Below are 144,179 nucleotides of genomic sequence, written 5' to 3'. Positions count from 1 at the left end.
CCACCGAAACTGCACGTACAATGAGGATTTCCACCTGCATTCAGAGAAATTAATATCTATGCTTTGCGATAGAGGCTACCCCAAGAAGCTAGTAAAAAACTGTAAGAAGCGAGCCCAGTGGACTCCACGTGAAACCCTTCTGGAACGGAAAGAAAAACCCGATGTGAAACGACAGGTTTGTGTGACAACTTTATGCCCTAACGCTAACCAGCTCAAAAAAATTATAAAACAAAATTGGCATCTAGTGAACAACTTGGATGAAAATCTACAAGAGTTGCCCCTGTTCGCATTCAAGAAGGAAAACAACATTGCCAATCACATCGTCCGTGTGGCCTTGCCAACACCTAAGCCGCCCACATTGCGACAAAGATGGGAATGCCGCCAGTGACGGGACACCACAAATGTGGTAGTTGTCTGTGTTGTGAGTCCACAGTCGAAGGTTCCCTTTTCCAACATAATGGAATATCGTGGAAACACAATTCATTCAGCAATTGTAAAAGCAAGTTTGTCGTATACGGCATAATATGTCCCTGTCTACTTTTGTATATAGGAAAAACCAGCCAAGAAGTGCGGCAACGCATTTCTCAACATAAATCAAGACTGAGACATAAAGTTGAGAACGCACCATTGGTGCAACACTGGACACAAATGCAGCATAAGATCAGTGACCTCAAATGGACGGTGATATCACGTATTGAAAAAGATCCCCGTGGGGGGGATATAAACTTACAATTGTCCAAAAGGGAGGCATACCTTATTGTTAAATTCGACACGACCACGTCTGGTCTGAATGAACTGAGCGAAATTTTCAAACTGTGAGAATTTTCTTGCAACTGTGGATATTTTTCCTGTTGAGTCTGTATCCCATAAATTAGGAGCACTGAGGTTCTTTCCACCATCTGTGATACGCACGGATGCAGTAACCTCTAGATTACTCCACCAGGTTGGTGATAAAGCTAAGGAGCTAAGATCGTCATCCCCGAGGTCGGCTCTGTATTGAACGCGCTTGTTGCGAGTCATTCTTAGAGTCTAGTCTAGGCTTTCCAAGTGCATCGGTTGCGTTGTGGACATCGACAACGGGTTCCGTAAAATGGTTTGCCAAACATTTACATCTTTTCACCCGCTTTCAGTCTCCCCTTTTGAAACGCTCTGGATTCCAGCCCGGGCTTTTGCATTCGCCGCTAAAGCGCGCCTTCTCTACCCTATATAGGTCAGAAAGCAGCAACTTCGGGTCTGCTACACGCATGCGTTAGAGATTAGTACCTACCACAACGCCAGTCGACCGGCGGCTGCCGGCAGGCGATACAAGTAAGTTTAAACTCCTTTCTTTCTTCATCTCTTGTCGTCCGTATTTTAAATATCCCTAAAGTCTCGCTTGCTTCTTTGCAGCTTGAACTTAAAACAAGTTCTTTTCAGCGTGTTGACTCATTTTTGTCAAAGCGTTTGTACACAAACCAGGCGGTAAGCACTTTTGCTTATACTACCCTTCAGACTACGGTTAACCTATGTGCCCGGACTTATATCACCTTTCATTTATTTTTCTAGGCACCGGCAAACTAAATTTCGGATTATTGACCGTACCACATGTTGGTTACATATAGCGGTAAGCAGAATGATTTGGTGGTCACTTTTTAGAATGACTTAGTCGTTAGACTCTTAACCAATCGACTTCGTTATTGCCTTTTTCCTTTAGATTGCTAACTTCCTGCATCTTTAAGGAACTTAGAAACTGCTCAACAGTTCACTTTTAGACTGGCTTAGGTAATATTGATTTAACAGCTGTCCAATATTAAATACGGCATACGATGTGCTCCATTAATCGCCGTTTTTCTACTTTGTAGAACTACAACACAAACTACCGTACACCGGTTTGACGCCTGGAACCACGGCTACCTTGTGCCACTGGTAAGCTTGACTCTAAACGCTGACCCTTCACCAGATAAAAAATAGGAGTCGAATCTAAAAGGCCTCATTCTCCCTACAGGAAAAAATCCCGAGTTTTTGCTCCGATTTTATCCTGTGTTTCCACCGACTTCAGTTCTCGTGACGAAGGCCTACATAGCATGGACAACAGGCAAGTAGGTTCTTAGGTTGTGCTCATACCTTCCCTTTTTCTATACTTCAGGAGGTTAATTCCAACATATGCCTTTGCATTTATAGATAAAAAGACTACTGAATTGTGCCCCACCCTCTCCTTCTCTGAGTTGGATTCCCTTCCACCGGTAAGACACCAGAGATATGGAACTTCACTCTGTCAAGTTTGCTGATGTGTGGTCTTATGACTTTATAAACACTTCTCTCTGTAATTTTCGTCTTTTTGTCTCATTCTTTTTTTGCTATTCAGATACTACATAAGGCCCTGAAGAGAATCCCAGGAAAGCCAGCGGGATTCGAAACGCGTAGGCCCTTGCCACATGGTGTCTGCGAGAGCGACAAGAGTTTACAGTAGTTCTATCTTAGTCGCTAGTACAATACCGAGTTCTACCAGTAGTAAAAGTTTTGTTTGTAGACCGAATTAGGATTGTACAGTAAAACTAATTGTTTTTTCATTTTCTGTAACTTGTGTCCGCAGACTGTGGCCTGTTGCTTAGTTTTTCTTGTAGTTTACCCCAGTGTACATATTTTAGATTGTAATCTGTGACTCACACAATCCCCGTCCCCGAGTGGTATGAATGCGTTTTGAATGTTTGTGATATGCCTGGAATATTGTATGATTGATGAACTCCAAACACCCCTCTAAGTTTCATGTGTCCTTTTGTAAATATGTTCTTTTGTAAATGAAAAAATAGAGAATTTTTCTTTTTTCTAAATACTGCTAAAATAAAAAACTATTAAATAGTTACTCCCGTTCTTGATCTTTTCAAGTTCTGCTTTGGTCATTAGTTGTACGAATACCATTCATATCAGCACTGGCACCTTCTTTTGTTCATTGATACTTTGGCTCAGCCTTGCTGATTAGAGCCACCCCGTAGTTGTTTTTCACACCCGTTACCAATCTGACGCTGCTATCAGCTCTGTTTTGTGCCCGGCACAGGCGACTGCAGTGACAGCAGGCACATCGATGTGCGCTGCTCACACTGCTCACTTCTCACTAGTGGAGAAGTTAGGGCATGACGTCTTGCCAGATGAGCCTTTGAAATCCTTTAAATAATAATTTTCTCTCTGTATGTCCCTTCTCTTTTTTAAACTCAGGAGCAGCAACATTGTTGTGATGTCACCAGGACTTTAAGTGGAAGCTTTTTCAATATTATATACAAGCCATAGTTGCTGCTTATTTATCTTATGCAACTAACAACCATTGACAACGCCAATATTCCTGACTTGTTGAAGGTATGCTGTTACTTGTATCATATACCTGGATGCAATGACAGAAACAGCCAAATACAAGTCGGGAGGTACACTATGCTAAGGACAGATTTTTAGCTTACGGGTTTTTAAGCCACACCCTTAATTACATTGGCCACGCCCCTTTGAAAGCCCCCCCAGTTTTTCATCCCACTGGAAGCCCTGCTTATAGATGAATAATTGTGCTCATGTAAAAAAAATCCAGTGCTGTTATGTAGGATGATGCAGATAAAGACGATGAAGAAGAGCAGCAACGCATTCTAGTCTAATTCTCTTCCCAGTTCCCCTCCTTACCGACTATCAGGTGAGGGCGCACCTCCTGAGACAGACACACAGACACCTATTTGCCAAACAGTACTGGCAGAGCTTCAAATAGGTCTGAAATCTCAGTTGGGTAATGCACCCACTGCAGGGATCTATGATTGACCCCATGGTCACAGGTTCAATTTCTGTTGTGCCAACTCAGCTTTTCAACTCCCAAGCCCACAGGTGAACATATGGTTTGCAACTCTTATATTAATTACAATCCCCCAACGCCCACCCCAGGAGGTGGGTCCTGTAACTCACCTTCCCCCACCATGCTTCTTGTGAATGAGTCCATGCAACATGTGCAGGTTTCCTCTCTGGCTGGGCCAAGGGCTCCTATTGCCCTCAGCTATTGAAATCAGAGCATGACATTTAGGCTGTTGATAGGATGAACAGAATTTTCCCAACACTCCAAAATTCCTGGCTCTCACAGGAGGCTATAAGTGACCTTGTGCTGAGTAGCTTGGAACTCCGGCAATGAGTTTATGTGTTACCATGAGAATTCCTCGATGCAGCCCTTCATCTTTCACCTCTGGGGAGGGTGTGGAGGGAAGAGGAGTGAGATAGACAAGCATGCTCTTCTATTTCACTGGTGTTACCTCATGTTTAAATTCCCTCATTTTGGCTCAGATCAGGTGGTGGTGGTGCTGATGCTGCTGCTAGTCCCTGGTGAAGGTTAATGTCTTTGTTTTTGATCCTGCGACAATCACAACCCTTCTGTGATACTTCTTCCTCCTGATGGCAGAGTCTGTTCTTCCTTCATTCAGACAATTCTAGGAAAAATCCTGCTTCTGTTTAAGCAGAGTCCTGCTCTCTGGAAAAGTCTGCACTATAGATATTGCTCTTAGTGGCATATCAACAAGCTTGTAAAGAATATTGTCTGGCCATGAGTGTGTGAACCTCGCTATTTCCAGTCTCAGTTTGTAAACTCAGATCTCAATGTACCTGCTTAATCCTTGTGATTGGCTGATCCTTTCTAGGTGAGTTCGATGCAGGTTCACCAAGGGCATGGTTGTGTCTTAGCCAGAGGCACAGAGTGTCTCCCTTTTAGATATATATGAAGGGAGCTACCAGGACCATCTTGTATTTTTCTCTACCATTACAACAATAACAGTCCAGCCCAAACTGCCAGACCAGGTCCTCCCTGAACTGGAACACAAGCAACCGAGGACCATTTTTGCCCTAGTGAGGGCTCATTAGCCATCTATAGCTTGGTTTCAGTGATACAGTGTGCACAGGACCCACGTTTGGGCATACTCGTCCCACATAGGGCGACACACTAAAGTATACAAAAATGTACTGGGTGGAATGCTTGAATTAATCTCAGTCACTGGCAATTACTCTGGGGCGCATCCTAATCCATCGTTATTTTCCAGACCTCAGTTTGGACCAAGCCATGTGCAAATCAGTGTTGACCCTGCTCCAGTGGCCCACAGTCAAAGAGTAACACAGTGAAAACACACCACCACAAAAGATCCCCCAACAGAGTTAGACAAATAGAGTAATTTCTAATAAAGAAAACAAGCCCAAAACAACAATAATACAATTAGTATAACCTGCGATATTACATTTGAAAGATTTCAGTAACAATAGCACTTAAGGGAGTAAAGTGGCACCTATGGATATCTGGTCATGCTGGAAAAAGTCCCAAGTTCTGGCCGACCACAAGGGAGCATGGGCTGGCTTTATGGACCCAGTTAGGCCTGCCGAACAGAGTACCTTACATACTGGTTAAGGGAGCCTGTCGAGCATCAGCGTCGAAGATGCATCTCGCAGCCGAAGCGATGCTTCAATCTTCAGATGCAGCGAGGCTGCTATTCGCGGTTCTGATTAATCACCATAGAAGATCCCTCCAACAAGAACTTGTGATGCAAAGTCTAGAGGCAAAGGTGCGCTGAGCTGCGAGGCTGTGATCGGGAGTCCGGCGTCACCAAAGCTGCAGTCAATGAAGGATGCAAGGCCCTGCACTGACGATCCGATGCATCAACAGGTTGAGATGCGATGCAGGTCAGGTGATGGATTAAATCCAGATCTGTTGACTGGGTGTGAGTGTATGATTGGTTCAGATGCTCCTTCCATCACCACCCCCTTTTGTACCGCTTTGTTCGCCATAAGTTGGCAGGGTATGCTCAGACGTGAGTCCCTTGCTCACTTTGCCACTGGATTCAAGCAAGCCTGGCTGAAGACGGATGAAATGCCAGAAACCGGTCCTAGGAAGCTTGTTTCCGGTCCAGGGAAGGCATGGCTTGGCAGTTCGGGCTGGACTGTTCCCATGAGGCACAGGGTCAGACTGATTTGCATATGGCCATGTCTGTACTGGGGTGGCAGAGAGGGCTAAAGAACGGTGATGGATTAAACCCAGATCTGTTGACTGGGTGTGAGTGTTTGATTGGTTCAGATGCTCCGTCCATCACCACCCCCTTTTGTTCCGCTTTGTTCGCCATAAATTGGCAGGTTATGCTCAGACGTGAGTCCCTTGCTCACTTTGCCACTGGATTGAAGCAAGTCTGGCTGAAGACGGCTGAAATGCTAGAAACCGGTTCTAGGAAGCTTGTTTCCGGTCCAGGGAAGGCATGGCTTGGCAGTTCAGGCTGGACTGTTCCATGAGGCAAAGGGTCAGACTGATTTGCATATGGCCATGTCTGAACTGGAGTGGCAGAGTGGACTAAAGAACGGTTAGGGATTAAACCCAGATCTGTTGACTGGGTGTAAGTGTTTGATTGGTTCAGATGCTCCGTCCATTACCACCCCCTTTTTTACCCCTTAGAAAACACATCCCAGCAGTCCTACTGGCACTCGATGCCGAAAAAGCTTTTGACCGGATGGACTGGCCCTTCTAGTTCCATACTCTTAGACGTTTCGGCTTTGGGGACAAATTGATAGACATGATCCAACCAAACTATACTCATCCACAATCCCGGGTAATGGTAAATGGGGCTGTCTCAGAACTCTTTGACTTGGAGCACAGCACGTGGCAGGGGTGTCCTTTATCCCCTCTGCTATTTGCGTTAAGTGTTGAGTTCCTGGCAGCTATGGTGGGGGTGACAAACTCCATCCAGGGCCTTTCATTTTGTTCAGTGGAACATAAAATAGCAATGTTTGCAGATGATGGCCTGCTTTCCCTTACTACACCCCAGACATCCTTGATGGCTCAGCAAGCTGAACTGCTGGAATACAAGGAAGTGGCTGGTTTTTGCATTAATCACCACACATCCTTCCTTTTAAACCAGACTCTCACTACCACTGACATGGAGGCGCTGGTGAGTTCCACCCCTTTTCATTGGGCCAAAAACAGAATTTACATACCTCGCGATCAAGGTCACACCTAAAGTGGGCAATCTTTACCGGGTGAATTACCCTCCACTTCTTCAACAGCGTCAAGCATTGGGAACCCTTATATTTAATGCGATTAAGATGACAGTCTTGCAAAGGTTAATATACCTTTCAAGGACTTCCCATTCCACTTGACGAGACTTTTTCTCAACACTCTGGACCTTGGTCACGCGATTCATCTGGCAGGATTGCAGGGTCCGCCTCCCTTATAAAATATTGATCCTACCCAGAAACGCTGGTGGCCTGGTGCCACCAGACAACATTATACTACAAAGAGGCACAACTGCAGGTGATATCAGAGTGGTCATTAAGGGAGTCAGATAAGCACTAGCTGCATATGGACAGAACTGTGATTGGTGAATCCTTCTGGGATGTCCTATGGAAACCAAAACCAGGCAGACCACTTAATGCCTATCTGAGAACACCGGCCAACACCAGCCTTACAGTGGGGGATGAAGTGGATCACTCTTCGGGATAGGCGACATTTCCTTTGCATTACACCCGTATCCATGTTAACTCAGCCTTTACTCATGAGCTTAATCCTGAGACTTTTCATTACCAGATACTGAGATATATTGCTATACCCAATTAAAACATTGGGTACTCCAGCCTGAAATGCACCTGGTAGCCACTAGAGACTTCTCTCCCAAAAGAAAGTTTGTTTGAGGGGCCGGTAGACAGAAGGGTTGCATCTCCTTTTTGTACTCGCTACGGTTTACCACTATCCGCATGAATAAACTCCTGTCAAATACGTTTTTGGGAGGGGACTCTTGGAGAGAAGTTCACAGAGGTACAGTGGCAAAAGACAAAACCTTTTGTAATGGATTTTAGTTGTAACCTCAGGTGGCCATGTCATCTGCTAGTTCCATTATATTTGGGGTATATTGGCTGGTACAAAACGCAGGAAAGGATATGATTTCCTTACTGTTGGTTTGCAGCAACTAAAGAGATTGCTCATAATTTTGTGGCTGTATGCTGTTACTAAAATGTGGATATTCCTTTAAGTGCCTCTAAAAAAAGCTGAATTTTCCCTTGGTACTGTGAAATAGCCCAGGCCAATATTACTGTGGGTTGCCATCAACATCTTCTCAGGCTGTAACCATATATGTCCCTGGTGTGACTGGACATTGTTCTGTGATGTCACCTTGTCAGGGAGCAGTCCAGTGATGGGATGTCAGCAGGGTTCTCAGCTTGTCAGTTTGGTTCTGGCATGCAGGGGAGCTCTGCTTAATAATGTGCTTGTTTGATCTCTGGCATAAACTACATAAATCACATAAATTTGGCGAGAAGTGCCTGCCAGCAGCTGCACAAAGACACGGCATTACATGAACCTGCTTAATGTCTTGATGGTCACATGGTCTGAACCTGAGACTTGGCTCACTATGTTTCTTCAAAGGTGAAATGTGTGGATACGTTTTATGTCACTCAATAGTTCTTGGAAACTGGATGGGTCCTGGTCACTTTCTGTCCTATTGAAAGGACCATCTAGAAGTGGTAACAATGCAGATTGCCCCATGTGCGCCACCCTTACCTGCAACCTTTGGATCAACAGTGGGACTGTCTTACACAGATTCCACAAGCTCCTCCAGAAGGCAACTGTTTATACCTAGAGTCAGTGCAACATTAGGATTAATAGGAGGTCTGCCTCATTCAAAGCCCACAACCCCTCCATGCTGTGTCTGGTCATTTTGAGCTGTAAACAGAAGACGGGTGCCTAATTCACTCAGTGGACACTATTGTTGCTATTGACATTGATATGTGTGCTTGTTCATGATGTGTTGTTGTCACAAGGGTTCGGATTAACACCATCTAGTGGAATAGCGTGGAACTGCTCGCCTTAGTTCATCGTGAATGAATTCTGAAACTGATACTTGATAAAACTCAGTCTCATTCTTTCTACTTTTTCGTCACTGATTTGCACAACTTTCATGGAGTTTTGCATTCTGTGCAAAGATCCCAGGGTCTGAGCTGTAACAGATTAGCAGAGTGTATATTGTTTGGTGGATTTAGTAACAAGAATCATGATCATTTCAGACACATATGAACATTATTGGCACCACAAAGTCTACTCCCACCACAGCGAAGGGAGTAGGAAAGATCTTTTGGGGCTTTTCTGTACTACTTTCAAAAGACAGTGTTTATGTGGCTAAACAACGCAGTAATGTTTTATGATGGTGGCACCAAGCTGAGATTATGATGATGACCAGAATTAGGGAGATGGTGCAGTGTCTTTGGTTGAAGAAGGCATGGATGAAGTGCAGTCAAATAAATGCAAAGAAGTTATCAGTACATACTGAGGGATTATAAAAGTATCAACCACAAAGTAATGGCATAGTGGAAAGAATTAATAGAGTGCTGGTAATGTATGTGTTTAAAGTGTCCACAGGTGTAGAAAGGGGGAGAGATGTAGGCATACAGAACAACTCCACATGCAGCTACTGGAAAAAACTGTTTGAATTAACAATAAGAGGAAGGGTGTGTTCTGAATTCTGAGTTGTGTCCTCTGTGGATGTTATCTATGCTCAAAGTATAACTCAGCAGGTAGGGTATGGAGTGAGGCTAAAATGAAAGCTAATCACAAATGTGAGACGAGAAAGGAGGTTGTCAAGAGCTCTGGAAAGAACAAAGATTGCAGTTTTGGGGAGTGGGTTACAGTAATGGAGCCTCTGTTAGTTACAATTGTTAATCTAAGTTATATTACCTAATATATATATATATACAGGAAGTGCTGTGAGACATAAAGGTGAACAGTTGTGGCATTGTGGGAGAATGGCAAACGTTGATCCACTCAATTAAAAAGAACAATTGAAGTCTCACAGTGTAGAGACACCTTAAGTTCTTCATGGCAACAGAATGTACAAATGTCCTAACAGGCTGAGAGACTAACTGTTGTGGGTTGTGAAGTTGAAAGACGCACATGAAACTGGATTAGTTGTAGTCTGTAAATTTAATCCAAGAGAAACGAGCCACCGCACCATACACTGGCACAGGGAACCACCAACTGACAATAAATAGAACTAGAACATTTACAGAGGCACCATGACAACTTGGTAAGTTCCAAGAAGAGAGCATAAAAGCACAGGCAAATACAACATTATCTTTTTTTTCCCAAAGAAAAGTAAGAAAGCACAAAGCAAAAGAGAGAGAAGAAAAGAAAAGAAAGGAAACTCCAAGATTAGAAGAAGAGAAGATTTACAAAGAGAACAACTAACGCAAATGAGCTACAACAAGCTAACGAAGTTTCCAAGGGAGACGGGTAACACGTGTGGACTTCCGAACAGAACCATCTCCCAAATGTGACACACCAGCATTATGGTACAAAGAGGGTGGAACAGGTCTCATCACAGAAGCATCAGGTTGAGACGCTTGAACTGGTCTCATCTCAGAACGAGAAACATCAGGTTGAGACACTTGTACACCATCACACTCATTCAGCCTGATAACTTTACACAAATTCTACCAATGACCTCCCTCCACCATGACACCATTTCCACAAACCTTTTCAACACGAACAGGTTCACCAAACGAGTCCGAACCTTTCTTGACAGACCTATAATTTTTAACACGCACAAGATCTCCAGGGGAAATGTTGATACTCTTAGCAGATTTTTTGACATTGAACCTAGAGGCCATTTTGTCTTGAGCATTTCTAACACGTAACTGCAACTCATCATCACCAGACAGATGAGTAGAAACTTTACGGGCAACCGTTCTCAGAAGCCAGGCAGGATAAAGAGTTGACGTAGGCAATCTCCCTCTGAGAGAAACGAAAGGAGCAATCTTAGTTACGGAGTGTGGAGTAGTACGGTAAAACCAAATCATGGACCTCACTGAACTCTCCACATCAAAATTGTTACCCTTGGCCCATTTGATACACTCCACAAGCACACGATTCATTCTCTCAACTTGACCGTTAGTTTGTGGATGTCCAACAGAACTCCTCAGATGCTTAACACCAGACTCGGACAGAAAAACACGCATTTCAGCATTAGCAAATTGAACACCATTGTCTGAGACCAGAGACTCAGGGAAACCTTCTCTCATAAAAATTTCTCTAAGAAAGAGAATAGCAGAGCTGGCAGAAGGATTAGAACAGAACTTAACCTCAGGCCATTTACTGTGAAAGTCCATAAGTACAAAGGCAAACCTTAAATGGGAAGGAAGAAAGTTGAAGGGACCAACTAAATCAATGCCAATTTTTAACCAAGGTTTGGAAGGAAAAGGTATTGGTTGCAAAGGTGGAACAGTAACCTTCAAACCTTTCTCAGCAGTAACACACACACTACAACGCTTGACTCTTTCATCAACATCACCATCCATAGATGACCACCAATAGTGCAACCTCAAACGTCTCTTAGTCATAGTGAGCCCAAGAGGTCCCTCATGAGCTCTGTCAATCAGCTTGACATGAAGATTGAGAGGAGGTATACATCTGTCGTCTCTCATGACGACGCCATCTTATATAGAAAGCTCTTCAGAAACCTTCCAAAAGGGTTGAATGTGAAGGGGAAGACTTCTTTCTCTAGGCCATCCCGAAATAATGTAATCCTTGACACACGACAAAGTTGCATCAGAGGACGTGGCATCCACCCATTCCCTTTCAGAACAACCAACACAATCAACAGCATCCAAAGTGGCAATAAATAGAATTAGAACATTTACAGAGGCACCATGACAACTTGGTAAGTTCCAAGAAGAGAGCATAAAAGCACAGGCAAATACAACACTAACCTTGTGCTGTTTCCAGTAATTTGACAGTATTCCTTTTATATTTGTCATTTATAATTCACTTATCATTTATGAGTGTGGTAAAAACAGTTATATTTATTGTTTTTTGTTATATAATCTTCCCATTGGTTTGCATGTCTATTTTTAATTGCCATTTTTTTGTTTATGGGAAGATGTCTTGTGATTGGAGAGAGTTCTGTGATGTCTCCCTGTCGTGGAGCACTGTGGTGAATGAAAGTCAGCAGAGTTTATGGCTTGTTGGTTTGGTCTTGACAAGCTTGGGAGCTTGATGTTCCCATAAATATTGTTGTTTTATCACTGGTGTACTCCATGCAAGTTATCTAATCAGTTCATCCTGTCATTGCCAGCTTTTACACATATTTGCAACCTTTCAGCTTTTAGAAGGCATGAAGAAAGAGGGAAGAAATTGGCAGAGAAACCGACTTTCCATCCAGCGCTTGAAATGGAACTATAGAAGTGCATGTACTCAATTACCAAGTGTGCCTGTTTGCTACTGAGAAGTGCTGGTACTCGCCCATTAAAAGTATTACACAGGAGACCAGAAGTGCTGGTACTCATCTTTTCAAATTAAAGTAGTGCTGGTAATGAAAACATTAGAGTACCATCCATTCAAAGCACTGATTCCATCTTATTATTACCTGCAGAATATTGTGCTACACAAATATTGTGAACAAAATATCGAGACATTTTAAGTATATATTGGTAACTAACTGTTTGCTTTACTTCCCTCCACATACATGTACCTTGCCACATGCATGCACCTTGCCACATACATGCACCTTGACTACTCTTCGTCCTCACTTTTTTTGTCACGATGTTTTACTTGCATGATGTTTCTGTTGTCGACATTCTGGCATACAACCCAATTAAAGTTGCTGCTTCTGGATTTGCGCTGATGGCAAATAATCAAATTGCGTCATCTGTCTTTAAAGAAAAACATACCGTGTTTAAATTAAAACGAGCCACTAGGGGCTCACAACGTAAATCGCTTTCTATGAATATGAGTCACTATTCACTCGTTACCTCAAGAGACCCCGAATGAAATGTGATGCCTGTGAGCCTTTCCATAATTACCGTCGAAGGTTTACGTGCAACTTTAGTTAACTTTTCTGTCTGTTTTAGGTTTTCAGTCTGACTCGTTTGTCACAAAAAGTTGACACGCATTTGTACAGATGCCATTTCCCTCCTTTTTTTAATGAAACCGAGGCAACTAACATGATTTATTTATGTTTTAATTAAAATTTGTGAAGAGACCCATGGTTTTTAGCAGTACTTCTTTTTCTAATTTGTGGCCACCGAGAAAAAAATCAATAATCCTACTGCATTTGAAAATTAATGGTTACCTCAGGCATTTACAATGCAGGCTTGCCAGTCATCTGCATTCTCACTCGGGAGAGAGAAGTGAAGCCCTCCACATAAATCTTTTAAAAAAGCCTCAGTGGTTCCAAATGTTCGTCTGTAGCTGCGAGAGTGCGGGGTAACACCATGAAAATGCGCGTGAAGGCGCATGTACAGAATACACAGCGAAAGAGCATGGATGTCCTGCAACCACTGCTGAGAATTGTAATTTTAGCACGTTGAGCATGACAGAACGTGCAAAGGTCCGTATGATGTTAATAACGTGGTTTTTGAAAGAAAAGTCGCCATCTCGGAAGTGTTGTGTTAAAGATGACAGCAGCACGTTTTTTAAACAGTAGGTTCAGGAGTGTGTACAAAGTGATGGCCTTTTATTGGCGAAACCTCAGGCAGTGAGCTCGGAAGTGCAATGGAAAAGCATCTTACAAATAAGTTGCTTTTCTTGGCTCTCTTTCTCTTTAACCCGCATTATGTTTACAGTTTGTTTGCCTTTTTATGTGTGTTGGCTTCCAGTTCTAGAATAAGTTTACATTACCTCCTCGTCCGTCTTCCTCGCCACAGTATTAACCAGTGAGCCTCTGGCTCCCACAGAAACTCCAAGCAACTTTTAGCTCTCTAGTCTCCCTCTCCCTCCCTCTAAGATGCCCCCCAGTGGCTACAGCCAATCCCATAAAGGGATCCAGAAAACAGCCAAACGACCTGTGTTTTAGTTTCTGCACTACTCCGAGTGCTGTGTGCCTGCGTCGCTGGAAGAACCCAGAGAGTCCGCCTCCCCCTGTTCAGATCCGAGGCCACCGAAGTCATTTGCGGCGTACCGCAAGGATCATCACTCAGCCCAACCCTCTTCAACGTCTACATGAGCCCCCTCGCAGCCATCGCACGACAACACAACCTCAACATCATCTCCTATGCCGACGACACCCAGCTGATCCTCTCCCTCACCAACGACCCCGCCACCGCCAGAACCAGCCTACACAAAGGGATGAAAGACGTCGCCGAATGGATGAAGAACAGCCGCCTGAAACTGAACTCAGACAAGACGGAAATCCTCATCCTGGGATCATCTCCCTCCGCCTGGGATGATTCCTGGTGGCCCCCTGCCCTGGGCTCCACTCCCAAGCCAACGGACCACGCACGCAACCTGGGCTTCATCCTGGACTCCTCCCTCTGGATGACCAGACAAGTCAACGCTGTCTCCTCGTCGTGCTTCAGCACCCTGCTCATACTCCGTAAGATCTTCCGCTGGATCCCCACCGAGACCAGGAAGACGGTCACCCAGGCACTCGTTACCAGCCGGCTGGACTACGGGAACACCCTTTACCACAGCCAAACTGCAGAAAAAACTCCAACGCATCCAGAACGCCTCCGCACGACTTGTCCTGGACATCCCCCGACACAGCCACATCTCCGGCCACCTGAGAGACCTGCACTGGCTTCCCGTCAGCAAGAGGATCACGTTCAGGCTCCTCACCCACGCACACAAGGCTCTCCACGACCTGGGCCCCAAGTACCTCAACGACCACCCGACCTTCTATACGCCCACCCGCCAGCTACGATCGACCAGCCTCGCCCTCGCCGCCGTACCAGGCATCCGCAGAGCCACCGCCAGAGGAAGTTTCTTCTCCTTCCTAGCAGCCAAGACTTGGAACTCCCTCCCCATCCACCTTCGGATGACCATATCTCCTTCAGGAAGCAACTCAAGACCTGGCTGTTCATGCAGTAACGTATCCCCCCCCCCACTCAGTGACTTGAGATCCTTCCGGGTGAATAGCGCGCTATACAAATGTCATGATTGATTGATTGATTGCGTTGCAGGTGAGTGTGGCTGGGTCCGGCGTTGGCTGGTCTCTGGTGACTGTGGGGTTTGATGTTGGGGTAATGTTGGATTATGTGTCCTATTGTGGTTTTTTTTTCTGTTCCCCTCACCTGCCTGTTGTACCCGGTCCCGCTCTAGCGGACTCTGGGTTTCGTGGGGGTTGGTTCGTTTGGGAGCCGAGCCTCTTGTTTTCATGTTTTTCTGTGTTTGTGCTGGGATGCGAGCATCTTTGACCTGCATTAGCTGTCTTTTTTATTCAAGATGCTTTTCTGTTTGCAAATGCGCGTCCTGCTCAGCGGACATTGCGCAATGTTTTCCCCCGTTGGCAAGCGGTGCTGTTGTGCTTCTTTGCTGTGCCTTACCTGTTTTCTCACTGCTAGTTCTGACGGGAGAGGGTCTGGTGGCTTCGTTAGGGAGGAGCGCCGGTCTTCCTCCGTTTTTATGCTTTTCTGGGGGCGTGCAGTGGGAGGGTTTATTGGTTGCCATGACGCCTTGGTGCCTTTTTTTACCCGGTGTTGTTTGTAGATGGCTGCCTGTACGTTTCAGTTGCATTTGCTGGTCATGGAGAGTGGTTCTTCGACCTGGGCTGCTCCTGGCTCATTAGATATGGCTTCTGGTTCTGGCGGACAATACATTCTTTGGATATGTTGCAGAAAATGATTGATTCTGCGGTGGCTGCTGCTTTGTAGGACAAGGTGGCTGTTCCTCCTGCTAAGAAGGTGAAGGCTGATGATGCTCCTGCTCTTGACTCTGAGACGGAGGAGGATGTTGACGTCAAGGGACGTTTTGTGCAGGGTGCCGACCTTAAGAAGGTGCTTGGTCACATTCGCAAGAATTTGGTTTTTCCTGATTCTGTGGTGCCTTTGGAAGATGGTTTGTTTGCGCAATATCAGCGTCCTGAACCTGAATCTTTGCCCCTTCATTCTTCTGATTTGTAGGTTTTGGAGAGGGAATGGAAGGATGTGGACAAGGGCTCTTTTCTATGTTTCGTGAATAAACGTTATCCTTTGCAGGACTTTTCCGTGAAGTTTCCTTCCTCCATTAAGGTTGACTCCTTGATGGCTAGTATGTCCTCCCAAGGAACTGTTGTTTCTGAGGATTCCTCTCCTGCTGACCCAGTGGATCGTAAGGTGGATGGTGCGGTTAAGCGCACTTTTGCGGCTGCTAATTTTTCCATCCGGGCGGCGGCTTATTCTCCTTATGCCATCCAATCTTTACTTAAAGACTTTCAGTCGTTGGCGGAAATATCAGACCAAGGGGAGGATGTGTCTTCTACGCTGGCGATGATGGAACAGAAAGTTTGTCTGCTTTCTGATGTTTCTTTTGATTCATTGGGGGCGGCTGCTTCTGTGCGGTGTCTTCCATCGCTGCGAGAAGGCAGTTGTGGCTCCGCTCCTGGAAGGCTGATGCTACGCAGAAGGGTTTGCTGGTGAAGATCCCTTTTTCTGGTGTTAAGCTATTTGGTTCCCCATTGGAGGATATGGTTAAGAATATGGCGGAGGACCATAAGCTGCTTGCTCCTGACCGTGCTAGTCGCTTCCTTGCTTTTGATTCTCAGAGGGCTTTTGGTCCTTCTCGGAGGGGCCGTGCTGGTCAGCCTTTTCGTGGGAGGGGGTGTGGCCGGGGTGCTCCTTCCTTTGACAAATCCTGGTTCTCCGGTGCTTCTGCATCCCCCTCTCTGGCTTCAAAATCATGACTGGATTGCTCCTGGAGTAGGTTCGGTTGGGGGTCGCCTCAGTTTCTTCCGGGACTCTTGGCGCAAGACTGGGTCGGATCAGTGGGTCCTTCAGGTGATTTCCGAGGGTTTTCGTCTTGGGTTTACCCAGACTCCCCCAGACTGTTTCAGATCCACTCCTTGTCCCAGAGACGCTCTGAAGAAGGTGGCGCTGTTGGAAGGACACTACTCCCTTATTCTGAAAAAGGCGGTGATTCCCATGCCCGGAGATCAGTTGGGGTTGGGTGTTTATTCCATTCTGTTCCTAGTGCCCAAACGCACAGGGGATCTCAGACCTGTGATGAATTTGAAGTGGGTGAATACTTTCGTTCCTCATCAGAAGTTCAAAATGGTTTCTCTCCAGGTGATCCTTCCTCTTGTGTCTCAAGGGGATTTTCTGGCCTCGATAGGCCTGAGGGATGCTTATCTACATGTGCCTGTATACCCCGACTCTCAGAAGTTTCTGCGGTTCTGCATCCTGGGTCGACACTATCAGTTCCAGGTTTTGCCTTTTGGGCTCTGCTCTTCGCCCAGGGTTTTTACTAAGGTTCTGACACCCCTTATTTGCCATTTACATGGGGAGGACATTAGTGTTTTTCCTTATCTGGACGATATTTTGATTTCTGCTTCTTCTCTTTCTAAGGCGGAGTGGCATGTCCGTAGAGTGTGCCATGTCCTGGAGCATCATGGATTCCTGGTGATTTTTCCGAAGTCCTCCCTGGTTCCTTCACAGCAATTGACTTACATTGGGGCTATTTTCAAGACTCAGTTGGGGATGGTGTTCTTGCTCCCTGCTTGGATTCCGTCCCGGATGTCTGCTGTTCATTCCCTGTTGTTGGGACCTTCTCATCCTGTGAGCCTATGGTTGAGAGTGCAGGGTCTGATGTCTGCATCTTTGTTGACGGTACTGTGGGCTCGACTTCACATGTATCCAGTGGTGTCCCACATTTTGTTGCATTGGGACCCCTGTACCCTGGATATGGATGTTTTGGTCCCTGTGTCCTCAGAGGTTCGGGTGGTCCTGGGTTGGTGGTTGGACGAGGTTCATCTTTCTCAGGGTCGCCCATTTCTGGTTCTTCCGTCTCGGACTCTCACTACAGATGCCAGCCTGCTGGGCTGGGGTGCTACTCTGGGAATTCGACGACGCAAGGGGTTTGGTCTCGATCTGTGATGTCCTGTTCTTCCAACTACAAGGAACTGAAGGCGGTTCTGTTGGGTCTGTTGGCCTTCTCGGATCTTCTTCAGGGTCATCATGTGCAGGTCCGGATGGACAATCAAGTGGTGATGTCTTATGTCAACCATCAGGGGGGTTTCAGGGTTCTTTCCCTCAGTTGCCTCAGTCGTCGGATTTGTTCTTGGGCGGAGTTGCACCTGGCGTCCCTGTCTGCGATTTACCTGCCTGGTCGGGAGAACACTGTGGCGGACTGTCTGAGCCATGTGTTTCCATCCATGGGGTCTTTGTCCCTGAGGCACTTGATGTTCGGGAGGTTGAGGCGGATGTTTGGGTCTCCGATTGTAGACCTCTTTGCTTCCAATCCAATGCCAACGTCCGCTGCTTTTGCACAATTATGCCTTGCCGGGATGCTTGGAGAGTGGATGCTCTTTCGTTCCTTTGGCCGAGGGGCCTCTTGTATGCCTTTCCCCCTGTTCTCCTGATTCCAGCTGTCTTGCAGAAAATCAAGAGGGAGGGGTCATTTGTCCTTCTGATTGTTCCGGGGAAATCGTCGTCGCCCTTGGTATCCCCTGTTGTTGGAATTGGCTGTGACACCGGGGTGGGCCTTGCCATTCGTGCCTTTCCCTCTGTTGGGCCCTCTACTTCCTCTGCCAGTGTTCCGGTCCCTGGGTCTGCGGGCCTGGCTCTTGAGAGGGATTCGCTGATCCGTGGTGGTTGTTCGTTGGCTGTTGCTGGTGTTATTCAGCAGTCCCGAAGGCCTTCTATACTGAAATCCTATGCTAAGCATTGGGATAACTTTGCTTCTTGGATTTCTTCTTAGCGAATTGTCTGTGGCTTCTTTGGACCCGGCTCGCATTCTTGATTTTCCTGATGAGGGTTTTGAGTTGGGTTTGGCCATTTCTATTCTTCGTGCTCAGTGGGCCGCCATTCGGGCGTTTCATGTCCTTCCTTTGGTTTCGGTGACTCCTTTGGTGGCGCGGCTTTTAAAGTCTCTGTCTTTCCAGCGGCCCGACCTATCTAGTGTCCTCCTCGAGACCTTCCTTTGGTCTTACGTTCGTTGCAATCTGCTCCATTTGAGCCTTTGGAGACGGTTGACTTAAAGTTTTTGACGCTTAAGGTCATCTTTCTTGTGGCTATTGCTTATACCAGGCGTATTGGGAGTTGGGAACTTTCCTGCAGTCTGCTCCGTGTTTGGTTGTTTTGTCGGATCGTGTGGTCTTGCGCCCTCATCCTACGTTTGTGCCGAAGGTTGATTCCTTCTTTCATCGGTCTGCTGAGGTGGTCCTTCCTGTTCTGTGCCCTGATCCTTCCTCGACTGAGGAGTGTCTTTTGCATCTGTTGGATATTCGACGTGCCTTGTTGGTATATTTGTCCCGCACGTCTTCCTTCTGTAAGATGGACAATTTATTTGTCAATTTTGGTTTGTGGAAAAACAAGCAAAACGTCCCTAGACGTTGGGGGTATACCCTAAGGCGTAAGATGACCCAGCCAAGGGGACTTGGGGGATATCTACGATTTCAGAGACAAAATTATATTTCTTAAGTCAACATACAGTAACTCAATAGAGGCCAACAGTCAGTGTAGGAACCCTGTGTACAATTCACAACATTAGTTAAAAAACTATAATCTTCACCAGTGTTAAAAATCAACAGTTTATTATTAAAAAAAATACAATCTTACAATCCATTAAGAACATTTTTTACAATCAGATACACATTTTAAAAAACCAAAAGTCGACGCGGCGTTTCGGTGTCTTGTATCGATGGTAACACCTTCTTCAGGACGGTTTTTTTTTAAAAAAAATCTCTAAAAAAGTAAAATTACAGAAACATAGTCAACAGAGGCCTATTATACACTGACGTTAGCTAAACTCTAGATGTCACATTTAAAAAAAACCTTGCACATTCAATTAGACATTAGTGATCTCTACATTCAGAGTTGTATGCAGAAAAAGACAATTTTTTTTATACATTTCTCACAATTATGAATTCTAGTCTAGATATCGACATTCCTCGGGTCTTTTCTACTTAGAACCTCGATAAACATTTGTCACAGATATTAACATTTATCCTAAATTCACAGAGATGTTACTTAATCTGGGTTGTTTCTACACAAGGCACAATGTTTTCTTGGATTGCAGATAACATTTGCCAAAACAGGATTACCTATAAGGTCCCCTAAAATCTCATTGTTATGCATTATATTCACTGTCCAAGTAAGCTGGTCATTTTTTACACACTGAATTTATCAACCTACCTCAAATATTTTGAGGGATTCGGGGCATATGGGATATCTTGAGGATGCAGTTTTTTTCAATCATTAATCTGCCTCTCATAGACTTTTCTTCATTGGATGGAATTTGGCAATACTTATTCCACCTGGGGGGTAAGTTTCATAGTTCAGGTTATACCCAATTAGTACTATACTTACTATGCTTATTACTGAGCGACATATACAGAGGTTCATTACCTGGATATTAAAATTCATATATGTGGTCAGTGCTGTATCAGGGGTGACCACCGTATGTCTTTTCAACTTTACAACATGTTTCTGCAAATGGACAAAAATACATTGTTTTTTTGTTAAATCGAATGTTAAAACAAAGAAGCTTGAGTCTTTTAATTAAAGGACAAAGAATTATTTTCTTCTTGTTATACCTTTTCAGTATAGTGTGGATTGATTTCCAGCTTGTCTTTTGTAGATAGAGGCTTTCATATATATTTCATTCCATTCTACCGGCTCGCGTCCTATTCCTCCATTATTTTAGAAATAACGCTGTTTTATCATCAAAACAAAAAATAAAGAGCGTATAAGAAATGATTTAATAATTTCCCCTTCTATTTATAGACATTATCCAACCATTATCTATGTCTTCAAATTTTAAATACGAAATTATTTTAGGGGTAGAGCTAGTTCCCTAACGCCGAGGCTGTGGGGGCCTTTGCCCTAAGAGCAGAAGCCCTCAAAGGGCAGTCTAAAAGGAGTTGAATTCTATAGTTTTTAAGCGCATTTGTTCATAAAAACACGAACCCGTGCTCAAGGTTATGGAAAGTGTTTTCGTTCAAATAGGGCTGTTACGAATTTGCCTATGCGCCCCTATTTATCAACGTTGTTTACTGAAACGGTATCTAAAACAGTTTATTCAAGCAAAGCACAATATCCGGAGGAGCTTGACATGGGGCAAGAATACTCGGGCTCGAGATAGTTGCCTCCGCTATATGCATTAGTATTAGAAACAATTATGCAAGGTCGCGCTATGATGTTACTGGATTTCATATGTGCCACTGCTTATGAAGGTAAATTATTAAAAAAAAACTAGATTACACCCTGTTACAGCACATAACGGTGCTCTGTTCGTGGGCTCTCTATCTTTCCTCTAGATAAACCGACCGCTAAGTAGTTCTTACGTTCCGTGTGAATAGCGGCCTCCCTGTCACCTGGTCCTGATACAGCTTCCTCATGGAATGTTTTGTGTTACCGGGTGTCCCCTTTTATTAAGCGTTTACGCGCGGTGTTTTGTGTGGGTGATCACGTGCAGTTAGTCATGTGAGCCCAGCTCGGGGGAAAGGGCGTCGGCCATGTTTAAGTGTGTTTATTACAAATCTAAAATATACATCAAATTATATGATGCATATTGCTCGGTAGCCTATATTAGTCAGTTCCTAATCTGATATCTTGTTGCTTCGTAAAGGATATAGAAAAACATCCATTTATCCCCTTCATGTATTCGTTTGGCTATACGCATATAGTTAATACCACAGGCATTTACGCGCTGTGTTTTGTGTGGGTGATCACGTGTAGTTGGTCATGTAAGCCTGGCTCGGGAGAAATAGCGTCGGCCATGTTTAAGTGTGTTTATTACAATTCTAAAATATACATCAAATTAGATGATGCATATTGCTCGGTAGCCTATATTAGTCAATCCCTAATCTGATATCCTGTTACTTCGTAAAGGGTATAAAAAAACACCCATTTATCCCCTTAATGTGTTCGTTTGGTTATCCGTATATAGTCAATACCACAGCGTGATTGAGCTTATTAGCTCGGTCCGCCATTTTGTAATGGTTAATTTTACCTCAGATAACTGGTGTACCGATTAAAACACCACAAACGAATAATAAAAAAACCAGGAATGGTCTATTAAAACATGATTAGCCCTTATATAATCTCATGGAGATGCCATTCATGCAAGATGCCTTTAATTAAAAGACTCAAGCTTCTTTGTTTTAACATTCGATTTAACAAAAAAACAATGTATTTTTGTCCATTTGCAGAAACATGTTGTAAAGTTGAAAAGACATACGGTGGTCACCCCTGATACAGCACTGACCACATATATGAATTTTAATATCCAGGTAATGAACCTCTGTATATGTCGCTCAGTAATAAGCATAGTAAGTATAGTACTAATTGGGTATAACCTGAACTATGAAACTTACCCCCCAGGTGGAATAAGTATTGCCAAATTCCATCCAATGAAGAAAAGTCTATGAGAGGCAGATTAATGATTGAAAAAAACTGCATCCTCAAGATATCCCATATGCCCCGAATCCCTCAAAATATTTGAGGTAGGTTGATAAATTCAGTGTGTAAAAAATGACCAGCTTACTTAGACAGTGAATATAATGCATAACAATGAGATTTTAGGGGACCTTATAGGTAATCCTGTTTTGGCAAATGTTATCTGCAATCCAAGAAAACATTGTGTCTTGTGTAGAAACAACCCAGATTAAGTAACATCGCTGTGAATTTAGGATAAATGTTAATATCTGTGACAAATATTTATCGAGGTTCTAAGTAGAAAAGACCTGAGGAATGTCGATATCTAGACTAGAATTCATAATTGTGAGAAATGTGTAAAAAAAATTTGTCTTTTTCTGCATACAACTCTGAATGTAGAGATCACTAATGTCTAATTGAATGTGCAAGGTTTTTTGAAATGTGACATCTAGAGTTTAGCTAACGTCAGTGTACAATAGGCCTCTGTTGACTATGTTTCTGTAATTTTACTTTTTTAGAGATTTTTTTTTTAAAAAACCCGTCCTGAAGAAGGTATTACCATCGATACAAGACACCGAAACGCTGCGTCGACTTTTGGTTTTTTAAAATGTGTATCTGATTGTAAAAAAATTTCTTAATGGATTGTAAGATTGTATTTTTTTAATAATAAACTGTTGATTTTTAACACTGGTGAAGATTATAGTTTTTTAACTAATGTTGTGAATTGTACACAGGGTTCCTACACTGACTGTTGGCCTCTATTGAGTTACTGTATGTTGACTTAAGAAATATAATTTTGTCTCTGAAATCGTAGATATCCCCCAAGTCCCCTTGGCTGGGTCATCTTACGCCTTAGGGTATACCCCCAACGTCTAGGGACGTTTTGCTTGTTTTTCCATACTTGTTAACCCGGTCCCTTACTGGTTCTTAGGGTACCTCCCTCCTTGTGTTGTGAGCAATTTTGGTTTGTCCCGTCAGAGCTTGAAACCTTCCCCTTCCACGGTCAGTCGTTGGATTAAGGAGACTATTTTGTTGGCATATGGTTCTGTTTCCGGGGTTCCTTCTCTTCCTATTCAGGCCGTTCCACCAGGTCTGTGGCTGTCTCTTGGGCGGCGTTTACAGGGGTCTCCTTAAAGGATGTTTGCCGAGCTGCCACTTGGTCGTCCCCTCATACCGTCATGTCCCATTACTGCCTTCAGGTTGGGGGTGGGAGCTCTGTTTCCTTTGCCTCTTCTGTGCTGACTGCTGGTGTTCCTTGAGGGGATTTCTTTTGTTTATCTGCCTCTTGTTAATAAACTTATTTTTTACCTGCCTTCGTGATGTGGGCTGTTTTTTCTTGCATGAAGCTGATATGCTTTGGTATCGGCTCACTGGTTAATACTGTGGCGAGGAAGACGGAAGAGGAGGTAATGCCCCGGTTACTTACTGGTAATCTTCATTACTCCGAGTCCTTGTCTTCCTCGCCACAGTATAGTTTCCCTTCCCTCCCGGCCCTATTGGTGGCTTCATGTCTGCGGCTCAGGTTCATTTATAAATTTGAGGGTTCACTCTGACCAGGATTGAGATTATTCCTTGTAGTGGGCAGTCTTCCACTCCAAGTAATAGTCTAATTTTTTTCACTATTCTTTTAAGAAAAAATTGCAAGGTTTCCCAGTAGTGTTGTCTAACAGCACAGTAATTACAGATGTGACTAGCTGCCATGCTTTAAAAACCACAAACCATATAATTCTTGATTTATTTTACATTTAAATGGCACTGGCTAAATAATTGTTTGAAAATACGTACAATGTTAAAAATATTAATAAACACTTAAAGGTTTAGGCGGAAGTTTTCAAAATCATAAATGCAAGGGAATGGTGATAGAAAAAAATACCTGTTTCCAAAACTGTTACTGGAATGAGTTGCTTCCAGTTTTCTTCAGAACACACAGACCCTTTGTAGCAGCCTCAGTCATACAATTGACAACTCCACTGTAGACGCTAAAATGATATTCCGTGAGGGCATCCTCACACAAGAAAAGGCAACAAGAGAATCACTGCTCAGACCTACATGATCTGTTATTATTCATCACCCCCTACCCTCAGAGCATATCTACAGTGTACTGCCATTCGCAGGCTCCAAGAGAATGCTCACTAATGATGAGCAATGTTGGGAAATCATGCATTTCTCAACTTTTCATACATTTGTTTTTTAACTCACAGAGCAAATGGTGGACTGCTGCTTATTGATAATATTCCTCGGTTCCCTGATCTAAATCCTTGCTCTCTGCCCTATTGTCTGCACCTTCAACGTGCATGGAACATCCTGTTCCCTTCTGGGTCCACCCCCAGAATCATAATCTTTTAAGAAAACTGCTGGGCTCCTACTTTCCCACTGGCCCAACCAATTCACACCTTTCCTTGCCTCCCTTCCTGACACCTCATTTCTGAGTGAGGCAATAGGGTTGCAGCTTTGCAGTACAAACCCCAATTGCATTATGTCTTGTTCTTAGAACATACTGCAAAAGAAAATTATCACTGCTGCTGGCATGTGAACTTTGGCTCAATAAAGATGGGTTAATTCAGAAAATATATTTCATATTCAGGCAAAGTCCCCAAATGCACCTGACTTGACCGGCAAAGTAAAGACTTCACCCGGCCATATTGACTACGATATGCTACTTTCCTAATGCAGTGATATTTTTCATTGTGGGAACCCAAAACTACTATGATTGTCTTAATTTATTTCATGTTGTTTTCCAGGTCTTCCTAATTTATCTCCTGCTTTCTAAGTGGCGTGAGGCTCATATATCTTCTTTTTTTTATACTGATCTTTGTAGTAGACCAGGGTCCTTCAATGTCAGTCCTGTAGGCCAGGAGCTATGCCAGATTTTTAAGATAACTGCATTTATCTAAATGGGGATATGCTGAACATCTGGCATGGATCCGGCCCTCTAAGACCGACTTTGGAGAATCCTGTTCTAGATCAAAAAACGCAATACAAACCACAATTAACAGTTGAGCACTGTAAGTGTTAATTTAACTCACAGTCTCTGCCACAGTTTTAATATTGGAGTCTGAAATAGTTGAAGAGCTGGAGCAGTACTATCTTATCACAGTAGCCCATGATTAATGGTTTCTTGTCAGGGGAACTTGAAAGGCATGTGCTGCTTTTAGATGGAAATGTACCAGCTTTTGTTGACACATTTGAAGTAAATAAAAACTAGCACAAAACAAAGTAGCATACGTGAAGAATCAAATACTACAATTAAAAAAGAAAAAAAGGACAACATTTAAAAAACTGTCAGAACAGATAGCAACACAACAACCACAGTACAACACAATATCACATCTCAATGATGCAGCATAAAAACATAACACCACAAACAATAATAAAACACACCACCACCACACCAAAATGCCACATAACAAATATGCACAAACATTCTTACCAAATATTACCATCTCCAGGAACCGGCTTTCATGATAGTGTGTTAAAAGGTGAATACACCAAGCCCTGAAAACTATATGAAATAGCACCTCTCAATATATTTGTGGTCTGGCCCAAAATGTTCTTTCTCTCTGAACCATCTTTTCTTTTGCTATCTATGCTCTGTGCAGAAAGCAGCACATAAAGAAAGAGGAAAAAGGAAAAAAGTAGGAGAAATAGAGATATTTCCCCTCGTTATGCCTCCTCTGGGAAAGTGTAAGATTTTGGCGCATACCCATGTTTACAAGTTCTTGTAAATCAGGGGATTCGTCAAAATCCAAGTGAGTTGCATGGGAACAGCCATGCAATACCCATGGAACGCTGTAGTTCAGTAGTTTGAGGGTCTGAGGTTCGGTGATTCCGAACCCGTTCAATAAAGGTCGTCGGAAATAGACGATTTTGGTGTTAGCGGACCGCAAATCACGAGTGCGGTGTGTACTAGTGTTTTCGCATTAATCGATCAATGAGAACACTACGTATTCAGGGATTTCGTTTGAACCCTCGGGTTCCATTTTGAGAACGGCAGCCATTTTGTATGGTTGCCCTCACATAGGTCCTTGGGACACGTACACCTTAGCTGACTTCTGAATGACCTGGCCGAACTGACTCCCTTGCCCGAGGCTGACCTCGCTGAGCCAGTTCCTTGTTGAGCAGCTGGTCAGATAAAGATCAAAGAGCAGGACATTGCTGAATTTACAGTACACTGCACCCACCCTTCTATCTTGCTTCCAATCTGTTTCTGCTCCTTCCTTTGCGACATATTCACTGAATTGGGTTAAGGTTTTATGATGGGTTTGTCCGACCTGATCGAACAGGAAAGTTGGAATTTGCTTGGTCATTTCTGGTGGGCTGGACAACGGAAAATGGGATTGTCGTCATGCGCTACTTTTGAAATGTCACATTGTCATTGGCCAGTTTGTGTGTAACCCATGCTACTTTGGAATGTGATTTTTGGCATAAAAGACCATGCTCCGCTCATTGAAATTGTGCAGTCTCTGTGTTGTGCTTCGTAGATCTCTGTTCCTGGTTGCAGCCAATAAACTTTGGTCTTTGACGTCACCGAGAAGTGTCACGTGTCTCTGTTTGCCGAGGCAGGGGAATCTGAAGACTTTGAGCGTTTTCCCTGGTGCTGCTGGGTTCTAAAACCCGGTTCTTCAGTTGGCACCCAGCGTGGGGCGACTTCAGCGGTACCGGTCCAAGCCCGAAGATCGTGGAGAGCTTCGTGTGGAAATTCTGGAGGAAGGCCTGCCACTTCATCGACCCCTGTATGTCGTCGTGGTCCGAAAGTCTTTGCTGCGAGGTTCCCCACCTTCCGATGGCTACGAAGGACTGCTGCCCTGACTGTCGCCCTGTCTAGGAGCCATAGGCGATTTATAGAGCGAGACGATAGACGGTTCTTCTGGTGACGCCATCGACATTTCAGTTAAGTATGAGTGGAGCATCTCCCAGTCCTTAGTTTGTTTTGTATCCCTTCGAGGATCGCTTTGATTTGGTACCTGCAGGCCCCAAAGCCAAGGGACTCGTGTATTCGCGAGGCTATCGTTTTGAGATTTCCCTTGACGTTTGAAGCTAGACTAGTGAGCGAAGATGCCTGGTTTTAGTAGATTTGGAAGATATTTGGTTGTGGTTGTTCTAAGGATACCTGGTTGGAGGATTCGTGTCCGGTTCCTCCTATTGGAACCCCGACCTATGAGCTTTATGTGAAGCATGGTGTGGGCCCTATTGGTTATAATGATATCTGGGTAAAATATACGATGAAAGACGGTGTCCTACAGTGGCCCCGTTATGGTAGCTTTGAAACGGAGATGTTAGACAATCTCAAAGTTAAATTGTTTAAAAAGAAAGCCCGGCCGGCAATGTTTGACTCTTTTCGCATATGGCGCAAAGAAGCCAAACAGAAAGACATTAAATTAGCGAAGAAGAATAAACGAGAACGAGGTTTGTCAATGGTACAAGTTGCTATAGCGTATAGGGATAATGAGGAAGAGCAAGAGAGCGAACAGATGCTTAGGGTTAGGAAGTTAGCGGTAGATAAGTGCTACCCAGTGTTGCCGTCCAAAGAGCAGGAAGAGAAGAAAGATCTTGTGAAAGATCCTTTGATGTCGCATCTATTGAGTTCGCCACCCCCTTATGCACAGAATGCTACGGTACCACCGCCACCAGTTGTAGTTGCGCAACTCCCGATTGCTTTCCCACCTGCGATTCCTCCACAGCCAGCTCCTCTTCCGTTGGCTACTATTCCTTTAGCGCAGCCTCCTCAGGGTCTGCTGATTTTGACTCCCCCTTCGTCTGCTACTTCTACACCTATCTATAATACTCCTTCTGTTCCGACTTTGGATTCTTCTACTATTGTTCCGTCTTCTCTTATTCTGACACCTTCTCCTTCTACTAGACAGAGAATGACTGCTGCAGTTTCTAGTTTATTTTCTCCTTTGTTGGGACCATTGGGTATGTCTCCTGTTGTTGAGCGTAGACAGTCACGTAGTCAGTTGCCTGATGCTAATGAACATAAGGTTCTGGATGACATGGCGCGTAAATGGGTTATGTACGTTACACAGTATGACCTTGAGGGTGTTATGGATGTTTTCCTTCTATGGGAAGCACCAAAGCAACGGTACATCTTTGAGATGATGTGTGTGTTCCTCCATGAACAATGGGTTGACGAAGTAGGTAAAGCTCCTTCTGAGTTGTACCGAATACGTTCCGAATTTGCGAAAGGGACCGTTGTGGGTCCTCATGATGTTGAGAAAGCACTTGCGACTTTATTGTCCTTTCATAGTGACACTCCTTCTGAATGACTGTTTGAGCCTGATTCGTCAGTTAGGAGAGCAGCGCGTCAATATCCGATGCGCGAGGTTCCTCCAGCTTGGAGACCTGCTGATCCAAATGCTGCTCCACCTGTTGTTTCACACTTTCAGAATGTTTGGGTGCATGTTCCTTGGAAGCGTGCTGAAGTCTTAGCCCTTAAGCAGACTTTGCCTGATCCGCGCAAAAATCCGGCGGGATATTATAAAGAGCTCACTCAGACTGTGGGTTCGTGTATTATGAATTTGGCGGATATAGATATGTTGTTTGGGAATGTTGTTCCACAGCCTATTTGAGGTAAGATTCGTCACACAGATCATGCACAGGAATTGGGCGATACATGGAATAATCTTAGTGCTGCGAATGATAGACAAGTAGGAGGTGCTAAGCCTGAAGATTTGATTACTGACCTTCCTGGTAGGATTATTAATTATATGAAGACTTTGATGCCTGAAGTGCGTGTTAATTGGGACAAGTTGTCTGCGTGCAAGCAGAAGAGATGAAACGGTGTCTGACTTTTTCACGCGGTTTGAAGAGACCTTTGTAGACCATAGTGGTCAGGACATGGCTACTGAGGGTGACCAGAGATTGTTTGTTGACAAATTCGTACATAATTTACTTCCCGAATTATGCAGTAATTGAAATATTCTTAGAGTGCTTGGGCTGTTTCCACGTCAGCGCAGATTTTAGCTACAGCCCAGTACTATGAAAATAGGCACAAAGATGAGGTGGAGAAAGCGGATAAGAAGACTAAGGAATTGAAGACTAAAGTTCTTCTACAACAAGCTTATCCACCCCGTATTAATAATCAACGCGATTATCAGCAGAATCAGCAATATTCGAGAAGCTCGCAAAGGAACGAGTCTTCTCAACAACTTTTTCTGTATGGGCCTAATCAGTGGGCGTATTGCAAAGAAGAGGGCCATTTCAAGAATAGTTGTCCGGTCTTGTTACAGCGCACAAATGGTGCTTCTGGTGTAAGAGGACGAGGTGCTCAACAATCGCCTAGAGGTAGAGGTCGTGGACAAAATGGTCGTTCTTTGTCTCCACAGAATTCTATGAATAGTTTTGATCAGCAACAGGGTGAGTCTGGTAGGACAGCTCAGCACTATACGGACGATTACTACGTCGAAGGTGAGGATGTGGATGGTAATGGTTGCTAGGACAGCCACAGACAAAGAGAGGGAGTTGTTTTAGTTCCTGTAGATCAGAGTGGGCCCTATGTTGAAGTGATTGCATCAGGTGTGTCAGAGCCTTTTCTGCTGGATACTGGTGCTGCGAAGAGTTCTATCATGCACTCTAAACTCCCTGGTGCACCTTTGTCTGTCTTTGAGAATGTTTCTGTAGGTTTTTCTGGTGCCCCGGTTACGAATCCGATTTCTACTCCGTTGCCCCTTTCTGTTGGACCTCGTAGATTTGAAGCACCCCTCATTTTGACTACAGGTTGTGGTGAGAACTTGTTGAAAAGATTGTATGCGACGTTGTATTTTTCTTCGTCAGGAGTACATCTCACGTTGGGTGAGAGAGTGATCTCTCTGATGTATATATCTAAAGATGGACTTCCACCTGAATTATCTTCTTTACTCGATTCATTGTGGGCTACTGGTCCGAATGATGTAGGCCTCTTGGAGATTCCACCATATGTTTCAACACTGAAGGCGAATGCTAAGTTACCGCGCATTCCACAGTACCGTATCTCGAGTGATGGTGAGCGAGCACTTTTGGCGATCATTTACGATCTGATTGAAAAGGGTGTGATTGAGGAAACGAGAAGTAATGTGTGCAATAGTCCGGTTTTGCCTGTTCTAAAGAGGACTGATTCTTCACAGCCTCCTGTATATAGGTTTGTGATCGATCTTCGTGAGGTAAACAAGATTGTTGTACTGCAATTTCCTGTTGTACCTGATATCACCACTTTATTGACTTTGATCCCGGCTACAGCCACATGATTTTCGGTGATTGACTTGAAGAATGCTTTCTTCAGCATCCCGATTGCCGTGGAGAGTAGAGATATCTTTGGATTCTCTTTAGGTTTCCTCTTTAAGCTCGCTCCTCAAGGCTATTGCGAGAGTCCATCGATCTATAGCAAGCTTTGAAAACGCAGTTGAAGAGCTGGAGCAGTACTATCTTATCACAGTAGCCCATGATTAATGGTTTCTTGTCAGGGGAACTTGAAAGGCATGTGCTGCTTTTAGATGGAAATGCACCAGCTTTTGTTGACACATTTGAAATAAATAAAAACTAGCACAAAACAAAGTAGCATACGTGAAGAATCAAATAATACAAATAAAAAAGAAAAAAAGGATAACATTTAAAAAACTGTCAGAACAGATAGCAACACAACAACCACAGTACAACACAATATCACATCTCAATGATGCAGCATAAAAACATAACACCACAAACAATAATAAAACACACCACCACCACACCAAAATGTCACATAACAAATATGCACAAACATTCTTACCAAATATTACCATCTCCAGGAACCGGCTTTCATGAAAGTGTGTTAAAAGGTGAATACACCAAGCCCTGCCAACTATATGAAATAGCACCTCTCAATATATTTGTGGTCTGGCCCAAAATGTTCTTTCTCTCTGAACCATCTTTTCTTTTGCTATCTATGCTCTGTGCAGAAAGCAGCACATAAAGAAAGAGGAAAAAGGAAAAAAGTAGGAGAAATAGAGATATTTCCCCTCGTTATGCCTCCTCTGGGAATGTGTAAGATTTTGGCGCATACCCATGTTTACAAGTTCTTGTAAATCAGGGGATTCATTAAAATCCATGTGTGTTGCACAGGAACAGCCATGCAATACCCATGGAACGCTGTAGTTCCGTAGTTTGAGGGTCTGAGGTTCGGTGGTTCCGAACCCGTTCAATAAAGGTCGTCTGAAATAGACAATTTTGGTGTTAGCGGACCGCAAATCACGAGTGCGGTGTGTACGAGTGTTTTCGCATTAATCGATCAATGAGAACACTACGTATTCAGGGATTTCGTTTGAACCCTTGGGTTCCAGTTTGTGAACGGCAGCCATTTTGTATGGTTGCCCTCACATAGGCCGATGACTGCGGCCGAGCGAGTCCTTGGGACACGTACACCTTAGCTGACTTCTGAATGACCTGGCCGAACTGACTCCCTTGCCCGAGGCTGAACTCGCTGAGCCAGTTCCTTGTTAAGCAGCTGGTCAGATAAAGATCAAAAAGCAGGACATTGCCGAATTTACAGTACACTGCACCCACCCTTCTATTTTGCTTCCAATCTGTTTCTGCTCCTTCCTTTACGACATATTCACTGATTTGGGTTAAATTCTTATGATGGGTTTGTCCGGCCTGATCGAACAGGAAAGTTGGAATTTGCTTGGTCATTTCTGGTGGGCTGGACAACGGAAAATGGGATTGTCGTCATGCGGTACTTTTGAAATGTCACATTGTGTGTAACCGATGCTACTTTGGAATGTGATTTTTGGTATAAAAGACCATGCTCCGCTCATTGAAATTGTGCAGTCTCTAGCGTACCACCCGTGTTGTGCTTCGTAGATCTCTGTTCCTGGTTGCAGACAATAAACTTTGGTCTTTGACGTCACCGAGAAGTGTCCCGTGTCTCTGTTTGCCGAGGCAGGGGAATCCGAAGACTTCGAGCATTTTCCCTGGTGCTGCTGGGTTCTAAAACCCGGTTCTTCAACGCCTTCCCAGGGCAAAGTATTGCAACGCGACGATTTGTTCTGCGTTGTGTTACTCCAGATTTTTGGAGCAACTATTTGCGTGGCTTAAAAAATCTGACTTAAGGTTTGTGTCGCTCTTGCACTACATTGCATGGTGCCAGAGCAATGTAAACCGGGTCATGAATAGGCCCCTTGGTGCCTATTTGAAGTGAACAGAGCTATCTTTAGGAAGACCTGGACATACATCCACCAAAGGAGAAACTGATCTCATGTAGTATGGGAACTTTAATTGGAATTGTCAATTATCAGGATCAATTTTTACTCATTGTTTCGTTTCCACCCACCGTGTATATTTCTAGCATTTATGCCTTACAAAGCCTCTAAACTGTAGAGTTGCCATTTTTGTTAACACCTTATATATAAAATGTGACAATGTGCTTCTTAACAATTCTCTGAAAGATGATCATGGCACATCAGTAAGTTTAACATGCATTATCAAATCCAATAGGTCTGGCTTAGGTCAGGTTATGCACTTTATTGTAAATGCCACCTGTTGTTTGAATACACAAACACACATACAGGCACACCTGCTGTAAAAACACATATCTGGACACATGCAGTCAGGTGGATGTTAGTTTAGTGACTTGATAGATTGATGGCTGTGTGGTTGTATACAATAATTAATGGTGTGTGATGGCTGTTGGGGCATAACATTGTGAGTGGGTAGATGGATGGCTGTGGTTGCATAGCTGGATTCATGCATTTGTGGGTGGATGGACAAATTCTAGGGTAGGGGAAGAGGGATATGTGCTTGGATGAATGTGCATGATGGATGAATGAAGATGGATGAATGAATGCAAAGATGTTGGAGGATGTGTACAGAGGGTTGGATGAGTGTGAGTATAAGTGTGGGTAGATGCAAGGTTGCAAGTGGATAGAAAGGAGCACAGATGTAGGTAGAAAGATGCTTGGGCAGAATATGTATGTTATTTAGGATTCCAATAATCTACTTGTGGACAATTTTCATTTTCTGAATATGAATTCTGAATTCTGAATCACTATGCAACTGAGGTCATAAAAAAGTAAGGCTAACATTTGACTCCTTAAGGTGTTCCTGAGCAGCAACACACCCAGACTTATTGCCCATGAACTGCCTGTTCAAAATGTCAGCCATGCCCTCTGTACTTGTGCCACCCCCACCATTGCAGAGATTGTAGTGACGTATTAAGATGCTATAGAGATTACACAGTGAGCTAACAAAACTCCCCGTAATAGTTTACAGTAGATAATCATCATGGATTTATTTTATTAGACAACTAGAGTATTTCATTACAAAAATAAAATGCATCCACTGATAGCCTTCTTGATCAAACGGGCCAATTGCCTACATAAGGTTGTGCCTTTCATCACCCTAAACATAGTCCTTAGATTTAGCAAATTTGGCCCAGTGCCCCCAACAGAAGGTGTGTCAGAAAACAAAGGTGGAAGAACACTGAGAACAAACAGAGATGGAACGTGCACTGAAAATCCAAACAAACAACCATAGATTCTAGACATGACAAGAAACTGCCCTTGTTTAGGACAGTCTTCAACCAAGAAGGATTACCAAACACACAGGGCACAATGAACAAACATAGCACAAACAAACAGGCCCAACCCCTCAGGGCCTGCAATTCTAGTACTCCACATCTTCAAAAGTGATCATCACTCACAAACTGATGCCACACCATGTAGTCAAACACTCAGCACTGATTCACAAACAAACTATACACAAGAGAAAATGTAGGGTAGGGCCTGGGAATTTACAACAATAGATTTTGATGCGTTGCAGAGTTCCACAATTGCTGATCACCCAGTTAACTCATAGATATTTAGCACCTTCTGCAAGCAGATAGACCTTCAGTGTAGTACACAACAGCAACAGGTCACAGGCGGTTATCCCTCCCCTCAATTGACTTCCTTTGTCCTCATTTTGTTGAACCCTACTCCCACTGTTCCAATTTGTGACATAACACATATAGACCATATGCGCTACACATATCACATGGCCATATCTAGCTACTATTGTTAATAATGTGACCCTCTCATATAGGCTCCTTTCACATGTATGCCACACTACACGCACACTGGTACCATTGCACCAATATCAGAAAGTCTCGAATGTGATTTGTTGTGTATGCTGTCACTAACAAATGTTGTTGTTCAATATGAAATGCCAATAAAAAAGATTCAAACAAAAATAGATTTTGATGTGTACTGCTTGAGATTTTTCAGTTCTTAAAGTTGGAAGTACATAACAAATCTTTAAAGTTAATTATTGGGAGAGTATGGGATCATTTTCGATATAAGGACTGCAAAGAAAGCCTAAATAGGATAAAAGCTCACTCTTCCTTAGAATATATATTGGCCCAATTCACAAAACATATCTTAGAAATCTGGAGCTCTAGAAATGATAGATTTCTGATTTTTATGTGCTTCACAAAACTCTCCACTTCGGTTCTTCTTAAGAACATCATAGTTAATTCTCTGAAAAAAGAACCCAAACAACCAAGGACCTAGTTCCCCTGTTGTTACACATATGACTAAGACTTTTTTCACCTTTGAACAAAAATAAAATGATAAAACAGGTCTTCACTGGTTGAAAATTAACCAACCTTCTCAGAACAGCATTCTTGAGCAAACATGAGGATTAAGCAGGTAGTGTAGCAACATCGTGCACTAGATTAAAAGGATCTGCTTTCGCACACGGAGATGAGAAGACAATGGATACGCTCACAGTGTAGAGGAGCAGACTTTTCACCCACAAAACTGCATAATGACATCACCAGATCTTTTATCTGCTAAAAAGAGCAATCTATGCATATGCATGGGCACACCGACGACTCAACTTGTGCCTTTCTTTTCTGAGACCATGGCTGCAGCCCCAAATAAACCATAACTTGGAATGTTGAAGCATCCTGTATGATAGATTGAGGTGTCTATGGATCTGCATGTGTGGATGTCCTTATGAATGACTGTTATGCTGACCCGTAATGTATGTTTTTTGCAGGCACAGATGATTTTGTCTCCCAAGGGACTAGTGAGTAACAATAGATTGGAAATGTGTGATTGAGTTACTACATAGAATGTCAAAATCTTGGTCGGAAATGAGTAGAGATTTCAGGTTGTTGAGGCTGATCGGGATTATAGTTGCTTGCGCATTGTCCAATGCTTGGAATTGAAACCATGTAAGTCTGAGTGCATTTGATACAGATTGGGTTATTTGTGTTCGTACATTTAGAGTGAGTCTTCGGGCGGGAAGAGTTATAGATGGTAGGAAAAAGGAAGTCAGCTGAATGTAGGTTTATTGGTCAGTTTATATGGAGAGTTGAACCGAGGTAAGGTAGCTTGAGTGTTTGGTGGTTTATAAGGAAATTCCAAAAACGGAATTACTCATATTACCAGGCTTAAACATTGTAGTATCTATGAGATGAAAAGTAAGTAGGTTGCGCAGAGGAGGGGTGGATTTGTCACTTTTATGGTGAGGTGAGAAGTGCAGGGGCAGGGGAGAACAGAAAGTAGGAGTACAGCTGATGGTAGGAGAGTTGGGGTAAAAGTAGGAATAGTAGCAGAGTAAATAAGCCAAAACCAGTAAATAGATAAGGGGATGTGGAATAGAAGGTGAGTGCAGCAGAGTGTAAGCAAGAAAGAGCAGCAGTATATGGAATCAGAGAAGCAAGAGATGGGATAAGTAGGAATAGGAGAGAGGAGGAGCAATAATAAAAGTCAGAGTAACTATATATGAGTAAGTAGGAGTAAGAGGGGAGTATGATCATGAATACAGCTAATAACAGTGAACGGGTTTGGAATGGTCATAGAAGCAGTGGTCTGAGCTGGAAAAACTAACAGATCATAGAAGGCTAAGTCACTCATTTATCTTAGAGTACTGGTGCCTTGTTCTACACCTCCAGATGACAGAGAAGTTAAGTATCAACATTTCTTGATGCTGGGAAATCTAGTTCTGATTTCTCACACAGATCAAGTGCAGCCCACTCCCTATTGAACAGCAGCTTCTCCCATACAGGATGGGTCCCTTCTTCAGCCTTTTATGTCTCTGAGGCAGACAACAGGAGGTCAATCAACTGACTCTTGGAGAGCCTTCCTAGTCTCTGGGTGCAGCTGTAGAGCAGGACTCTTCTTCCTTCAGGCGTTCCTTACAGGTCCAGGGATGTTCTTAGGACTTGGTGGTAAGCCAGTGATCCGAGATTTCCCTAGGTTCATCCAAGCAGAATTCTCACTAGGTCACAACCCTCTTTTTCACCACTTATTGTTTCACTTGACTATAACTCTTCCCCCAGGGCTCTACCCAATACAGCAAAATTCATTCTCCCCATTCAAGAGCTTAGAGTCGCCTCCCAGATCCAGCCTATGAAAATGAGGACGCGCTTCTTCTGGCTGTGGGCACAGACACATTTTTGTAAGACCACTGTGGATAAAAGACTTCTGTCCCCTTGGCTCCATAGGTTATGCTAATATGAAAAGGACATCTTAGGCTCTGGTCCATTGTAATACTATGAGTTTATGTCCACTGCAAAATGGCTCATCCTAACCATGTAGCGCTGTTTTTCTCCCACAACAATCTTTCTCTCTTCAGACTTTCAAGGTATTGTTTTTCCGACAGCACAATACTTCACATTGGAATGTTTTTTTTTTAACTGGACAAAATAAAAGCAAACAGAACTGGGGCCGTATTATGGTAAAAGCGCATTTTCACTGTTTGTACTGGGCGCACCTTTAAAAAGGTGCGCCGGGCGCAAACAGTGAAAATGCACCCTATTACCATGAATGTGCTTCCCCCAGGTCAGCCACAAACATGTGCTGCCCTGGGGGCAGCACTTTTGGAGAGGATGTCTGGAGGGTCCATGGCACCCCCTTTCATCCCTCCATTGGGCTGCACACTCACAATGCGGCAACTTTTAGATGGCGCACTGTGAGTGCGCCTCCTGTGAGATTCTTTGCCTCCTCGCCCACATCTGCAATAGGGTGCGGGCGCCCAGGCAAAGCGGTTCCCTCATTTGCATGCAGATAGCGCTGGCGCTTTATGTGGCCAGCACTTTTGGTTTTACAGAAGGGGGCGCACAAGCATCTGGGCCCCTTCTGTAATACGAAGTGCCCTGGGGCATTTTATGTAATACAGACCTGGTGTAACTTTTCTTGGCATTTAGGCAGGGGCGTAACACAGGCCCCCGCAGCCCCCGCGGTGACGGGGGGGCCCAAAGCTCCTCTACATACCGTGCAGGGAGGCCCTCTCACTTTTCGTTATGCCACTGCATTCAGGCAGATTAACGTGTGATTTTTAAAAGTATTTTTGTTCCACTACTGGTATCAAAACCTTTCTTTTACCACTGGCCTGGATGTTTGATAAACTAGTACAACATACTTTCAATCAAATTTTCATCATTTTAAAATTGATATAAGACTCTTTACAATTAGGCTCTCATGAGGGGAAATGCAATGTCACCTATTCAGTGGCAAACAGCTTTTGATTTTCACCTTCTTTTTAATACTTTGCAAGTCCCATTTTGTTCCAAGGGACGTACCTGGCGCACTTAAAGGTGACAGAGCTAATGCATAAAAGTAGGTTTTGTTTTACATGGCAGGGCATGTTTTTGTGGTGAGGACACCATGGTGGCCTTGGAGCCATACATGTTAAGTTGTGTACATAGGAGGAATATTAATAAACACTAAAGTCCTTTTGTGACATTTAACTCTCACACCACTTGTGCTTTTCCTATGTCAACTTACCAGTGCCTTAATTGAAAGTTAAGTAAGCCAAATAAGTGTAACCAACTTTACCTTATATTTACAGGGGAAAAGGCCCACAAAATGCAGAACTGGAAGATAGTGTCACAGTTCCAAGTGTCCTAATTCCATAAAAAAAAAAACAAAGAAACAGCACAAAAAGTCTGTGAATGTCTTACAGAGATGCTCTGTCTCACAACCCTTTATCCAAAATGTAGGAAAATATTTCCCAAATATTATCAAGACTATATTATGGTAACAATATTTAACAACCTGGCATTTTGAAAAACAGTATAACTGCAAAGTGCAGTTGCTAGTCACTATGAGTTCATAGTTCAGTGGTCCTAAATAAGCAGCACTCTCTACCTGTAGGAAGAGAGACATAAATGTTAATTCTTTATATAGTGTACAATGTATACTATAGCTTTAGTGCCAACTTGGATCGGAAAATCAAGGCTTGTTAGCCAAGGGCTTTATTTGCTAATGGATGCCTAATGAATGTCGCTAACTTTGTGGCTGCGAGAAAGTAATATAGTATTACAGACAGGTAACAGTGAATTATGATGATGATTTTCATCAAGGATTTTTGAGTGACATCAAGTAAACAAAGAGAGAGAAGCTCGAGTTGACTCTGAAGTCACTCAAAGCCCCGCGGGGAAAAGCATCCCCATAATTCACTTTTTACCCGTCTATAACTTTATGTAATGTATGGCCCTCAAAACCAACTGCCTTGGTTTTCAACTGCTAGGTTAGAGCAGAGGACGGATGGAAGTCATAAATAATGTGACCTTTTCACCATGTCCCAAATGTAAAAAAAAAAAAAGAAATATCTATCTCCTGCACTCACACTTACAACTCTCTGTGACTTCGCTCCCTTTTACTACAGCCGATGTCCTCCCTGCCTTCCAGTGCTGCTCTGACTAGCTCTGTTAGAGCACAGCTAGAGTGGCCTGGAATTCCTTTATGATGTAGCAATAGTGGGTGAGAGCTCCTTTTAACAACTGTTGCTACGTCATAGGAGTGAGGTACTGGGTTTGAATTTAGTTATTCATCCTAGTGACTCTCTACCAGAGCCATACATCACAATCCCTTTTTTCTGTCCTTCATTCTGGGCATGGAACAGTCTTACATCACTGCTAGCGGGTTGGGTGATTGCTCATGTGAGATATGCATCATTTTTATAAGTTTTACTTTCTCCTACCTTTGGGTCAGCCATCTTAGGTGAGACCTTTTGCTCCACCTGTGGGTGTTGCAGTCTTTCAATGTGTGGTGCATTTGATGCCTCTTTAGAGGTATTAACTGCTTGCAGCATACTGATTTGATGCTTCAGGTTCTATGTCTGTCTGTTGAAACCTGGCTATTCTGAACATGACTTCCATTCCCTCTTTGGGCAGCAACTTTTCTGGAGTGATAGTTTGGTCTAACATACCTTTTTTTATCACTGTTTGCTCCACCTGTGGGTGTTGCAGTCCTTCAATGTGTGGTGCATTTGTTGCCTATTTAGAGGTATCAACTGCATGCAACACACTGATTTGATGCTTCAGGTTCTATGTCTGTCTGTTGAGACCTGAGTATTCTGAACATTACTTCCATTCCCTCTTTGGGTAGCAACTTTTCTGGGGTAATAGTTTGGTCTAACATACCTTTTTAGGTCTAGCTAGAGTCAGCGCATGCGCTGAAATTGCGAGACATTTAGTAGGTGGTTGAAAACTGCTACCCAGGCCGGCCACCAGCTTGCTATTACACGACTTGCGTTTAAAACATTTTTTTATTTCATTTCCCGGCCGCGTGGCGTTACTTTACAGTTCACAGCCGCGCGGCCATTAACTCCGTTCTCTAGTTGGATCAGGGTATATAACCATGCCCGGAGCTCTTAGCCAGGTTCTGCCTCCTACCGTCTTCCCCGTCGCTCTCTAAACCCATGATTTCTCTGTATTTCCAGGCGCTTGCTTTCCCTTCCTTCTCTGATGTTGCAATCTTAGTTACACAAAAGTGTGTCACTGAGGTCTACTGCCATCTTATGAGCTGTGGTAGTTTATGTCAGATACCGAGTGTCCCAATCTATAGTACAGCAATGACTAGCCACCCTCCCCTCACCTGTGCTGCCAGGAATTAAATCCCTACATCACCGGTTTGGAGAGCTGCCAGCCCCCTTATAGTACGGGAAAATACTGAGCTATCTACTTTCTTCTCTAGTACTGTTAGGCATCGAGTCCACTTTTCTCTAATTTCATTTCGTTTTTTGTATGCAGTGATTAAAAGTGTAAAAGAAACTATGCAGTGTGTCAAACATAAAAATCACAGTTTCCCTTAAAACATTTTTTTATGTGTAACTTATCTGTAAAATGGTTCAGTAAACGTCTGTTATAAAAACTACGTCTGCTCCCTACTGACAACAACGACCACTTTTCATTACATCTTCCGTAAGGCGCTAATATTCTCTTTACAGTGCTGGAGCCATGTCATATGATAGTTTTGTAAGCCTCTTTATATACTTAAGAAGCCAGCAACGCTGCTGGAAAGTGGCTTCTAAGCATTTTGACTGATGTAGAATAAACAAAATTTACTTGGTGAGAAGGATGGAAATGGGGGTGGGCCGACGAGTATGTTGAGCTATCCACTTGCTAAAAAATCATTGGGATAAGCCAATTTCTCTATTTCTTTTTTAGCAGACAAAAACATTTAACGTATCTCACCACGAAACATGTGGAAGGAATTATAAGGGCTGTTTGGCTGAAATGGGGCAACCTTGAACCTTAAATGTTTCTGTTGGTACTAGAGAGGCGCATGCTTTGAATTTCACACTAGGAACGACAGCAATGAAAGTTATGCAAATTGCACTTCATTTTTCCTGGAGGTGATCATTACAAAAAACGGAGGGCTGGGTGGGTATTTAGCCTCATGATCAGTCACACAGTAGACCTCTCAGGAGAGGCCAATGATCGAATGGGTATTTCCACTTTACTCTTTTTCTCCATCCCAGATTGCAGAGGAGATACATCTATTACCGACTTGCTTCTCCCCAGTACTGGATGTTTATCCATGCATCGGCCTGTCCCATTACTTATGTCTGCCCCATCGTATATATGTGTCTGCGCCTGCTGCTGTGTACATGGGTGATTTAGAGACATTTCTACTGGTCTGAATTCATGAGGGCTTACATTTATGAATGTGTGCTCTTTTATCCTGTGTCCAATGGTGGCTTTGTATGTTGGTCTATGTTCATGTATGTTGTTGGTCTGTGTACGCACAGTACACTAGCCAAAGCTTTTGACTTTGCCAATGTTTATTCATGGACGGGAGGCCAGACTGCTCCACTCCCAGTCGGTTGGGCCTGTTGTAATTTGGCTACCACTCCTAATGGGAGGTCGGTGTGCTGGAGGAGGGGACAATCAGTACATTACCATAATGACAAGTGCACATGGGGCCAAGGATGTACTGGCGGCCGTTGTGATCTGTGTCATGGCAGAAGGGGAGGTGATGGCTCTCTGCAATGACTGACATGTGTTCATTCCGACTGCACGAGCGGCCTTGCATTTCCTGTTCATGTTTCAAGTCTTCCTGCTCAGTACCTGGACAGCTCACCCCACTCCAGCCCCAAGGCCAGTGTGAATTCGCTTCAATTCGGTTTCGTAACACCAGGTTTGCTGCTCCTCTTTCTTCCATGAGTGGCTTCTGTGGCCTTTGTACAGACTGAACTCTGACCATCTTGCCGACCTGCAGCGGGTTGGGAGGAAGGGAGCTCCATCGTCGAATGCAAGTGTATGTAGCTCCTAGTGGTATCCTTTAGAGGTGTCTAAGCAACTCCCACATCATAAAATGACGGGCAGAGGTTTGCAACATCTTCGTGAGGGAGTGGGTTGATTGAGTTTGCAAGGAGCCGGGTTATGACTGAAAATACTCGAAAGGGCTTCACCACCCATAGACTACAGCAATCCTACTTATAAGGTCCCAAAAGCGAGACCTATTGGCTATGCCAATGCTTGTTATCACTGCTGGCAGGTTCAACTTGTTCAACTGTTCGCATTCATTATTCTTATTACTTTTTATAAATCCTTCCATTGGGTAGGTCATTTTGCTTGATCTGTGGCCGATGCAGCCCTTCCATGCATTTGGGGCCTATTTAGAGTTATCCACTACATGGATGCCCAGTGGGCATGCCAGCATTACTCCACAGCTGCACCAAAGGCAAGCCCATCTGTGACTGCCTGTGTGCAAATGCCACTTGCCTTCAACTATTGTGAATGAATTCTAAGAAACCTCTAGCCTTTCAATCCTACTTTCTCACAGTTTCTACAGCTAGTAAGCAAACAAACCTGATCATTTGCTGATTCTCATGGATTATTAGCCATCGTTTTACCTTACAATGACCTAACAGAAACTGCGCTGAAGAACGACAAATTGTATTGCAATATTCAATTTTTTAAGGTATGTTCATTTTGGCCTTGTCATTTTCGAATGCCAACCTTTGCATTGTCAGGCCTATGCTATGGAACGTTAGATCAGCTACCAAGCATTACCATCAAATAGCCTACTTTAGGGAAACTTGCAACTTGAGCTTTGCTGCCTCTCTGACGCCTGTCTACATGATTGCTAAGTCACAGCTAGATGAACTAGATGAAAAGTTTGGAAGTAGATGAACTTCTACCTCCTAAACTTTCCATTATTAAGCTCAATTGGCTGAATAAAGTTAATGGGGGTGAAGCAATTTTACATAAAAACTAAATTGTTGTTTAAAAGAAGTCCCTCGCTAATTCCTTTCCTGATGAGTCCTTCACATGTGAATGTTCAGTTGGATAAAGGATAATAATAATTACGCACTTATATAGCGCACAACGACCCGGAGGCATCTCGGCGCTTGTGCGAATACCGCCGAGGAACCCTTCCTGGCCTTTCCCTGTGACGAGCCCACTCCAGGGCACCCCCAAGGTGAAGTCAGGCATCCTCAGCGTTGTTGGGGCCTTTGTAGAGATTAACAGCCTGATTCATCATAGGGAGGTTTTGCGAGTCTGAAATAGCGAATCATAAGGAATCGCTATTCCAGACTCGCAAAACGGGATTCATGTAAGAATAGCAAAATATTTTGCGATTCCTACTGATTCCTTATTTGCTTTAAGCAAATTGCTAATCGCAAATAAGGAATAACTCCCCATTCATTCCTATGGGCACAAAAGGCCCATAGGAATGAATGGGGAGTATCCCTTATTTGCGATTAGAAATTAGCTAATCGCAAATAAGATAGCGATTTAAAGGGTGCCAGGGGTGTCCAGAGGACACCCTGTAGCACCCCTTAAATGCTAATTTAAACAGGTGTTGCGCACACACATGTCCAAAGGACATGTGTGTGCGCAACATGTCCTTTGGACATGTGCAACATGCAACTCAGAAAAATGCAACATGCAACTCAGAAAAATGCTTTTAATTTTCTGAGTTTTCGCTATTTACCACGAGGTTTGACCTCGCGGTAAATAGCGGACCGAAATTGCGAATTCGCAAATTTTAAATGGATGATGAATTGCATTTAACCCCTTCCACACTCATGACGAGCTGGGCTCGTCATGGTGTAGCCTCCTCAAACACTGATGACGAGCCCAGCTCGTCATGAACAATGGGAAATTCAATAATCCAGCACAGCAGCAAAATATCGCTAGCAGCGATGGTGTTAAGGAATCTCAAGTAGAGATTCCTTAAATGTAATTCATCGCAAAATAGCGAAATCGCTATTACCGATTTTTGCATTTGGGATGATGAATCCCAAATGCAAAAATAGCGCTCGCAAAGAGCCAGATTCTCAGAATCTGGCCCTTTGCGAGCCGATTTCGGCTTGATGAATCAGGCTGTAAGCAAGCTATTTCCCAGAGGTGCAGAGTGAGGCTCATGATCAGAATAGGCACCGAGGGGAGAATTATCAGGTCCGAGGAAATTGAGCCCGAGACCCGCCGAGGTGGGAATTGAACACTGATCCCGGCCAGACTACGGCATCAGGGTCTGCCGCTCTAACCATTGAGCCACACTTTTCTACAAGAAGTTGTTTGAACCTCTGTGAATTAATTACTGATCTCTAACCCCAAACTACTGCAGAACTTTCTGCAGCTATAATCAATGAGATAGGCAGTTTTGTTCTTATCAACAAGCACACCATTGTACTGGGTGATTTGAACTATAGCCCGGGGATATTTATTCCCACTTTAGTAAACAGACAGCCTGCACATTGCTGTGCCATCTCCTTGAAGCTTGTTGGGACATAAAAGTCCCTTGCTTGAGGATGAACCTATACCCCTGCCCCAAATGCCCCATCTGCAACGATTTTTGGATCCCTGGTGCTGATTTTTGTTATCATGGACGAACATGGATCATGCTTGTAGGCCATGACATGGGCCTATAAGCATGTGTTTGCATTCTGTGATTGCTGTCTTTTTTGACTGAGGAGCTCCAGACCTCCAAACGCACATGCCAGAAACTGGAGAAGAAATGGCTCCACGAACGCACACTGGGCATCCACGCAGCCCACAAGGACGCCATCCGCAGACATCACCACCTCATAAGAAAAGCCAAGAGGTCCTCCTTCAAAGCCCGCCAGGACAACAACGCACGCGACAGCAAAGAGCTCTTCAACATAGTGAATGAACTCTCCAACCCCAGCGCCAACACCAACGACATCACGCCCTCACAAGATCTGTGCAACTCACTGGCCACCTTTTTGCACCGCAAGATAGCCGAAATCCATGACAGCTCAACACCGCGACCACCCCGACAATGCCAGAGTCCCTCAAACACCACCAGCACCAACCACCTGACCTTCTGGTCCAACGTCAACGATGACGAGACGCGCAAGGCCATGAACTCCATCCACTCAGGATCACCATTGGACCCCTGCCCACACCACATATTCAACAAAGCGGACGCAACCATCGCACCCCAACTTCGGAAGGTCATCAACATCTCCTTAGAAACAGTGACATTCCCGGAAAGCTGGAAGCACGCTGAAATCAACGCCTTTCTCAAGAAACCCAAGGTGGACCCCAAGGCCCTCAAGAACTTCCAGCCCATCTCCATGCTCCCCTTCCTGGCGAAGGTCATCGAGAAAATCGCCAACATGCAACTGACCCACCATCTCGAGGACAACAACATCCTAGACCCGTCCCAGTCTGGATTCAGACGAAACCACAGCATCGAGACAGCCCTCATCGCCGCCACGGACGACATCAGGCGCCAACTTGACAACAGTGAGACATCAGCCCTCATCCTCTTGGACCTGTCAGCCGCCTTCGACACGGTCTGCCACCACACACTAAAGACACGCCTCCAAGAAGCCGGAATCCGAGAAAAGGCCTTGGACTGGACCACGTCATTCCTCTCCTGCAGAACCCAGAGAGTCCGCCTCCCACCCTTCCAATCTGAAGCCACCGACATCATTTGAGGCATACCCCAGCCCGACCCTGTTCAACATCGTCATGGCCCCCCTCGCATAAGTGGCCCGCCAGCACAACATCAACGTAATCTCCTGCGCCAACTACACCCAGCACATCCTCTCCCTCACCAAGGACCCACACACTGCCAAAACCAACCTCCATGAGGGAGTGAAGGCCGTCGCCCAGTGGATGAGGAGCAGCCGTCTGAAACTGAATTTGGACAAGACAGAGGTCCTCATCCTCTGCCCCACCCCCTCTGCCTGGAACGACTCCTGGTGGCCGACCACACTGGGAACAGCACCGATACCCACGGACCACGCACGCAACCTAGAGGTCATCCTCGACTCCTCCCTCTCCATGTCGAAGCAGGTCAACACCATCTCCTCCGCCTGCTACAACACCCTCCGCATGCTCCGCAGGATCTCGCCCGACGAAAACAAGAACAGTGACCCAAGCCCTCGTCAGCAGCAGACTGGACAACGGCAACGCACTCTACGCAGGAATCCCTGCCAAACACATATGACGACTACAATGCATCCAAAACGCCTCCACCCGACTGATCCACAAAATCCCTCGTTGCAGCCACATCAACCCCCACCCGAGACACCTGCCTGGCTCCCCGTCAACAAGAGGATCACCTTCAAGCTCCTCACCCACGCACACAAAGCAATCCATAACACCGGACCAGCCTACCTGAACAACGGATTCAGCTTCTACACCCCAACCCGCCATTTCCACTCCGCCAGCCTCGCCCTCGCAACCATCCCCCGCATCCAACAAACAACCTCCGGCGGCAGATCCTTCTCCTTCCTCGCCGCCAAGACCTGGAACACCCTCCCTACCCACCTGCGACAGACCCAAGACCTGCTCACCTTCAGAAGACTCCTCAAGACCTGGCTCATCGAGCAGTAGCAGCACCCCCTCCCCTCGGCGCTTTGAGACCCTCACGGGTATGTAGTGCGCTCTACAAGTGACTGATTGATTGATTGATTGACCAGGAGGGCACTCAAAGTGCTACCCTCATAGTGGTGAAAAGCTACTGCTTTTCCCAGGAGTTAAGGAGAATAGGTGCACCGGTAGCAGTGATGCAGTGCAACCGTACTTACAACATTTTACTTTAAATTTTCTCCTTACTTAATCTACACTTATATTACTTCTTTAACTGTATTGGGCCTTTCAAGTTTAGACAATCAATTCAATTTCACTCAACACAGAGGCAATTATCCTTCTATAAATATTTTTCCACTGATAAGAGGAGTGGAAATTAGGCTGATTAAACTCACTGTTAGATGTCCACTAAGGGCCAATAATTTCAGCCACCTCACAGGTTAGACATCAAATTTAGATACACTACTCGCGAGACCATACAGTAAATATAAAGAATAGCAAATGGTAGTCCCAACCGCCTAATGAGGTTAAGAGGTGTAAGGATTATACAAACCAATAACTCTGCAGTCGCTACACAAAATAAAGTCAGGGCTGGCTGATTCTTTCTACAATACATTTAAACCATTAATCATAAACAAAGAACAAATGAACAAGACTCAATGATAGGCTCAGAAATCTTTTGAATACATTGATTATTGTATTAGAGATGCAAAATTCATCATAATCAGCATTTGTTTAAGAAGCTCAGTTAGAAATATTAGAGCCTTATTAACAGTTCCAAGCATTTAAGCTGGCATCCAAATCAACAATACCCACAGAATTACAGAGTCCAACCGCCAAATAATCTGAAGGATAGTTTGTAGATGAACAGCTCAATTTCTAAGGGAATGAAAAGAATTCAATTAGAGTCCATAAAGGGCAAGTCCATTAGCATAATCAAAATGAGATACAAGAAAGGTCCAGCAAAGAGGCTCAGTCCGAATGCCACCAACTGTAGCATAGACCAGGTAGTCCAAAGTCAGTAAAAAATCAAAAATAGAATAGCATCCAAGCCCGCAATGCAATGTAGTGCTCTTCAGAAGGCATCTCAAAGAGTGTGAGGTTGCATACACATGTCTAGCCTGTCTGCTCTGTCTGTGTGAATGCGTGTGTGTTGTCTGCTCTGCCTCTTCTTTGAGGTTTCTTCTTTTATGAGTTCTTTGATACAATTCTAGTGGCGTAGCATCAAAGTACCATCAAAAGCCCATCAAATGGCTATGGTCACATCATGTAACCTTAAAACTTCTAACTAGTTTCCCATGCTTGTCATGAGAAACAAAACTTTGCGAGTCCACACAATCCTAACATTGCTAAAATGAAATACAAGTTGCAGTTTATGGTCATAGATAACAATTCTATTCCCACAGGAATATTTCTCTGTGAAAATTTGAAAAAAATATGAAATATGCCAACGGACAGAAGAGTACAGAACAAACAATTTACATTACTCTTTGCAACAAACAATCCATTGGATATGGGGAAAGGGCAATACCAGAGAAAAAGGCATCTCGAAATGAAGGCATTTAAGTTAGCATTACACAGTTAAATGAAATATGCTTTTGACTGCACCTTAATTATAATGAATTTACATAAATTCACATAGAAGTCTATACATTTCACAAAGTGTTATTATATGGAAATGACTAATGTTAGGAATATCCGACTACCACAAATTTTTGGAATATTCATATAAATGCACGTTTTTCAAAAACATAATTCTAATATCGTTTAAAGGTATTCATAATCTATAATATCTCTAATATCATTCTGTAAATCTCACACTTATACTTCATTGTTTACACACTTTTTCACTGAGCTTTCTAACTGGTGCATATTATCAATACACACCAAAAAAACTAGGCCACTTCATTTTAACATAAACTCCATTAATAATCATGAGTACCATTAGTGCAACTTTGTTTTATATGTAATTATATTACTCTATGTATAGTTTTCTCATCTCACATTTTAAAGCACACTTTTATGGTGCTTCTACTATACTTGTTTCTGTCTCTTGAATCACTGTATATATTTTGTGTGGAATGTATAATTTCAACTTCCATGTTCTCTATTTATAAATGTGTTGTGTATTATGATTTTCAAATTCTCACTGGATCAACAGCATATCATGTACTGATCAGTAGAAGCGAACAGGCGTTTTTACCTGTGTCATTGCAGTGAGGCCTACATGTGAAGTTCTGCTACTCTGTACTTAACTCGCCCTTGGCCTACATCAAGGTAGTATTTCACGCCGTGCAGCATGTGTGTGTTGTATGCATGTGCTGGATGTATGTGTGCCTGTGAATGGCACAAAACATAGATGTCTCTGGGAGACCCAAGGAGACACAGGGCTGACTGGAGGAGCTGGGGGAGGCACAGGAATTCCCCAAGACAGACTTGTGGATTGTTACATTTCTGTGAGCTGGGTGGTGAGGTTCCGTGACGATTTGAACCCGTGTTTTCAACATTGTCGTAAATACATAATTTTGGTATCAGTGAACCGCAAATGATCCATTTAGCATATCCTGGTGTTTTCGCTATGCTACGAGCAAGAGCACTCCTGTTATGAACACATTTCTGATCTACCCATGGCATCCATCTTAGATCACGGAAGCCATTTTGTGTTTCTTGCCCTCACGTAGACAATGGACACGCAGTGACCCCTTTCACTTAAGGACACGTAAGCTTTAGCCGGAGATTCACCTTGCTAGTGACACGTGCACCTTAGAACAGAACACGCCATGGCTGCATGACTCGACAGAAGCTGCCTCCTCTGCCCTAGGCCAGTCCTGCTATACTGGTTCTCGTGTTCGTTGGCCTGATCATGATTAGGCGGCCGAAGCTGGTAGCCTTGCCCATTTACGACCCACAAACATCTCTTATCCTGCCTTTCTATCTTCTGCACCTGGCTCTACTCCTTTCCTTCTGGGCCTTTATTAGGGGGAGGTAATGAAATTTACGATGAGGCGGTCCGGGTCTTGAATGAAAAGCTGACATGGGATTATGATGGAACAGTGGGAACCCCTCGTTCGTAATGTTTTGACATCAGATATTGTTGACGATTCCTGTGCAAACGCCAAATATTTATTGTTTAGGACACAGTTTGGGAATGTACTAACATGTAAAGAATTTGCCTCAAGCCCAATTTTTAGTATATAAGGAGCAACCCTCTTTGTACAAATCGAACAGGCTCCTAGATTCTGCCCGTGTGTAGTTTCTGTGACTTCTGTGTCCCTGCAGTAATAAACCTTTGGTCTTTGACGCCACCATCGAGAAGCCCGTGTTTCTGTTTATTTGTGCACCGAGACAGGTAGAACTCCGGGGTCTTCGGGTGTTATCCCTGACACCTCTGGACGGAACCAAAAAGTCCAGAACTCCAATTGGCGCCCAACGTGGGGCAACGTCATTCGGTACCGGTCCAAAATCCTGAAGAGTTCGAGAAGCTTCGTGTGAAGATTCCTGAGGGAGGCGCCCCACTTCATCGATCCCGGCATATCGCAAAAGTGGCCCGACGTTCTCTTCCACGAGGGTTCCCGTTCAGGACGGCTGCAGTGGTCCGTTGCCTTGACCGTCGCCCTGTCTTGGACCCGAGGTGCAGTCCTTAGTACGGTGAGACGTGACGGGTTTCTCCTTGGTGTCGTCTTCAGTGCCTCAGTTAAGTATTAAGTGGTTGCTAGTTGGTTACTTCGTAAGGGTTGTACCTGTTTGGATAAAATCCTTTTAGTTCTTGGTTTGGTTTGGTTTCGTAAGATTATCACTGGTTGTACTAGTTACGATAATCATTTGGTTCAGTTTGGGTATCGATACATTTGTTCGCTTTGGTAGGCCTAAATTCTTGGTTTGAGTGCGCACCTTTGTTCGTGTTTTTGTTCGTTCTGTGTTCCGGGTTATAAAATGGTAAGTCGGAAAAATTGTATGTTGTCATGTTTTGGTTGCAACAGTGATTCCCGGTTGGAAGACTCATGTCTGGTTCCTCCGATCAGAACTCCTCTTTATGATCTGTATTGTAAGTTTGGAGTGGGTTCTATATCTTATAATGAGGAATGGGTCCGATATACAGAGAAGGACGGTGTCCTTAGTTGGCCACTGCATGGTAGTTTTGAACCCCAAGTTATTGATAATTTAGAAACGAAATTGTTCAAGAAGAAAGCCCGGCCGGCAATGTTTGATTCTCTTCGTTATTGGCGAAAAGAATCTAAACAGAGAGAAATTAAAAAGTTGAAGAAAGAACAGAAAGAGCAAGAGTTGACTTTAGAGCAGTCTGCCAAGCAGCTGCAAGTCAACGAATCTGAGAAAGCGATGGAGGTGGCCAATAGAGAGCGTAATTTAGCGATAGACAAGTGCTATCCTGCCTTGCCATCGAGTACAGCTAAGATAGTAGAGGACCCCGAAAATGATCCTCTGTTGTCTTACTTGTTACGGTCACCCCCACCGTATGCACAAGGTGCTACAGTTCCACCTTTACCGGTTGCTGGACAGCCTGGTATTCCTGTTCCTGCTCCCCAGAATCAAGCTCCTGTACCTCCTGTGGTCAATGTTAATGTTCCTTCGGCACCCCCTCTTCCAGGGTTGCCGGCTTCTTTGCCTATACCTGTATCACTTACACCTGCTGTTCCACAAGCTACTTTGCCTGATACTCCTACTGTTTCTGTTTTATCTATTCCCACTGCTACTGTGTTTTCTGCTTCTGCTAGTATTATGACTCCACTTTCTGTTCGTCGGAGAATCACTGATTCTGTCTCGAATATTCTATCTCCCTTCTATAAAACTTTGATTAAGACTCCTACTTCTGACTCTGTGCAGAGACGTAGTCAGCTTCCCAGTACTGAAGAACGGGGAATATTAGATTCCACAGCTCTTAGGAGATATAGTACTAGAGATGTATTAGATACGTTCATGCAATGGAAGGAACCGACACAAAGATATGTGTTCGACGAAATGTGCTCCCTTCTACGTGAGGAATTAGAAGAAGATGACTCTGAATCAAATTTAGAAGAATTAATTAGTGTTCAGAAAGAGTTTGCTGCTGGTACGATAGTTGGTCAGGATATAAAAGAAGCGATGGAACTAATTTTAAGTTATAGGAATGATCCATCCCTTCGTTCACCGAGGGAGCTAGAGAAACATAGTACGAAACAGAATCGCCAATATCCAATGAAGGAGGTTCCTCCAATTTGGCGCGAAACTGTGCAAGCAGATGCGGTTAATGGTATTGCAGCCGCTCCGGCGCAGTTCCAGAGAGTGTGGATACACATTCCGTGGAAACGAGCTGAAGTATTAGCAGTGAAGCAGGCCTTGCCAGATCCGCGTAAAAATCCAGCCGGATATTATAAGGAGTTAGCGCAGACAGTTGAGGCTTGTGTGATGAATCTAGCGGACATTGACATGTTATTTGGGAATGTAGTTCCGCAGCCAATTTGGGCTAAAATTCGTAAAGAGAATCATCCAGTTGCTCTAGGTGGTGATTGGGCAGCTATAATTGCGGCAGATGGTCAGCAAACAGGTGGTTCCAAACCCGAACCTCTAATTGCTAATTTGCCCGGTAGAATAATTGACTTAATGAAGACTCTGATGCCAGCACTGCGCGTTAACTGCGACAAGTTGTCCGCATGCAGGCAAAAGAAAGACGAAAGTGTCTCCGACTTTTTCACAAGGTTCGAAGAGACTTTCGTAGATCACAGTGGTCAGGATATGAGCACAGAAGGAGGACAGAGACTATTCGTTGATAAATTTGTACACAATTTGTTGCCAGAACTTAGTAATAAATTGAAAGATTCCGAAAGTGCGTGGGCTGTCTCTACGACTGCGCAAATTCTTGCGACTGCGCAGTACTATGAAAATAGGGATAAAGAGGAGAAGGAAAAGTCAGAGAAGAAGACGAAAGATTTAAAAACTAAAGTTCTTTTACAGCAAGCATATCCGCCTCGCACAAATCAGACTAATACACAGCAAGGGTCATATCAAAGGACAGATTATGGTTCTCAGAGACCGCAATACCAATGGAATCAATGTGCATATTGTAAGAAAGAAGGTCATTACAAAAATGAGTGTCCTGTCTTAGCGCAGAATAACGCTGCAGCAGCTCAGAGAGGTCGTGGTGGTTTTGTGCAAAATTCTAGGGGTGGAGGACGAGGTGCTATGCCTCCACAGACGAATGATCGCCCTTCTAATCATTTTGATCAGCGAAATGGACAGTCTGCTCAACAAAATAGATCTCAGCAGTATCACGTTGAAGACTATTGTGAAAATGATGAGGGATTTCAGCAAACGGAATACTAGGACAGCCAAAGACAAAGAGAGGGAGTAGTATCAGTTCCAGTAGATCAGAGTGGGCCTTATGTCGCAGTAGCAACATCAGGTGTAGTCGAACCGTTTCTGTTGGATACTGGTGCAGCAAAAAGTTCTATCATACATGAGAAACTCCCTGGCGCACCTTTGTCTGGCTTAACAAATGTTTCTGTAGGTTTTTCAGGCGCCCCTGTTTACAACCCCGTATCTGGTCCTTTGTCTATTTCTGTTGGACCCCGTCATTTGAAAGCACCTTTGATTTTGACGACGGGTTGTAATGAAAATCTGCTTGGTTTAGACTTGTTAAAACGACTATATGCGACATTGTACTGTTCTCCGGAAGGAGTACAGCTTACGTTGGGTAAAAGAATCACCTCTCCAATGTACTTGTCGATGGATGCGCTCCCACCAGAGCTGCGTTCTCTCCCTGATACTCTTTGGGCGACTGGTCCTAACGATGTAGGTCTTTTAGAAATTCCACCATATGTAGTTACTTTGAAAGCGAATGTCAAATTTCCACGAATCCCACAATACAAAATCTCTAGTGAAGGTGAACGTGCACTTTTATTGATTGTACAAGATTTGATTAAGAAAGGCGTGGTTGAAGAAACCAGAGGAAATGTCTGTAACAGCCCTGTATTGCCAATTCTGAAACGTACTGATCCTTCAAAGCCTCCAGTATATAGGTTTGTAATAGATCTTAGGGAGGTTAACAAGATTGTGATTCCACAGTTTTCTGTGGTTCCAGACATCACTGCATTGTTAACGTTGATTCCTGCAACAGCCACATGGTTTTCAGTTATCGACTTGAAGAATGCCTTTTTCAGCATTCCGATAGCCGAGGAAAGCAGAGATATTTTCGGCTTCACTTTAGGAGGTTGAAGCTTCAGGTTTAAACGTGCTCCACAAGGATATTGTGAAAGTCCGTCCATTTACAGTCAGGCATTAAAAAGTCAGTTAGATTCCTTTGTACTTCCTCCTGGTTCTGCTTTAGTGCAGTATGTAGATGATCTTTTAGTGGCTGCCGATGACAAGGAAACTTGCAAAGCAGCTACGATTTCGTTATTGCATCATTTGTCTAATTTGAATCACAAGGTGTCACCTTCGAAAATGCAATACTGTTGCCAAGAAGTGACCTACCTAGGTCATCTCTTGTCAAAGGAGGGAAGGAAGTTGACCCCAGAGAGAATAAAAGCAATTACGCAGATGAATGTTCCCCGCACACAGAGAGAAGTACGTGCCTTTTTAGGTATTACCTCATACTGTAGGCAGTGGATCCCAAATTTTTCTCTTTTAGCAAAACCATTGGTAGCTTTGACTGGGAAAAATGTTCCGAGTCCGGTGCCATGGTCTGCTGAATGTCAGGAGAGTTTTTCTGAGTTACCAAATGCACTATGTTCAGCTCCTGTATTGGGTACACCCGATTACAGTAAACCATTCACGCTCTATGTTCACGAGAGAGAAGGTTGCGCATTGAGTGTTCTGACACAGAGATTTGGTGATAAACAACGCCCTTGTGCGTATTTTTCATCAACATTAGATCCGGTAGCTAGAGCGTTGCCTAGTTGTTTGAGAGCTACAGCGGCAGCTGCGGCTTCCATTCGGCAATCTGCTGGTTTGGTGATGAACAACATGCTAGTGGTCATGGTTCCTCATGCTGTGGACACACTCATGAACCGAACCAAGACGCAACACCTTACCAGTGCTAGATTATCTGGCTACGAGCTGACACTGCTAGCGAGTCATATACAGATCAAAAGATGCAATGTATTGAATCCAGCAACATTGTTGCCGACTAATCAGGAGTCGAGTGATTCTGAACCTCATGATTGTTGTTTCAGAACCGAGGAAGAGACAAAAGGATGAATTAATTTAAAAGACACTCCGTTGTCAGATCCAGATGGCACGTTGCATGTTGATGGGTCTTGCTTTAAATTGGAGAATGGTGATGTGACTGCTGCCTATGCAGTAACGACTTTGAGTACAATTGTGGAGACTGCAAGAGTGAGTCAGAATTCTGCCCAAGCTGCGGAATTAATTGCGCTAACGAGAGCGTGTGTTTTAGCCAAGGGAAAGAGAGTGAATGTGTTCACAGATAGTCAGTATGCGTTCGGCGTGGCCCATAGTTTTGGCCGTTTGTGGAAAGAAAGAGGTTTCATTACGTCCCATGGGACTAAGATTCAACATGGTCAGCTAGTTAACGACTTGTTGGAATCTCTAACCTTGCCGACTGAAGTTGCGATTGTGAAATGCAGCGCTCAAAAAGCAATCACGGATGATGTTGGTCGTGGGAATTCTTTTGCTGATGAGACCGCTAAACAGACAGCTAGAAATATGATGAGTAGAATGTATGTTGCTACATCTGCAAGATGGATTTCTGAGTCTGGAATGTGTGAGGACACAGTGGAAAGCGTGAAAGAAATTCAGAAGGAGGCGACTGAGGAGATAAAGCTTACATGGAAAGAGAGTACGGGTAAATTGGACTCGAGTGGGTGTTGAATTGATTTGTCGGAACAACAGCGTTGGATGTTGCCTGATGCGTATGTGCTTGCAGTAGTAACGATGGCACATGGAGCAGCGCATATTAGTTCTAAAAGGATTTGTAAGATGTTGGCTCCAGTCTGGAAGAATGATGGAATTAGTAAGTGTGCAGAGAGAGTGGTGAAAAATTGCATGGTATGCCTGATGCATAATCCTGGCAAGGGAATCCCCACACCCGCTGGTCACTTCGCTCCTCCTTCTTGCCCCTTTGAAGTGATCCAGTTAGACTTCATTCACATGGATCGTTGCAACAATCTAAAATACGTCCTAGTGGTAGTTTGTGCTTTCTCCAGATGGATCGAAGCATATCCACTGAAGGACAATACTGCCTTGTCAACTGCCAAAATTCTCCTCAAGGAATACTTCCCTAGGTATGGTATGCCACGGATTGTATGGTCAGATAACGGAAGTGAGTTCGTAGGGAAAGTTATGCAGAGTGTGTGTGCCGGTCTAGGGATCAAACAGAAGTTCCACAGTGCGAACCATCCCCAGTCTGCTGGTTTAGTTGAGGGTTACAATGGCACCCTCAAACTAAAACTTGCTAAAATACAGGCATCCACGGGTTTGCCTTGGCCAGATGCACTGCCTTTGGCTCTGTTATCCACAAGAGCGACTGTACATTCTCGAGTAGGACTTAGTCCTTATGAGATTGTATTCGGTCGTCCTGCCAATGTTTGGGGGGTGCCTAGGCCAAAAGAATTTAGACAGCTGGAATATCCAATGTTGATTGATTACCTTTTCGACTTGACTGCTAAATTGAGTCTTATTCACCAACAGGTTTTCGATGCATTGCCAAAGCCACCGGAGAGTCCAGGTCATCAGCTGAAACCTGGGGATCAAGTCGTCATCAAAAATTTTGCGAGGACGAAAAATCTTCAACCCAGATTCGTCGGCCCCTACCAAGTACTGCTAGCAACGAGAACTGCTATTCGTGTGGCCGGACGGAAGAATTGGATACATACGACACACGTCAAACGTGTGCCCCTGCCACTTCCTTACGATAACTGGGTGAAGAAGGGAATTGGTGCCTCTGAGACAGAACAAATACCCAAGTTTCTTCCTTTCAGCGATGCAGAACTAATCACTGATACATCGAACTCTGGCTCTCCTCCTGAAACTGCTCTTTTAAACTCTGAACATTTGCCATCTGCAACAAAAGAACATTTGCCAACTGCGAACCTGAACATTGCAACGTCTGCTGAAAATACACTGTTTCCAGATCAAACAGCTCCTGCAAAACTGAGATACAATTTACGATCTCGCAATATGGACAAATAAAGCAGGAAACTGCCTATTTTTTTACATTTTGAATTTGAATACCATACATTGCCTCCAGCCAGGAAGTTTGCTATTGTTTTGTTGTTTTAAAATTGCCTTGCCGTCTGGGTAGCCGTAGGGTCGTGGCTGTGTGCCTAGTTGAATCTGCGGGGGTCAGACACAAGGTCGATCTTTCTGTTGGTTCTGGGAACTCCCAGGGCTAATAGAGGCATTTTCATCTACGTACACATCATCAGTGGTCGCGAGCGGATTGTAGAAGATGGAGCTTCCTGAGCTGCAACGAGAAAATGTAATTTATGTTCGCAGAAACAGACTGTACAGAATTCTTCACAGCAAATGCTTTCTAATGCAATGTGCAGTTACGTTTTTAATTGTTTTGATAACGTTGGTGGGTGGAATCGTCTTTGGTGTGCATTTGATTTTTATGCCGGTAACTACAGTACCTCCCCTTGATCCTGCTACTTCTACTGTTTCTTCTATGCATTCTTTTCACTCGTTTCCTGAACACGAACAAGCTCGACGCTCAGAATTCATTAACAACACATTTGTACAGCTCTTGCACCAACACCAACTGGTAGTTAACACTACAGACTGCTGGGTGTGTGGCTTGATACCCCACACTATGGATAAAGGCATTCCCTATCTAGTCTTGCCTTTTAGCTACAATGGATCATTTCAGGCCTTTCAGACCATTTTTGCCTATGCCCTTGAGACCTATCCTCCGTGTCCACCACGTTCCACTAAATACAACTCTGCCAACAAAGCTTTAGTCCAGGGAATTATTGACATGATTAAGGATGTCAATAATACTCCATCTTACCCTAGAGATGAATTACGGGTATATTTGAGTTGGAATTCTACAGAGTATCGCCTTAGTTTGGGAGAAAGCAAGCGTAAAAGCTCCACTCCAGTCTGGGTCGTGCCTCACCGAGGTCAGGTCTGTTTGCAAGGAAATGGGAGAAATACGAGAGCTCAGCTAGGGAGGAGTGAGTGCGTTGAGACTTACGTGTTTCCGTCTAACTCTTCCCCTGCCTTCCTGACTGCTAGGGGTACCTACTTCATCTGTCAAGACAGAGCATATACATGGCTGCCTGCTGACTTTTCAGGTTCATGTTATATTGCTCGACTGTTACCTCCAACGTACACTGCTTCCTCAGACTATCACAAGACCAGAGTAGCAAGAGGTGTTTTCAGCAAGGAAGATACCGCTGGTCAGGAAACTGGAGACTTCTTCAAAGGTTTCCTTCCGTTCTGGGGGCCTATGGCCAATAGTAGAAATATACATCAGCTAACACGGGTAGTTGAATCTACTATTTCCGAAACTGCTGGTGCCCTTAGCAACTTAACAGCTGAGCTTCAGGCGGATCGACTCATGACGTTGCAGAACCGTATGGTTCTAGACGTGATACTTGCAGATCGAGGTGGGGTATGCAGAATGATCCAATCGAGCTGCTGTGTTTTTATTCCCAATAACGCTCCAACTGTCTATGAGGCGATCTCTAAGCTACACAAGATTTCCGACTCTATACACGTAGACAAGGGAAACTGGTCCTTCATGGAGTGGTTTTGGACTCTGATATCAGCGTGGGGATGGAAGGTTCTGATGGTCATTGGTGTCATCTTAGTATTTCTATTCTCATGCTGCCTGATTATCCAGTGTGGTCCCGCTTTGTGTAGTCTCTGTGCTGCAACATGTTTCAGAAAACCACCTGCGTTTGGAGAAAAGGCGCGAGAAAGAATGATGATGCAGCAACATGTTACTGACCTGATGAGCATAGAGATAGACTCGGACATAGAGTAATTGCCTACGTTAGGGCAAAAGGAGGGTCTGAGGTTCCGTGACGATTTGAACCTGTGTTTTCAACATTGTCGTAAATACATAATTTTGGTATCAGTGAACCGCAAATGATCCATTTAGCATATCCTGGTGTTTTCGCTATGCTACGAGCAAGAGCACTCCTGTTATGAACACATTTCTGATCTACCCATGGCATCCATCTTAGATCACGGAAGCCATTTTGTGTTTCTTGCCCTCACGTAGACAATGGACACGCAGTGACCCCTTTCACTTAAGGACACGTAAGCTTTAGCCGGAGATTCACCTTGCTAGTGACACGTGCACCTTAGAACAGAACACGCCATGGCTGCATGACTCGACAGAAGCTGCCTCCTCTGCCCGAGGCCAGTCCTGCTATACTGGTTCTCGTGTTCGTTGGCCTGATCATGATTAGGCGGCCGAAGCTGGTAGCCTTGCCCATTTACGACCCACAAACATCTCTTATCCTGCCTTTCTATCTTCTGCACCTGGCTCTACTCCTTTCCTTCTGGGCCTTTATTAGGGGGAGGTAACGAAATTTACGATGAGGCGGTCCGGGTCTTGAATGAAAAGCTGACATGGGATTATGATGGAACAGTGGGAACCCCTCGTTCGTAATGTTTTGACATCAGATATTGTTGACGATTCCTGTGCAAACGCCAAATATTTATTGTTTAGGACACAAGGGTTTGGGAATGTACTAACATGTAAAGAATTTGCCTCAAGCCCAATTTTTAGTACATAAGGAGCAACCCTCTTTGTACAAATCGAACAGGCTCCTAGATTCTGCCCGTGTGTAGTTTCTGTGACTTCTGTGTCCCTGCAGTAATAAACCTTTGGTCTTTGACGCCACCATCGAGAAGCCCGTGTTTCTGTTTATTTGTGCACCGAGACAGGTAGAACTCCGGGGTCTTCGGGTGTTATCCCTGACACCTCTGGACGGAACCAAAAAGTCCAGAACTCCAGTGGGACTTGAGGAAGAAGAGCCAGGATCTTAAGTACACTTCAAATGATGCTCTTTGATTCAGGGAGAGGTCACTTGAAAGGGGGTTAAGCACATCTCAGGAAGGAGATGGGACTGATAAGAGAATCATAAAGAGTAGGTCCGGAGCCTTGGGGTAACCTTATGATACAAATATCACAGTTGCTGTCATCTAGGTGAGAACGTTTAGCCACTTCCGTGGCTTGTTTTTTGGGGCTATCAGATTTGGAGTTGCTCCTGCTGTGACAGACTGCTTTTTGGAGAAAGGTAAGGGCAAGGGAGTGGGCACTTCAAAAGGAAGTAAACCCCAAACACAACCATAAAAGACTCAGACCCTAAATCACATTTGGTGCCTGGAAATGAACTATAAAAAGGGGAGCTTGAGGCCCTCCAAAATTGAAAACTCAAGCAGCCAGGTGGGCTGTGTGAGGAGGAGAATCTCTGCAAGAAGTGTGCAGAGGAAAGTCGGCAACCCAGTATGCCTGGTGGTGTTGACATGAATATTAATACTGTGTCAATTGGGCCATCGCTCATGTACGGAGTATGTTTGGTGACCCTGTATTCCTGGTGGGGCCATCGTAAAGGACCAGGACTGTCACCTTGTTCAAGTAGTCGCCAGATGAAGCACGACGGATGCCCAGTCACTGCCCCTGCAGAGTGTAGTGTTGGTGCTCATGCACTGGAGCCATCTTTTAATGTTCTATGCAATGCTCGAGTTCATGCGCTACGTGACTGTGGGTTGGTAGGTTCTAGAGCGTGGGACTTGGTGTGTGGAGAAACTGTTGCTGGCGGCTTTGCCCGCATACCTCTGCTGTGTAGGGGTTTAAGATGGAATAAAGGAGTTCACTTATGTCTTCCATCTGATGTTTAATTGGAACTCAACACAGAGCCACAAGTGCTACTTACTAACAACAGTCGCTGGTGCTCCCCATGGAGACTCTGGTCATGCAATCTATGCAGGAGTGGGTACGACTGATGGCAGGACCGGAAGGCCCCGGCTGGAACGATTGATGCTTAAACCCCGTGAATCCACGCACATTGGATGAAGATCAAGAAGATTAAATATTTCATCATCCAGTTTGAACAGACTAATGACAGCAATCAAATAAAAGAGGAACATTTACTTTTGATACAAGTATGATTCTGAAAACGTCTGAAAAAAGGTATTGTTTAAGCCACCTGTACCATCTACTTTCCCCTGCATGTTCGGAAACTTCAGCAGGATACCTGTGTATCTAGGGGTTGAGACTTGAGGCCGTGTGACCGAGTCCTCCCCCAATTTTCAATTTAAAAAGTACTGTGGCATGAAATAGTAACAGTATTGGCCTTTTACCGTCTTTGGAGGCGTCTGGGGTGTCCGGTGACAGTTGTTGTAATGGACATCTGCCGCATTTAATGAGCGGCGGTGGTATTCCATTCTCCTGCATCCTTGGTTACTTTGTTGTTTGCCTGACGTCAGACGGTCTTCAATTCCGATGTTTCATTGACGTCTGACATGACATGCCAGGTCACGCAACGGTCACGTTACGAGCGGCCATTTTGGATCAACCTCCTTGGTAAATTTCTAAATCACATTGCTGATTTGCATTCTTTCACCGGCAGAATCGGAGCAGTGCTTGCGTGTTTAATTAAACACATTCCTGGAATATTCTTGTGACTTCCGATTGTGTTCTCCCTCACCAACTACTGTGACACACATACGTGTGTCATTTCGAATACTGTTTGTCAACTACTGTAACACACACACTGGGTCTCATCCAGCACAGACTTTCACCACTGTGACACGCACACTAGTATTGTGTGTCATCCAAGGTACTGTTTATCTGCCTATTATAGTTATACCGTTTTTTTTTGTGTATTTCTATATACATGGCAATGGCAACTATGAACTTTCCTGCTCCACAACAGTTCATGGTGAAGGAATGTGAGGTTTCAAGCCAGAGATGGGAGGAATGGAGGGATTACCTCATCAATTACCTTGACACATTCGAGAGCGAAGAATTACCTCCTGAAAAGAAAAAAGAAATATTGCTACATTGTTTAGGTCCTGGGGGTTTGAGAGTGTATAACAGAATTCAAAAGAAAACTGAAGGTGATAGTAACGTGTTGTCCCAAGCCACTTCGGATCTTAATGCATATTTTGCACCTACTGTTTGTAAGGCTGTGCATAGGTTTAATTTTTACCACCGCAAACAAGAAACAATTGAGACGTTGGAAGATGATATTGCTTCTCTCAGAAAGTTAGCTTTGTCATGCAAGTTCGGTGTCATTGAAGAAGAATTAATTCGCAACCAACTAGTCATGCATTGTAACAACCAGAATTTGCAAGACAAACTGTGGATTAATGGTGACGCAAAATTACGTGAAATTTCTGCAATCATTAGCAAGGCACAATTAACCTCTCGGTATGCAAAAACAGCCATTGCTAAAGCTAAGTTCGATAGTAATGATGACACAACTGAAATTGTCAGGAGTACTAGCCATACTAGTTTGGAAAAATGAAAAAGAAAAATGATTTTCAACCACCAAAAGAAAAATCTAAAAACAGAGAACGCACAGAAAAATTGTCTGTCATCAAAGGTATATGTTACCGTTGCGGTAGCACGTCTCATCTTGCCAATGACAAAAGATGTCCTGCTTTAGGGCAAAGATGTGCTTATTGTCAGATGTCTGGGCATTTTGCACGAGCTTGACGCAAATCCAAGTCTGTAAAGTGTGTAGTGGATGAATAAGAGCACGATGTTGAGAGTGCGAATTCGGATCATGATGTAAACAAAGTGTGTTGTATTAATGACAGTGATTGTAAGAGGAAAAAATCTATTTGCTAAATAAAAGCGGGAGGTGTACTAGTAATCTTAATGGCAGACAGGTTCTTCCTACAAAATTATAAATAGAATCAAGTGGAAAGAGTTATTTTGTAAGGAAATTGGTAACCACCTTAAAAGCCCTGACATATGTCCGGTGAGCTATACAGGTGAACCAATTGACCTTCTCGGTTTTCGTAAACTTACCTTTGAATTTAAAGGGAGATTGGCTGTCTGCAAATTATATGTATCCATAGTTGGACCCTGTGTTTTGGGTTGGTGGGATCAAGGTGAACTTGGTACATGTCGTGATCCCAATTGCCAAGATCCTGTGTTAAGTATCGATCCTCTACAATAACACTAATGTGAAGATTTGACTAGTAGATTTCAGAAAGTTTTCTCAGGGGATATCGGTGAACTCAAAGGTTTATCCCACAAAATTGTGCTCAAAGACTGAGCAAAGTCAAGCATCCAATAGGTTTAGGAACATTCCCTTGGGTGTCAAAGATGAAGTGGTGGGAGAAATAAAAAAATAGTGGATAAAAACATTATTGAAAGTATAGAATCATCTGATAGGGTTGCTCCCCTTGTCGTCGCACGTAAGCCCAACGGCAAAATCCGTTTATGTGTGGATTTGAGAGAACTAAACAAAAATATCTTCATTGATGTGTTTCCTCTTCCCAAGATACCTGAATTACTATCAGCGACTAAAAATATTGTATGGTTCTCAACTATAGACTTAACATCTGCATATCACCAAGTTCCCTTAGATGAAGACAGCAGACATCTTACAGCTTTTGTCACTCCGATTGGTATCTTCCAATTTAAACATGCTCCTTTCAGACTGCCATCAGATGCTGCTATGTTCCAAAGCATTATGTACCATTTGTTCAAAGATATGAAAAACGTACTGTTTTTTCAAGTTGATAATCTCATCACGGGGAAGGATTTAGAGGAACATAACATGATCTTAACCAAAGTCTTATCAATTCTGGAGTCGAAAGGGTTAACAGCTGAAAAATCCAAATGTAAAATTGCCACGAAGAGTGTAACATACCTTGGCCACAAAATTAGTGCTTTTGGCATCCGACCTAAATCAGTGCTTATTAATGCTATCAAAAAAGCTCTCCCTCCCCAAAATAAGGAGGAAGTCCGGTCCTTCCTCGATATGGCTGAATTTTGTTCAAAATTCGTGCATAATTCTGCTGACAAAATGTATTGCATTAGACAATTGTTGAAGAAGGGTTTTATCTTTTGTTGGTGGGATGAATGTCAAAAATGTATGGATGGCATAAAGAAAGATATTTGCTCTGCTCTGGCACTGCAAGGTTTTGATCCCAAATTTAAAACTTATATCACTACAAATGCCAATGGGAGAGGCCTGGGAGCAGTACTATCCCAGTTGCAAAGTGATGGCTCTGAATGTGTTGTTGCACTTGCGTCAAGGGCCCTTTCCCCGACGGAAGAAAAGTATTCTGTAATAGAGAGATAAGCTCTTGGGTGTTTATGGGGACTTAAACATTTCAGGCAATTCATTTTGGGTACTTTTGTCACTTTACGAACAGATCACAAACCCCTTACTTAAGTTCTTACATCACAGGGTCTTAACAATGTTTCCCCGAGAATTTCTTGTTTTTCCGCACAACTTTTGGATTTTGTTTATGATGTTGTTTACGCGCCTGACATTCGTAATAGAATTGCAGACTTTTTGAGTAGATCTCCCTTACCCGTTGGTAAAAATACTGGTGATGATTGGGACCAGTGGTTTGTTGCAAGTGTGTTTTAACAATGAATTAGCGAGTATATCTCACGATGATTGGGTAAGCAATATATCTTGAGATGAAGAACTTCATGAAGTTTGCAAATTTGTCCTCAAAGGCTGGCCCGACAAATATTCCTTACTTAAAACTGTCTTCCCATTTTGGGAAATTAGAAACAAATTGACCTTTGAAAATGACTTATTGCTTGGGGGTGGTAAGCTTGTCCCACCTAAGGTTTTTCGTGTTAAAATTATCAACTTATGTCACGAAGGTCATTTAGGAATCATCAAAACCAAATGCAGAACTAAGCAGTCGTATTGGTGGCCTGGTGTCGACAGGGACATTGAAAGGATTGTCCGAGATGGTTTTGAGTGTACTAATTCAGATAAAAGTTTAACCACATTCAAAACAAATTTACATCCTATTGTTCCAGATATGCCTTGGGAAAGAATTGGTGTTGACATTTCTGGTCTGGTAAAAACCACAGATCGTTCACAGAAATACATTTTTGTGGTAATTGCCCATTTTTCTAAGTGGATTGGGGAGGAAGCTGATACTGACAACCTGTTACAGTTCTTGGTGATATGTTTGCTAGAGAGGGTTTACCTAAGGATTTAATCTCTGATAATGGTGGGTAATTTATTGGTGAGAGTTTCAAGAACTTCATAAAAGAGACTGGAGTTTTACATAGGACCACATCTAACTATCACCCAGAAGGGAATGGAAGCGTTGAGCGCTTTAACAGAGTTATAAAAGGCATTATTGAACTTTCTAATAGCAATTTAAAAGATTGGGAGGTTGAGGTGAGAAAAATGGTTGGCGCCTACAGGGTTACCAAATGTCAATCTACAGGTCACTCACCATTTGAACTGATGAGATGACGTTCTACCCGCACCAAAGACAACACGGGTTGGCTAGGCTGCACCAAAATTGTTCCTTGTTCTTTTGAAAGTGTCAAGCATTCTCTGCAGACCAACCAGGGTCATTTGGCTGAGAAAGACATGGATGTTAGTAAAAGGAAGAAAGACAGTTTGCAAGTGGGAGACGTTGTGAAGGTTAAGAAAGGGAGAATTGTACGCAAAGGTGAGAGCTCATTTTCAGCCCCCCTCAAAGTTGTTAAAATGTTATGTAATTCCACACTTTTGAGTGATGATAAAGTCTGGAACGCCAACAGGATAGCTTTATATAAAGGACGGATGGAAGTAGAGCACACTAATGTTAAAATATATTCAAGTATGATTGGAATGATGAAAATAATGACACTGCTCTTACTGGGTATCCCACCCACATTGAACCTGTGGTGAATAATGATGGTGAAAAATGTTTAGAACTCACCACTACTAGCGCACAAGTTATTAGTGCGTCTGAGGATGTAGTGGTGATTCCTCGCTCCAGACGTATATGATCCAAGCCCAAGCAATTGGAGGACTATGTTACACATATCAAGTGTTAACTGAAATGTATTACTTTTGTTCTTATTTTTTATGTTTTGTTTGTGTAAGGGGGTGGGTAGTGTTGGTGCTCATGCATTGTAGCCATCTTGTAGTGTTCTATGGAAGGCTAGAGTGCATGCACTACGTGACTGTGGGTTGGGAGGTTCTAGAGCATGGGACTTGGTTTGTGGAGAAACTGTTGCTGGTGGCTTTGCCTGCATACCTCTGCTCTAGGGGTTTAAGATGGAATAAAGGAGTTCACTTATATCTTCCGTCTGGTGTTTAATTGGAACTCAACACAGAGCGGCAAGTGCTACTTACTAACAACAGCCGCTGGTGTTCCCCATGGAGACTCTGGTCATGCAATCTGTGCAGGAGTGGGTACGACTGATGGCAGGACCGGAAAGCCCCGTCTGGAACATATTCTGCTACATAGCGCTTCGGGCACTGTAACACTTTTGGCTTTTATCAGAATCAGAGTGGGACTCCTGAGACTAGGACTACTAGTGGGCCCTAACCTGAATGTCACCTATAGTGAATGGGGAATAACTACTACCTCTAGTGAGAGGGAAGTGAGACTCAGGGACCTGCCTATTGAGAACTAGAGTCATGACTCAAGGGGCTGCATGTATTATTTGTGTAGGCTGCAGTTGACTTTGTGTTTGTATTTAAATACACTTTTTTTCATACAAAAAGCATTTGAATAGACAATCATTTATTGCTAATTTGGAATGTATTTTGAGTTGTGAGCCTGTGCTCACCCCCTTATCTACCTGCTCCAGACTGCTCGACGTACGCTACCACTGAGAGTCAAATGCTGAAGGGGTATGTAGCCCATTTGCTCAGGACTCATATTAGGTCGGGCCAGGACATCGGTAGTAAAAAGCCTCAATCCCCACAGTTCAAACCAGTAGCTCCTGCTTAGCCCACGGCCCTCTGAAAGGGGTTCCGCAATGCTGTTACTTCTTCAGAACTCCTCCAGTGTGACTTCAGCTCCCTATTCGGTTAGCCTGGTGTTGGACCTAGCCCTTTCTGGAGGGTCACCCTCAACCCTTTTGCCTTCCTCCTCTTATTGCTGAATTTGTTTTTGTTAGCTTTACTGATCTGGGAACTTTGCCACTGCTAACAAGTGCTAAAGTGCATGTGCTCGCTACTTAAAACATGTTAATGTTGGCTAGTCTACGATTGACATATTTAATACTTATAAGTCTCTAGTAAGGTGCACCATTTGTGCCCAGGGCTTGTACATTAGACGCTAATAGTAGGCCTGCAGCACTGATTGTGCCACCCACGTCAGTAGACATTTAAACATGTCCCAGGCCTGTCATTGTAGAGCCAGTGTGTGCAGTTTTAAACTGCCATGTCAACCTGGTAAATTAACCCTCTTGCCAGGCCAAAACCTTTCGTTTTTAATACAGATAAGTCACCCCTAAGGTAGGCCCTAGGCAGCTCCAAGGTCAGGGTGCAGAGTATTTAAAAAGTTGGACATGTGCTTTTAAGTTTTATATGTCCAAGAAGTGAAAAACTCTTAAATTATTTTTCATTACTGCAAGGCCTATCTCTCCTACAGGTTAACATTGGGATTACCTTATTACATTTCATAAATGTAATTTCAAATTGGGAAAAGACAGATATTTTGAGTTTGGTGCCTCTGGATTCACAATTTAAAATCGCACTTATAGTAAAGTCAGATTTTAAGTTGTAAGTCTAAAAATGGCACTTTTAGAAAGTTGGCATTTTTTTATTTTAACCATTCTGTACCTTTTCCTGTCTCTGAATACATGTCTAGTGTGGTTGACAGCTGGGCTTGTGCATTCCCTATAGACACCCACACACACAGTGGGACTTAAGTGTGCCTAATGGGCCATTCCCATCCTGATGGGCCATCACCAGGCTGATAGACCATCCTGGGCAGGATGGGAGGGAGAAGCTGATCCTTTTACATTAAGAGGGATGAACCTGTTCCCACGCAAAGAGCTGAATACCCCCCTGTAGTGAGTCTGGAGCCAGTACACGAGGGGCAGGGACCTTGGGCACTTCAAAGGCCTATCTTTGTGAGGTAATATGAATTTTATGGTCAATTGTGTCCCCTATCGTAGACCCCACCGGCTCCATGTACATGCTTTAAGTACATGTATGTTCCCTCCTCTTCCAGCTATGAAGACGCAAATACATTTGCGTCCAACGTTAACATGTCCTCTTTCAGATCCACCATGAATGGGTCAGATATTTCGTTCCTAAGTGTACCTTGCCAACGTCTTTATATGGTGCACTTTCATGATTTCTAGCTCTGGCAAGTTAGGCCCTGATTTCTGCCATCGAGCCTCTTTCTGCCTTCTGTCTCTGAAAGCCGAAGCCTGCTGCTTCCTGACCCTTGACTTACTCCCTGCGCGGCGAGCTGTGCCAGGCTCGGCCAGCCTTGCCTGCCAAAGACTGTATTCAACCTTCAAGTTATCTGCTCCGCTCCTCGAAAATACATTCCTGTCTAGTAGTTTACGAAAACATCCTTCCCAGCTGCAGAGCAAAGGGCCCGGCCTCACTGTCTCCATGCAAGTAATTCATAGCTTTCGTTACCATGGTAGGCCCATGGCCCCTCACATCTCATGTAGACACGTAGTCGCATATGCACGCACTAGCAGTCAGTATAGAATAGCCTCTGCCCGAGAAACCTTTCCCTCCAGATAATACAGTTCCTCAAACACCAGATACTAGATATGATTTGGGATTAGGTTGTCCTGACACCCCAGACTTCTGTCTCCTCATGTAGGGCTAAATGTCAAGTCCCCTTCACCTTCCAGTTCCACGTCAATCACACGTCATGCTGCTGTGCGCGCATCTCTGCCACATATTTTCTGCTGACACTGCAGGATTCACTTATGGATCCACCCACTTGTAACACGCCTTCATACACGCCTTCATGCACGCCTTCTGTTACGTACATATGTTATTATCTCGTTTCTCTCAGCTGTTACGCCTCCTGCATATGTTTTAATGTAATGCATTGACTATATATATGATAACCTGTCAATAAAGTATTGTCTATCCCTTCCTGAACCTTCGTGGTGATGGAACATGATTGCCTGGTTTAAACCAATTCCTTTTTAAGGAATAAAACCCCTTTTAAAACCTCAAATACCACGGATTCTGACTCTTATTTTTGACTGAGTTATTCTTATTATATTTTACCGCATAAATTCCGCATAGGTAATTTAAATTTACCACATAATTGGTGCCCGAACAGGGACCCCTCCCCCACCCCACGCGCCGGAGGTGCGTTGCAGGCCCGGTGCCCTGCCACAGCCGGACGGACAACTACGCGTACCCGCAGGATTTCCTGTATCTCCCTCAGGCCAACGGAGGTGACTGAGGCTGCGATCGACACCCAGACGAGGCGGTGAGGAGTGCGGAGGATCCCGACCAGAGCCTAGCTGAGAGAACAAAGTCTGAGGTATTCAGAGGCCCACCAGGTTCCGAAGATCCGAAGTACCTACGTCACGAGTCCAGTCCAGTCGAGTCGAGTCGAGTCGAGTCCAGTTCAGTGTCGAGTTTCCGAGGCCTTCTGTTCCGTGCTTCCCGGTGAGTACCGTTGCTGGGGACGCATCTAGACGAGCGCATTAATTTGTGCCGGTCAAGACGGGTTTGGGTACACAGACCCGGTCTGCACTGTTTTAGCGGTGTATCTGTACTGTTTAGCAGTATATCCGGTCTGCACTGTTTTAGCGGTGTATCTGTACTGTTTAGCAGTATATCGAGTATGAAGGTAGTTAGTTTTATTCTAATTATTATTGTTCGTTCTTAAATGTTTTAAATGTGTTTTTATGTTGTGGTATGAATGATTGTTCGATCTGCATTATCGTGGTTATTGTATTAACTGTGTTCAAATCCAAGTAAGTATCGAGTAGTAAGGTTCAAAATGCCGTTATTCTCTAAACTAAGACAGATAAAAACCAGAAAAGGGGTACTAGAGGAGGCTGTTCCCATTCCACCTAGGGACACTCCAGGGTACTTTATGTACCATAAGCATGGCCTAGATGCTGTATTATTTCTCGATTTGTGGGTGGACTACACCAAAGATCTAGCAGAGAATCAGAGATGGCCCGCTGCTGGGACATGGGATGCCGATTGCATCATGAGAGTAGAAGAAGCATTATGGAAAAAGAAAGCCAGACAGTCACAGAAAGATGCCATTGAATTATGGCGTAAAGAATCGCATAGACGTACAGAAAAAGCACTCAGAAAAGAAGAGAAAAGTAGGGAGGAGTCAGAAAAAGCCCGAGAAAACGTATTAGTTGAGGAAGGTATCCGAGTAAAAACAGAACAAGTAGACAGACAACGAAACACCCTTATGAATGGTATGTATCCTCTCCTGGCCGAGGGTTTACCTAAGGCCACCCCGGAAGTACCAAAAGATCTGCCACCTCCATTGCTTCCGACCAAATTGCACCACAAGACCGCAAAGGACATTTTCCTTTCTTCCTATTTAGACGATGTAGCCCCCGAATATGTTAATGCTCCACCTCCGCACACACCACCTGCTGATGGCACTCCACCCCGAGGTAATCCACCGCCACCTCTGCAACAACATACTCCTCCTCCCGTTCCAACCCTTCCGCCTGTTCCTCCACTCCTTCCTGCACCTATTCTCCCTACTCTACACCCAACAAATCCTTTTGGACCTGGCACCTCAGGAGGTGCAACAGGTTTTCAAACCCCACCACCAACACATCGATTGACTTATAGGGATTTAGCATACCAACGTACACCCCAATCAGCGAATTACGACGTACTTAATGAGCCTCTTACAGACTGTAGATATGATCCAGTACCCGGTAAAGACGACCGAATGATGTTATCATCAGTACGTCTACGACGAGTTGCGAACTATTTATTGATACTACCAAGAATGACTGATCATCTAGACAAAATATATCACTTCATCCAAACAGGTGAAGGTCCCGAAAGCATTGGCGAGGCCATGGCATACCAGAAAGTTGACACGCAAAAACTATTGTTACGTTTCTTTATAAACTGCTTGATAAGAAACAGAGATAGGCCTGGTGCAGACCAGGAAGAAATGAAAGCACTTAACAAATGGGGTCAGAATATAGCCGACGGAAAACATGATAAACAGAATAGTATAGAAAATATGTACCGAAGGATCCGAAAGGTAGTAGAAGAGATACATGAAAGAGAACAGCCTGAAAGAGAAAGAGATGCAGATAAGTCTGAATTCTCAGAGGAGGAGGAACAACAAGAAACGACAACAGGACAAATACAATTACCCGCTAGAGACATGATAGCCTATGTAGGTAAGGGAAGGCCCTTTAATAATTCAATGCGTCCGGTACGTCCAGAAAGTAAGAGACTTTTTCAAGCTGCCATGTCAAACCCGAAGACGCCTGAACACTTATTTCAGGCTACCGATAAAATACTTCAAGAACGAATGGGGTACCATGTACTCAATTCTATGGATGGACAAGAATTAGCCAGGTCAGCAATACAATGGGCTGACAGTCCTGATAAATATAATGATGACACATTAGCACAAACCTTTTTAAATCTTTCTCCAGATGAACAGAAATTAGCCGGAATATACATGATTCAGCATCTCCTTATATTGTATAAAAACCAACATTCTGATCCAGGTCCCCTACCTGATATATTGATAGAATTACTCATGAATAGATGGAGAGGCCTAGGTACCGACTTAATCAAAATAATTCTAGAACATCGGCACAGATATAGTGCCTTCCTGTGTTCGGAGTTTCATCCAGCTCCACCCATAGACAGAAAAATGTATTACATAGACAGACAGAATCCCTTGCGAGAAGTACATCCAGTCAAGAATGATGATAATACTTTTAGACGCGTGTTTGTGTACACGCCCATAACAAAGATGGAGCTATTAGAAATGAAGAAATTAGTGCCCTGCCACGACAAGGATCCAGCAGGTTTTCACCGTGAAATAAAAGACATGTTACTCATGGGTGATTACACCTATCCCGACATCATGAAAATATTAAAAGTATTATTGCCTGCCGGTATTTACGAGAAACTCAAGGAAAAAGAATGGGAGGTGGGGGAAGCAAAGATTGATTGGGCTGCATTAGAGGATGAAGAAAATACTAGAACCCCAGGCCTAGGGCTCGGGGACAAAACTAAAGCATTACCAGGATTGTTAGTACAAGTATTGCCACGTCTGTTAGCAACGAAAAAGGAAGACTGGGATGCAATCTCAGCCTGCAAACAGAAACACGATGAAGACACTAGTGATTTTTATTCCCGTTTTGAGAAATGTTTTGTTATTAATAGTGGCTTGAAACCAAGTAGCGAGTCATATCCACATCTTTTTGTATCTAAACTAGTCGAGAATTCCCTACCCCAAGTTAAGAATCGTGTTCTGAAAGTCGAGAGCACATGGCAAGCTAATACGCCTTCACAAATGTTACAAATGTTACAGTACCACCAGAACAGAATTAGAGAGGAACAAGAACACGAACAAAGACGTATGAAAGACACGAAAATGAAAATGTTAGTTGCTCAGTCAGTTCCAGCTGACGGTCAGAAAAAGGGTCAGACACAGTCACATAATTCAACAGCTCCTGTTAAAGGGATATGCAACTATTGTAAACAGCCAGGTCATTATATAAACGATTGCGCAGTTTTGAAACACAATATCTCTACAGGGAAAACTAAAGAGAGACCGCGTCCCCCTAGACAGGACCAGGTCCAACAACAAGTACCACAGAATATCCAGCCTATGCAAGCATCTCAACAGACACAACAGACCGTAGCGGTTCCACAGCCACAACCTATTGCCGCAACACAAAACACGACACAGCAGATGTACCAGTATGCACAAAATGACTATCCCGATTATCAGCGATACACATGAAACAGCCTAGAGAGGGAAGTTGGCTTGCCTCTTATTGAGGTTCCTGTAGATCAAGAAGGTCCTTATGTACATAGTCAAGTATTAGGGAAAGACAGAAAGTTTTTAATTGATACAGGGGCAAGCAGGACAACTATCAGTCACGATGAGGTTCCAGGGGCACCCCTCTCAGGCTCACAGAATGTTTCCCTTGGATTTTCAGGAAAGCCTATTATTAATGAAGTATCGCAACCACTTCCCCTTGCAGTTGGTCCATTGACACGTACTACAGATTTATTGCTAACGAAATCATGTCCAGAAAACTTGTTAGGTATAAAGACATTGAAAGCTCTAGGAGCTGTTATCTGTTGTTCTCCGGAAGGAGTAAGACTGTTTCTCCGTGACTTTAAAGGTCACTATGTGTTGAGAGATATTGATCCCAGACTACAGAATGTTCCTGCACACTTATGGGCACAAGGCCCTACTGATGTAGGTTGTATGCACATTACCCCGTATCGAGTCACACTCAGACCAGGAGTAGTTTTGCCACGAATTCGACAATACAAGTTACCTCCAGATGCTGTAGCGGCTTTACTGAAAATCATTGACGAGCTCATTGCACAAGGAGTGGTTGTAGAAACCGACTCCAATGTATGTAACTCCCCCATTATTCCAATTCTTAAACGTATTGATCCAAATGCACCTCCTGTTTATCGATTAGTTATCGATTTGCACGAATTAAATAAATGCATTGTACCACAATACCCCGTGGTCCCAGATATCTTGTCTTTGTTGACTGCCATTGATTCTGAAGCAACGTTCTTTACTGTAATTGACCTGAAGAACGCCTTCTTTAGTGTCCCAATTGACCCAGAAAGCCAATACCTTTTCGGATTCTGTTTAAATGGACCAAGCTTCAAATTTGCACGCGCTCCTCAAGGATTCACGAAAAGCCCCAGCATCTATAGCCAAGCACTGAAGAGACAACTTGACAGTATTCACATGCCTGATAACACTGCCCTGCTTCAGTATGTCGATGATCTGCTGATCACCGCCCGGAGCGAACCTGAATGTGAACTTGCATCACTGACGGTTTTGCATTTCCTGGCTGACAAGGGACACAAGGTATCTCCTTCGAAGCTGCAATTCTGTGTTCAGCAAGTTGTTTACCTAGGCCACTTGCTGTCCAAAGGGGGGAGACAGCTCACACCTGACCGCATTCAGTTAATTGTAAACATGTCACCACCGAAAACACAAAAGGAGGTACGGGCCTTCATAGGCCTCACTTCTTACTGCAGACAATGGATTCCCCAGTACGCATTTGTAGCAAAGCCACTCATACAGTTGACAACCCAAGAGGCAGCGTCTTCGACTGCCCTTCCTTGGACTCAGGAACATACACAAGCTTTTGACGACTTACAGGAAGCCTTATGTCAAGCACCAGTTTTAACGACACCATGTTACAGCAAGCCTTTTACACTTTTTGTCACAGAACGCGAAGGTACTGCATTGTCAGTGCTGACGCAAGAACAAGCAGGATCACACAAACCGTGTGCTTACTTTTCTAGCACATTAGACCCAGTAGCCCAGGCTTTGCCTGCGTGCTTAAAATCAGTTGCAGCAACAGCTCTAGCAATTAGACAGAGTGATTCCATAGTGTTAGGACATCAGTTGACAGTACAAGTTCCACACTCCGTGGAAGTTCTTTTAAACAGAACACAGACCCAGCACTTGACAATAGCACGACTGACAGGTTATGAATTGACATTGTTTCAGCCACACATAGAAATCAGACGTTGTAACACATTAAACCCTGCTACACTTTTGCCATTAAATGGGACAGATCCATTGGCACATGATTGTATCGAAGTCATTACTATTACGACAAAACCCAGACAAGACTTGACAGACACTCCATTACCAGATCCAGACGTGACACTTTACGTGGATGGTTCATGCATGAGAACAAGTACAGGAGAATTAGTGGCCACTTATGCAGTCACGACAGAAACTGAAGTCATAGAAACGAGTTGTATTGATACCCTGTCAGCTCAAGCAGCAGAGTCATCGCTCTGACTCAAGCCTGTATTCAAGCCAAGAACAAGAGAGTTAACATATACACAGATTCACGTTATGCATTCGGAGTCGTACACGACTTCGGTGTCCTGTGGCGAGAGAGAGGTTATCTGACTTCTCATGGGGCCAAGATTCAGCACGGTCCCCTTATTCAAACTCTGTTAGATGCAATACATCTGCCTACAGCAATATCCATCATGAAGTGTAAGGCACATACAAAAGTCACTGATACCATTTCCCAGGGTAACGACCTGGCGGACCGAACAGCCAAGCATACAGTTCAGACTCACGCAACTGACTTGACAAAGACAATAGTCCAGACACCGACACATTGCATGACAGTTAGGGATCCCACCCTAGATGTAATTGACATACAGACACATGCTACACCAGATGAAATCAAGAAATGGATTGAACTAGGAGGGACCCAGACAGATCAAGGATGGATGACGAAGGGAAAATCTACATGGTTTCTCCCTGACTCTATGGTCCAAATAATCATTAATACAGTACATAGTCCTGCACATCTAGGAGAAAAAGCCATGTTAGACAGTATTCAAAACATCTGGTTCAATAAACATTTACGAGCAGCAGCCAAACAGAAAGTGCGTACTTGCATGATCTGTTGTCAGTTCAACCCAGGTAAAAGCATTCCCGTAGAGCAAGGTGGATTTCATCCTCCCGATCACCCTTTTGAAGTCCTCCAGATGGATTATATTCAGATAGAACGTTGTCGAGGATTCAAATATGTCCTCGTAGTTGTATGTGCACTCTCCCGTTGGACAGAAGCATATCCGGTCCCAGATTACACTGCTCCGACCACTGCCAAACAGTTGGTTCGTGAATTCTTCCCCAGATATGGTTTGCCCCGCGTTGTATACTCCGATAACGGTCAGCCATTCTCGTCCGAGTTAATGAAGCAAGTATCTCTCCTGCTCGGCTACCAATGGAAGTTCCATTGCGTCCGACATCCCGAGGCAGCAGGCCTCGTAGAACGCCATAATCAGACTCTGAAAATACGCCTTGCCAAGATCTGTAGAGAGAAAGGAGTCGACTGGATAGTAGCTTTACCAGTTGCACTCTTTTATATAAGGATGGTCGCACATTCCAGAACAGGGCTATCTCCGTATGAGGTGGTCTTTGGTAGGCCACCGAATATGTGGGGGACGCCTTTGCCTAGAAAAATCACTGATGTTGACTGTATTATGCTGACCGATTACCTTGCCTCCTTGATGTCTGCACTACAATCTTGTCGTTCACAGGTAGCTGCAGCCTTTCCCGACAACACCGAGGTGAAGCCCCATGAAGTGGTTCCTGGGGATTATGTATTCGTAAGGAACTTCGACCGAAGAAATCCGCTAGAGCCCCGTTGGCAGACGCCGAAATTGGTTCTTCTGACCACAAGGACAGCAGTGAAAGTCGAGGGCCGCAAGGGCTGGCTTCACTCAAGTCATATAAAAAAATTTCATGGACTGCTTCCAGATCTGAACTCTCAGCCGCCCGGCCCTCCTCCACAGACTGACTCAAAACTCCCCCTGGTCGAGAACACTTCTTCCCAGAATTATAGACTGAAATTGAGGTCTAGCAAGTCAGACAGTTTAATTGTTTAAATCCTCCCCTAGGTGAATCGGTTGAACGAGTTTTCTGACATGTATCCCCTAGACCCCAACAGAGAGAGAGATAGACAGAAACAGCTCAGGAAACGTGAATATTGTAAATCTCTTCGCAGCCACTGCATTGTGACACTATTGGTTATGTTTTTTTCTAAGTCTTCTGATTATTGCTGCGAGTATATTGTTACATATCTATTACCCTATTTTCAAGCGTGCACATTCTCCCTTCAATGTCACTGCCGAGCATTCTTTCAGTGAACTACCCCCGCATGAATTGTCTTACCGACTTGCGCTGCGCAACAACACATTCATTAGTATGTTACATCATTCCCATCAGACCAGCAATGCTACCAATTGTTGGATATGTGGCCGACTCCCTCCCTATCAGAAATACAAGGGAGTTCTGCCCCTCTTCCCGTACCCGTTTACACACAATGGTTCCTGTGGGGCATGGTTTAGTTTAATAAACTCTCTAGATTCCGATTCCGTAGTTTACCAGGGCAACTGGGTATGGGGAAATCTGAACACAGTTCTGCATAAAGTATGTTTTCCTGACAAGGAGGGTCTACCAAAAAGAACAGGAACTGATCTAGAAAATGAAGTATATGGTTTAGGTAATTTTACGCTTAACCTCATGATTCTGAATGTTGAATCCGAATCCGAACCAGTCTTGCCTGCTATGTCCGTACTACCAGTCAAAGGTGAATTATGTGTCAGAAAGAATTGTTCAGTACACCTGGGTCATAGTAAATGTACTACTGTAATCGAATTCAGTGATAAGGGCAAGTCTGCGTTTAAAGCTTCACGTCATTCCTACTTCGTTTGTGGTCATACCGCATATATACGCTTACCTCTAGATTGGGATGGCACCTGTTACATTGCATTCCTTCTGCCACCTGTTTTCCTAGCCCCTCCTGATTATCATAGGAACACCCATCTAGTACATAATAGACCCCAGAGAGATCTCCCGATTGTCGACTATACTGAAACGGCATGGGAACAATATACAGACTTCAATAAAGGTTTTTTCCCCTACTTAGGTGCTGTCTTTAACAGTAAACTGATACGAAAATTAACCAGAACCCTCGAAGCAGTAGTGAATGAAACTACCTCCGCTCTAGGTAACTTAACAGAGGAGCAGTCTGCTATGCGGATTGTTGTTCTTCAAAATCGTCTCGTCCTTGACGTCATCCTGGCCGATAGGGGCGGAGCCTGTAAGGTCATCGGGTCGAGCTGCTGTGTTTTCATTCCAGAAAACGCGCCATCAGTATATAAAGCCATCACTCGTCTTCACAAGATTGCACGTTTGATACACCAGAATCCAGGCACCTGGACTTGGTCCGGTTGGTTCTGGACCACGTTGTCAGCCTGGGGATGGAAAATCCTATCATTCCTAGGTATTGGCCTTCTCATAGTATTCAGTTGCTGCCTATGTCTGCAATGTGGGCCAGCGATTTGCGGCTTGTGCGCCACATCATGTATTCCTCATTCAAGTCCTCATTCAAAACGCCATAAGAAGAAAGAAGAGCAAATTATGTTACATGAACAGATTGATAGATTAATGAGGATTGATATATCATGAAGGGTCCGTAGGGGACAAGGAGGGAATGAGGTAATATGAATTTTATGGTCAATTGTGTCCCCTATCGTAGACCCCACCGGCTCCATGTACATGCTTTAAGTACATGTATGTTCCCTCCTCTTCCAGCTATGAAGACGCAAATACATTTGCGTCCAACGTTAACATGTCCTCTTTCAGATCCACCATGAATGGGTCAGATATTCCGTTCCTAAGTGTACCTTGCCAACGTCTTTATATGGTGCACTTTCATGATTTCTAGCTCTGGCAAGTTAGGCCCTGATTTCTGCCATCGAGCCTCTTTCTGCCTTCTGTCTCTGAAAGCCGCAGCCTGCTGCTTCCTGACCCTTGACTTACTCCCTGCGCGGCGAGCTGTGCCAGGCTCGGCCAGCCTTGCCTGCCAAAGACTGTATTCAACCTTCAAGTTATCTGCTCCGCTCCTCGAAAATACATTCCTGTCTAGTAGTTTACGAAAACATCCTTCCCAGCTGCAGAGCACAGGGCCCGGCCTCACTGTCTCCATGCAAGTAATTCATAGCTTCCGTTACCATGGTAGGCCCATGGCCCCTCACATCTCATGTAGACACGCAATCGCATATGCACGCACTAGCAGTCAGTATAGAATAGCCTCTGCCCGAGAAACCTTTCCCTCCAGATAATACAGTTCCTCAAACACCAGATACTAGATATGATTTGGGATTAGGTTGTCCTGACACCCCAGACTTCTGTCTCCTCATGTAGGGCTAAATGTCAAGTCCCCTTCACCCTCCAGTTCCACGTCAATCACACGTCATGCTGCTGTGCGCGCATCTCTGCCACATATTTTCTGCTGACACTGCAGGATTCACTTATGGATCCACCCACTTGTAATACGTTTCATGTGACGTTGTCTAGCACACGCCTTCATACACGCCTTCATGCACGCCTTCTGTTACGTACATATGTTATTATCTCGTTTCTCTCAGCTGTTACGCCTCCTGCATATGTTTTAATGCAATGCATTGACTATATATATGATAACCTGTCAATAAAGTATTGTCTATCCCTTCCTGAACCTTCGTGGTGATGGAACATGATTGCCTGGTTTAAGATCTGGGCACAGCTCAGAATTGGTGAACAACCTTTTCAACGCAACTTTTACAACGCACTACCATTACAACAAAACTTTTACAATGCAAGTGTATTTACAACGCATGTTTTTACAACGCATAACAGTACATCGCAGATGCTATTACAATGCATGCCATTACAATGTAAGTATAGGTAAGTTTATCTTTTTTTAAAACATTTATTTAATTTAAAACAAATTAAATGTATTTAATTAATTTAATAAATATTAAAAATACATTAAATAAATTAGGGTTTAGGGATAGTTATGGGTTTTGGGGTATAGGGGTATTTTTAGGGTTCAGGGCTAGGTATGGGTTTTGGGGTATAAGGGTATTTTTAGGGTTCAGGGCTAGGTTTGGGTTATGGGGTACAGGGGTATTTTTAGGGTTCAGGGCTAGGTTGGGTTATGGGGTACAGGGCTATTTTTAGGGTTCAGGGATAGGTTTGGGTTATGGGGTACAGGGGTATTTTTAGGGTTCGGGGCTAGGTTTGGGTTATGGGGTACAGGGGTATTTTTAGGGTTCAGGGCTAGGTTTGGGTTATGGGGTACAGGGGTATTTTTAGGGTTCAGGGCTAGGTTTGGGTTATGGGGTGCAGGGGTATTTTTAGGGTTCAGGGCTAGGTTTGGGTTATGGGGTGCAGGGGTATTTTTAGGGTTCAGGGCTAGGTTTGGGTTATGGAGTACAGAGGTATTTTTAGGGTTCAGGGCTAGGTTTGGTTTATTGGGTACAGGGGTATTTTTAGGGTTCAGGGCTAGGTTTGGGTTTTGGGGTATAGGGGTATTTTTAGGATTCAGGGCTAGGTTTGGGTTATGGGGTACAGGGGTATTTTTAGGGTTCAGGGCTAGGTTTGGGTTATGGGGTACAGGGGTATTTTTAATATATATATACATACAAATTCTTTAAAAAAATTATTTAATAAATAAAATTATTTAAATATTTATTAATTACATTTTTTAAAAATATTATATACTTACGTTGTAATGGCATGCGTTCTAATAGCATCTGCTATGTAATGTCATGCGTTGTAAAGGCATTCGTTGTAAAGGATCCTGCGTTGTAAACATTGCGTTGTAATGGTATGCGTTGTTAAAGTATGCGTTGTAACGTCATACATCCCTCAGAATTTACAGGTTACACCTTTTCTTGATCACCTAAGCATTAGTCACGGCCGTCATGAGTCCTCGTGTGTGGTGGGGCGCGGGGTGGCCCGGGTCGCGTGGAGAGTGGGGTGGAGGGGTCACACAGGGAGGAGGTTAACTTATTTTAAAACAAAATATATATAATTAAACTTACCTTTCCATCGCCTGGGTCCAGGGTCCTGCGTCTTCTCTGCTCTCCAAGAACAGGAAGCAGAAGAAGGCAGCCAATCAATCAATCATTTGTTAAGCACACTACATACCAGCGAGGGTCTCAAGGCACTGGGGGGGGGGGGCGGTGGGGGCCGCTACTGATCAAAAAACCAGGTCTTTAGTTTCCTCCTGAAGGTCAGCAGGTCTTGGGTCTGCCGTAGGCTCAGTGGGAGGGTGTTCCATGTCTTGGCGGCGAGGTGGGAGAAGGATCTCCCGCTGGTGGTTGTTCTTTGGATGCTCGGGACGGTGGCGAGTGAGAGGTCGGCGGAGCATAGCTGGCGGTTGGGGGTGTAGAAGGAGAGCCGTCTGTTGAGGTAGGCTGGGCCGGTCTTGTGGAGTGTTTTGTGTGCATGGATGAGGAGCTTGAAGGATATCCTCTTGTTGACAGGGGACCAGTGTAGGTGTCTCAGATGAGGGGTGATGTGGCCGTGTCGTGGTACATCGAGGATCAATCGTGCTGAGGCGTTTTGGATGTGTTGTAGTCGATTGATGAGCTAGGTCGGGGCTCCCGCGTAGAGGGCGTTTCCGTAGTCGAGTCTGCTGCTGACGAGGGCCTGGGTGACTGTCTTTCTTGTATCTGTTGGGACCCATCTGTAGATCTTGCGGAGCATGCGGTGGGTGTTGAAGCAGGAGGAGGAGACGGCGTTGACTTGCTTGGTCATTGAGAGCATTGAGTCTTGGATGATTTCCAAGTTGCGTGCATGGTCGGTGGTGGTCGGGGCTGCCCCCAATGCCGTTGGCCACCAGGAGTCATCCCAGGCTGACGGGTTGGAGCCGAGGATGAGGACCTCCGTCTTGTCCGAGTTCAGCTTCAGACGGCTGATCTTCATCCAGTCGGCAACGGCCTTCATTCCTTCATGGAGGCTGGCTTCGGCGGTGATGGGGTCCTTGGTGAGGGAGAGGATCAGTTGAGTGTCGTCGGCGTAGGAGATTATGTTGAGGTCGTGCTGTCAGGCGACGTGTGCGAGCGGGCCATGTAAATGTTGAGCATTGTTGAGCTGAGGGAGGATCCTTGAGGTACGCCGCAGATGATCTGGGAGGCTTCGGAATGGAACGTTGGGAGGCGGACGCTCTAGGTTATGTCGGAGAGGAAGGAGGTGGCCCATTCCAGAGCCTTGTCTCAGATCCCTGCGGCATAGAGGTGTACGCGTAGTGTGCGGTAGCAGACGGTGTTGAAGGCGGCGGAGAGGACTAGGAGGATGAGTGCTGCAGTCTCCCCGTTGTCTAGCAGGGTCCTGATGTCGTCAGTGGCGGCGATGAGGCCAGTCTCGGTGCTGTGGTTGCTGCAGAACCCTGACTGGGAAGAGTCCAGGATTCTGTTCTCTTCGAGGTATCGTGTTAGCTGTCCGATTTTCTCGATGACCTTGGCTGGGAAGGGGAGCAGAGAGATGGGTCAAAAGTTATTGAGGTCTCTTGGATCTGCCTTGGGTTTTTTGAGTAGGGCGTTGATCTTGGCGTGTTTCCAGCTCTCTGGGAAGGTCACGGTCTCAAGGGAGAGATTGATGACGTTGCGTAGGTGGGGTGCGATGGAGCTACTTGCTTTGTTGAAGACGTGGTGCGGGAATGGGTCTGACGGTGAGCCGGAGTGGATTGTGCTCATGGTCTTGATGGTGTCATCAACGCTCATGCTGGTCCAGGCTAGCAAGGGGATGTGGTCGATGGTGTGCGGTGGGTCTGTTGTGTTGCTGTCTGTTGGGGCTGACTGGGTGTTGAAGCTGTCATGGATGTCTGCTATCTTGCGCTGGAAGTAGGTGGCGAGGGAGTCGCACAGGGCTTACAACGGCGGGATGTCATTGGTGTTGGAGCTGAGGTTGGAGAGTTCCTTCACGATGTTGAAGAGTTCCTTGTTGTTGTGTGAGTTGTTGTCGAGCCGGTCTTTTAAGGAGGTCTTCTTGGTAGCCCTGATGAGGTGGTTGCGGACAGCGTCCTTGTGTGCTGCGTGGCTGTCCGGAGTTTGTTCACTGTGCCATTCCTTCTCTAGTTTCCGGCAGGCTTGCTTAGAATCTAGGAGTTCTGGGGGGGAAACAGCTGGCCCTCTTGCTGGTGTCTCTGTGGGGGGGTTTCTTCAGCAGGGCAAGGGTGTTGGCGCAGTCCTCGATCCAGCGTCTGAGGTTGTGGTCAGCGACGTCGGTGTTGGAGGGTTCGGTGGGTGGACTGAGAGCAAGGTTTGCATGTAGTTGGTCTTTGGTGATTTTGCTCCAGCAGCGGCTGGGGATCTGTTGGGTGCGGTGGTGTGTGGTGGGTTTCTGGAAGGTGAAGTGGATGCAGCGGTGGTCGGTCCAGAGGAGTTCGGTGGTGTGGCTGGCGGAGACGTGCGGGCTTGAGGAGAAGACAGGGTTGAGCGTGTGGCCGGCGGAGTGTGTGGGCGTTGTGACGAGTTGTCTCAGTCCGAGGTTGGCGAGGTTATCGATCACGGTTGTGGAGTTGTTGTCGTTGTTGTTCTCAAGGTGAAAGTTGAGGTCTCCGAGTAGGATGTAGTCGGTGGAGGTCAGGGCATGCGTGATGATGAAGTCGGCGATGGAGTCGCTGAACTGGGGTCGGTAGACGAGGGTGTCTCTAAGGGTGGAGTTGGGGTCTGTGTGGATCTGGAAATGCATGTGTTCGGCGGTGCTGAGCACGTCGTCGGTGCTAGTCGAGACCCTGATGCTGTTCTTGTGGATGATGGTGAGCGATTCCTCCTCCGACTCCATTGGTGCGGTCTCTGCGAGTGATCTTGTAGCCGTCTGGGATGGCTATGGCAATGTCGGGTGCGGAGGAGTTGTTCAACTAGGTCTCTGTCAGGAAGGCAACGTCTGGGGAGGTTGTGTTGAGCAGGTCCCAGAGCTCGACGGCATGTTTGCTTGCGGAGCGGGTGTCCAGTAGTATGCATCAGAGGTGGTTGAGGTCTTTCTTGGCGGGTGGTTTGTCGGCTCTGTGGCTGGTGTAGCTGCAGTTCCAGCAGGTGAAGGGACCGTTTGTGTGTTTCGGGGCGGCCTTGAAGCAGTTGTGGGCCCGTCTCGGGTTGAGAGGGTGCAGTGTTCTTGGCGTCCTAGTGGTGGTTCTGGCGCTGGGCACGTTCCAGGCGCGGGCGGACACAGACAGGCTTGTCGCGCGCCAGCGGTACGACTGCCAGCGGCTGGCATGTGCGGGGAGGTGGGAGTGAGGAGCAGCTAGGAGGAAGGAGGCGGGGGAAGCAATTGGGAAGTCAGGGGGGGCGGAGCTGCAGGGTACGCAGTCGCGGGGGTGGTGAGGGGCAACAAAGGAAACAGAAGGCTAAATAGCACAACAATTAAGGGGGAAATGAGTGGCACAGAGGGCAGAAAGGTCACAAAAAGGGCAAAAAGGTCACAAGAATACAGGGGGAAATGAGTGGCACAGGAGGCAGAAAGGTCACAGAAAGGGTAAAAAGATCACAGAAAACGGGGGGAAACGAGTGGCACAGAGGGCAAAAGGTCACAAGAAAGGGCAGAAATGTCACAAAAAAACGGGGGGAAACGAGTGGCACAGAAGGCAGAAAGGTCACAGAAATGTAGGGGCACCTAAGCAACAGAAGGCAAAAACGGGCAGAGAGACATGGGGCCGAGAGGGGAGCAGATTTGAAACTGGCCAGAGAGACACAGAGCAGCGAGGGAGAGAACGGGCAAAGGCAGTGCTGTGCGGAGGGGGAGCGACCTACCTGGAAGGGTCAAGGGTCACTCTCCTCACCGCGCAGTGCCCGGCCTATATGGGGAGGTGGGAGGGAGGAGCAGCTGGGAGGCGGGAGGTGGGGGCAGCAAATGGGCAGTCAGGGTGGTGGGGACACAGCGGCGAGGGGCGACGAAAAAAAAAGTCAAAAAGGCACAACAATTGATGGCACAGAGGCAGAAAGGTCCCAGGAAAGGGCAGATAAGGTCACAAAATATGTGGAGAAATGAGTGGCACAGATGCAGAAAGGGCAGAAAAGGTCACAAAAAACGGTGGGGAACGAGTGGCACAGAGGTAGAAAGGTCCCAAGAAAGGGCAGAAAAGGTCACAAAAAAGGGGGGGAAACGAGTGGCACAGATGCACAAAGGTCACAAGAAAGAGCAGAAGATGTCACAAAAATTGGGGGAAACGAGTGGCACAGAGGCAGAAAAGTCCCAAGAAAGGGCAGAAAAAGTCACAAAAACGGGGGGAAACGAGTGGCACAGAGGGTGCAAAGGTCACAAGAAAGGGCAGAAAAAGGTAAAAAAAAACTGGGGGAAACGAGTGGCACAGAGGGCACAAAGGTCACAAGAAAGGGCAGAAAAGATCACAAAAAAGGGGGGGAAACGAGTGGCACAGAGGGCACAAAGGTCACAAGAAAGGGCAGAAAAAGGTCACAAAAAAACGGGGGGAAACGAGTGGCACAGAAGGCAGAAAGTGCACAGAAATGCAGGGGCAGCTAGGCAGCAGAAGGTAAAAATGGGCAGGAGTTATGGGGGCCGTGAGGGGAGCAGAAGGAAAAAACGGGCAGAGAGACACGGGGGCAGCGAGGGGAGCAGAAGGGAAACCGGTCAGAGAGACACGGGGCAGTGAGGGGAGAACGGGCACAGGTGGTGCTGTGCAGAGGGGGAGCGACCTACCTGGAAGGGTCAAGGGTCGCTCTCCTCACCGCGCAGCGGCAGGCCTGTATGGGGAGGTGGGAGGGAGGAGCAGCTGGGAGGCGGGAGGTGGGGGCAGCGAATAGGCAGTCAGGGGGGCAGGGATGCAGCGGTGAGGGGCGACGAAGAAAATGGAAGGCAAAAGGGCACAACAATTGTGGGGGAAATGAGTGGCACAGAGGCAGAAAGGTCCCAGGAAGGGGCAGATAAGATCACAAAATATGTGTGGAAATGAGTGGCACAGAGTCAGAAAAGTCCCAAGAAAGGGCAGAAAAGGTCACAAAAAATGGGGGGAAACGAGTGGCACAGATGCACAAAGGTCACAAGAAAGAGCAGAAGAGGTCACAAATAACGGGAGGAAACAAGTGGCACAGATGCACAAAGGTCACAAGAAAGGGCAGAAAAAGTCACAAAAAACGGGGGGAAGCGAGTGGCACAGAGGCAGAAAGGTCCCAAGAAAGGGCAGAAAAGGTCACAAAAATGGGGGAAACGAGTGGCACAGAGGGCACAAAAGTCACAAGAAAGGGCAGAAAAGGACACAAAAAACAAGGGAGAAAAGAGTGGCACAGAGGGCACAAAGATCACAAGAAAAGGCAAAAAACGGGGGGAAACAAGTGGCACAGAGGCAGAAAGGTCCCAAGAAAGGGCAGAAAAGGTCACAAAAACGGGGGAAACGAGTGGCACAGAGGCACAAAGGTCACAAGAAAGGACAGAAATGTCACAAAAAACGGGGGGCACAGAAGGCAGAAAGGTCACAGAAATGCAGGCGCAGCTAGGCAACAGAAGGCAAAAACGGGCAGGGAGTTACGGGGTCAGCTAGGGGAGCAGAAGGAAAAACCGGGCAGAGAGACACGGGGGCAGCGAGGGGAGCAGAAAGGAAACCGGGCAGAGAGACATGGGGCAGTGAGGGAGAGAATGGGCACAGGCGGTGCAGTGCGGAGGTGGAGCGACCTACCTGGAAGGGTCAAGCTAATCACAATGCCGCCCAAGTAGCACTGCGATTGGTCGGGAGGCAGACCAGCCAGGGGCTAATGGGGAGGCCATTTTCTCCATGTAGGCTGCATGAAGCCTTCATGGAGAAAAGACAGAATGCGCATGACTGGTTTGGGTGGCCCGAAGGGTCAGACCAAACAGTCTTTGAACACTCAGGAGTGGGAAGGCTCACCACTCCTCCCCTCCCCTGCTCTCAGAACAGCCCCGCCCAACTGCCCACCCACGACCAAACATAAAATGGTAATAACGGAAAGTTATTACCATTTTATGTTTCTGCTTCTCACCTTGCGAGAAGCAGAGGGGTGATGCTCCTCCGCCCTAGTGGAGGAGCCACCTCTGCTACACATTCAACAACATTGACCATCAATTGCTTCTCATCACAATGAAAGATATTAGTCTTGGTATTCTGATTCTCAAATAGCTGAATTCCTTCCTTACTGGTCATCCTTGGCCTATTCTCCTCTTGCCTTTCAAATCGCCAGCCAAATTAAATAAATACATTAATTGTGGTGTACCCCATCGATCCATGCTCTCTCCTCTTTTATTTAACATGTATATCCTTCTTCTGGCCTGCTCTCTCCACTCCATGGGAGTTTCATTTTGAAAGGAAGCTCAGGACACCGAGATAAGAGCATGCATTTATTCATTTGTCAACTACAACACTCCAGCACCAACTGCCACAGAGAACCGAATTCATGTAGCATCCTACAAAGGACCCCAGAATATACAAACCCCACTATTCTAAGCATCAGCCCAGCTCACAATCCAATACACACCCTTACATCACAAAAATGAAAAACAACATAATGAGAACAGTATAAGTTCATAACTAAAAAGGAATATGGAAATAATACCCAAAAATATGAACATCAGGTAATATGTCTATACATCCTAAAAGTTCACCGGACTTGATCTTACGCTGCATCTGACCCTCTTTTTATAACACTGTTCGTCATTCTGACTATTGAGTTGCACACCCATTCTGCTCCATACATATGTGGATTTGGATTCTGACCCAACTGAGACAAGGCACTTATTCCACGTTTCATGATTATCTAAAACAACCATTTGATCTTTCCATTCTTTCACATGCATAGGTGCAGAAAAATGGGATATACCCTTCACCCAGTCCCCGACCTGGATTGCCAAAGTTCTTTGTTGATCATTCACAGTAATGTAATGCAATGTAAAGGTATATTTATATAGTGTGGCTATCACTCAGAGAGCACCTTGGTGCTGTGACGGAAAACAAATGATTGAACCCAAAGCTGGTTTACTGCTAACGGTATACAATAGAAGATCCAATCAGAGTTTTGCAGGGGGGGGGGGGTCACCAAAAATCCAAGTTTTAAGTGCCTTCCTGATAGGGACTCGGATGTAATCTGGCGAAGTTGTGGCAGAAGTTTATTCCATGCCTTTGATCCTATGACTGTAAGTGATTTTCCTCCCTTCGACACCAATCTGAAGGCTGGATTCTTCAACAGATTGGCATTTGATGATCTTAAACTTCGGGAGGGAACATAGTGCTTAAAACCAGTTCGAAGATATTGGGGGCCTGAGCAGGGGAAAGCCCTAAAAGTGATGATAAGGACCTTAAACAGTACTATATTTCTTCTGCACAGCGGTCCTTCTATCCAGCTCCCCTGCCATGTTTGCAGTAACAATAGTTTCCTTGTCATTCACTCTGTTTGATGGATGCTGCAATCCTACCTCTCCATAATGTAAAGGGAGATATATCCGTAATGTGTGAGGTGTTGTTCTCACTGCCAATAACGTTATCAATCACATCCCTCCAATCTAATACATTATTATGTGCTAGCTGTAACTGATTCTTGATGACAAGGTTCACTCTCTCGACCAAACTGTTACTGCTGAGATGGTATAACAAAGTTAGAATGTACTTAATGCCTGATTTTTCCAGAATACTCCTCATTTCACTGGATACTAGCTGAGTACCATTATCAGTAACTAACTCCTCAGGAAATCCCTCTCTTATGAATACTTCCCTGAGGAACCTGATGACAGCATCAGAATTTATATTGTCCCAAAAATTTAATTTAGGTCACTTAGTCATGTAGTCTTCCAAGACCAATGCATACTTGGGTGTGCTGCCACTAACTCCAAAAGGTCCAGACACATCAAATTCCAATTTACACCATGGTGTATTTTTAACTGTGACGGGTGTGATAGGAGACAAACATGTCACCTGTGATTTATCACTAAGGATACACATGCAACATACCTGGACATCTGTTGACTATGTCACTTAAGCTCCTCTCGGTGTACTGAAAGCAAAAACAATGGTTTCCTCACGCCCATCATTTCTTTTCTGCATGGAAACTGCACTGAGTCCAGCATCCCTCGCATTAGTGCAGATAATACAAAAGTCATTAATGTCAAAAGGTTCAAGGGATTGAGCCTGCACAATCTCACTTTTGATCAACACTTCACATTCTTAATCCCACACATACCTCACATTAGTTTTTTAGGAGTTTGCATAAAAATGCTGTTTTGTTGGAGATGTTGCTAACAAATTTAGTATAGTGTTGTTTTTTTACAGTGCCACAAAGCCTTGGTGTATGTGCACTTACAAGTAGACATAACATAGGATAGCATGACATAACATAACATTAGCCTAACCGGAAATGTTTAACTCTTTAAATTTTAACTCTTTGAGAAAAGGATAGGGGCATGTTGTTATCATCAATGCGGCAATGTATTTTATAGTATGCAGACAACTGCAGACTAACTTGAACTGGGGTAGCAAAGTGAGCTAAAGAACGATGATGGATTCAACCCAGATCTGTGACTGGGGGTGAGTGTCTGAATAGTTCCAGCTCTCCGTCCAATTATCTCCTTGTGTTTGCTTTGTTCGCCCTAAGTTGGCAGGGTATGCCCAGACTTTGGTACCTTGTTCACTTTACCACTAAATTCAATCTAGCCTGGCTGATGAGGGGTGTTACATCAAAACCAGCCCCAGGATACTTATTTCCAGTCCAGGGAAGACTTGGCTTGGCAGTTATGGTTGGACAGATCCCATGATGCACAGGGTAAAAGACTGCTTTGCATATGGCTGGGTCTGAACTGAACTAAAGAACGATGATGGATTCAACACAGATTTGTGACTGGCGGTGAGTTTCAGCGCTCCGTCCATCATCTCCTTGTGTTTGACAAGAACAAATCAGGTTCATATAATATCGAATTGAACAAAAAGGTGTATATAGTAGTTAACATTCAGAATTTTAAAGTACTAAGGTGTTTCTTTAGAGTTTGGCTGACAGGGTACTTTGTCTGTAACCTGGAGCAGTATGCCATCCACCAAACTGACAGTCAGGCTGCTCTATTTCGAGTAGGGGGGGGGGGGTTGGTATGATTCTGCTGGCAAAGACCTTAGACTGATGGTCTGATGGGGTTCGGTTGTCAGTATAAGTACAGACAATTCGTCCTATTTAGAGTGGATGATACGACATATTTATTTTCCAGTTGTGGAAAGACAGGAAAGTTTGTTGGACTGGAACAGAAAAATATCAAATGACCCCCACCCCATGGGAGAAACCTGCCAGGGTGACAGAGCCATTAGTTTTTTTGTTGTACAAAAAGAAGCTCCAACTTTGGGAGTTCAATTTTGTAAAATCAAAAAGGTTTATTTAATGATCACATGAAACATGGCTGCCGTTAAGCAATCATAGAATCCATTCAGCTGAGTCTCAGTGGAGGCAGCTCTTCTTCAGGCATATAGACCTCCTTCAAGGAGAAGATCTGGTAGAATTCTGCCAAGTCTGTCTAGGAAATTCCCTCCACCCTCCCCCTTCTCCTGGTGGACGGCAGGCTGTCTGTCAAACTCAAAATGAGGCAATTCTTTAAAAGGGAAGAGGCAAAATGTTCTTTGTAGATATAACTATGTTGTCTAACAACCAAAAGCAGTTTAATGTATGACCAATCCGTCATCAGATACGCTATAACATGGGACAGATGGTAGACCTGGATCTCTTTAAATTTAATAGCAGAATTTGGAGTAGGTAAATTGTAAAGTCTATGATAAGGCCTGATCCCCAAATTATAGCTAGGCGCTTTTTAAAACATCAATGTATGAACTTGAGAACACACTGCATGGACGTCTTTTAGAGGACGTCATTTAGGGGTCGCCAGGGGTTGCAGCTGCGTCACCTGGATTGCCCCTTGATATCCCTGGCACTCCCTTTGCAACCCCTGGTCTCAGAGGTGGAAACATCAGTGCCAAGAACACAGGGCCGGCTCTACATTCCTTATTCTCTGCCATTTTGTTCATTATAATAATAGCGATTATACTGTATTATTCACTATTAGTGTAATAAAAAATGGAGCATGCTTGGCTAGAATGGGACCTTTGGTGGAAGCTGTGGTGTGTAAAAAAGTAAAAATGGTTTTAAAGTAAGTTGTGTTTGTGCATGCAGATGAGAGTGTGTTTATGTGAGAGACAGCGTGTGCATGTGAGAGCATGTGTCTATGCGTGTGCATATGAGTGTGGGGACTGAAAGTGAGAGAGAGTCTGTGACAGGTAGTGAGTCAGATATGTGAGATTGAGGCCCAAATGTACTGTTCTTTGACGCCACGCAATGCTGCACCAAAGTTGCTGTGCTGCCTTGCGCCAAAGGGAGAAAGAAAAAAATGCACCACTTTATTTATTAGGATGTTGCTCATTTCTTCTCTTCCTGGGGGCTTGTGGACTTTTGGCAGCCACACAACAACGCACACACCCTTGAGCCATAGTGCAAGGGTGTGTGCATTTTCTGAAGCATAGTTTGGTATTGGAAGGGGTCTTTTGCAGTAGAAAAGCTATGCTTTAAGGTTTTTCTCACTTTGTATGTGTGCTGTACAATGCAGAACGCATGCAAAGCTGGAAAAATGAAAACATATCTCCTAGTTATGCTGGCCTTGAGGCATTCACCCATGGAACTCCCCCTTGATGCAAAATAACGAAGGGAGGTGCTTAGTGCAATTACGTGTTACTTTGGGAAACTATTCAATGAAAGTTACACCTGTGCCTGAGTGTCAGTAAGTATGAGTGAGATGAAGAGCGAATGGAAGTGAGTGAGTGAGTGAGTGAGAAGGAATAAGAATGAGTGTAAACCAGTGTAAGAGAGTGTGAGTGTGATGCTAGGGTCATACGACAGGCCTTCCCAGATAAAATCAGGGTCAAGGGTCATATGATGTCACGTCCTGTGATGTCATTAAGGTCGAAGGGTATGTGATGTCTCTTCCACTACGGCTGCCATTTTGATGAATTGACCGTCTTGACACTCTGGTGATATCTGTGCATGTTAGTGCATTAAGTGTGTAGACGGGCGTACAAGTTATAATTGGAAGATCTTAGTTTTTTTCGGTTTCTGCATATAATGTAACAGATGTTGTGTTCTTTTTTTACAGCTAAATTCTGATTGATCGCTGTGAATAACTTCGCTGGTATAAAGTGCTGGTCTGTCTGTCTCTACTCTGCAAACGTGTCACTGTTTAAATTTCTGATTTGCTACGAGCTTCTCCCCTGGGGGTATGTTTTTCAAGCTCAGAAAAAGCAGAGATTAATGTACATCTGTTGAAATCTGTTGATGTGCTGATGCACAATTACAGGCTTAAGAGAGCTGATGCAAAATTGCAGGCTTGAGAGCGTGATTTTTTGTCTGGTAGTCATATTTTTCTGCCTTCCTTCTCGTCTTGCAAATTCATTCCAGAACTGGATATCCATGCACCATGGCGCACTAAATCTCGAAGTACCAGAAGCACCCAACAGTGGAAACCAATAGTAAATCCATACAACAATTTTACTCTGGTAACTGATGCTCACGAATTGCCAGTTCATCACTATTAGAGCGCAAGAATGGATTTTTGACGGATACCCTTACTATTTTATTGTCATAAATTGTAAAAATTGATACTTGTATAGCGCACTACTCACCCGCAAGGGTCTCAAGGCGCTTGTACGAATACCGCTGTGGAACCCATCCTGGCTTTCCCTGTGAGGCGTTTTTTTTGGAAGTAGCAAGGACCCCCTGAACCACTCATAGGTTGATTCCTAGGACAGGGAAAATTTCAGCAATGTATAAACACTCCTAGGCAATCTCTAGTTTATAAAGGTGTATAAACAACTGTACTATAGGTCAGACAACATTAATATATATTATCTAAAGCAGATATCACTAATGAAAAAAGAGAAAAATAGAAAATCAGAATAGATTATTTTATTTATATAAAAAAATTAATTAAAAAATCAATCCTCACTACAGGATTAGGGACAAAACATACATTTTACTGGATATATAAATCACACAAAGACATTGTAATAATAAACAGTATAATACTGAAAGACATAATATCAAATTGTGGCAGAAAAAATATTCTTTAAAGAATATTTTTTCTGCCACAATTTGATATTATGTCTTTCAGTATTATACTGTTTATTATTACAATGTCTTTGTGTGATTTATATATCCAGTAAAATGTATGTTTTGTCCCTAATCCTGTAGTGAGGATTTTTTAATTAATTTTTTTATATAAATAAAATAATCTATTCTGATTTCCTTTTTTCATTAGTGATATCTGCTTTAGATAATATATATTAATGTTGTCTGACCTATAGTGCAGATGTTTCCCTGTGAGGCGTCCACTCCTGGGCACCCCCAAGGTGGAGGCCAGGCATCCTTAGCGTTGTGGGGCCGTTGTGGAGATTAAGCAAGCTATTGCCCAGAGTTGCAGAGTGGGACTCCATGATTGGAATAGGCACTTAGGCGAGAATTATCAGGTCCGTGGAATTTTTGAGCCCAAAACCCGCCGAGGCGGGGAATTGAACCCTGGTCCCAGTCTAGACCTCACTATTGTTTCCTTTTTTCACCTAGAAATTAGAAAGCCAATATCGTTTTTTGATTCATTATGCACAATTTGCACACAAGTATTTGAAATTTCTGGGGGTATGTTTCTTTGAACACACAATGAATGTGCAACTCTAGCACACCACTACTTCTCTGACTTTACACTCTGATTATTGCTCAGATGAGGCTAAATTATTAAGATTATTTTTCTGATTATCTGCTGATTTTGGGGGCAATTGCACCATCTAAATCTTAGAAACCTGGGCTATACAAAGGTAGTTCCATTAGCCATGGAAAGCAACACTGAGGGGGAGATTACGATGTTGCCCGGAAAGACTCCTGGCTGCATCTCGGTTTAATTTCCGACTGCCCCATTACAATGATGGCAGTCAGAAATAGCCCGTCGGCCAGTCGGAGGCCGGCACGTAATCCCAAAGGGAGGCCTTTCCACCCTTGGGATTACAATACTCAATCTACGGCAGGCTTTCCATGTCGGGCTTTCTGACATGGAAAGCCTATCGGGGCAGGGCCGGCGCTAGGCATGGGCAGCGTGGGCAGCTGCCCAGGGCCTCGCACCAGCATGGGGCCACGCACTGGTGATGTGTCCTGTCGGTTCCTTGGCAATCCAATTCAAAGAAAGGTTTCACCTTTCTTTGAAATGGAGGGGCCCCCCTCCCTTGGCCTCTCAGGGATGGTATCTGGATACATAAGGGAGGGAGACACGCCCTTCAATTGAAAGGAAACCCATTCACAGACACTGTGGGAGGCCCATTGTCCATCATTTTGGCACCCTCATAGTTTTAACTTTTAGCCCACAAGCAATTCTCACACCTAGCGGACTGAAGGTGTGAGAAATGCTTGTGGGCTCAAAGTTAAAACTGTGGGGGGCGACACAATGCTGGACAATAGGCCTCCCACAGTGTCTGTGAATGGTCTCCCTGCAAGGGGCCACTTATCTACATTAGAGGGGCCTCGCACATTCCCTTTTAGCCCAGGGCCTCGCAAATCCTAGGACCGGCCCTGTGTCGGAGAGCGAGTATGGGGGCCCCTATCAGGGCACCCTTGCCTCTGCGGACTCCGGTTGGGGTTTTTAACACACTGTCATCCCCGCAATCAGTCTATGCAGTGCCGCTGGTACATCACTTTTTCTCATATAAAAATATGACTTGCGGGCAGTGCAAGGGGCTTGTAAATAAGCCCCTGAGTGTATCGGTTAGGGGTGCAGTGGGGACAGTGTGGAGGGATAGTCATGCACAGGTGATCTTAACAGTGGTGTAGCTTCGGGGAGGGGTGTTTGTGGTGTTACGCCCCCACCCCCTAATAAATGATTTCTTTAATAAATAGTTGTGTATAGTGGCATTCAGTTGTGTATAGTGAGGTGTCTGTCAGTGTTCACCTGGGATTTTTAAATATAAACACAGACAAAAGTACACACACTCTTTCTCTAGTCTCTGTTTTAAAGATGTTAAAACATGTTGGCTATTTTATCAAAAGAATGATTCTTAAGTACCCCTAACTATTGCCACTCCTCTCCTCTTCACTGCTCCTTGAGCCCCCTCATACTGTACTTCTCATATAATTTATTCTAACATAATATGCCAGCGTTATTGTTGTAAAATTCGAAGCTCAAACCCTCCCAAAATTACTGGCCAAGCTACGCCCCAGGATCTAGAATCTAAAACGGATAGACTTCTTTACAGAGCAGGGCAAGACTGGCCATAGGGGGCACCAGGCGTTTCCCCGATTGGCCGGTTTTGGACCCCTGGGGGGCCATTTTTATAACCGGGGGCCGGTTTTGCAGCATAGATGCAATATCAGCCCCCTGCAACAAAAACAGCTGCAGTGTTTTTTCACGCACATACCACCCCCTTAAACTCCCCCTCCCCTGCGGATGGCCCAACTCAATTGCGAGGGCCGGTTTGCATTTGCAGTCCAGAGAGAAGATGTTTTCAATCTTACCTGATGGAGCAGGTTATTACCAGCGAGAGGAAGAGCAAGGACTTGGAGTGCTTGCTGTATTCACCATGACGGTAATTTTCCCTGTTTCTATTATTCGCAGTGTTCCAAGAACAAGCCTTGTTAGGAAAAGGATGCCAATTTTCTGCACATGTTTAGATTTTATTGCCACAAACATGCTATCCTGTAAGCTGTTTGACGGTTTTATTTTACCAGTTCTGAGTATTGTTGTATGTCGCCTTCCTGTGGCGCATTCTTCATTTAACCATGATAAATGAGTGTAATTAGTTAGCATTCAAGTTTTATTGCACCAGAATGTGTCACTCAGACCATCCCTCACTACCGTACTCTGTGCTTTGACATTAGGCCATGTATTTAGCATCTCATCTGAAATTGAGTTTTAATACTTATTAGAACATTGGAATGTGGAGCACTTTATTGCAGACAAGGAAGTACTCCCTGCCTCTACGGGCCGGTAAAGGTCTGCAAACAACATTCCAATGTTGTTTAAACAAAGGCCTCTCGGAGCCCGAGGGTATTTCAACCCCCTCGGGTTCCGAAAGGCCTTTGTTTAATTTCTTAGAACATTCTGCCCTTGAGTGGCAGAATGTTCTTATGGCCTTATGGCCCTTTGTAGCTGAGCTATACCGGCTATTAAAGTCCCGCTCCCTTATTAAAGGCCCTTGCCTTTGGCTCTGGCCTTTAACGATGGAGCGGGCCTTTAATTGCCGGTATAGCCCGCAATGGCGGGCTATAAGGCTATAATATTTACCAGTTTGTTTTATACTCTGCAGGCATATTGGAGTCACTGTATTTATCGAGCATAACCTAAATCGAAGTGCTGTTCTCTACTTCTTGGTGAATGACAAGGACCCCATAGATGTCTTCAAACTGGGGGTGTGCATAGTGGGGCCTGGATTGATCTCAAGTGGGTAGGGGTGGGAGGGCCATGCATTGTGTGCCAGGCACTGGCTAGTGCTGAACAGTTCTGTGTTTTAGTGGAAAAAATACAAGAGAACCACTTTGTAATAAGCCATCTGTTGCATATTTTGTATGTTCTGGCTGGCAGTAGTTCTCAAAGGGAGAGTTGGTGGGGTCCAAATAAGCCTCAAAGGCCCTCCACCAGTTCTGATAAAGGTTGAAGCTGATTATAATGCTGTACTTTAGGGAGACCTGGCTGCCTGTAGCATGTTGGCAATCATGTATTTGATTGCATTTTCAAGAGGTATAACTGGACATAAATTGTTAAACATAGTTAGGGCTGACAGTTTTATAGAATAATTTTGAAAAAATATGTTTGTCATTCTGGGGACCCAATTAAACATTATTACCCGAGGTGGGGGCAAATTAAATTATTTGAAGGCCACTGCCATAAATGTACTACTGAGGTGGTTTGTGGCTAACCTATTGGGCCCGCCTTCCTATTCGCAAGAAGATTGTAGGTATCCTACTGTAATCATGGTACATTTGTGTAAATGCAACTCTGACTCACAAACTCTTCCCTTTGTATCATGTTAACGAACAGCTACAAGTGGCCTGCAAAAAGACTAGTGCACACCTACAAGTCTTACAGATAACACCGACATTCTTCCCACATAAACTATTCTAAAAAAACACTAAATAAATCATGCATAACAAACAGAGGAGCTACTTCCTCAACCAACACAAAAGTGATTTGGGAAATGTAAGGAGTAGGAAAGTGATATACAAATGCCAGCACTATAGTTCATCATGAATATTCTAGATGTATTACACTTTTGATGGTACTTGTGCCAGGGGCATACCCTTCCCCTATGTGGGAAGGGTATGCCCAGACGTGGGTCCCTAGCTCACTAAGCCACTGGAGTCAAGCTATCCTGTCTGAAGACGGCGGAAAGCCAGAAACCGGTCCTAGGATGCTTGATTCCGGTCCAGGAAAGACATGGCTTGGCAGTTCGGGCTGGACTGTTCCCATGAGGCACAGGGTCAAGACTGATTTGCATATGGCCATGTCTGAACTGGGGTGGCTTGGTGAGCAAAATAACGATGGATTAAACCCAGATCTGTGACTGGGGGTGAATGTTTTGCCATTGTGCAACATTCCGTCCATCATCTTGAGTGTTTTTCTGTTCACCCTATGGGGGAAGGGTATGCCCAGACGTGGGTCCCGTGCTCACTAAGCCACTGGAGTCAAGCTATCCTGTCTGAAGACGGCGGATAGCCAGAAACCGGTCCTAGGATGCTTGATTCCGGTCCAGGAAAGACATGGCTTGGCAGTTCGGGCTGGACTGTTGCCATGAGGCACAGAGTCAAGACTGATTTGCATATGGCCATGTCTGAACTGGGGTGGCTTGGTGAGCAAAATAACGATGGATTAAACCCAGATCTGTGACTGGGGGTGAACGTTTTGCCATTGTGCAACATTCCGTCCATCATCTTGAGTGTTTTGCTGTTCAACCTGTGCATTAAAGGCCAGATGTACATAGCACTGGTCAAAATAAATACTGGTGCGACCAGTATTTTCGTGATCAGTGTGGTAATTTGGGAACCGACCTATGCACTAATAGGTCTGTTCGCAAATTGCCAATTCCTAGTGAGTTGCAATTTGACCTACCTCATGAATATTAATAAGCTAGGCCGCAAATTCCAACCCACTACGAATCACAGCAGTCACAGAGATGGTGAGCAGACCACCATGACCACCATGTCTGAGACAGTTTTTAAAGAAAGCTATTTTTTTTGTTTAAATGCAAGCCATTTTCCTCAATAGAAAACAAGATATGTTAAAAAAAAAAATAGAAAAGTGTAAGTTTCATTTTTTAAGTTTAGGCAGTGGTCCTATAGGCCACTGCCTACTCTTAAAACATGTTTTTTACAATCCCATTTGCGAATGGTTTACCACCACCTCCTTCGAGGAGGTGGCAAAAGATACATTTTTGCGACCAGAATTTGGACGGAAAACATTAATACATAACAATGCAAATCAGTATTTGGAAGGGATGCCCTAAACACACCCATTTCAATCACACATTTGGACCTTGTTCACAAACTCAAATTGTGATTTGGTAACATTTGACTAAATTGCAATATGTGGTTTGCACAAACAGAAAAGCCTTTTTGTGGCCGCAAACGACCCGATTTTCCAAATTGGAACTTTTACGACCCCAAAAAAGCTCTGCACATGGCCCTAAGTGTGTACACTTGTGCATGAATTACCATTGGAAGATCTCTATTTTTCCGAAAGTGACCATTCTGCATATCATGCAATGCAACAGGTGTTGTGTTTTTACAGCTACAAATTCGGATTGATTGCTGCGAATAACTTAGCTGGTCTAAAGTGCTGGTCTGTCTGCCTCTACTCTGCAAACGTGTCGCTGTTTAAATTTCCGATTTGCTACAAGCTTCACTCCTGCGGGCATGTTTTTCAAGCGCAGAAAAAAATGCAGAGATTAATGTACATCTGTTGAAATCTGTTGGTGTGCTGATGCAAAATGACAGGCTTAATTTAGGATTTTTAGACAGGGTGGAGATGGTGCTTCTTTCCTTATTCTTTTTTTATGGGACAGACAGGGGAAAATTGGCTCCTTGGCAAATTGCCACACCGTGAAAATACCTGCTGGCATGATTATTATGCAAGATGTTTGTGCTCGAGTAAAACGCAAAGATGTATTGTTGCGGTGTACTTATATACTATTGCAGTGAATATATTGTATATGATGCCCCAGAGGGATGGGGACTGAGGGGTTAATCAAATGAAAAGTTATATAATGATATACTAATTATATTCTGGCAACCCTGAAGGGGCATCTCACAAAAAGGCGCATAGAGGGAAAAAAAGAACCATAACGCCCCCCACTCATAAATTTAAAAAACAAAGACCTGGTTACATACAATCACATATACATCGAATTTTCAAATGAGCATCACACCTGTTCTTCCACGGTGAAACAAGGCTGACTACCTAGTCATACCCGCCCATATATGTTCTTAGATTTATAAACCACCCAAAACAAGGCGGGAGCCCACCATTCTATAGTCACTAAGAAAGACTGACGAAGTTTAAAAAAGTGTGAGGTGGGTCAGAAAGTGCCTCACGTAAGCAACACCCATGGAGCTACTGGTAGGTACTCACCAGTTAGCTCACTCTGCCATATTGGGACTTTCCTGACAGAAAAGAACGTGACTTAACTCCTAATTATGTGTAAAGTGAAAGAAAACAGTGTAACAATTAAAGGGATAGCTATCTAACATCTAATAGCCCTATACTGCAGGATTTTAAATATACTCTCCTCAGGTTAAAATTAGTTACGGACACCTGCCACACATATCTTTAATTTTTGATAGTGTCCACACTCAGTTAAAACAGTATTGGCATGTTTAGACCAATTTAACCTGAACGGCCAACATGGTTCATTGTCGATAATTTTGTGGCAAATAAATCAGAACACAGGGACTCAACTCCACTTCAAGAGTGCATCGGATCAGGCAGTAGCCAGGGGGACTCTTACCAGCAAGCCACAGGAAGTAGTCACAGAGGGTCACAGACCCCACACAGCAAAAACGCACATGGCCAGGCCGGGCGCACGCATTTGTTTAATTGCAGAACTGGTCTAAACGTGTCATTATTGTTTTAACTGAGTGTGGACACTATCAAGGATTAAAGATATGTTATAACAGGTAGAAGCCATTATTTATTTAGGTGGGCCGACGAGATGATTTTGTTTTAATTTTCCCAGTCTCTAAACTGGTGAATGATTGCTTTGTTACTTATTACCTATTTTTATTTTTATTTTTATTACCTATTTTATTCACCCATACATGTCGCTACATGCTGTGTCTACCTATTTCCCCTGCTGTGATCCCCATCCTTGGTAGGGTTCATGGTTGTCTGTCTAGTTAACCTTTCTAAATGTGTTAATTCAAATATTTCTGATTATATCATTGGACAGGGTGGCACCAGCTTCCTGGGGTAGTGTTCTCTCCCTTAGCATCTTCTGTTGTGGGGTAACATCTTCATCCTTTAGTAAGAAAACATGTTACCCTATTGCAGGAGTGCCCGAGTAGCAAATAACACTGTCATGTTACATCATTTACATGTGTTGTGTGTGTTGCATTGTAGTGCTCACTCTGGCCCTTGCAGGCATAAGAACTGTTTCCAGTGCTTAATTTGGCAGGGTTCTCGTCAGAGGGCCTCTGCAGATTGCACAACACATTGCCCCTGACAGTGCTGCTAATGACAGTGCAAACACAACTAATAACCATTACACTCGTACATGTTTGACAGTTCAGACTATTGCAGGCCCTTAAAGCTATAAGAATGGCTTGGGCCGCAGCTTTTAGTAATTTTTAGTGTATATTGAATTGGTAATTGAATGTTGTTGTGGTCATCTCAGACAGCGCCACCTTGTGACAGACGGTCACAAGCGCCGGTGTTGACAATTAAGTGCTGTGCTAAGCACCAGAAACCACCAGTTCAAATTAGGCACTGTCTCTGTGGTACTTCTGGTCGGAATGGGTTATGTGTATATTTTATTCGCTTGTGGTATGGAAGTTTTACTGGTGGAAATTAATCCATCTCTCTCATGGAAGCATGAGGAATATGTGTACTGCTCTCCAGCAACGTACTTTGCAATGTTGTATTCTGGTGTTTTTGTACAGACTTATGAACTGGTTGTATCCTGTTGAAAATGAATTGAAATATTCACTTTATTGGAAGGCTCAGCCTGTGTACCTATTGGCAAATGGATGACGGGCTGACTTCTATTGTGCACTGTTTTCTTCCTAGGGCAATATTCTCGCAGTGTGGCCTCGGCCATGTCTGGCCACGCATCTGACGCTCAGTTTCATAGTACTGTGGCAGTAGCCTATGAACACACAAGTGATATTAAACTGCCCCCTGGTACTCAGAGGCTCTCAGGGAAAAGAAACGCCAATGTAGGAAAATTGAAGGACGATGGCGTCTAGATTACTCCTTGGAGGAAAAAACCTAATACCGAAAGGCAATTGAAATCAACAAAGCCGAGGTTAAATCTGCCCAATCTGTATACTTCTCTGATAAAATCATACTAGCTAAGTCCAAGCTGAAAAAACTACTGAAAAAACTCACAAAACTTCCATCATCTAGCTTGCACGAGGAAAAAACTACAGCCCATTGCAATGACCTGGCAGAATTTTTCCACCAGAAAGTTAATAAAATCTATTCATCTTTCCCCTCTACAGCAATTGTCCCCATAGCTCAGGATCAAACAAATCTGGGGGACACTTTATCAGAACCCCTATTAACACTGGACCACTTCCCTCCTCTAGACCTTGAATCCTTGGATTCCATTGCCCGCAAGGTAAAATCTGGGTCTCCATGCGACCCAGCACCTCCAGGAGTCATGATGTTGGCATCCCAGGTCACTTTACCAACTAGTATGGACCTCCTGAACGCCTCCATAATCTCTGGCACTGTCCCTCCCACTTGGAAGCGGGCCATGGTCCGAGCTCTGCTAAAAAAAAAACAATCTGGACCCCTCTGACTTTAGTAACTACCGGCCGATTTCTCTGCTCCCCTGGGTGAGCAAAATCCTTGAGAGATACATCAATCTCCAGCTGGTGAATTTTCTTGAGAACAACCAGCTGTTAGATGCCACCCAGATGGGTTTTAGACCCAGACACGGAACAGAGACTGCCCTTCCAGCAGTCACTGAGGAAACCAGAATAATCCTAGATCAGGGGGGGTCAGTGGCAGTGATCCTCCTTGACCTAATCGCGGCATTCGATACGGTCAGCCATGACACCCTGCTGAGCCGCCTTTCGAGTGTCGTAATAGTGGATGGAGCTTGGCTATGGCTGCAGGCCGTTGAGGTGTGGAGTCCCACAAGGCTCCTCTTTAAGCCCTGCGCTTTTCAACATCTAAGTGAGACCACTGGCTGAGGTTGTTCGTCCATTTGGGGTTATTTCCTACGCGGACGATTCCCAGCTGGTGGTCTCCTTGGCGCAGGAGGCTGATCTGCCGTCGTCAGGTGGGCTAATAAAGTGCTTAGAGGAGGTAAAGGGCTGGATGACCTCCTCATCCCTTAAGCTCAATGGGGACAAAACGGAGCTGATGCTCCTGGGTCCCTCAAACCCCACCTTTTTCAACTCCTTGTGGCCTCCTTGTCTAGGTACTCCCCCAGTACCCAAGGACAATATTAAGAGTCTTGGGGTGTGGCTGGACAAGACCCTCTCATTTAACATCCAGGCTACAAAACTGTCGGCTACCTGCTTTGGACTTCTTAGGATGCTAAAGAAAGTCCTCCCTCTTTTACCTATGGAGGCAAAGCAGGTGGCCATCCAAGGTCTGATACAGTCCCGCTTAGACTTCAACAATGCCCTCTACATTGGCTCCCCGGAGTACACTTTGCGTAGACTACAGATAGTGCAGAACTGTGCGGCCCGCACACTGCTACAGCTGCCACGCAGACAATCAGCCAAACCAGGTCTGATCAGCCTGCACTGGCTGCCAGTGCGACAGAGAGTCATCTTTAAGGCCATGTGTATTGCCCATCGGGCCTTCTGGGACACAGGACCAATGATTACCCGGGACCTAGTAAAATAGTACCAACCCAGCAGAAACCTTCGCTCTAGCTAGGCCTTTATGGCTATAGCTCCGAGAATAAAAAGGCACGGGCGGGCGGCAGGACGTTCACCTATAATGCCGCCAAGATCTGGAATTTACTTCCTCTTCATCTCAGATCCAACCCTAACCTCTCCTCATTTCGAAAACAGCTGAATATTTTTTTGTTTAACCCCCCTCAGTAATTTCTGTAAGATACCTCTGTCAAGCAATTTCTATTCTGGTCTCTAGCGCTTGGACGCCTCTGGGCAGCAACCGCGCTCTATAAATCTACTTTTCATTTCATTTCATTTCATTTCATATAAGTTCACTTCTGATATCATTAGCATGTTTGTAGTTGATCTCAGCTCGTTGGTGTTATCAGTGGGGCATGTGCATAGTCATACCGAGTCCATGACCACATACCTAATATATAGAAACACTTGTTGTGACAGACCAATAACCTGTGGCGAGCTGGGCCCAAAGGCCTCTCCCTTGTATCTTTCTTAGCGCTTTCAAGGTAGGTGCAACCTTTTTTAGAAGTCACAATGTTCGTCAAAACTATGACACATACCCAAAACTATGCCTTCAGAAGATGGTGGGTATGAGTAAGTAGAAAAACCTAAGAATAAGAAGTTGGTGTGCAATGTGGAAGATTAACCTGAATGCTGAATGAAATATCGACAAGTGAGCAAGAGCACCAGACTAACTACTTTAAGAAGAGAACAGAAAATTGAGTACAAAATCCTAGGAAGTATAGGAAACAAAGCAGATGGTCAAATAACTCGCTGGAACAAGGGACCCAAAGCATTGTGACATAGAGTTCTAAAACACCCTTCCTTTCATAGCGAATAACTCTGGTCATGTGATAGACAGAGCTTATGGGTTGATGGTATGGAGGCGAACATCTTGAAATGTGTATGGAGAATGAGAAAGTGGCCATTTTGAAACACCAATTCCATGTGTAAGAACTGGACTCCCTTACAGAGGGACATCACCAAGTCACAAACTTTCTCAGGGCTGCAGTGTTTGTGTCAACAGTACGTAATATTGGCGACCACCATGGCATGGATGTTGCACATTTCATGTCAGGGATACCCACAGGGGCAGTGCTTCAAACAGGAACGCTAACTGTAGGTGCAGTGCAACCATACTCACAGTGAGCTGAAATGGTCCACTCACAAAGAGGAGAGTAGTAGTAGAAACTGAAGTTTCCAAATTGGCCGAACTGACATAGCTTATGGTCATTATGGCTGGTCGGTTTAATGAATACACCATTATGGTTTTATTTTTTAAACTCTTAAAGCTCTGTCGTTTGCATGGAATTATGCCTCTTTAGAATGTTCATGGTGCTCCAAGGCAACTTCTTTCTTTGGCATGTCGTGGTTCATTTAGGTTGCCTGGTCCTACTAGCGCTTGGACATCCTACGGCTGCCTGCATGATCTTACTTGGGTGTTTAAATGTTCTTAACTCTGAGTCTTTAGCTCTGAACCTCGCCCTTTCTTTAATTTTTAGGTCTCGCATGGCGTTGCAGTGCAATGCGCTGAGGCATGCAGTATACAGTATAGTGGGGAGAAGCTCCGCCCACTTTCTGATCATCTTTTTCATTGGCTTAAATTGTAAATGATGCATTCTCATTGGTTTTTAGCTTGTTAGTCCCTCCTCCTGATAACCATGTGGTCATTTTTCTCCTTCCATGGCTATCCGCCCCTTCACTTTAAAAACTCTTTTGTTCCCCTGCCTCTCCCATTCACTCCTGCAGTTTTTAACTTCTCTGGACACACCCCACTCCCGTTCGTATGTTCCTGGATGCCCGCACTTTTGTTTACAAAGCAATAGGTCTCGTGTAAATACGAGTCCTATTGCATTTGTAAATGCTTGTTTTTCCCCGGAAGTGGCTTGCATAGAGCAGGCAAAAAGGGCAAGTACCCCGCCAGCATTTGAATATCAGCTGACTGTACTGTAAATTTACATTAATGTAATGATGTCGCAACATATGAATTCTGCATTGCCACGGTTCTGTAACATAGCCTTTCACCCGTGCGACTTGGCTGTGAAGTACATTCATTCAAGTTATGGTGCTTATGTAGTGTATTTGTTTTATAATGTCTGTCTCGTTTACACCTCAATTCCTGAATGTGTGATTACAGTATTAAAGCCCCTAGTTAGTTGGCTGGCGATTCTATTATGTTGTATGTGGTCTGGGTAGAGGGCAATTTAATTACAAAAAAACGGGGCTTTAAGTGGGCAGGTCCTGCCAGTGCTCAGCACCTGAAACAAGTTACCCAGGGGCATTCTGTTAACGTGCTTACATGTGTGCAATTACCCTTCAGGTAATCCAAGCCAGTGACACAGGCCTTATTTTTTGCATTTTACACCACGTTACATGGTATGTGTGCCCACTTTCCTAAGAGTATTTAGTTTTCCCAAATGTGTTTCTGTAGTTTTGTATTTGATGCAGCAAATAAATATTGTGTGGCGCGTGCGCCAAACGGATTTGCCCCAAGATCTTTCAGTGAGTACAGGGTGTGGATGGGTGTTCATGACAGGGCTCCACTAAGAACTCCGTAATTGATGCTGAAGCCTGTGCAAGGTTCTGAGAGGGCTGTCATTGTGTTGGTGTTTTGACTACATGTTCATATAATCCCTGGCCTCTATGTAGAGAGTACTGACCACTGAGACCTAATAGGAAGCTGTGACCTTTTCCTAGAAAAGGAAAGCTGTTTTGTGTCTCTCACCTCTCACTTTGTATGGGTAGGGTGTTAGGAGTTAGACAAACCTCTCTGAGAATGTCTCATCTGCGGTCTCCCACCTGAATGTACTTGTATTTTATTTCGCTGGCTTTGTGCTTTTTGTCACTTTGATTGTGTAAAAGTGTTTATTGTATATTTTGTTTGTTTTTATGTAATAAATGTTACTAAGTGTCCGTTGGCGCGTGTGTGCGCTTGTTACTTTCACACAGTATATTTGTTATTATGCAATCCAAACCTTCATATTTTTCTAGTCATTTTCCTGACGCTCATTACCACCTCCGAATCAAAAATTCTCTGTGTGTCCACTTCAAGAGCCCATTTATTTGTCAACAGAGATCAGGGTATTAATACGCCTATTGTGCACTTGCATGTATCATGTTATTTTATTCCACAACATCACAAATATTGGCCATTTAGGTAGTGCTTAGTACGCAGATGTTTTGATCTGAGGACACACTGCGCCTGAGGCATGGGTAACCCCTGGATTAGGGGCTGATTTAAGAAATAATTCTCACGATATGTTAATGGAACATACAGTGTGCCATGGTTTAAGGATACTGATGCCCTGCAAGAGAGAGTCTTTCCAGGTCCACAGCAAGGACACTGGACTCCACACCCTGCACCTGGACCGGAAGTGAGGGGTGGAGCAGGGCATTCCAACGAGGGAGAGTACAGGGACACATGAATAGAGACCATCTCCTTCAATAGTAAAGGAGAAAATATGGTAATCAGGGTAATGGTAATACAGAACGCATACCTTGGCATTTTAAATGACAATGCCTTTTATGTATCTGTATTAAAACCAACACATAAATAAAAGGCATTGCCATTTACAATGCCAATAGCTCAAACACTCATAAATGCAAGACCTAATGCATTGCAAATGCTTGTTTGTCTTCTGATTTCTTTCTTCCCTTTCTGTGTATCTCTCTCTGTCAGTCGCTTCTCTTTTTTCTCTTTTGCTTTCTTCTTTTCATTCTCCGTCTCTGATCTCTTTCTACCGTTGTGTATCTGGTGTCATTGTCATTCTCTCCCTATGGAACCCATTGTCTGTCACTTGCTATTTTTGTACCTCTCCCAACCTCTCTCTCTCTTTCTCTCTCCATTTCTTCTCGTTCTGAATCTTAACCACGGGTACTGTCTTTCATCTGTGCAGTTGGTTTACCACTCTCACGTTTCTTTCTTTACTTTCTTGCAAATAGTATGAATTGCAAGTTAGTTTTGATGTTAAATTTCTTTTAATCTGTTGAAAAAAAGATAATATGAGAGCCGTTTAAATTACTTAAGTAATTCTATTGTAATGATTTCAATCAATTTTACACAGTAGACTGACTTACTTGTATACCTATCTTCCTTCCCCTATCTTACTATGCTCTATAATTCCTCCTTTTTTTTGCTATTTTCTCCCGATCTGTTCACTTTCTTACTCCTTTTATTTTTCACGCTCTCTCTGTATTACAGACTCTTTCTCTATTATCTCCGTTTCTCGTGCATCTTATGCATTATTACTTGCTCTTTTTCCTCAGACACACTTTCTCCCTATTCTTTCTTTTTCTTCTGCTCCCCCTTCTCTTTTTTTGTTTCATCTTGCTGTTCTCTCACCTCTCCATTCCTCACCCTCTCACCCCTGGCTCTTTTTGTCAGCCCCATGCCCTTCCTGTGTTCTCTCACACTTGCGCATATCCCTGACGATAGAGCTGACTTGCTGAGCCCAGCACTTTCCCCAGCATTAGCAGACTCAGTGCAATTGGAACTCTCTGTCGAGGCCTCAGAAATCATTCCTGTCAGGGGAGTCGGGATACTGTTCAACCAAAGTGGCAAACAGAGTTCACCGCGCGCTGGTTCCTCGCTCAGAAGCGAGTATTGAGCCGGTTTTATGAACCCAGGGCAAGTCCACAATCACATTTTGCACAGAACTTAATGAAGAGTTTTGTTTCATTAGTCATCTGAGATAGTCACGTGATTTGCCCGTGTGAATTGTACTGGGTGTGAAGAACGGTTACTGGCGTTCGTAAAAACTTCAAGCCCCCTACTAAAACGTATTTTTCATTAGGCAATTCCCTTGCTGAGCTCAAATACGGCAATTATTTGTATTCCCCTTAAAAAACATACTTGTCACCAATTTAAACAATATTGGAACAAGACTTTCAAAAGCGGGCATTTTGAAAGAATGGGGCAGAAAGATATCAATGTACATGTATCCACCCGGAGGCCTCTTTTTGTTTTTTAAACATGAATATAGTATTGAAAACGAGAGTGTGCCCTATTTGCTACTGAAATGTAAAAACAGTTCTTCTCAAGTGTGTGGTTTTGTTAAAACTGGAATGACTTTGTGTAGTGGTTCTGCCTTTATTTCTGAATTTAATGAGCTTGGTTTCACTCTCTTAGAAACATAGCTAGGTGTGGTAAAGAAGAGATGAATACCACAGAGTATCATTGAAGTAAGTTTTATTCCGTATAAAGAATGCCCACGATTTAACACGTCCTGTCTAATCAAGATCCTGTCAGCAACTGACATAACTGTCACTGCTAGAACCTTGGACAGGCAAGTTTCCATATGGAACTCATGAAGTCATAATGCATCAATACCTGCATAATGCATCAATACCTGCACATGCTTAATAAACTACAATGCTACCTACTTCACCTTCTCCCTTAGCAAACAACCTAAAGGAGAAGAGAATACAAAACAAAAACAAAAAGAAAATAAAGAAATGAATAACAAAGCAAAACAGTTCTATTAAAGGTAAAATGAATACAATTATACCGACTTGGTTAACATTGCATGAACTTTCCTTGCTTCTGTTTCTTGTTCAGATACATGTCCTTGTTGACTTACAAAACCTTGGTAATTAACACTTTTATATGTTCTCAAGTTATAACCAAACTGACCACCCCACACCATTATTTATGGATTTCCTTTTCTTTATTATGTCATCTCTGGAGAGCGCGCGGCACGGCGGTCCAAGATGGCCACAATTTGAAACTCCCCATCCCGACGAGCAGCGCTCGGGATTGAAGGGCAGACTCCACGGCAGTGTTTCTGCACGAAAACGGCTGATTTTGCAGTCGGGTGTCTCCGGCCACATATGGGCAAGTTTCCGCTCCAAAATGCGTTTTTTTGAATAAGATATGGCATTAATTGCATCTCCCTGACTAGCGGCCACCATTTTTTCAATTTTTTTCCCTACGCAGCGTTTTTTTTTCTCTCCTTTTTTTCCTTGCTGCTACCCTGTGCGCTGCCTTCATGGTCCTTCTTTTTTCTAATATTTGGTGAGGACCTTTTGTTTCAATACTGGACATGATATTTGGGGCTGGAAACTCTTCAATACACCCCTGGTGTGTTTTTTGCAAATCACCTGCTACAAGAACGATCTGCCTATTCATTGGATAACTTTGGCGGTTGTTGCTGATTATATACTGTCTGGCAGTATACCACACTGAGTTTGTTTTTGTTATTGTTTTTTTTCAACTTGCTTACTTTTGGCTCTTCATTTCAACGACTTTGGCTTCCGCCTTGAATGGTCTTCCTCATTTTTTGTTAGCATATGGTCCAAATGATAGTTGCTCTACATTAATTTTCTCTCTGTCACTACTATTTGGGACTGCCGCAATTGGCTCCTATTTGGCGTCACTTTTTTTTGCTCTTTGCCTCACCCTCTTTGGGATTATATCTTCAAAATGGATTCCTCACACCCAACCAAGTTTCATGGCACTACTTCTGGTTCTCGTAAAGATCCTGCTGCATCTTCTGGTAAACGTATCAAAAAGGAGCCTCCATCTCCGTCAAAATCTCTGCTTCCTATAACTCTGGAGGATATTATGGAGGAACTGCGTTTCATTCGTCCTTTTATGACTGCTACAGCATCAACTCTCCAGAGGCTGGAGGACAAATGGTCTAGTCTTGATATGAGACAGATGTAGAGCAAAAGGTCAGTGATGCTCAGGATGTTGTAGCCAAGGTTGCCAGCCTTACCAAAGAGGTTGACCAGCTCAAGAAGACCTCAGAGGATTTGGAAAACCGCAATAGGCGCAATAACCTGCGCATTTGTGGTATTCCGGAAAATCCTGAAGGGTCTGACATTATCCAAGTTCTGAAGACTCAAGTTCTGCCAATTGCTGGCCTCTCTAAACACATGGATGTTAATATTCAAAGAGCTCATCGTCTTGGACCAAAGAATTCATCTTCTACTTCTAAACCTAGAGGTATTATTGCTTACTTTCTCCTATATTCAGATCTTATGATGATTCTCCACTCCGCTAAGCAGCATAAGCAGATGCTTTGGTCTGGTCATAAAGTTTTTTTTACCCAAGATGTTTCTAAATCCACTGCTGATCGACGGAAAGAATTCCTGGATCTTAGACCTCCGCTGAGATCAATTAATGCTCGATATGGCCTAATCCACCCTTGTTTTTTCAAAATAACTTATAAAGAAAGAACTTTTAGCTTCGATGATCCCGCTGACTTTCGGAAGTTTATTCACACTCACAAGGGAGAACTTATGGAACTGAGCAAGCCTTAACTTGTTCTGTTAACTGCTTGATGTTTTGTATTGCCAATATTTTCTCTTTCTATTTTGTGTATTGATGTAACAATTCCTCTGTTCTTTTTTTTCCCCCTTGTTTTACAGGTCCCCCCCCTGCCGCTTTGTTGTATATATCTCTTATTCGTGTCACCCGATGTCTGTCACGTGCAACCCATTTCACTGCCATCCCTTCCTAATTGTTGGTAAGTTCTCTTCATTTGTCTCATTTGGTTACCTTTAGTCTTCAGACTTTTTTTTCCCCTCTATTTCTTTTGATATAATTGCTGTTTAGGTAACTCGTTTTGTTTCTTTGTTTCTCGCTCGTGCAGCCGTCTGGTTCCTTGCTGCCCCCTCTCACAGTAATGTCTCCTTTTCAAATGTCTTTTATGACTAAAGCCACTTGGCTTTTTGTCATCCTCCTCTTGACTTCACCTCTTGGAGGATTTTGCCTCCTTTTCTTCTCCTCTCTTCTATAATTCATGTCTATGTCTTCTTTCTTCCCTTCTCCCCCTTCTATTCTTCTCTCTGGTTTCCTTTTTTCTTACCACTTTCCTCCCTTTCCTTCAGGCAATCTTCTTCCTTTTCAATTTATTCTGCTTTTTTCTCCTTATTTACTTCAGCTTCTGATTGTCTATTGTTTTCTCAATTCACCCTTATCTCTCTTCCTATGGTGGTCAGGGGGCTTCCTGTTTTCTTAGTTAACTTCTTTTCAATATCTCTACCTTGCCTACTTTTCTCTTCTCTATCTACAACTTTACTATTCCTCAAACTCTCTCTCCTTTCTGTTTGTCTAATGTTCCACAATTTTCAAGGTCTAAGGTCTACGGTTCTACGGTTCATTTCTTGGAATGTTAAAGGTATTCGCAACTCTGTTAAGAAACAATGTGTTTTATCCCACTTAGCAAGACTAAACTGTCGAGTTGCAATGCTGCAAGAAACTCATCTTACGCTTAAGGATTTGTCTTCACTGCGCAAACAATGGGTGGGCGAAGCCTTCTGCTCTCTGTCAGTGAATAACAAAAATGGTGTTATTATTTTGTTTCATAAATCGTTATCTATTCAGTTAAAAACTGAGCTTCATGATACTAATGGTAGATGGTTGTTTTTGGATGTTACGGTTAATAATACAAATTCATCTTTCTGCAATGTTTATGGTCCCACTGGTGTAGATTTAACTTTTTGGAATGATTTTTCTACGCTTCTCTCCTCACATACGACTGATGGCTTAATTGTCGGTGGCGACTGTAATCAGGATCATGGACCCCTTCTTAGATAGATCGGAAATCTCAGGCTAGATATGTACTCAATAAGATGCAAAAATCCTTTTACAAAGCTATCTCTCCCAGAGGCCTTATAGATTCCTGAAGCATTTCCCACCCTGATACATTAGAATTTTCCTTTTTTTTCTCCTGTTCATACATCACACTCTCGCATAGACTATATTTTTCTCACTCAACACACTTTCCAATTCATGACTAACACTGATTTGGCTCTATCCTTATCTCTGATCACGCCCCTGTCATTCTGGATATTGATTACCCCTCGTCCATTCCTACCACTCGGAGTTGGTGTTTCAATAATTCCCTTCTTCTAGATTCCCAGTTCACTGAGCACTTTACTCTTTTCATTGAGGAATTTTTCCACAATAATCTTCACTCCACATTGTAGAAAGTAAAACAACAAACATGAACATTGCCTGCGCCATCTTGCTTAGCGAGAGCCTCTGCATGCGCGTACGCTGCAGCCATTTTAGACATCGCGACCATTTCGTACTCTGCTGGTCACCTATGTGTCACCCTGACCTCGCTATCATTCCCCAGCCCTCTGACTAAGCCTGAACAAATGTACTGGGGTTGCAAAACCTTGTCATTATGACAAAGCCCCGGAGTCACTTCCCGCACCAAACCCGTTTGTCCTTTCATCCTCCATGCACGGGCAAGCCCTTTTGATAACCTCCCTCACCGCACCTGGCTACTCAATCCGGTCCCAGGCACTAACCGACCCCTGCGGACATGGTTTATTACCCACACACAACAGGGCTTGTTTCACTGACAAAGGGGCCTGATTTAATCAATGGCATGAACTCTTAGATCTGACTGATCCCATGTGTTTTTAGATCCTGTCGGAATGCCCAGCTGCGAGATAACGGTCATCTGTTAGATCTGGGTGGGGGGGACGATTGCTGCTGGGTGGTGTGAGAACCTGCCTGAGGCGGGGATCCCAAGGATGTTTTACCATGCTAATAAACTGGTGCAATGTGTATAAAAGACCAAACCACAGAGATGCAGTTAGAGCACCTCCCGACGACATCCCGGTGTCTGAGATGATGTGTTCTCCTCTGGAGTAATAAACCTGTTTCTTACCTTCCAGTTTCCAGCACCTGCCTCATTATTTTGATAGATAATCGTAAGGTGAATCAGAGATGTTTTGCACCAGGCAGCATTGGTGGTTTTAGGAGATTCGCTGCTTTTCACAATTGGCGCACCAACGTCAGGCCCATCAGTGACACGGGGTCCGGTAGAGAGGTCCTAACGACGGAGTGAACGACTAAATGATTGAAGTGCACCTGCCTGAAAGAGACCCTCATCTGGCTGCCAATCGACTGAACTTCACCGGTTCCGAACGGGCCTCTCTCGAGTGACCTGCGGTCCTGGCTGGGACCTTACAAGAACGCTGCACTGATTGTTGGAGTAAGAGGACAAACGAGAGCTGGAAGGCGAAGACGAAGAACTATCCATACGGTCCGGGTAAGGTCGTGAAAAATCAACTTTAATTTATCGTTTGATTGATTGATTGAATAGTTTGATCAAACACTAGTATTCCCCTTTGAAGTTATTTGAGACATTCCCTGCTTGCAAACAACAGAGAATAGGAATATTCTCTCTCTTTGCAGACAGCGAAGTACAGGTAGTGCGGGCTTTTTGCCTAAATTGATTGTTTGAGATATTCACGTTGACCGTTAATACGTCATGCCTGTTTTCTCTAGATTGTTTGGTAATTGTTTAGGACCGGACCGTTTATTAGAGGTCAGTCATCCGGCACCGCCGGAAGGCACCCCTAATAAGGACATGTACGTAAAATATGGATTAGCCACTGTAGCTTATAGTAAACTATGGCATAAACGCACTAGGAAGGACCGAGTAAATCAGTGGCCACTGACGGGATCTTTCGACCCCGATAAAATAGAAACGCTAGAAATAGCTCTTCACAAAAAGAAAACTACCCCAGCCATGCTTGACAGTTTTGGTTTGTGGCAGAAAGAAGCAACCCAAGGAAAGAAAAGAAACAAAGCTAGATTAAATAGAGAGATGCGAAAATCAGCTCACCAAGCTTGTAAAAAGTTAGAAGAAGACATAAAAGAAAGAGAAACTGATAGAAAGGAACAAGAGTCAAAGATTGCAGGTCAATACCCTGTTAGAACGCCCTCGACTCTTTACCCTGAGTTACCAACAAACAAAAAGTAGGTGACGATTTGTTATTAGGTCCACCGATCATCTACATGCCACCTCCTTATGCCCCCACTCATCCTGTAGTACAACATCAGGAATCCCAAAGCATAGTCGAAGGCAGCACCATTGCCTTGGTCCCCATAGCCTCTGCACCGACTGAGTCTCTTGTGCCTTAATCCTCATCAAAAGACGCGTCAGTAGGAGTTGAAGCAAAAGAGAAAGGGTTGCCGAGGATCCCACGGTTAAGTAAAAATGATCGAGCATGCATCGATAAAATAGTTAAAACACTTGAAGATAGAAAAGAGACCGAAGAGTATATAACCAACATATGCAACTCCTATGTCGAAAACCACAAGCGACACTTCATTGTACGTCTCTGTTATCACACTCTCACTGCTTATGAAGAAAAGTACAAGGATGTAGGGCCCGAACGACTAATGGCTCTTTATAGGAAAGTAGATACGGGAGATGAAAATGACTGTGATGTGGCGGAACTCTTCTCGTACACACTAGAGGTATTCCGCCATCTCATAGAACAAGGACGGGTAGCTAAGGATAAGACATCTATATTGACAGGGCCCCTGATAGAAAAACCAGATAACATGATGCCAATAAAGGAAGCTGCCCCTTATTGGGTCCGCCCTAGAGGACAAGGGAATTATGATGATATAAACCATCTGGACTCTAAAGGAAGGGTGGTCTACAATTGGGTATATCAGCCATGGGACAGACAGGACATTCTGACGTTCCGTAAATCTTTGCTGGATTTACGTAAGAATCCCACCGCATTTTACACAGAATTAGGTACCGCTCTGGGATCAACCATCATGACACTCGCCGACATCGACTTATTCTTTGGGCTATGTCTGCCAGCAGATATGTGGAAGCAAATTAGGAAGATAGACCACACAGAGCTGCTCGGCCATACCTGGGAACAACTCAGTGTTATAGACAAGCAGCAAAACCCTGGTACGAAACCGGTAAAAGCTATATCAGACCTCCCCGACAAGATAGTACAGAAAGTAAAAACTATGATCCCGGAGAAAAATATCGACTGGTCCATTGTAACCGCGTGCCGCCAGAAACCACAAGAGGATGTCTCGGAGTATTTCTCCAGATTCGAAACAGTGTTCTCCGATTACAGCGGACAAGACATGTCCACCACAACCGGACACCACTTGTTTGTACAGAATTATGTTCAGGGACTGCTACCGGAAGTATCTCAGAAGCTGCAGACCAGTGAAAGCAGCTGGGCAGCCTCTAAACCAGCGGCCATCCTCCAGATGAACACCAGAAAAATGAAATTGATAGGGCTACAGAAAAGAAAAAAAGGACTTGAAGGAAAGGGTAATGATAGCACAGCTTCAAGAGGTGAATACAAGAAGGGAGCAATATAAGGGAGGATACCAGCAAAATAACCCAGGGGCGCAGCCGCCCAGAAGTAGTTTATCGACGCCATATACAGGATGTCAAGACTTAGGCCAGGATCAATGTGCGTTTTGTAAGGAGTACAGACACTGGAAATCCCAATGCCCGATTCTGCTAGGAATTGGTAGGGGCAGAGGGGCAAGGGAAATAGTAAGCGGACAGAAAGGAAGAGGACGTGGGAGAGGGTACATGAATGAAGCTAGCGAGGAAAGGCCAGGAAGAGCGAACGCATTTGATCACCCCAGACAGAATCAGTACCACCAGTAAGATTACGACAACACATACGACTTTGCGTAGGACAGCCAAGGGCAAGGGAGGGATCCAGTCGAGCTCTATGTTGATCAGGAAGGCCCTTATGTTACTGCAAAGGTCCTGGGCACAAAGTCGCCATTTTTGGTAGACACAGGAGCAACACGTAGTGCACTATCCAAACGACTGATTCCAAGGGCACCCTTGTCTGGCTCACATGTGACTTCAATAGGATTTGACGGTACGCCCACCACCAACCCTTTGTCTAGACCGATCCCTTTTAATATTGAAAACAATATTATTGACATGACATTCCTTCTCTCCTCCAACACCCCAGACGCCATTATGGGTCTTGATCTGTTGAAACATTTCTGTGCAACTATCAGATGTTCACCGGACGGGGTACGGGTCATCTTATATGACAACCACCAATGCCAGAGAGATAATCCTTCCCTACACATGTATCCCATTTCCGAGACAGACACATCCCTACTAGACACTTTGCCATCACATCTGTGGGCTAAGGCTGATTCAGACATAGGACGAATGATGATTGACCCAGTACACGTGACAATATGACAAGATGCAACTCTACCGTAAGTACCGCAGTACAAGATATCGCCAGACGGTGAGAGAGCACTGACCAAAATCATACACTCACTGGTAGAGGCAGGGGTGGTAGAAGAGGTAGTGAGCAATGTTTGTAACAGTCCTATTTTGCCGATCATAAAGAGGCAGGGAGAGGGAGATGGGAAAGCCTACTATTTTATCATCGACCTGTGGGAGATAAACAAAATCGTAGTGCCACAGTAACCATTAGTTTCTGACATCACCACCATCCTGACCCTAATTCCGTCCACTGCTACCACCTTCGCCGTCATTGATCTAAAAAACGCCTTCTTCTCCATACCTATGCACCAAGACAGCCGCTACCTTTTCGGATTTACCCTAAGATCCCGCTCATATAGATTTTGTAGAGCACCCCAGGGGTACACAGTGAGCTCAAGCATCTATAGCCAGGCGCTCAAAAGACAGTTGGATGCCCTACAATTGCCAGACGGGGTGACGTCAATACAATATGTAGACAATATCCTTCTAGCAGCAGACACCACTCCAATAGCCGTCACAGCCACCATCCAACTACTACATTTCCTTGCAGAAAATGATCACAAAGTTTCTCGAAAGAAATTGCAGTTCAGCAGACCACAGGTAACCTATTTAGGTCACCTCTTATCGAAAGAAGGGAGTAAACTCACACCCGACAGGATCCAGACAATACTAGATACTCCGTTCCCAAGAATCAGAAACAAGTCAGCTCTTTGATAGGCCTCACCTCATTCTGTCGACAATGGTTGCCAAACTTTAGCCTCATTGTCAAACCCCTTCTCTCCCTCCTAGCCAAAGACATCCCCTCACCTCTCCCCTGGACACCCGAATGCCAGTCAGCATTCAAAGAATTACGAGATGCCCTGTGTTCGGCACCTGTTCCAGGAACCCCAGACTACTCCAAACCATTCTTTCTCTACACACATGAAAGGGAGGGATGTGCATTGTCCGTCTTAACACAGTCAATTGGTCACAAACATCGCCCTTATGCATATTTCTCTGCCACCCTCGACCCAGTAGCTAGAGCGCTGCTAGCGTGCTTGCACGCTGTGGCAGCTGCAGCAGTATCCATACGCCAGAGCGAAGGAATAGTGCTCTCCAACCCAATCACTGTGTTAGTGCCTCATGCAGTCGACACCCTACTCAACCAGACCAAAACCCAACACTTGACTAGCGCACGACTGACAGGATACGAGTTGACCCTGCTGGCACCACACATCACTCTGAAACGATGCACCACTCTCAATCGGAGCCACATTGCTACCCCTACCCGAAAATGACCCTAGTGTGACTTCACTGCACAATTGTGTGACACTCACTGACGAACAAACAAAGAATAGAGTGGATCTCAGAGACACTGCCTTTTCATAGCCAGATGGGGAACTATGGGTAGACGGCTTGTGCATCAAACTCCCCGACTGCACCACCTCAGCCGCATTTGCTGTCACCACAGCCCGAACCATTCTAGAAACAGCCCGCATTGCCCAACGATCCGCCCAAGCAGCAGAACTCATTGCCCTTACATGAGCATGCCTTTTTAGCAGCTGGCACAACAGTAAACATCTACACCGACAGCCAATACGCCTTCGGGGTGGTTCACCATTTTGGGCTCCTGTGGAGAGAAAGAGGGTTCCTGACTTCGCACGGCACACCCATCCTGCATGGAGATCTAGTCTCCGCCTTGACAGAAGCAGTCCTCCTCCCCAAGCAGCTAGCAGTGATTAAATGCCAAGCACATAAGAAAGTGACTGATCTCATTGGACAGGGAAATGCACTAGCCAACGTTACTGCCCGAGCCACAGCCAAGGACAGAACCACAACATGAATGTACGTGACCAAGTCACAAGCTGAACAATGGACTGATGCTAGAACAACTGTAAGGGACATAGAAACAACGGGCACACGAGACGAACTGACCGAGTGGGCACGGGTGGGATTAAAAGACGAGGAAGGCTGCTGGAGGACAAAAGACGGGAACAAATGGCTGCTACCCAATTCCTATCTGATCCCCATATTTACCATGGCACATTTACCTGAGCACATAGGATCTGCCCCCATGACCGAACTAATCACCAGAGTATGGCATAACGGCAAGATAACAGAATCGGCAAAACATCTAGTACAACAATGCATAGTATGCCTGCAACACAACCCAGGGCAAGGGACAGTAGTACCACGGGGAGGGTTTGGAGTCCCTGACCACCCCTTTGAAGTCCTCCAAATGGATTACATCCAACTAGAGAGGTGCCATGGTCTAAAATATGTTCTAGTGATCGTGTGCGCCTTTAGCAAATGGGTGGAGGCATACCCCACCCGCGACAACACCGCCTTAGCTACTGCAAAGGTATTACTGAAAGAGTTCTTCCCCCGATATGGCCTTTGTAGAATTTTATGGAGCGACAATGGCCTCCACTTCATAGCAGAAGCATACAGAACATACTGAAGGGGTTGGGGGTAAAACAAAAGTTCCATGCCGTCTTCCACCCCCAGTCAGCGGGCCTGGTAGAAAGACACAATGCCACACTAAAACTGAAACTAGCAATTATAGTTGCCAAAACCGGATTGAAATGGCCCAACGCCCTCCCATTGGCATTGCTATCAATGCGTTCCACCCCAACCAAACGCCGAGTGAACCCGTATGAGGTGGTCTTCGGCAGACCTATGAACATTTGGGCGGCACCAAAACCAACCTCAATTAATGATATCTCGGACATACTAATGTCCGATTATTTGTATAAATCGACGAACGAACTAACACTTATCCACCAACAGGTGCAGCAAGCCATACCAGACGTATCCAAGGGCCCGGGACATGATATCAAGCCTGGAGATTTCGTGCTGACAAGAAGTTTTCAGAGGACGAAGAGTCTGGAACCAAGGTGGACGGGCCCCTGGCAAGTCTTGATCACCACCCAAACTGCCCTTTGAGTGGAAGGAAAAAGAAACTGGCTGCACGCTCATCATTGTAAAAAAGTATCCCCAACACTGGCAACCCACGAAGAAGTGGACGTACAAGAAGAATTGCTGACCACAGATCGACCGGCCCTGAGTTGCTACCCAGAAACTGAGACAATCGAACTGGCAGAGTTTCCCGACCCCACGGTACCATCCAAGAAAGGGTACAACTTGAGACCGACGAAAGTAGGGCGCTCCGACAAGCAGGCCACTAACTGAGTCAAAGGTCTCGGATAGGTAGCTAAAATCTACAAATGCTATCAGAAAAAGCGGTAGACAAAGGTATGTGGCCCTGCCAGTCATTGAGCCCCTTGAAGATGATGGAAGAATGCGGACATCCGAAGAACAGCTGCAAAGACTCCAAAACTGCCAAATTGCACAGCACAATGACAATCGCACTTGTAGCAGCATCTCTCACCTGACTCTTGCTAATGGTCACAGTCTGGATCGTTGAAGAGAGTGCTCCTGCTTACAGGACAATGTCACCCACCATACAACCTACCACCAAGAGAGAACACTATCTGGTGTCACTGTCACCACGTCTCCGAGAACGACGCAAATAATTTTGGAATAATTCTTTCGTACAGCTATTGCACCAGCACAATCTTGCCGCAAATGCCACCAACTGTTGGGTCTGTGGGCTGCTACCTCATGCCACTGAACATTCCATTCCTTTCATCCCTTCACCCTTTTCTGTTCATGGATCCTGCCTCGCCTGGTTAATGCTCCTACAAGAGAGCTACAAAGAGAATGCCACCTCCAATGAGACAATCAAACAGTTTACAACGAGTTCTGGCTGAATAAAACAGGAAGAACGACCGCTCCCTTTTGCCTTCACACCTCCAATGCAACCTTCCCAATGACCATCCCCTCCAAAGAGCGAGTAGAAATGCAAGTGTTCAACAACCCAGCCAGACCTACCTTTTCCTATCTGAAGAAAAGAACTGCTGCAACTCTGACAGTGGCCCTATCGGTGGTAAACGTCTCTGGCCTTGTCTGCATTGAAGGCCACGGAACAAAGATCGTGGGTCACAGCACATGTCAAATAACAGGAACTCTGAACACTGCCGACACCCCTACATTTGTTGCATCACCCAACATGTACTTCATCTGTGGTACCAAAGCCTACACCTGGCTCCCAAAAGGCTGGGGGGGCACGTGCTACATTGCATTTGTTCTGCTCCAACCTACACAGCACCTGCAGAACACCACAGAGAAAGGCGTTCCAAAGACACAGACCAAGCGGACTCTGCCACATCACAACTCCTCGCTGCAGCAAAAGGACTCGTCCCACTATCGGGTTCGATGGCAAACAGCTGAGCCATCAGGCACCTATCTCAAGCAGTAGAAACAGCCCTGAACGTCACACCTGACATCCTTACCAACAACACTGCTGAGCTTCAGGCGGTCCGCCTGGTGGCTTTACAGAACCGCATTGTTCTAGATGTGGTACTAGCGGACCGTGGAGGAGCATGCCGTATCATTGGTGCCAGTTTCTGTACTTATGTCCCTGACAACTCACCTTCTCACACACCCTCACCCTCACACCCTCATACACCCTCACACACCCTTACCCTCACACACCCTTACCCTCACACATCCTCACACACCCTCACTCACCCTCACACACCCTCACCCTCTCACCCTCACCCCCCTCACTCACTCTCACACCCCCTCTCCCTTACTCTCACACCCCCTCACACCCTCTCACCCTCATACCCCCTCACCCTTAGCCTCATACCCCCTCACACACCCTCACCCTCACACACCCTCTCACCCTCACACACCCTCTCGCCCTCACACACCCTCTCACCCTCACGCCCCTCACCATCACACCAACTCACACCCTCACCCTCACACACTCTCTTGCCCTCACACCCCCTCACCCTCACACCCCCTCACTCTCACACCCCCTAAACCTTACCCCCATCACCCTCACCCTCCATCACCCTCACACCCCCTCACCCCCACACCCTCACCCTCACAACCCCACACCCTCACCACCCTCACTCACCCTCACCCTCACAAGCCCACACCCTCACCCTCAGAACCCCACACCCTCTCCCTCACATACCCTCATACCCCCTCACCCCCCCACACGCTTGCACCCCTAACCCTCACACACACCCTCACCCTCACACCCTCTCACCCTCACACCCCCTCACCCTCCCTCACCCTCACACCCTCACCCTCACACCCTCACACACCCTCACCCTCACACACCCTTAACCTCACACACCCTGACTCACCCTCACACACCCTCACACACCCTGACTCACCATCACACCCCCTCACCCTCACACCCCCTTACCCTCACACTCCCTCACCCCCTCACCCTCCACACCCTCACACACCCTCACTCACCCTCACTCACCCTCACACACCCTCACACCCCCTCACCCTCACACCCTCACATACCCTCACTCACACACCCTCACCCTTACACCCCCTCACCCTCACACCCTCTCACCCTCACACAACCTCACCCTCACACACCCTCACCCTCACACCCCCTCACCCTCACTCACCCCCACTCACCCTCACACACCCTCACCAGCATAGCATAACAAAACATAGCATAGCACAACAAAACACAGCATAGCATAGCATAACAAAAAAGTATAGGATAGCAAAACATAGCATAGCATAACAAAACAAAGCATAGGATAGCAAAACAAAGCATAAGCACAACAAAGCATAGCATAGCAAAACAAAACATAGCATAGCAAAACACAACAAAGCATAGCATATCATAACAAAACACAACAAAACATAGCATAGCATAACAAAACATAGCATAACAAAACAAACATAGCATAACATAACAAAGCATAACAAAACAAAACATAGCATAGTATAAAAAAACATAGCATAACAAAACACAACAAAACATAGCAGAACAAAACATAGCATAACATAACACTCACACACCCTCTCGCCCTCACACACCCTCTCACCCTCACGCCCCCTCACCCTCACACCCACTCACACCCTCACCCTCACACACCCTCTTGCCCTCACACCCCTCACCCTCACACCCCCTCACTCTCACACCCCCTAAACCTTACCCCCATCACCCTCACCCTCCATCACCCTCACACCCCCTCACCCCCACACCCTCACCCTCACAACCCCACACCCTCACCACCCTCACTCACCCTCACCCTCACAAGCCCACACCCTCACCCTCAGAACCCCACACCCTCTCCCTCACATACCCTCATACCCCCTCACCCTCACACCCCCACACGCTTGCACCCCTAACCCTCACACACACCCTCACCCTCACACCCTCTCACCCTCACACCCCCTCACCCTCCCTCACCCTCACACCCTCACACACCCTCACCCTCACACACCCTTAACCTCACACACCCTCACACACCCTCACTCACCCTCACACACCCTCACACACCCTGACTCACCATCACACCCCCTCACCCTCACACCCCCTTACCCTCACACCCCCTCACCCCCTCACCCTCCACACCCTCACACACCCTCACTCACCCTCACTCACCCTCACACCCCCTCACACCCCCTCACCCTCACACCCTCACATACCCTCACTCACACACCCTCACCCTTACACCCCCTCACCCTCACACCCTCTCACCCTCACACAACCTCACCCTCACACACCCTCACCCTCACACCCCCTCACCCTCACTCACCCCCACTCACCCTCACACACCCTCACCAGCATAGCATAACAAAACATAGCATAGCACAACAAAACAAAGCATAGCATAGCATAACAAAAAAGTATAGGATAGCAAAACATAGCATAGCATAACAAAACAAAGCATAGGATAGCAAAACAAAGCATAAGCACAACAAAGCATAGCATAGCAAAACAAAACATAGCATAGCAAAACACAACAAAGCATAGCATATCATAACAAAACACAACAAAACATAGCATAGCATAACAAAACATAGCATAACAAAACAAACATAGCATAACATAACAAAGCATAACAAAACAAAACATAGCATAGTATAACAAAACATAGCATAACAAAACATAGCAGAACAAAACATAGCATAACATAACAAAACACAGCATAACATAACATAAAACAAAGCATAGCATAACAAACATAGCAAAACACAACAAAACATAGCATGGCATACCAAAATGTATGTAAATGTAAATGTATAGGCATTTATATAGCGCACTACTTACCCGGAGGGTCCCAAAGCGCTTCGACCGCTGCGAAACCCTTCCTGGCTTCCCTGAGAGATGGTCCCTTAATGGGTATCTCCAGGGTGAGACCAGGCATCCCCGGCAGTCTGGTGGGGCCATTAGTGAAGATGAGGCAAGCTAATGCCCAGAGTTGCCGAGTGTGATCGCTGATCAGAGTGGGCACCGAGGCGAGAGAATTATCGAGTTCGCTGACAAACACAACAAAACATAGCATACCTAACAAAACATAGCATAGCATAACAAAACACAACAAAACATAGCATAGCATAACAAAACACAACATAGCATAGCATAACAAAGCTTAGCAGAGCATAACAAAACATAACATAGCATAACAAAACACAACAAAACATAGCATAGCATAACAAAACAAAGCATAGGATAGCAAAACTAAACATAGCATAGCATAACAAAACAAAACTAAGCATATGATAGCAAAACAAAACAAAGCATAGCATAACAAAGCATAGCATAACATAACAAAACATAGCATAACAAAACACAACAACACATAGCATAACAAAACATAGCAAAACACAACAAAACATAGCGTAGCTTAACAAAACATAGCATCGCAAAATAAAACATAGCATAGCAAAACAAAGCATAGCATAATAAAAAACAACAAAACATAGCATAGCATAACAAAACATAGCATAGCATAACAAAGCATAGCATAGCAAAACATAGCATAGCATAACAAAACATAGCATAGCATAACAAAACACAGCATAGCATAGCATAACAATTCAAAGCATAGGGTAGCAAAACATAGCATAGCATAACAAAACAAAACATAGGACAGCAAAACAAAACATAGCATAGCATACAGCATCACTCCGCACCACCACAGCTTCACTCAGGGGCACCACAACATCACTATGCGCTACCACAGCATCACTGAACACCACAGCATCACTCGTTCGCCATCACAACATCACTCAGCGCCACCACAGCATCAATCTGTGCAACCATTCAACAACACCTGGTTCAAATATGTTCTCTCAAAGTTTCAAGCTTTATTACAAATGTAACAAAAAGATGTTAATATTTCACTTCTGTTCTGGGATTTTCGTCACAATAAAATACACTGAACATAATCTACACAAAAATTATGAACAAAACTTTAAGCTATTGCCAATATAAATTACAATAAGTTTTATTAAAGTATTAATTATTGAAAAAAATTCAAAGCCATTGTTATTTGTAATATCAATACATGTAAGTCACGTCAATACAACACATATTGCATTACAAATGCCATAGGTGTCACATTTGCGAATGTTATAACTATTGGCATTGTAAATGACAAAGCTATTAATTTCGCTATTTTCAAAAACAGAACATAACTAAAAAAAAAAATTACAATACCAAAAGCTCAAACTTTCCTAATGCGAGACCTATTGCATTGCAAATGCTTGTTTTCATATGTTTTCTCATTGTCCGTTGCTTAAATCCATTTGGTCTCATGTTTGGTTTAAGCTAAATGATATTTTAAGTATGACCCCCCCCCCTTTGATATTGTTCATATTTTTCTGGGTGGATCTTCTCCCATTTGGAATGTTTCATGTAATGTGCGTAACTTTATAGATTTGTTCATAGCTATTTCTTTGCAGATAATCACAACAAACTGGAAAGATACCTCGAATATTTCACATAGTGCTCGGTGGAATCTATTGTGTCATCATCATAGACTTGATTGTGCTTGTGCTACTACTGTACCTCTTTTGATCAAAAAAGATCTGTGTGGTTACCTTTAACTAATTTCCTTTCTAGACATTTACCCTAAACCTCCCTTATAATCTTTGAATTAGTTTCCCTTTTCTTTTCCTTTCTTTTCCTTTCTCCCTCTTTTTCTTTTCCTTCTTTTCCCTCCTTTACTTTTCTCATCAAAATACCTTTAAAATGCATTTTCCCTTGGTACAGTCCATAATGTTCCCTTTTGGGATCTTTGGTTCTACCAATTCCAATTCCAAAAATTCTTTATTTCGGCCACATAGGCCATAAAAGATACAATAAAATACAGTACATATATTACACAGTATTTACATATAAAAAGATCTACTAGATCTGCATGGGGTAAGGAATAAATGGTACCAGTTCAGGGGGACATTTTCTTCCTTATTATCCATGCTGCCATTAGGAATTTTGAGACAGCAAAGACAATATGGCCCAGGGTGTTAGTTTTCATAACCCTGTATGCCTGTAAGTACTCCCTAAAACCCAGGTTTCGGCACAGGGGTGCTATCCAACGCTTCCTGGGACTCTGGTAGGCGTGACAAACAAACATTATGTGTAAATCATCTTCATCCTGGGTTTTGCAACAAGGGCAAAGTTTGTCACCCCCTGTGGACCATTTATGGGTGAATACTTTGGTGGGGAGTGTACCAAACCTCCATTGCAGGAACAGTTTCCTCGCCAAAAGAGGAAAGATAAAATCCATAAAAGGTTCGAAAAGATAAGAATTTTTGGATTCCATAAAACGTCCCGTCAAGGTGCCGCTGTTGTGAGCATTATCCATGTCAGCCAGATTTTTGTTTTTGTAGAGCTGAGTGAGAGTTTTGCGCGTAATCCTTTGGCAGCCCTGAGCTGGATCATCCCATAGGTCTGGCAAGTTCAAACTGTGCAATTCCGTCTTGATAAAAGCCAGCCAGGGAATTTTGTTGCTACCATTCAGCCTCAATACATGAACAAGGTCCTGTCTGTAATGGTACAGTTCCTCGGTAGTCCATATCCGGTGCCAAAACTTCACGGGTTTCGACAGGAGATCTTCAGCAATGGAGTGTAAGCCCAAGTCTAGTCGTAGGGGGAGGAGTGGCGTACCTTGCGGGAGAGCAAGTAAGCGTCTCAAAAAACTATTTTCCACCGCTGCCAGTGCCTTCCCTGATTTGTGACCCCACAACTCGCTGCCATACATGGCTGCTGCCTTCGCTTGGGATCTATATGTTTCCAGGGCCGGGCTTACAGGCTTAAAGGTGGACTTGTTTGCCACCTTCAGGAGTGCGCCCGATAGCTGGGATAGTTTCAGCCTTGATCTCGCTATCTGACAGTCCCAAGCTAAGTTTTCTTGTAGTGTTACCCCCAGATATATAAAGGTCGAGACCCTCTCAAGACTAACTTCCCCGAGTTTTGGATTGGGTCTGGTTTTGGTAGGGGAATTGAAGATCATGAACTTAGTTTTTTCTGTGTTCACCTCCAACCCATGTTGACGACAAAAGAGGCCAAAACCATTCACAATCCTCTGGATTCCCGTGGGGGATTTGGAGAGCAGGAGGGTATCGTCAGCAAACATAATTGCCGGGACCCTCCTGCCTGCCAAAAGCGGGGCATCATTGTCCTTAACAGTGTCAAGATGTTGAATGACACTGTTAATGAAAAGACAGAACAGGGTCGGCGCCAAGACACAGCCCTATCTGACTCCTCGACGGACCGGAAATTTGCCCGAAAGCTTGCCATCCCTTCCACACCTCACTTGTGCATAGTTGTTCTCATGCAACCTGATGATAATACTAAGGAGCTAGGGGGTACTCCTAGCTTCTGCAGAACCTCCCATAGTTTCCCTCTAGGGACTAGGTCAAAGGCTGACCTCAGATCCACGAAGACCATGTACAGTCTTCCTCCCTCTAGTGTTACAGTCTTCCAATATAGAAGGAGAAGGCGGAAGATCTGGTCCATGGTCGACGTGTTCTTTCTGAAGCCAGCCTGAAGGGGGCTCATGATGTCATTATCCTCCACCCAGTCCAGGAGGTGATTAAGGATAAGGCGTGCAAAAAGCTTTTGGGGTACATCTATTAGGCTAATGGGCCTATAGTTCGCGGGGAGCAGAGTAGATCCCTTCTTGTGGATCGGAACAATCTCTGCCCCCAGCCACGACCCGGGGATTGACATACCTCCTAGAATGGCATTGAAAAGAATGAGAAGGTATGGACCCCAGATGTCCAAGTGATGCCTGAACAGATCCCCAGGTAGCCTATTCAGACCTGGCGCCTTCCCCAATGATAAATGCTTCAGGGCTGCCTCCACTTCCCCCAGGGATAGTTCCATGTCATGGTCCTGTGCGCCACAGTGCGCTAGCAGGGCTATATCAGGGCAGGAGCTAGTGTCTTGGTAAAGCGCCCCAAAATGGGCCTCCCAAACCTCGGGGGCAATGTTGGGTTCCACTGCTTTTTTAAGTTCCCCTATCCCATTATTAACAAGGGCCCAAAATTTACGGGAGTCCCTGACTTTTAGGGCATCATGAAGATCTTGCCAGTGATTCCAGTCCCACTCGGTCCTAGCAGTCGCCATCACTGCTTTGTAGTGTTTCCTAAGGTCACGTACCTTGGCCTTATTAGACCCCTCTTTTATTGCAGCAATAAGCTCAGACTTTGCTGCCCTACAAGAGGAGGTATACCAGGTGGGAACATGGGTCTTTTTCTTTCGATTTGGCACCACCGGGTGAAATACCTCAGCCAAATCCCTGACAAGATCCTGGTGGATGCCACCCAGTTTCTCATTATATTCTGGGGTTCTTGGTGCATTTAGAAGTGCGTCCACCTCCATAAACCTTGGGAGTGCCAACTCGTATAGCTTACTGATTGCCTCTTCTGAGCTCACAAGCTTTCCCCACTTAACCCGGCGCCTGTTAGTTGTAAGGACCAGTTCCCCCGTGTCTCCCCCTGGACTTTCTACCAATATGCCCGCTAAATGCAGGGGCCACTGGATGTTTAAACAAAGGGCATTGTGGTCACTATCTGACCTGTTTATTACCCTAAAGTCGAGGACTTTGGGCCAGAGTGTAATATCTAACATGATATAATCTATCCTCGACTCATGGCCCCTCCTATTGAAAGTACACACTGAGGGGGTATCGGAAGGGGTACGCCCATTGCAAGCCCTCAGTGCGTAGTTCAGGGTAAGGGACATAAGTTGTATTGCAAGGGGGGACCAGGCTTTGGGATGAGGGGAAGACGAGGGTGGGACCCCCCAGTAGTCATCCTCGGCCGTGAGGGCACCCTCCAATATGCCCTCGAGAGGTTCAAAGTGGCAGTTGAAGTCTCCTCCAAGCACCACCTTGAAATCTCCCGGGAGTTGCCCCAGGAAGGAGGACAAGTCGTTTAGGGTTGGTGATTCATTTGGCGCGGCAACTGGTCGCGAGTAGACATTCACAATAGCCCATGATGGTTTACCAGGCCATGTGAGCCGAACGCACTGGATGTCCTGCGAGAACGTGTGCACCTGTTCCGCCTGGCACCCAGTGTGACTCGCGATCCAGATTGCCAAGCCACCTGACGGCCTCCCCCTCCCACCCCATTTGGCAGGGATTTCAAATACTTCAAACCCTCTCCTAGCTTGGGTGTCCCTCGCCCATGTTTCCTGGAGAAGGAGAATGTCACTACTACCCACCAGATGGTCCCACTCCGGTGTGCCTTCCTTATTTGCAATGCCTGCCACATTCCATGAGACAATTCTCAAGCCCTGATCTGTTGGTGGAGGGCCTTGATCTACAATAGGAGGTTGCGCAAAGCCTGTGGGTGGATGGATTCCTGGCAAAACAGTAATGCAATCCGCGATGGCGGATGGACCAGCCAACTCCGCCACCCCGGGTTGCAGAATATGGTCAGTCCCGGTGTTGGGTGGAGGCCCCTGTTGACCCAGACTGTCACCCGTACTAAGTGATCGATCTTTAGCATTATCCTGCGGGCCATGTTCAATTACAGGGGCTGCACTCACTCCCACCCGACTTTGCACCTCATCTATAGCATTATCCTGCGGACCATGCTCAGTTACAGGGGCTGTACTCTCTCCCACCCGACTTTGCACCTCATCCGCCATCTTCCCAGGGCTGAAGGATGTCACCCCGGTTTGTGGTCAGTCGACCTGATCTAGGCAGGAAAATCTATTATGATGTATGAAATTTACCTGGGCAGGTGGTAAGTAATGCCTTGGTCTGTAACATGAGCCATCTACCGCGAAGCCTACTCTAGTCCACCCCTTCTCCCCCCCTGCCTCTGTATTGCTAACATTTGGGTAGAAGTATGAGAGGGGGACTAGTTCGATATTGGACTTGTCAGGCCTTACAAGCCAGTTGCAGATGTAGTTAGCAACGTGGGGGCTTTTAAAACTTATAATAATACAATCCCCTACCCTATTCTTTGGGGTAAGACCAATCCAAGGGATCCTCCTAACCATCAGGACCTCGCCTTTCAGGTTAGGAGGCAGCGGCCTATTAATACTAAGCCAGCTTATCACCTTGTTGCGTAAAGAGTCTTGAGGCTCCCTCATATCACCAGTTAACTCAGGTACTCCCACCATAATTGCCGTGTATGGGACTGCTTCTGGGGGCAGGTTAACCACCCTGCGCCTGTCAAAAGGGGGCGTGGTACCATCAGTAGGACCATTGGTAGAGTTCACCACTCCCCCTGTTTGTGGTGCAGGAAGTTGCTTAGATCTCCTTGGGGCCGGGACAGGGGGCCTAGGTGCTGAAGGTGGCAGAGGGTACGTCTGGGGAACAGGCGCACAGTCCGTACTCAGCAGTATCGTATTGGAGCCCTGAGACGGTGCAGAGAGCAACGGTCTATTCCCTGATGGTGCCCGGGGGGCTGGAGGGGCATTTATCGCATTTATGGCTGACCCAGGACTTTTCCTTAAGTGACTGTTTTCCAAGGCCTTCAGTCTAGACTCTATGGCGTCCAATTTAGCTGAGATGGGGTTTAGCAAATTCTTCATGATATCTGTGAGTGAATTAATTAATGTGTCAGTGCTATTAGAAGTTGCCCCACCAAAAATAAAAGGGCCCGAGTGCAAGGGTAGGGCAGCAGTAGTTGGAGAACCCATGTGATTCGACCTGGACCCTGACAAATTAAGATCAGGGGAGGCGGAAATGTCTGTGCTGTCAACCTGATTTAGCTCAGTTGTGTCGACTTTAGCCCTCTTTGCCTTCTTTGCTTTCCTGGACCTTTTCCTTTTTGGGGGCTGTTCCACGCCACTGCCTGCCGGGTCTGGAAGCAGGTCGACCTGGCCTGCATCTTGCAAGTCTATTCCCCTAATTTCCGGAATGGCAGGATGGTCAGAGATCCCAGATAGCCGGGAGGAGTTCCTATCCCTCTGCGTCAAGGGAGTTCTTAACTGCTGAAGGACCGACTCAATCGTCTGATCAATACTGTCCATTAATGACATATGGGTGGCATCCAGTGGGATCGGTGTACTAGCATCTGTAGAAAAAGTATCCCCCTGTTCCAAGAACACACTTTCCGGACCCATCTCGAGTGCGCCTCTGTGATTGACGAGCATTTGCTAGCTTGATTACTCGCCTTTGGGAAGAATTTTTCCAGGGTACTTAGACCTTGTTGGGCGGACTTACTTCGTGAAGTTCTGGTCGCCATTATGGAGTGTGTAGGAAGGCGCTACGGGGCCGGGAACATCAGAGGGGTGGCCCGGTCCGGTCTCTGCCGGCCTCGAACGGCCTAGAACGGCCCTCTCTTTGCCCGGTCTTCGCCCCGGTGACCGCCCCGCGCGCGTCCCGCGATGCGCGTGAGCAGGTTCACCTAAGTATGACAATGGGGCGTGGCACTGGGAGGGGGCGCGGCGCGGCGGGAAGAGGAACCAGCTGGCGATGTCAAATAGAATGCTGGTCCTCGCAGTCCCGCTCGCCTGCGCCTCTCACCTCCACTGCGGCCGGACTGTGCAAAGGACGTTCCCCCAGGTAGGCGTTAGCTCCCAACCACTCCAGTGGCGAGCAAAGCAGCAGGACAGACTTCTCAACTCGAGCGGCTCCCGCGAAGCGGGGGCCGCGAGGAGTAAAGTACACTTCCAGGCAGGGGGGCGTGGCACTGGGAGGGGGCGCGGCGCGGCGGGAAGAGGAACCAGCTGGCGATGTCAAATGGAATGCTGGTCCTCGCAGTCCCGCTCGCCTGCGCCTCTCACCTCCACTGCGGCCGGACTGTGCAAAGGACGTTCCCCCAGGTAGGCGTTGGCTCCCAACCACTCCAGTGGCGAGCAAAGCAGCAGGACAGACTTCTCAACTCTAATATGATGTATTATCTTTTGATTTATCTCATTGCTTTTTGTATTGTAATGATGTTCTACATGGTTTATCTGACTCAATAACGCTTTCTAAACTCAAAAATAATGTCTTCTCTGTTTCCACCAACCTTTTCCCTGAATTAGGATGGCACTTTTGATAACTTTCTCTACACTCAATTGTAATGAAAATCTATATTCATTTTTTCTCAATGGTAATGCAAATCTATATTCCCCTGTTCTGATTTCCTTGGGTTCTATATCATTATCCAATCTCTTATCTTGAGGACTTTATCATGAATGTTATGTTTCTCATCAAAACACTTTCATTTCCAAATGCATTAACCATTGAAAAAAAATTGTACTTGAATTTTGATTCACATTTGCACTTCCGTATTTAACCCAATTAGGGCATAAGGCAGTGTGTGCTTTGCATCCCCTCAAAAATGTAAAAGTAGCTCCCTCAGTAGTACAATGAGGTGTTACATTGTAACTTCATACCTTTTCCTTCAAGAATGAATTTACATTTTGACCAGATGTAATTGCTGTCTGTATGCCCTCTTTCATGATTCTATTTGGTCTTTTTACCAAACCATTAGAAAATGGTGAGTACAAAGCAACTTTGACATGTTTTACATCATGTTGTTTTAAGAATGCACATATCTGATCAGAAACAAATTAAGTTACATTGTTTGTGACAATTTCTTTTGGAGCTTCCTCCAAGCTGAAAAACGTTTCTAAAAATTAAAACTGTGCTTTTGTAGGGAGACTCAACAAATGAGAAATACATCCCTTAAGAGTGATAAATGATTGACAGGGTTAAATACCTCATACTGCCAGGAAGTAAAATATAAGGACCTGGAAATTCAATCCTACCTTGCCCAAAGGCAAATCAGGTAGAGGAAGCAGACACAAAGGGGTTTCCTTAGTCTTCCAATGCTTATCTGAAATACGACATTCAGGACACTTCTCAACAAAATGCTTCACATTAGCTTCTATTGAGGGCCACCAATAAGACAGTTTCAACCTCTTGTATGTATTTGAAATGCCTTGATGACCTTGATGTGCGCATGCCACCAATACCTGTCTTTAGCTTGTTGGGTGTACAAATAAATCACCACGCATTACTACATCACCTACTATTGACAATTCTTCTGCGATTTGAGCATATGTTTTCAATTCCCCTGACAAGCATCTGCTTTCAAGCCACACATTAGGTATGAATTTCTTGAGTTTTTGTAACTTTTCACTCTCTCAGTAGGCCTCAATACACTTAGTCTCTGAAATACTACTCTCACATTGAATGATAGCATCAATCTCCGCAGCCTCAATTTCAGCTTCATCCAACTCATCCGTTTCATCATCCAATGACATATGAAATTGACAATGTGCACAAAAGGTCTTCCCTCCAGGAAGATGCTACACTTGGAAGATGCTACACTTCAAATATATATTCTTGAAGTTTTGAAGCAAGTCTTACTAACCTAGCAGACAAATTATTAGACATGTTGCCCAATAGGATGTTAACAAGGGGGTTTGTGGTCAGTATACAATTCAAATAGAAGTCCCCATATATACCTTCTGACCTTGTGTACCATCCATACATATGCCAGCGCCACCCTTTTGATGGTGTAATAGTGCTGTTCTGATGTTCCGAGTGCCCTTGATGCAAATCCAAATATGTGTTCCTCCTGACCTTCTGCTAAGGACTTCCCCCAAACCTGTCAAACTAGCATCTCCTGTTATTATGCATTTACTGCTTGCTTCATAAGCGTGTAACATAGCAGCGTCTTCATTTCATTTTTGTACATTGTAAAAAACATTTTCCAACTCTTCTGTCCATACAAATGTTACTCCTTTTCTTAGTAAAGCTCCCAATGGTTCGAACAGCTGGACATATCCCTACACAAACCATGCATAATATTCGCCCAACCCAAGAAAGGATCTTAGACTATCTCTGCCTTTAGGAGCCTTTGCTTCCATAATGGCCTTAATCTAACAACATTTTGGTTTCATCCCAGAAGCTGAAATGTTATGACCAATATACTCCAATTCTTGTACACCAAAGTGCCACTTATATTTCCTGGTTGTCAACTTTTTCTGAGATAGATAAAACCTCTTCCAGTATTTATGTGTAAGACTATCCTAGGAAAAAATCTGAACATTGTACTCGTAAGCCTACACACCTTACCTATCAATTAATAACCTGTCCAACATTTTCTGCAGGACAATGACAGCTGATGCCAAATCAAAGGAAGTCTAAGGGATTTATATGCTCCGAAGGGTCTCACAAAAGTAGTGACATCTCAAGACTCCGATGCAAGGGGAATTGGGTGATATGCTGAATATAAATCGAAGATAGAAAACACTTTAGCAAAACCAAGACTGGCCGTTAATTCATGAATTCTTGGAATGGGGTGGCAATCGACCAATAATTTTTCCTTCAATGTGTGTAAATTTGGACATAATCTTAACTCTCCATCCTTTTTCTTGGCTACCACAATGAGTGAAACCCATTCTGAAAAATCAATCTTTACAATTACCCCATCAGAACACGTATTTTTCAAAAGTTTCTTTAAATCATCTTTCACCCGGATATGCATGTTACGTATCTTATGAACTATAGGTTGAGAACCTGGTTTGAGTTAACTCTGGTGTTCAAATTCTTTGACAATACCTATTTGTTCTCTAAAGGCATGTTTGTGGTCCTTCAAAACATCCTCTTTTTCCCTGGATTTTTCATCTATGCTAGCTATTGGCCTGGGAACATAACAATTATTTTCAAGATATCCTTTGGGCAAATCCCAAACAACTACAGGGTTATCAACTCCAGGTACAAGGTATGGGCCCATTCTTGCCAGATCTTTCCACCCGGTTCTGCCCTTTCCTGTCACATCCACATAGACCTTAGTTTTTGGTCAGTCTTCCTAAACATTCTACATTAGATATAAAATACCCTAACATGTACATTTTCTTTTCTCCAAATGCTTGAGGGTGAATATAATTTATAATCAGATCAATACCTTGCCTGGTGTTATAAAATATAGAACTACTCAGAATAGTTATAGGGGAGAAAGAATCTGCCATAAAGGGCAAGGTTTTGCCTCCCACCATTGCTTCCACCAGTGGTCGTTTAATTGGCAAGCCATCTGTAATAGAATTGCATTCAATAGTTAAGAGAACATTAGTAAGTTGCTCAAAACAATCCCCGGAAACATCAACACTACTGATTTTTACACGGTTCTTACTTCTTACTCAACCTACACACTGCTAGGAAATTACCAATGTTCTTACAACCCGTGCAGCATTTATTCACAGCAGGACAATTTGGATTATTTGCTCTGTGAGTCTTCGAAGCACATCTGTAAGACATTACGTTTGACCTTTTTCAATAACTCTTACCACCTTTACTTTGTATATTGACTACACACACTTCCTTATTACTTGTTTTAATATCTGTTTGATTAGTAACCAACATGTTGACAAGGACCTCAGTGTTTAATGCTTTTGATGAGATCATGGAGCGTGCAATGCCTTTTGCCAAATAAATAACTTCTGTCAGAGTTGGAATACAACATGCCAGTAACCTTTCCTGAATTTCTTTAGAGAAGCAATTAAAAACAAATTGGTCGCGAATGTACACATCTAAATTTTCTCAAAATTCACAGGAGGCTGCAAAAAATCTAGAGTTTTTCTACCGCTTGAAGAATCTGTACCTTTTCAACATTACCCTTGGTTCTTCACAATAATGTTTTTTTAAATGCTCTATAGCCTCTGTATATTGGTCCCAACAGTCATCACCAGAGTCAGCAGGAAGATCAGTTAAATGAGATAACTTATCGAAAACTTCCTGAGTAGCATGACCCAAGCAGCCAAATAATAATCCTAATTTACGCCCTGGCTAAAACTTAGTGACATCTATGGCAACTTGGTCATTTTCAAAGAGTCTGAACCACAATTTGGATTTTAATGGTGGTTTTCCTGGGCATTGCAAAAATGGTGGTGGCTGTTCAAACTGATATATACCAGGGGCCGTAATATTACACTGTCACAAAGCAGTGATGCAGAACACAGATGGGGGCTGAATGAAATGTTAAATTTTTCCTCAAAAACTGGTGTTTTCTGAAGCTTTCTAAACTATAAAATGCTCTTCAGAAGACTTGCTGACAGTCGCATCCAGACAGCGCATCTCAAAAGAAACTTTCGATGAAATTCTATGATAAACTTTCACCTCACTCGAGGGTTTTGCAATAAAAATTTGCACCAATACCAATGCTGTTGAGAGCATCCTAATCCTTTGAAATGGCCACCCCAGCATCGCATGCATCGATTTTTTATGGGCGGTGGAGCTTGTTTCCCTGAGTTGCTCCACCCAACAGGCGTGCCTTAGTGAAAGCGCATGGCAGCTGCACTCAGGTGGAAACGCATCAAAAACACTCAAGACGGGGCAGGAGACCTAAATACCTTTTTCCTTTGTCACAGTACCTGAAAAGAGAGTCTGTGCCAATTTTCTCGTTCTACTCACACTTCGAGTTCCAAGCTGTGGCCAAATAATAGCTGAGGCTGTTGGCACAAAAGTCTGTGGGCACTCATTATCCAGATTGTTAACAAATATGGTAAAGAAGGGATGGATACCACAGAGTATATTTCAAGTAAGCTTTATGCCATACAAAGAATTTCCACGACTTAACAAGTCCTGTCTAGTGAAGATCCTGGCAGAAACTGTCATAACTGGCACTGCTAGAACCTTGGACAGGCAAGTTCCCATTTGCAACTCATGAGGTCCTAATGCATCAATACCTGCAAGTGCCAAATCAACTACAATGCTACCTACCACACTTGACTGTAGTTTTGGGGTACATGAGGAGTCACGTGGCTAGGCAGGGATGTTACTTAGTGGTAGCCCTTTGGCACCCCTGGCACTGACCGCTCTAACCTTGGTACCAGGGGGCAAAAAGCGAGCAGCAGGAGCAAATCCTAAGCAGCACTATTAGATTCCTTGGTGCTTACTATAACCTCTACTCTGTGCCCTTTCCCTAAACCATAAGCAACCAATAGGAGGTTCAAGGGTGTAAAAAGCTGTCCTCTCTGTGATGTCATCTAGAGGTCAAGGTGTGTGTGATGTCACCTCCCCTAACACTCGCATTCTGCTGAGTCTTTCTCCATGTGGTTAAATTGATGCCTTTATTAACAACAAGGAGAACATGTCTTTCAAATGGCTATGTCATACGCCATGAATGTCCAAAGGGATCACAACACTGCAGCTGCAGTGAAAGAAGGACCCACCTCCTGAAGATACCCAGCTTGGCTTTTCCTTGTGGATTCTACCACTATAGTGGATACAACATCTGTTAATGTAATGCTACTGCTCAAAACCAGCCCTAAAGTGGTGAGTCACAGGTCTGTAAACATTCATGGGGAAATCCATGGCGTTGCGTGTGTGATTGGTGTTGCGTGTGTGATTGGCGTTGCGTGTGTGAGTGGCGTTGCGTGTGTGAGTGGCGTTGCGTGTGTGAGTGGCGTTGCGCGTGTGAGTGGCGTTGCGTGTGTGAATGGTGTTGCATGTGTGAGTGGCGTTGCATGTGTGAGTGGCGTTGCATGTGTGAGTGGCGTTGCGTGTGTGAGTGGCGTTGCGTGGGTGAGTGGTGTTGCGTGGGTGAGTGGCGTTGCGTGGGTGAGTGGCGTTGCGTGGGTGAGTGGCGTTGCATGTGTGAGTGGTGTTGCGTGGGTGAGTGGCGTTGCGTGGATGAGTGGGGTTGCGTGGATGAGTGGGGTTGCGTGGATGAGTGGGGTTGCGTGGATGAGTGGGGTTGCTTGGGGGAGTGGCGTTGCGTGGGTGAGTGTGGTGTTGCGTGGGTGATAGTGGGCTTGCGTGGGTGATTTCCCTTTTAATTAATATTTATTTTTTTAATCATGGTGAGCTGGCCACAGACATGTAGCCCCTAAGCACCGACCATACCCTTGTATATAACCCCCAGCAATTAAGGTTGTTGCAGGGTTAGAAACAACTCATGCAGCATAAACACAGGCAGGGCAAAACAGTGGTTTCACAGCAGAATCGGCAGTCTGAAAACCGTAGCAAGGCACAGGGTTTGGGGGACGGGCAAGCAATGAAGAGACAGGAAACAAATTAAATGGGGGACGGGGGGGCAGGAACGATTGGAAAGCTCGCAGAGGAGGAGAGATAAAAGCTGCAAATGCAGTAATAGAGTGATAGATAGAAAATACAACTTTGCTCAGGGTACTTTATCAATAAAATAAATATTCATCTAAAAAAGTTTGATTTCAAAGCGTCCTGTCCAGCTTAATGAGTGCGTGTTGCAAGCTGGTCAATGATGCCACAGAAAGGGCTTAAAAGTTTCCCCTCTTCTGGTAAGGACATGGATGGCTGCGCACTCTATGCACGGGGAAGGGTGGGTTGAGGGAAACGTTGCATTCGTGCTCGGAGGGTGGGGGAGGGCTCAACACCAATCCGGAAGGTGAGAGCGCTCACTTTGAAGCTCCGTGGGCTCCTGTGGTGACCTCAAACCAAAAGCTGTCTGGAGGCGCTGAGAGGCGGAAAAAGTTACTGGCAGCAAACGAATCGCGGCAGAGGCGAGGAGGTCTTAAGCGGAAGGCTGTAGAGATCCAACTGTGTGGAAAAGGAACAGAGTGAGGATTTGGGTAGTGCTGACAGTGGAAAGCACTGTAGGAGTGGCTGGGCAATGTTGACACTTACTCAATATACACCGGAAGGGAGCCCCTAGGATAAAGTGGGTCCAAGTGGGCAGATGCTGTGGTCAAAACAGCAGTTTTGAAGGGAGGCGTCGAAGCGCGTCCAACTGCAACGAGGAGACAAGGGGAGAGGAAGTAAACAAGGGCACTTCAATTAACCCAGGGAAGCGGATAGGAGGAGGACAGCACGGGAACTTACTAGATTGGATCGAGGTGCGTTCTGTTTCGGGGATCCGTTTACTGCGGGCTGAGGTGGGCGCTGTGGTCAAAACAGCAGTTTTGAGGGGAGGAGTCGAAGCGCAGCCAACTGCACCGAGGAGTCAAGAGGAGAGGAAGTTAACGAGGGCACTTTAATTAACCCAGGGAAGCGGATAGGAGGAGGACAGCATGGGAATTTACTAGATTGGATCAAGGTTTGGAGAGAGAGGGGAGGTGCTGGTGTGGGAGGGGGGAGGTGCTGGTGTGGGAGGAGTGCTGCTAGGGAAAGGCTGTGATTGCGTGGAGAGAGAGGGGAGGTGCTGGATCAAGGTTTGGAGAGAGAGGGGAGGTGCTGGTGTGGGAGGGGGGAGGTGCTGGTGTGGGAGGAGTGCTGCTAGGGAAAGGCTGTGATTGCATGGAGAGAGAGGGGAGGTGCTGGTGTGGGAGGGGGGAGGTGCTGGTGTGGGAGAGGGCAAGGCTGTGTTTGCGGTGAGAGAGAGGGGAGGTGCTGGTGTGGGAGGGGGAGTTGCTAGTGTGGGAGGAGTGCTGCTAGGGAAGGAGAAGCCTGATGCTGGATGGGGGCGGGAGAGCCTGGGAATGCGAGAGGCTGGGCTGGGCTTGCATACGATGCGCGTGCATGTACATGCGAACTGCATGAAAACCGCGGGGCTGAAAGCCCTTTGGTTTGAAGATGTTTTCGCCACTTGAATTCTCGCTCCGCTCGATGCGCTTGCGCACATCGATAGGTCGCGAGACCTAAAAAAACAGAGTGAAGAAGAAGATGTAGACTCATACATCTCGGTTTTGCGGAGGTTAGTAGCTGTATGCAAATTTGAAAATTTCACCGACCAGCTGATGAGGGACCAGTTTGTTTGCCAATGTAAGGACAAAAACATTGGACAAAAACTGTTGAGTTTAGGAGATCCATCGTTGGATGAAACCATCAAGATCGCTAAGAGCATTGAAATATCAATGTTCTCTTTAAAGGAACTGGATGATAATAATGCTGAATGTGGAAATGCTGTTGGTACAGGGAAATCACATGTTAAGTCAAGGAATCATAGCGCCAATGTAGTTCCCAAAGTTGTCAGATCTGAAGGTGTTAATTCTACTGATATGTTCCTTAGGTTTGCGAATCCTCCTCATTTCAAAAATAGCAGATGTCCTGCCATTAATGTTACTTGCAATTACTGCAAAAAGATGGGCCATTTTGCCAAAGTGTGTCTTAAAAAAGAGGGTAGAAAAAGCCTGTTGTGTGCGCCGTACAGTCCGATGTTGAGAGTGATTCCGAAGATATCTCTGTAGTTTATGATGAACAAAAATGCGCTGTGAGTGAAGAATCTGATTATGTTGGTTCTCTGAAGAGACCCATTGAAGGATATCCGTAAACCTGTATAGACCCGATTGTAGACACTGGGGTGGGAGACAAAGTTCTGCGGTTGCTCCTTGACTCAGGGGCACGCATAACTATGATGACCAAGAAATATTTGAAGACACCTGGGGTGGCTCTTTACAATTATGCCCTCCTGATCGTTCTCTTGTGTCCTATAAAGGACAAAAGATCGATTAATTGGGTTTTTCAAAGATGACATGACATTCAAAGGAAGAAAAATTAAAGGTAAAATCTATGTGGCAGTTAAAGGTCTGAATATCCTTGGTTGGTTCCACCAGGACCTGTTTGGCATGATTTTCAGACCTTGTACCCTTGAACAAGTGATGGTGGTGAGGTGTGGTGATGATGTAAAATAGACGTGGAGGGATAAATTTCCATTGGTGTTTGGTGAGACATTTGGGAAGATTAAAGGCTTCCAACACAAAATTATAGTCAAGGAAGGTGCCACTCCTATTAAACACAAACTCAGAGGTGTACCTTATAGGGTAAGAACAGTCTTAGAAAACGAATTGAAGGATTTGTGTGCTAAAGGGATCATTGAATCAACAGAATCCTCATTGTGGCTTTCTCAGTTGGTAGTGGCCCGGAAGAGGGGTTGCCAGGACAGAGTTTGTGTTGATTTAATGTCTCTCAACAAGCAGATATGGCGGATTTGCATCCTTTGCCTAAGATTTGCGACCTTTTTACTTCTACTAGAGAAGTGAAGTGTTTTTCCAAACTTGACTTAGCCGGTGCATACCACCAAGTCGAGCTCCACCCTAAGTCCAAACATCTGATGGCCTTTGTGCCTCCGTTGGGTACACTCCAATATCCCAGCATGCCTTTTGGTTTGGCGACGGCTGCCTCTGTCTTTCAGAGGGTTAGAAACAATGGGCCTCATTTATGAAAAGTGACACATCGCTGCGTGAAAACAGTGATGCATCACTTTTTACTGCTCTCTCCCTGCGTCACTAACGATGCGTCATATTTACAGTATGACGCATAATGTCGCAAGGATTTACAGATACGTCAGTATTTCTGACGTATCTGTAGGTGCAAAAGTGACGCATTGCTGGAGTGTGTCACAAAAGTGATGCAACTCCAGCAATGTGTACTTTCACATGGGCAAGTCCCATGATGTTAGTGCCTGCGTCAGTCTTACGCCTGCCATGAGGCAGGTGTAAGATTTTGACACATTAGCGTCTAAGAAATGGTGCAGTGAAATCTTATAGATTTCACAGCATCACTTCTATGACTCTTTCTTGCGTCAAAACGCCCCCTTTGCATGCATTTTACCTGGCACAGGTATAATGTGGCGCAGGGGTTTACAAAGTGACGCATCTACCTAGATGCGTCACTTTGCAAATATGGTGCAACAAGGCACATTTTTTACTCTGCTGGTGCGTCACAAAAAGTGACGCATCAGCGGCGTAAAAGTGACGCAAGGGCTTATAAATAAGCCCCAATATTCTTAAAGAAATAGATGGCATTCTTGTGTTCCAAGATGATGTCTTGGTATTTGAGAAAGATACATCCTCTCATCATCACATTCTCCACAAGGTTTTGACTTTGTTCATGGAGCACGGAGTGGTTTTGAAATCTGAGAAGTGTGAATTTTGTTGTGAGAAAGTAGAGTATTTGGGGCATTTTGTCTCGCATGAAGGAGACAGTCCTAACCTGGTTTATTGGATGCCATTGTAAATGCTACAGCTCCTTCTGATAAATGTGGTGTCAAGTCTTTGTTGTGGTTGTGTGAATATTATTCCACATTCATTATCGATTTTGCCACTATAGTTCGCTCGATTAGTGTTCTGCTTAAAAAGTGTGTGACATTTCACTGAAGACGTGAGTGTGCACATGCTTCTGATTGCATGAAGTCTTTGTTAAAACAGTGCAAAGCTCTCAAGTCATTTGACCCTGGTCATTTTTGTTGAGTCAAAGTTGATGCCAGTCGGGTAGGTCTGGGAGCTACATTAACACAAACTGTGGGAGTTGTGGAGTATACCATTGGGTTTGCTCCCAGAGTGTTTACGAAATTCAATATTCTGTGATCGAAAAGGAGCTCTTAGCTTGCTGTTGGGTTATTGAAAAGTTCCGCCCTTATGTTTGGGAAAGCGTTTCCTTTTGCAAACTGACCACAAATCACGGGTTACCATTTTGGGGGAGAGCATGAGCAAATGTCGTACACCTAGGATACTAAGGATGGTTACTAAACTCTTACAGTATCAATTTGATGTTAAACACATCTCGGCGGAAGAAACTGTAGAGCAGATTTTCTATCCTGTTTCCCTGTGAGAAATAACGAAGAAGATTATGATCTAGTTGATGAAGACTGTGAGGATTGCCTAGTTGCCACACTAGAGATTACAGAATTGAAATTGTGTTCTGAAAAGGAATGGAGGTCTGCCTTCCTTGATGATTCCGTATTACAAGATGTGTGTGCCTTAGTGAAGCAGGATTTGGCCAAGGGAAAAGGTTCTTTCTCCTCTCTTGCAACCCTTTTGCAAACTGGAGAGTGAAATTTCTATAGAGGATGGATTACTCTTGAGAGGGGACAAGCTCATTCCTCCGCTTGTGTTCAGAATTCAGATAATGAAGAAAGCTCATGATGAATACATGGGTGTCACCCTCACCAAACGTCGCATCCGTGATACCTTTTGGTGGCCCAGAATGGACACAGAGGTCGATGAGATGGTCCATGAGTGTTGTGTGTGTGGTGCATTAATCCCTCAAGGTATTCACTCCTCCCTTGCTTCCCATTGAGTGTCCTGATGGTCCCTGGTTGAAGGTGGGGATTGATGTCATAAGACCGTATGACATTTTGCCTGGGTATTCAAAGTATACTCTGGGTTACATGGATTATGCTTCCAGGTGGCCTGAAATCAGGCTCATCAAGGATGCCAACTCAAAGGGCATTGTTTTTTTTTTTTTTTTTTAATTTTTGGAAAACCTTTATTAGACATTATAGGCAAACAAATACGGGCCTACAACCCACCGGCCGGCCTCGAAATCGTTTAAAGCACATCAGCAAGCAATTGGGCAACTCAGCAGCATATCAAAGCAAAACACGATTAATCCAAGTTACACTGTAATTAGGTGCGCCGCCGAGAGGTAGGAGAAGTGAAGGTTTAATTTTAAAGTTTTAAAAGTTCCAGAGTAATAGGAGCCAAGAAGGATCAGAGTCCAAACAATCCGTACCAGGACCGAAATGGGCAACAGTATGCAGGAGCATCAGCGAAACATTATCTATTAAACAAGAGGCTGGTGGCGAGTAAAACAGGAGAGAAAGCGATCAAACATTATGTACACCCCAGCCACTACCCACATCGTGCCAATCCACCCCTTGACCCAAGGAAATAAGAAGAAGAAAGAGTAGAAGAAGAAGAAGAAAAATAAGGCCCATAGTAACTGAACAATCGAAGAAAGAATACCCCCCACCCTACACGCATGCAAAGGCTATGGCCTACCCCCCCCCTAAGCAGTGTGTCTGTCGCCCCAAGAGTACCCGAAATTTAGAAGCAAGAGAAAGAAGGAAAATAAATCACATAAGACCGGAGGAGGGCCAAATAGATGTCCAAAACAACCAGCATTGTTACCCTCGGCCACCCATCCCCGGACCCCGACCCAGTACCTGACCAACATTTAACTCCCAAAATGTCCATTACAGTCCCAGCAAAGCACACAACCGGATACAGCCAAAAGAGAGAAACATCCTCATCCTTGTCCCCTTCGATCCAGCATGCCGACGGAGTCCAGATCTAAAACAGCCATCTTGGACGGAGAAAGCGAAGGTGAGGTCCACTGCAGCGCATGATGCCAGCCACCAAAGTCACTGCGCCACAGAGCCAGACGGTAAATGCCCGACCAAAAAGGGGCAACGCACAACCGCAATGCTTGAAGGGCAGCCGACAAAAACAGCAGTTGCAACTCCAGGATGGACCGGTGGGACCCGCGAGGAAGCCCCGAAGCAGTCGTGTGGCGAGGCGCCCAGACACAAGTCTCCAGTCTCCGCCAAGGACCAAGATCTCCACACATCCCTGCAACATTACTGGGTAGCCCGGCAGCAACGACATCTCTCTCATCCAGCACCATCAAGTCCGTCTGAGCAGGCTGGTAGTCACAGACAAACACAGGGTGTGGCGAGGTGCACAGCACATGGGGTTCAACATGTCCATCCGAGGGCTCTGTATTAACAGAGATATCCGGTCGGCATTCCAGGTCCAGGACCATGTCACGCACAGCTACTCGGAGATCTTTCAGGGCATGCATAATATCAGCAAGTCTGAGGGATGCCGCAGGATGAGAGGGAGCCGCCGTCTCATGCACCTCGGGCGCAGGATCACACCGTAACCCTCGAGACTGGTCGCTGTCGGCCATCGCTTCAGCCGCCCACCAGTAGCCGGTCCTCAGATTACTGCCACTCCAGGGAACACAATAGCGAGACGGTACCCTTCGCTCGGCCCCCGGCGTCAGTGCAGCACAATCCGCTAGGAGCACGCCAAATGGCCGCCGAGCGCCCAGATCAAAATGGCTCCCGGCGCAGCTCTGAGAAACAAGAAGATGTCCGGAGCCGTCCACAGGCTGAAGAGAGGGTAAAGTCTATCGTCCACGGTGGTAACACGAGTCTGGCGCGAAGGCGTGCAAGACAGGGCGGCTCGCTGCAGCAGGGAAAACAGTGCGGCGATAGCTCTCCGTCAGCCGACCCCGTCCTGCTACAATGTCGGCCGTTGTTGCAACTTGGGATGGCAGCCTCCGGAGAACAAAGACCCGGCCTCAGCACTGCAACACTGTAACAGAGACCGGGACACCTCGCCGTCTCTGCCACCAGGATCGCGCCGGGGAGCACACCGCTGGACACAGGAGCGCCTCACGGTTCCAGGACACCGACAAGTGGGCAGGATAACGTGCAGGATCAGCGGCGTTTCGGGAGATGAACGAGAGGGTCGGCGGAGCCGAGGGATCAGGCGGCCATCATGGTCGCGGGCTAGGCTCCTCCCCTCAAAGGGCATTGTTGAGAAGGACACATTATAGTCTTGGAGGCCTACGGGCTGGAGAATTCCCTGATGATGCTGAAGAGATCTTTTGTCTGATTGGTGCTTGTTCTGATGCAGGTCGTTAAGGTGCAATTTTCGGCTTCCTTGACACAGTGTTGTTAGTTGCTGAGGGCAGATTTGAAGGTGGTGAGGTCTGAGGAGTTCCTGCTGCATCACTAAAGACTCCAGTCACTTACACTCATGTTTGGGGGTGTGGAGGTAAGGGGTGTACCAACTGGCGCGCTTCAAGGGTTTCCTGGTGCTGGTTGTTTTCATGGGTGTGATGGTGTTGCCGCAGCTGGAGAGCCAGTCGGAGATGTTTTGGATGGCTAGCTCCAGGTTGCTGGTGGTGAGGAGTCTGGTGGCATTGAGGGCAGTAGTCCATTTGGTCTCTGTGATTTTGCTCCAATTGTGGTGGGTGTGTATGGGGGCATGGGGTGGTCATGATGAGCCTGCAATGGATAAGTGGACAATAAAGTGGTCAGTCCAGATGAGTTCAGTGGTGTGGCTGAATTTGATTCTGTGACTGGCTGTGAAGACCTGTCACAGGAAAAATATGTGTACTGCGCAGTGTGTGGGGCTGGTGACCAGTTGTGTGAGTACGATGTTGCTCAAGAGGTTCGGCTGAGTTTGTGTCATTGGGGTGTAAGTTGAGGTCGCTGAGGAAGATAAAGTGCTTGAAGTTGACTGCCAGGGGGGAGATGAGTTCAGAGATGGCACTGCAGAAGCTGGGGTGGGAGCATGAGGGTTTGTAGGCGAGGGTCCCTCTGATGGTTGTGTTCGGTTCAATTTGGATATGGAAGTTGAGGTGTTCAATGATAGATGCGGTGTCATCATCCGTGGTGGTGCATTAGAGGGCCTCCCTGTAGGTGATGGTAATGCTCCTCCCGTTTGTTGGCCCA

Source organism: Lissotriton vulgaris, chromosome 1_1 (genome assembly GCF_964263255.1).
Source record: "Lissotriton vulgaris chromosome 1_1, aLisVul1.2, whole genome shotgun sequence".
Classification (NCBI taxonomy): domain Eukaryota; kingdom Metazoa; phylum Chordata; class Amphibia; order Caudata; family Salamandridae; genus Lissotriton; species Lissotriton vulgaris.
This window is presented reverse-complemented; position numbering follows the sequence as displayed.